Consider the following 144,179-nt stretch of genomic DNA (forward strand, 5'->3'; position numbering starts at 1 on the left):
TTGTTCCTAATGTGGTTAAGGAAGGGAGTCGCAGTCACCTACTAGTCAGGATTTACATGATGCACCACTTCATGCCATTGCCTGTTTAGTTTAGAATATTGCGTTTGTACATGCGTGGATTTTATGTAGGTTGTAGGTACCGGGTATTGACTTCCCTAAATTGCTAAGATGAACGTACCCTATCGCATTATCTCAATGGTAAGAGAGGGGATATAAATTCTCGAGTCCAAATCCTAAACCTTTAAGCCATTTGTCCTAATTGAAAATTAGGACAAGTATCTAAGTCGAGTACCCTCTGAATACGTCAGATGATGTTAATTCGTGATTATAACCCTTTAGTTTGATTTTGTATGTATTTTTCTTTGATGAGTCTTCGTATGTTGTTCTATGAGTCTTTGATGAATTTTCTATTAATTAAGCTTAATTAAAAGATTAATTTAATGATTTAATTTAATGAAAAATTATTATGAGATTTTAATATTTAATTATATTTAATTAATTGGGAAATTAATTAAATAAAAAGAATTAAATTTGGACATAAAAGTTATAAGAATAAATTTTAGAATGTGATAATATTTATTTAATTTAATAATAATATATTTAGAGTTTATTTTTAAATAAATGCTAAATATTATTATTATTTAAATTAATAAATATTTTATCAATTAAGTTTCAAAAATAAATTAAGAAGTGGAAAAAGAAATTATTTAAAAGATAAAACAAGTAAAGTTAATAAAGATGTTTTAATTGCATAAAGTGCGCATGAGTTTGAAAAGTAATAAATTAATTAAAAGAGAAGTCAAGTAAAAATAAAATAAAGTAATTTAATAATTCAATTAACGTGCATGGAAACGAAAAAGAAAGATTAAGAAAAGTTAATATGGAGTTCGAGTATGGTGAGCACAGAGTCCTCTCAGGTGATTGCACAATTAGTGCTCCGATTTAAGGAGAGAACTCTTTATCACAATTAGAGGGTTCATTTTTGGGAGAGAGGAATTTGGACGCAAATTTTGGAAGAAAATTTGAGAAGCGAATTTTGGAAGTGGAAATTATGGAAAAATTGTTAGAGAGAAGTTCTTGGATGGAAGCGAATTCTCTCACAAATCTTCTAGGCGTTGTTATTTTAGCATTAGAACCAAGTAGGTTATTGAGTTTTGTTCACCCAGTTAAAATTATGTTGTTTAGATGAACCTATCTTCTTTGAGATTGTTGGAATCGATTCTTTGAATTTCGTTGCATGAATCTTTTGCTCTCTTGTTCTGAATCTATGATATTTGTATTGTATCTCATCTATATAATATGATTGAATGAAAAATAATTCAATTTGGAACCTCATCCATAGGTAAAAGAAAATTAGAATTATATTCAAGAAGGGTTTGAATAATATCAGAATTTTATATTGAAAATGTGATTGGTTTGTTGTATTCGTCCTATCAGAGTACAGGTGGGATTTATGTCAAATGAAAATAAAATTATATATGATATATATTATTACAACTTTGGGGGGGAGGTCTTTTTTATACAAAAAATAATTTTTATATAAATATAAATAATATTAAAAAAAAATTGGGAGGGCAGGTTTTACTCCACCTCATCCCTACTTACCTGTAGTGTCGGTGGTAGCCATACCTACTCTTGCAGGTACTGCAACTCCCGTACCTTGGACATCTTATTCTCCTATTCATGTGTCTTCGAACACATCTCCTTAGTCAACGTCAAATGACTAGGTAAAGGTGTGCTGATCGCTTTAGTATTCTTCATAGAGAAACGTTGCAACACCTTCTCAACATAATTAGTCTGAGATAGCGTCAATTTTCTGTTCTTCCTATCTTTGCAAATCTTCATACCAAGGATTTGTTTTGCTGCCCCCAAATCCTTCATAGCAAATACATGTGCTAACTAGCATTTCAACCCTTTAATGTGATCCATGTTAGACCCAACTAAAAGCATATCATCAACATATAAACATAAAATAATGTAGTTGTCGTCATCCAACCTCTTAAAATAAACACAATGATCTAAATGACACCTGTTATATCCATGCTCATGCATAAACCTGTCAAATTTTAGATACCATTGCCGAGGTGCTTGTTTCAAGCCGTATAAACTCTTCTTCAATCTGCACACTAAGTTCTTCTTACCTTTGACCTCAAATCCCTGTGGCTAAGCCATATATATCTCTTTATCCAAATTACCATGAAGGAAGGTTGTTTTAACATCAAGATGATCCAAATGCAAATCTTTAGTAGCCACAATACTTAAAATAGTATGAATAGAAGTCATTTTAACAACATGAAAAAATATCTCATCAAAATCAATGCCTTTTTTTTCTGTGCAAATCCTTTTACAACTAACCTGGCTTTAAATCTTTTCTTACCTCCTTCGTCTTCTTTCAACCTGTAAATCCACTTATTCTGTAAAGCCTTTTTATCTGCAGGCAACTTGCATAAATGCCATGTCTTATTTTTCAGCAAAGAATTCATTTCTTCTTTCATTGCAAACTCCCACTAAATCTTTGCATCCACTCACACAACTTCATCATAACATTCAGGTTCACCAACATCTGTTAGTAAAATAGAAAATAAAGAGGGAGAAAATCTTTTTGGAGGTTTGCTTATCATTGTTGACCGTTTAACATTCATTGGTGTGTGTGGTATTTGTTGTTGTAGTTTTTGCACATAATGAGGAATTGCTAGAACATCATCTTTTGAAGTATCATCCAACACTACATAATCATCTTCTTTCTTCTCATGTTACTGCAATAGATCTTTGTACAACACTTTCTCATTGAATATGACATCCCTGCTTCTTACAATTTTACAATTTTCAAAATCTCAAAGCCTATAACCAAATTCATTAATGTCATATCCAAAAAATACACATTTCTTTGACTTAGCTTCCAACTTGGTTCTATTTTCAGAATCTATATGAGAAAATGCTTCACAACTGAAGGTTTTGAGAAAAGAATAACTCACTTTTTGACTAGTCCATGCTTCCTCTGGATTACCACAACCCAAAGGAGCAGAGGGACCTCTATTAATCAAATATACAATAGTATTGATAGTCTCTACCCACATGTGTAAGGGCAACCCAACATGCAACCTCATGATCCTTGCACGCTCCATTATAGTCTTGTTCATGTGTTTAGCCACTCCATTTTCCTATGGAGTCCTTGGAATAGTTTTCTATCTATGAATTCCATTAGTGGAGCAATAATCTTCAAATTCATGACTGCAATACTCACCACCATTATCAGATCTGAGACATTTTAATTTCTTACCAATCTCATTTTCAACCAAGCATTTCCATTTTAAAAAAAATTGAAATACATCAGATTTCTGTCTAAGGAAATAAACCCATACTTTTCGAGTTGCACCATCAATAAATGTAACATAATAATGAGAGCCACCAAGGGAAGATACCTGAGCCAGTCCCCATACATTGGTATGCACAAGCTCTAATTTTTTCTTTCTATTTTCCTTCCCAGTCTTCACAAAACTCACTCTCTTTTGTTTTTCATACACACAACTTTCACAAAAATCCATAATAACACATTTCAGACCTGGTAGAACTTTCTTTGAATGAAGTACTTTCATACCTTTCTCAATCATGTGCCCAAGTCAGTTGTGTCACAACACTGTATTAAAATTTACGACAACTATTTGTTTTTGATTAGGTAAAACAAATTTTACAGAGATCCTGAAACCCAAAGTTTTACAGCAAAAAGAGCGTACGACAACTATTTGTTCTCCATGCTCAATCGCAACAATTGTTCCTAAACGTTCATTTTTCTCTAAAACAATTAAAGTAGAAGGAACACTATGACCTGTACAAAGATATAAGGTGCCTACTTTCACACCTTTTGCTACTGCAAGGGAACTTTTTGAAACCTTCCAATTTTTATCATTAAAAGTAACTACACAACCCTCATCATCAAGTTGCCCTGCTGAAATTAAATTCCTACTCAAACTTTGAACATTTCTAACCTCATGTAGTAGCCAATGATTATCATTCTACAACTTAATATTAACTTTTCCCTTTCCAACAATCTGATAGAGTTCATTATCCCCCAAATAAACAAGTCCAAAATCTCCTTGGACATAATCAATGAAATAACCTCTATGAGGTGTAGTATGAAATGAAGCACCAAAATCTAAAACCCATGAATCATTAACACTTTCTAAAGATAGAAGCAGAGCATCCTCTTTGAATTTGTTACTTACCACATTTGCCTCCTTGTCTCCATTTGGTTTATCTCCTTCATTTTTATTTTGATTCTAACAATCTTTCTTTTTATGCTCTGTTTTACCACAGTACTAGCACTCCTTTGGTCCTCTTGATTGAGACCTCCTCCCCTTTGACTTTCCTCTTGATTTCTCATAGTTTCTGGAATTACTTCCTCTCTCAGTTGTTCTACCTTGACTTTGTGCATTCAAAACACTTCATGATATAGATTCACCTAAGGTTTTCCTACGAGTTTTCTCACTCAAAATAACACTAATCATATCATCATATTTTAGGGTATTAGATCCAGAAACAAAATTACTCACAGTCATTACCATGTCATTCCAACTTTCAGGCAAAGAACACAAAATCAATAGAGCCCTAATTTCTTCATCAAAATTAATATCCATAGAAGATAACTAGCTAGTAACAATATTAAACTCATTTAAATGATCCGTAACAAATCCACCCTTTGTCATTTTCATAGTAAATAAACGCTTTATGAGAAATGTATTGTTTGAAGCGGAGGGCTTTTCATACAATTTCTTTAGGGTTTCCATCAACTCTTCTGTCATCTTTCCTTTTGTAATATTAAATGCCATCAATGGTACCAGACATAATTGAATGCTTCCAAGTGCCTTTGCATCTAAATAATCTCATTCATCATTTGACATAGATTCTTGATTCTTGATTTTTCTTTCCGATGGCTTCCATAAATCCTTCTAATAAAGATAGTCATCCATTTGCATTTTCCATAACTGAAAGTTCTGCCCATTAAACTTGTCAACCCTCAGCTTACCCTCATTTACCATTGCTTCCACTCAGTCGTGAGACTTTTTTGCAAAGGATAACTGAAAAACAACCTCACTCTGATACCACTTGTTAGGATTAAACCTCAGACAGAAATAACAATTACATGCAAATATAAACAATATCAGAAAATAATAGATCACATAGAAAAGAACACAAGACACCAAGATTTAATGTGGTTCACTCAAACCCTGGGCTACGTCCACCAAACAAAAAGTTCAATATTATTATGATCTAGTGATTACAAATTGATTACAATCTGTAATTCCTTACAGCTCAATACCACCGCAAGAACCAATTTTCCCTTACAGCTTAATACCGTTGCAAGAACCAATTTTCACATCACCTTATGAAATAATCCCTAACCCTAAGCCCTTTTTATACAAGTATTTTTACTGCTTTAGGGTTATAATTAATAATTACATGTCGGCCCAAAATTCTGATAAAATAGGGCCCAAGAGCCCCAAAGAATTTATGATGTACAATACTTCCTTGATTAGTCACCACAAACTAACAAGTCAAATGATAACCTTTATAGGATGAATATCTTCATTTAAAAATATACCCCTAAAAGTCCATTTACTGATATTTTACAAATTTCCCCTCTATAGATAAATGATCATTTATCAAATCAATATTATATTTAAAAATAAATAATTAAAATATACCTTGTTGAATTAAAACTATAATCAATTCCCAAATATTCTAATTAACTAAACTAAGTATGTTTATTAAATATTATGAATATTAATAATAAATTATTAAATAATAATAATATAACAATAATGATTAATTTAATAATATAATAAAAATGATTAATAAATAATAGTATTTAATATTAATTAAATTAATTAATATATTTAAAAACATATTTAATAATTTGCATGCATATACATTTAAGGCTTATCGGTTGCAACAACAACAACCTCGACTGTTGTAGTAGTTACAATAGCCTTCGCAGTGAAGCTGCGATGCAACATGGGGAAAGGGGAGGTTATGACCCCCGTTTCCCCTTTTCAATTTTTTTTGCAAAATGAAAACAATGCCCCCCTTCGATTCGTACACGAATTTCAATTTTATGTAATTATGACTTTCTATTTTGTTATAAAAATGATCACAACAATTATTTACTGTATATATATATATATATATATATATATATATACAACTTTTTTAGTATAGATCTAATTGGAAAATAAATATGAATTATCAAATTCATAAATCTAAATTCTGGGTTTCTTTTTCAAACCCCATCCCATTTTCAATCAATCCAATTACAAATCGCAAATTTCTCAAACAAGGGTTTCAAATTTTAAATTCATTCATAGAAGTTTTCAAAGAACAATAAATTTTAACACAAGGGTTTCAACCCAAATAGATTATGAAAACAAATCCATACAAAAACAAAGAAGACATAGAAATTTTGAAGGGAAATTACTATGCAAAACTCAACAAGATCCTACCTTGATCTGATTCTAACCAGACGAATACTCGGAGCTCACAAGAAATTCTCGTTTCTCGAAAACCCTCTTTCTCAAAATTTGCTCCTCCAAACCTATGTGTGGAGAAATGAGCTCTAATTTCTTAATAAAGAGCTTTCTCCTTTAGGGTTTCAGTTTTGCAAACACGCAAACCCCTTATCTTTATTATTTTAATTTATTTTAATTTCATGCAACTTTTTGCACATTTAATTTACTCTCTCTCCCCTTCTCTCTTTTATTAAATCACAAGATGTCTTTAATGAAATATTTATTGATTTAACTAATAATAATATTTAGAGTTTATTATTAAATAAAACTTGTAAATAAATTATTATTAAATAAAATAAATATAATTACACCAAAATTAGAACTTTAATTAAATCTTTTAAATTGAAATCTTTTATTTAGTTACTTTCTCAATTAATTAAATATAATTAAAAACTGATTTTCCTTTGTAAAAATTTCATTAAATTAAATCATATAATAATAGTTTTTATTTGATTTAATTATAACTAAAAATCACAACACGCTCACAAATCCAAATAAGAAAACTCATCTGAAAGACAAAGTATTAAATCAAACTTAGGGGTCAAAATCTTGAATTCACATCACTTGACGAATTTAGAAGGGTAAATAACTCAGATACCTATCCTATTTTCTAGGACCATTGGCTTAGGGTTAGGATTTAGGCTCAAGAACTATCTCCCCTCGTTACCATTGAGATATTGCGATAAGGAATGCTCATTCTGGCAATTCAAGGAAGTCGATGCGCGATACCTACAATCTGGATAAAAGCCAAACATGCACACATGCATATAAATCTAAACTAAATAGAGAATGGTGGGGAGTTGTGAATCATGTAGATCCCGACTAGCAAGTGACTATGACTCTTTCCCTCAACTACATCAGAAATGCCAAACATAAAGTAAAACATACAAATACACTATACACATGCAAGCATGAGGCAAGTATCCATATAAATTGCATAAATCCATCCATCTAACTAACATAATGAAATAACTGAAATCACTATATAAACATACATGTATCATCATCGAAAGAATAATCATGAACACATGAAATAACCGAGTATCAAATAGCTCATAAAATGTATAAACTGAGTATGAAAAACATCCAATCAAATCAGGTAACCGAGTGCCACTAAATCATAAAATATAACCATAAACTTGGCCTAAAAGAATTCGGCAATAAGACATGAAAAGTAAACTAGGGATAGGCATTACATCACATCACTTGTTCAATATTTTGAGTCTACAAAAATTAAGCACAACATAGATTCAACATATACCTAATAACATATGGCGACTAGAGTTCTCTATCATTGGATTCCAAGCTTTGAAATCTTTCTCTCTTTTGTATAGGGGAACTTTGCTCATAGATCACCAATAATGATAAAGCAACTAAAAATAAATCATACAAAAACAAGTGGTGCATGCGCCAAAGTTCCTACCTTCATGATTTTATGGTTGATTGAAGTAGATTTTGGTTAAAATATAATGTATTTAATTTAATAAAATAACAAATAAATAGTAATGAAAAATATAACATTATAGCGCTAAACTAAATTAAATTACGAGTATAGTTAGTATATTATTAAATTCTATAACTGCAATGATATATATTAATTAAAATAGTAAAAGAATATTTAAATAAACATTATAGTATCATGCTAAATTAAAATTAGATGACATCCTAAAGAACATTTATCATACCAAAGATATTTATCAACTAATTATACATGAGATATAGATAAAATTGTATAATTTTTTAAAAAAAGAGTTAAATTGATTAATTTCAATTATTAAATTGTTTAATATATCTTGTTCAAGTGATAAATTCATCCAATTGCAGAAGCTGGACAATATTCTTAAGGTTAAATATAATGCATTAAAAAAAACATAAATTACTTTAAAAATAACATTTATGCTTTAAAAAAACCAAACACACTTATAATAAGTAAAGTTGATAATATACCAAGCTAAACAATTTGAACTTTATTAAAATTGATACAAAATTAATATTATGTATTTTAAAGTATAAATTAAAAATATCAATATAGTAAAAATTATATATGTTAAATAAATGTATAATCTAATAAAATTATATATATAAATAAAAAATAAAAGAAAATGAATTAAAAGCATTGGTTTAGATATGTAAAAATAAAAATAATTAAATTCTAATTTAAACTTATATACAAATTAAAATTAAAATAAATATGAAATTAAACTATATAAAAAATAATTTTTGAAAATTGACAATATAAAAGAGTTAAAATGTCTATATTTGATTAAAATATCTATATTTGAATAACATTTTACAAATTACAAAGATAAATATCAATTAAAACTAATTGTCTTTTTAAAAAAAAGTTTATCCACTTGTCACAAATGTGGAAAAGATAAAATTGAAATTAATGCATTCATTAATAGAGGTGTTAGAAAAATGATTATTTAAAAAAAAATATTTATCCATTTGTCACAAGAAAAAATAAAGTTGCAATTAATGCTTGCATTAGTAGAGATGTTAAAATTAGTTGTATTTTTAATGAAGAAAATTGAATATTTTCATTGCCTTTTTCATCATGAACCAATAAAGTTTTTAAAAAATTGTATTTTTCAATTTAAAAAAAAATGCAAATTAATAACTCTTTTGCAAACATAGGTATACCAATGAAATTTTTAGATTATAGAATTAATATGAAACTTGGTGATTCCATTAGTAAAGACTATATATATATAAAATTTGAACTTATGTATTATATGAAGTTTTAGTAACAAGTTATATCAAATAGTAAAAAATAAACATCAACGTAAAACTAATAATAAATATATTTAAAATATTAAATTAAAAATATTTAATAGATTGTGATAATTAATATTGATTAAACATATTGTGTGAGGTGGAAGATAAAATGATTGAAAAAACAAAATCTTATCAACTTGTCACAAATGTGGAAAAGATAAAGTTATAATTAATACATTCATTAATCCAAATGAAGTTGTTAGAAAATATTTGTATTTTTGGTTGAAGAAAATTAATTTTCTCCCCACCAAAAATAGTATGGACCAATAGAATGAATGAAAAATATGATTTATAAAATAATAAAAAATTAGAAAAAGATATAAACATTTGAAATCTCATATAATCTTTTAAATTCTTAGATTTGATTGGTTAGTGTTCATATTTGGATTGACATGAATGCATAATGGAAGCACTAATAATAAATAAATAAATGATTTCTTAGCACAAACAATGAAGAGGGAAATAAATTAATATGCAATAAATGATAGATTTATAGTTATCCTTCCTATTTTCTTCCTTTTTTTAAACTGCCAAAAAGATAAATAACCCTAACAAAATTGTGTTCAACCAATAAAAAAAAAGAAATTATATCCTTAAAATAGATTTTAAAAATACTTTTATTTAAACCTTAGAATTATACATTCTCTTCTCTCTTGCAAATTAATTCTCTACTCTACCAAAAACATAAATCCCCTCCCTTATAATTGATTTTCAATTTTAATATTAGTAAAATTAAAATTAAAAATCAATTGGAGCATAAACTTGTTCCTATTAAAAAATTATAACTTAAACCATTAAAAATTAAATGGTTTAGTGATTTAATGGAAAAGATGTTCCATAGACTATTTCAGTCTGGTCACATCAAAATTTATCTATATATATTTCAAAGGATGAAGTTCTTTTGGGTGGATTAGTGCCAGGTGGGAGTAAATGTCTTAAACAATCTTATCCGGGGCTTTTGAGCAAATTGGAGGGAGAACCGTCTCACGGAGTTGAGGGAGCAAAAATGTCTGTTATAGCGTCCATGACTGCTAAGCCGCTTCGCTGGCAGCACTCCATATCACCCACTGTCCAACCCTTTCAAAACCCTCTTCCTTGTGCTACCGCCACCCTCAAAGTTGTCCTTCCTCTGCAATGCAAATGTAAAGTATCACGCAATGATAGAAGAAACACAAACGCTGAACCGTCTTCTGCAAATCCAGGTTTTCGGCGTTTAAAATTATCCCCTTTTAAAGCAATTATTGCTTTTGTTTGTTCATACACATTTTAATTGTCCTTCAATTTTATACTTTTATAAATATTGGTTAAAATTCCCTTTTAAGTTCTCCTGTTTTTTTGGGTTGGTAAATAGTAGGCGTGGTTATGGGTGGTTTTAATTGTGGCGCAGTTGTGCGTAGATCGTCATCCTATTTTCATCACAATTCTTGGGTTTTTAGGTAGCTCCTGTGCGGGCAAGAAGATTTGAAATTCAATTAGTAAGCTTAAAAAAGTTACGTTTTCTTTTCGTAAGCTGCAGTGGTATTTGTAAATTGTACTTTCTTACGTAGAAAGTATCTTACAATGCATATGCTACCTATATTAAAAGATTGCCCGGCGATCCATATTTTAGTATAACGTCTATTCCTGAAGTCTGTATCGTCCCCTACTAAAATTGCAGCGAAACCCTTCGAATTTCCGAGAGCAGTTTTGTCTGTTTGTAGATAAATCATTTTTTGTGGTTTCTTTAAAATTATCTTGTTGGTTATCTGCATAAAATAATTATTTTTTTAATTTGCAAATTGGATTTACTGAGAGTAACCATTATCTACTAACAAACATCAGAAGCCCAACACCGTGTATAATTTCTCCCATTTTCTTCTAATTCAATAAACAATCTTCGAAAGATTGCATCAAATTTTTTCAAGTAAAAAAAATTTAACAATTGACTATAAATTCTTGAACGAATACTAAGAGAGTCCACAAACTAGTCCGGCTGGTCTATGAGCTTCCCAAACCAACATAACTGGGAGAAGTTCTAAAAGATTGTGCTTCTAGGTATCCCTTGTGAGACTATCGGGTTCTTACTGTTTTCTGGGGTGATTCCACATGCAAAATAGTGCAATCTCTGTGGATCACGGGGATCTCTTGTTAACAGGTACCAATGTATATCGCATATAAGAATTATTCTCTAGCAGCATAGCTCTTTACAGAGTCTAGTAACCGAAGTATACACTTTGACAGTTAAGATACACAGGCATATGAATGAACCCTGACCCTCATCAGCTGAAAAACTAAAATGTAATACTGAGCAAATTGAACAAAAATTCAAAGTAGTTAAGCAGCGCTCCTTATCAGACCTCATCAATATCACAGACAAAAAACTAAAACAAAAAAGACTAAAGGGCTGCCATAAAAGAATTTTACAACGTTGAGTTATCATGAATGCCAAAGCCTTTGGCAGCAAGAACTAGATGCTTACTGCATGTTCACCAATGAAAGCAATTTGAATCCAGCAGTAGAGGCTGATTACATCTCAGCAGCATTAAATTGCATGATAGATAGCTTTGTATCATCCTTGTTCCAATTTCTAAATCTACCCAACAGACAGCAAGCAGATTACATGCTAAGAGACAATGCTGCATGATAGGACTGCCAAATATTCTACCTTTGAAAATATCTACTGCAATATAAGAATCAGGATCCTTGCAAAAGCTATTGACGATAAAGTAGTTAAGTTGCAAAACTTGTAGGAAGAGACTGTCATATACTCCAATCTGTCTCTTTGAGGGCAGCTTATGTTAATTATGAAGCTACCCAAAACATCAATGAGGATGTTGGCATTATTGTTTTTGCCTTGCCCTCTTCAAATTTTTTCAGTGGTAGTTCTGATATTTGGTCACATTCACTTTTTCTTGAGCAGAGTCCATGAATACTCAATGGAATAAAGTTATAAACAATGCTACCAATGTAAAGCCGGGGTAGGCCATTAAAATCCATAAATATGAAAAGAGTTAATATACGCTCACTAGAATCCAGAATTCTGATCCACAATGAGAGTGCATTTGAATCATCTAGAAAAAAATACGTGAATGCCATCAAGGTAGAAAAAACCAATGCATTTGGCCCAAGATAATACAAAGTCAGTAATATCTTCCCATCAGAAATTGAAACAAGAGGCAAGGAATATATGTAGTACTACCACTCCAAGGGTGATGTCAAAATATAGCAGGGCCACTGTCATTCTCCTCCTAAAAATAGGACCCCTTACTAAAATTTAGGAAATTGTCTCAAACCATCTGGAATAACTCAGAATGCCTCCCAGACCAACTCCCAATCTCCAAAAAAAATAGGGATCCTCCTGAGAAATAGGAGACCACCTTGAACTGTTTGGGATGGCTTGTAAAGCTCCTTGTTTAGCTTCACAACACCTGGTTGGGTCCCCTAATCACTCTGCTGAGCAATGGGGATCCCTGATTTTAGGTCATCTTCTATTGTAGTCTGAACTGCAGGAAGGGACATTACACCAAAACATTCCTTGTCATTATGGAGCATCCATGTCAGATCATATAAGATGCCTTGAGCCTATCCAACTAGTTAAGAGGTCTGGACGTATGCTTGCCATACTACTTCCTGCTTTGCTCTTTGGAGTTCAAGGACACAAAAGCACAACTGACATATTGTCTCCTGCTTAACTCTTAGGAGTTCAGGGGCACAAAAACACAACTGCCATACCGCTTCCTGCTTAACTCTTCAGGTTTTAGGGGCAAAGAAGCATATCCAACATTTGACATCCCGCTTAACCCGGATGTATCTTCGACTACTTGCTCTCCTTGATGTACCATATCTCCCCTTCACAATGGAATGACCAGTTGGTTGCAGTTCAGATTATCAGATAAGTATATTGTTAAGATTCTCAGGATCGCTACAATTGTAATCGCACTACCATTATGTTTGGTATGTACTTTACAAATGGCAGCATCCTCTTGTATTTGTATGAGGAATAAACCAAGTGAAGAGACATGTCCTTCACGAGACATGTCTATTCATCAACGTAATTAATATAATGGCAAACTCAATTATAGTTTTATCTATATATATATATATATATATATTTGTAATTATATTAATTTCTCTTTGATCTCACAAGTTTATCGTACTAAAGCTACCAAAACATCAACACTCCCTCTTAGTTAGGGAGGATAAACACAAGATACGTATTACACCATTGGTAATATTAGGTATGGCAAATTTTAAAGATATCTTTGATCAAAAGATATCCACCATTTTGATATCACATATGATATGAAGAGTATTGGCCTTCAGAATATTAACATATGATATTCACCAAAACTCTGAATAATGGTCTCCAGAATATCAACACTTGATATTCACCATGTACTCAATAAGGCAATGGTCTCCAAAATATCAACATATGATATTCACCATTTTGATATCACATTTGAGTATTGGTCTCCAGAATAACAATATATGATATTCACCAAGTACTCTTTGAGTAATGGTCTTCAGAATTTTGAGATGCAAGATATTGATCTGTAAACTCCTTGTTATGAATCACTTAGAATTTCAAGATTCACTAGGATACAGATATAATAGAAAGATTGTAACCGACGTTGCTTGTGAACTAAGCAAATAATACTTAGAAATGCGGAAAATAACTAAGTAGACAAAATATGCATCAAAAAGAACAAGAGACAAAAGATTTGATTTTGGAGTTCACCAGATTCTGGCTACGTCTTCGGATTTGCAAACTTGCAAGATTAGTGCCATTATTATGATGCAAAACTCATACATCACCATGGTCTTCCATGGAGTTACAATCTGCTACTCGCTTCCACACTACAATGACAACAACTTGCTAGCAACATGTTCGTGCATAGCCCCTTCGCCACTTTTTACAATGCTAAGCAATAAAACTGCAACTCTCTCTCAATGGGCATTAAGCCTTTACAATCAACTTGAACGTCATGAAATTTCTCACAAAGAAGCAACTAAGTTTTTATCTCTCCATTTTTCTCATAAGAGACCACTTAGCCCATAAAACTCCCAATATTTCTCACTCCAAACCCTTTGCTAAGAGAAAAATTAAACTCTCCAAGAGTTTTTACAAAGAATGAGAATACACAAGAATTTTCTCCAAGTCTCCTTGTTCCCCCTAGGCTTGATTGTTCATTTACAGAGAAAATCTCCCCTTTTATACAAAAAAATAGCCATATTTGGTTTAAAACCAAATAACAAGTTTCTAACCAAACCTTTTAAAAATAAACTCCCCCATTTCAAATATATGGCTTGTATTAAACCATTAATATTTTTCAATTTAAAAAATATATTCTTCCCTTTATAAATTTGGCTCATATAAATCGAACCTCACAAATAAACCTTTGGAATATATTTTAAACTTCTTGATTGTCGGATCACCATGCAAAAATATAACAAATACTATATTTTGCACTATACAATCCCAAAAATTGTGGAGGCAATTAGAATCCCAAAATTTATGGTGGAAATTCGAATTGCAAAAATCAAGGCAAATTATGTAGCTTGATTCTTACCCATGGGTCCCTTGGCTTTGACTTTAACAACCAACATTGATTTGATAATTACCATAGTGTGCATTAGTCTGCCAAGGTTAGTGTGAGTGATCCAATGGCAAAAGAGGCTATTAGAGAAAGGGAGGTTAGAGGTTCAAATCCCCTTAATTACATTTTGCCGATTATTGAATGGATTCCATGTCAGCATGGTGACATCATGTCATGTCATCAAGATTACCTTTTTCACCTTAAACTTCAAACGATGATAACTCTCACCTACGAACTTGGATTTCATCCGTTCAAAATATGTCGAAAAGCTCTTGATGAGATCTTCAATTTAAGACCCATTGTTGACCACTTTTGAGATGGTCAAATTTCACCTTTTTAGTCAACCTATTTGACCAAACCTTTGACCAAGCATATCTTGAGCAAACAGATTCCTTTTGATGCGCTTCAAATTGTGTCAGGAATGTTTTGCCATGCTCTATGCACTGATGCCAATCTTAGGAGATAATGAGTGGGTTAAATTTTTGAGGTCTTCAAGATCCACCTGGATCATTCCTCCCCACTAAAGGAACTTTTGGACCTCCAAAAGGTTCTTAATCAGACACTAAGTGAGAGAAACACTTTCCCACTTGTCTAGTATCTGTCCACCTTATTTGTGCACCCGCTTCACCAAAAAATTGTATAGTAATTATGAAAATTGCAATCACATTGCTACCCATTTGTATTTTTCCACATCTTTCTGTATTCATTACTCCAACCACTATACATGTACAACACATTAGCAGCACTAACAAATACAAAGATGATAATGACAATGAGCTAACAATATTCTTGATCCTCTTAATAGGTTTCCACGACAAATCCTGATGTTGTAGCATTGATGTCATAATCCCATTCAGCCCAATGACATGGAAAATCAGCCCCATTTTGTAAAATGAAAATGGTCTCTTGAACGTGATGATTATATATATATATATATTTCCAAACCCCAACATAAAATATGGATTAAAAAAATCCCTAAAAATATGGGAATGGAATATATTCAAACCCTTTTTACCATACATTTCAAACAAATATTGTTATTTGTTTGATTAATTAAAGGGGTGTTTTCGTTTGTATGGCTTGTAATTATAAAGGCCAAAATAGGGGGTTATTTCCTTTTGTAAGGACAATTAGTCCTTGAGAAAAAAATAGTCTTGGAGAATTTTTGTAAAGGAAGGAATTGTTTTTCCTTGTGAGAGAATTTGTAAGCACGAAGGCGTTGTCTAGTGCCTTCAAGCGCATAGAAGAGACTGTGAATGTTTGAAGCTTGGATTCTGTAACAAAGTGTTTTGCTTGGTAGAATTAATAGAACGGTCCCCTAATTGAGAAGCGGACTCGGAGATGTAGTCCTACTCGGATGAACTCTATATCAAATTGTTTGTCTCTTTATTCTCTTTCTTATTCTCTCAATTTTTTAAGTTTTTATTGTTATTAAACACATAGTTGATTAATTGTGTTTAAAGCATAAATTTTCTTGTAATTTTAACAGTTTAAAATACATACCACGCAATTATTGCCTGGATCGGGAATTAAATCTAATTGTTGGAATTAAGTCATAAAATTTATAGATCCCAACACAGATCAGATATTCACCAAGTACTGTGAGCAATGGTTTCCTAAACATCAAGTTGCATGATATTCACCAAGTACTCTGTGTAATGGCCTCTAGAACATCAATTTGCATTTCATTCACCATGTACTAAAAATTGTTTATAAAGTATGTGCACACACATTCTCATAATGCATACCATATAAACATCCACCATGCAAAGTATAATCTATCATTATTTGCATAGACATCGTAAGATATCTATCATAATAGAAAATTAAGTTAGTGTAAGATTGTCACCTTTCAATAACTTCTGCAAATACAAGTGACATCATTTGGAAGTCGTCACTTCCTCATGATGTACACAAGGGGTAGGCCCATTAAAATCATATAGTCACGAGGTACATTCATGAATCATAGTCCTCTTGACTACTACAATTTATTGATCTCTGGAGAATCCATCTCAACATGGTGTACTCCCTCTACATCAGTATGACTGAGATCATCGAAGGTTGATTGGATCACATCCTCCATCTACTCCCTCTCTTTCAAGGTTGCCTCTAATGAAATTTCAGGCTCCCTTTGAATCTCAATCTTCCTCTTCCTGCAAAAACATACTCAGAGGAAAAGATCAAGGCAAATAGCTCTTATAATAAAAATTAACTTTAATAATTGTTCTCCAGAATATTATTATATTATAAGAACATTTAAATAATCATCTTTATATACATGATCTATTCGAAATTTTCTAATATTATACATGTGTACAAATTTATCCCTCTATATATAAGCAATATAACATTTCATCACAATAAAAAATATACCTAACCACATCACCTTAAAGAGGCCCACGTCTCACCAGATGCCTTTATCATATTGGGCTTCCTTGTTCCTAATTCCATGTTATAACTATGAAGTTTGTGGCTATTTAATTTTTTAATAACCTTTCCTTATGCAAGTCTGATCTTTTGATCTGTATGCAATTGTCAGCGGTACTGTGTTTTTTTGCCATCACATAGTACATGATTTGACTTGTGGAGCCCAATGTGTTCTCCATATCCTAAATTAAATCCATCATATTTAATTTGCTATTCCATACACGTCGGGCATTAGAAACTCCCGCGAGCACCAATTGTCCTGTTGCTAGCATCTGTGCTACATTTTTTGTAAGACAACCGATCTTCCCTTTGCCACAAAATGCATGCCATAGATTACTTAATCGGCTCGTAGACTATAATATGATATTTCTGGTCAAACATTTATATGCTGACTGTAATAGTTATCTAGACACTCCCCATAAGTACAATATAAGTGGTCTATCGTTGTTAGATCATATTTCTCCGGGACTATCCTTTAGATCAAGGTAGATATGATTCGTAAGCTTTGTTGAAGCGCTGTATACATAAGTCCATGTTATGGTGGGGCCCTCTATGTCCAACTGTACTTCTCACAGTGCAGAGCATGTAAATGAGTGGTCTTAAATTGCCCATTTAATTGTAATCCTTTCTTAATAAACACACTTTCTTATAATGGTGAACCACCACTCCTTAAATTTAATCATTCCTTGGAATATATTTTGTACCTCACTGTGGTGCTACGCAACACAGAGAACACAAACCTCCCCCTCAAAATGATATATGAACCTGTATAGTACATTTCACTTGGTTTTCATTTTGTCAGTGTGTTATTTATTTAGTTCAACCACTGACGGCATATACACAGAATGACCAAGCTTTTGAAACTACACCCGACTAATTGTTAGCTCAAAAATCTTTATTTGCTTCCTGTTAGTTGCCCACAATCTCTGAGCATCGAATTGATTCACTTCTTTAGAAAATAATGTTCGTTCGAAAAATATTTTACTTTCGAATAACAACAACACACGTTCCTTCAAAATTATTGTGACAAATGAATATAAGTTCCCCTTTTGACTTCACAATTTCAAATAAGGCTCCTAGGCTTCATGCTAATATTGAAATGTCAATATAGATTCCTTCTAATATTTAGCAAAATATAATGGAGCCTGCCACAAAGAATCGTGGCCAATCATCAACATAAGTATATCATCTTTCAGAAATATTTTTCCTGTCCTTTGCAAAAAATTGACTCTTTTACAGACAATTAATAATGTTCTCAACTTAATATTTTATTATATTCTCTGAATATGACAAGGTCTTTATCAAATCACTGTATGCCTTCAACTTGTAACTCTAATATTCCCTAAATCATCCAAATTGCACAATGACACTTCAAGGTGAGCAACGTGGACAAACAGTTCAATGACCATTCAGAACATTTTCCTTTTAGGAGGCAAGAATCTGCATTGCAATTTGGTTCACAGATTTACAAATGCTCTTTGCCCTTATCAAGGATAGCTGAAGAGGTGTTCTCAAAATTTCTCCTGTTGCATCGTCTAAATTTGGATTATTACCATTATCCGCCTCCATGGTATCTTCACACCATGAGCAGTTTGAAATTTCCTCTCAATTTGTTTCCATCATTTGTTGACTGCTGTGTCTTCTATGAGATGCCTTTAATATTTGCAGTTGGCTCTGATACCACGTTAAGGTTGTGAGGATCGCTGCAAATGTAATTGCACTGCCATTATGTTTGGGATGCACTTTACAAATGGCAGCGTCCTCATGTATTTGTATGAGGAATAGACCAAGAGAAGAGACAAGTCCTTCATGAGACGTGTCTATTCATACTTGTCTCTTCATCAATGTAATTAATATAATGGTAAACTTAATTATATGATAATGATATCATCTACACATACCATCTATACCATATTCTGTACTGTGCTCCCCCATTGACTATACTGTGGATATACATTTGCCCTTCCTTAGTAGATAACTGCTGCTCTATATAGTTACCTTGTATTTTGCTGCCTTTACTTCCAAAAACATTATGTTTCTTAGTTCTTCTCCTCCCCCTTTGACATCAATGAAAAAGGTGAGTCAGAACAATATATACATGTCAAAATTTTGGTTCAAAAACTTTGCTCTTCAAGGTAAAAATTTGGTGCAATCTGAGAAATTTCTTCATAAAGTCTCTAACTCCACATCCCAAGTCTTCTTCATAGATTCTGCAACATGTATGACAGCACATATTCCACATGCAGCTACTTTTGCTCCATTCAAATCCATTGGCATAAAATTTTCTTATGATCTTTTTGCATCAAATAAAGTGTTCAGTTGTTTTTGAAGCATATCAATCTTGGGTGTTAAGGTATTTCAGAATAAATTAAACCTTGCCAAGATTTTGTTTCTGTCTCTCTCCAATATATCCAAAGTATCAAAATTTTTGCTAACTCTCTTTTTCACCTCAATCATATTCAGATCATGTTGTTCCAATGCTAACTTTGTTTCATCCTCTTTGATACATTTTGTCACATCATCGACAAACTGGTGTGCTCTTGTGCATAGAACATACAATTTCTTTGCTACTGCTATGCATCCTCTTATATCCTTTATGCATGTATCAATGAACTGTATATCTTTTATGATGTTGTCACATATCTGATGGAACAATCTCGCCTCAAAATCTGTCTGTGCCTTCAACTTTGCTGCTTCCTTAAGAGTAGTGAACTGATCATCAAATTCTGTAATAACTCTTTCCAAGTTTTTTGCCATATCAGTTCCTTGTTGCTGAATAGGTGTAGGTAAAGCCCTTTGTAATCTACCCAAAGCTTTCTGAAGTAGCAGCTTGTGTTTTTCTGACTTCTGTCTTGATTTCTCATTGGCTTTTGCATGTGCAAATAATGATAGTTGTATAAAACTATCCTCATCCATGTCAACTTTAATCAATTTGGTAATGTTCTCTGCATACTTGAACTTGCAACAATGTTTTTACTGTGGGTGTAGATGTGGTGGCAATGTCTTTCCCTCTATCTACTATCCTCTGTTCAACTGTAAATGTCTGCTCACTTGTAGGAGTCTGAATTGTCTCTACCTTTGTCCTTTGGTCTGTCAATGTGTCCTTTTCTACTCTCATAGTAGTCAACTACTGTGGGAAATGAAGATCCCTCTTCATTTTCCACATGTGGCATTCTGTTCATAGCAATATCCATCTTTGATTATGTTGATCTAACTGCTCATTCTGATCTGGTTCTATTGTCTGATCATCTGGTTCAGTGTCCTATTGTTGCTCATCTTGGTGTGCTGCTTGGTCATCTTTAGCTTTGTCCTTTTGTTCTGTTTCAACTGCTTTGTCTTCATCTTGCTTTGCTTCCCTTTCTTATCACTGTCATCATCCTTTGTGTCTTCTGCCACGCTAACAACTTCTGACATAATATTGCCAATATCTCCTATATTTCCAACATCACTAACATTATCTATATTGTCTTGATCTTTGAATAGTTCTGCTTCTCCTGGTGTTGCATCAAGTGTGACTGGTCTGCACCAATACAGACATCTGGTTGTCGTACACTGCTTATAAACTGTCATGTTTCCTTGTCTTCACTTCTCAAAACTTTAGGTTCATTTATAGTTATCCCAACTGATTTCTTCTTTTTCTTCATCTCTCTTGGGTCTTTGAAAACTTAAAGTATTGCATTATCAGTTTCAACTAGGACATCTTCCTACTACTCTGCCATTAATTTTACTGTCCCCATAGCATTTCTCAACAAGGTTTTGAAATTCTCAAGTACATTGTTCGTATACTCATAACTAATTAATGTACAAAGTTTTCCAGCTGTTTCCTCTCTCTCATTTTCTTACCTTCTTCCATGGCTTTTAATCTCTTCTCTTCTAGCTTCACAAATAGATGATCTGGAATGCTCCCTTGAAGTTCAACTACATTCTTCTTAAATTTTAGCAAATACTTTACAATTGAATTTTCAATTTGTCTCTGTTGTCCATCATTGTATCTTCAGTAGAATTTCTGTACTTGGTCCAAGTTACCATCATGCTCAATCCTCTCTGTTATCTTCCTCAAGTCTGGCTTCCATTTCTTTCTCTCTGTTGCTAAGTCCAAACTTGGTTGCTCTTCAACTTGTTTTTGAATCCTTTGTTCTTCAACCTCTTCTACTTGTTCATCTTCCTCTTCTTTCTGAGTCTTCTTACCTTTTCTTTTCACTGTCAACTTGGGCTTCTTAAAGCTTGGGCCATGTGCCTTAGCTTTCTGCCTTGTTGTCCTTTTAGATTCTTCTTGTGCTTTAACTTATGTACTAACTGATTGCTTGGTTACCTTTGGTTCATCCTCCTCCTTAAATGCAGGAGAAGATCTTGTAGATCTTCTTGGAGTGTGTATCTCAGGTATAGCTTGGACCTTAGTAATCTCTATTAAATCATCTTCTTTATTTCCTCTGGTGCTACTGCTGCTTGAGTATTGGTTCCTTCTATGATAGGTTCATTTGCTTGTCCAATGCTAGAGGCTTCAAGTTTTGCTTTTGAGATTGCATCTCACTGACCTTCTTCCTAGCTTCTTCCGACTCTTCTTTGCTCATACTTTGTTCTTTTCCAATATCCTCTAACATCTTAGCAACTTTCCTTTTCCTTGTTCCACTATACAGTTGTTCTCTAACTGCACTTGACTTTTCCTCATATGTTCCCCATCTAGGACAAGTGGTGGCCCTCTCTTATTTTAAAATAGGCTTTGGATAGCCTTCAAGCATACCTTCAGTTACTAAATATCCCATAGGATGTAAGAATATCTTTCTAGGTTCAAGTGCCTCCTTACAGGTATAGTTTATTTCTACCATAAAGCAAATAGTGTCCCTGTATATTTGTACAACTAAGCTTGGAATTCTAACTCTCTGTTTCATCTCAATTTGAAATACCTTAATCATTCCAAAGATATCTGCATCAATCATAGCTTTGGTTTGCATGTTATAGTAATTAGTTATCAGTTCCATACTACATTTATCAGTGGTCCATGCAGAATGTGACATATTTGGAAATTTGTGCAATATGTGAAAGAATAATTACATAAACAAAGATCCAAATCTGAAAGACTGTTACTTATCATGCTTGATCCTCTTAATATTCTCAAGTAATTGTTGTCTTAAGATCTCACATACATTAATCTCTTCTCTGTCAACGACCATCTCAAAAGCTGCATTTATGAAACCCGCTGATACTGAATTAGGTCTTGAGCCATATTTCATTTTGTATCCCATGATTTTGCTAGCAAGCCTTACATCAACTTGTCTAATGTCTGATACCTCATACCTATCCTTTCCCATTTGGCTCTTGTGTTCTTTTCAACCTCTTTCTTTACTAGTTTTCCAGCTATAGGAACAATTCCATGGTTACTTAGTCTTGTTACCTTATGAATTAGTTCATTATGGATCATAACTGATTGGTCTCCCATCCAAAACATATTATCATGGATTCTCCTTAACGCAATCCTAATCCTCTCCTGCGCCTCAAATTCCTCATGAAACATGTACTGCAGAATGTTAAACTGCCCTAGGTGTTCAAATCCTTCCTCAAATGACTTATCCTCATGATATACCTTATTTAGGTCAGAAAAATGTCCCTATCCCCATTGACTCAGATTTACAGTGATTGTAAGCTCTTATGTCTTCTATGTGCAAGATGCCTTTAGGTGTTTGCGAGAAAGCACCTGTAGGATCATCTCCCATTGATATGAAGGGTGTTTCTTAAACTAATATCTAGGTCTTTCATTCATGCTACATGCTTGTGGGGGTGCCATGACAATTGAACTTCCGAACAACTCAATTTAAAGCTTGAAGTTACTTTGCAAGAGCGATAAATACCTTTAATCATTACGTGTCTAGGGCATCAACCAAATTGCCTCCAAATGCTTCAATTTTCCTCCAAATCTCTCTGCTAGCTCCTTGCACTCTCTTGGCTCGAATGGTGAGTAAAATGACTTTTTTTGTACTTAAATCCTTGCCAAGACAAATCTTCATTAAATGTAATCATTGAAGTAATAAAAAAGATACAATTTACAGAACTCATGAAATCTTTAGTTATCTTCCATATCTGCATAATAGCTTCTGCGAACTTAGATTTATATTCCTTGATACCTCGAAATGCTGTACCTGACTTCGTAAAACTTAATTCTATTTCTTAGGGGTTTGAATATTTATTGGTGATAGTTCCCCTGTTTAGGTCAAAAGATGATATTTCATGAAGATGTAGAAGGTTTAGTGCTGGGCATTACTTCCACTTTGTTCTCTGTGATATCCTTTGACTTTTCCTTCCACACTTCCGTGCTCACTAAAGTTCCTTCCTTCACAAATGTCTTATCAATGTTGTCTACCTGTGGTCTGTTCACATTCTCATCCCTTCTTTGATTGTTCATGTTCCTTCTTACATTAGGTGTCCTCGTGTTGTTTTTTGAATCCATTAAATCTGCAAAATCTTGCTGTATGACCTAGTTGTTGCAAATATGACATGGCATAACCCTATTTCCATACCTTGGTCCAAACTGATTGATCTCTAACCTGTAATCCCTTGCAGTATGTCCAAAGTTGTTGCATTTAAAACACAACTCCATTGTTGAAAATTTTGTTTTTTCGCAAGGATCTACTAGCTGTCATGTTAGTCCTTTCATTCATTCTCATATTTGATTTTTGATTAGGATTTTTACACTCATGTGATTTGTGTCCATAAAGAAAACAATTGTAACAATAATCAGTAAAGGATTTACTGTTCAAGTTACCTCTGCAATCTCTCTTCATATGTCCAAATTTGTCACATGCAAAACATCTGCCATTGAATTGTCTTCTTTGATCTCTAGGTTGCTCAAACTGATTAGGTGTTTGATTGATCTGATCTAATGGTTGATTAGGTTCTTGTTCCATTTCATGCTCAACTGTGATCTCTGATTCCTTTGATGATTCCCCTTCAATGTAACCAATTCCTGTCATATCTCCCTTGGGCTTTTGTGCCATGATCTGCTCATCAAGTTTCTTTGTGCTTGTATACAACTTCTCAAGATGTTGCTTGGTTTGTACAAGTTCTCCTTTTACTATGCAATTATATTTCTCAAGTTCAGAAAACTTCAATTTGGTACTTCCAAGTTTAGATTTTACCTTGGTAATCTCTGATCTCAGACCTGCATTTTCAGTCCTTAGATCTGTCTCTACTTTTTTCTCATCTGACATCAAACTTATCTTTAGTGTTGTGATCTCAACTTCATGCCTTAGAATCTCATTCTGTCTCAAGCTTGGTAGCTGATTCACAATCCTTGATCTGTTCAAGTAGTTCCTTTCTCTTTAATCTTGAATTCTCAATCTCAGCTTCTGATTGAAATCTTGGGCATCTCTAAGCTTGGTCTTCAATCTATTCCTTTCATCATTAGCCTGATCTAATGTACAGTTTCTGCAAATTGTGTACTAAAAAAACTCAGACTTGTATAATATACTTTTCTTGCTGAATATGATCTTCTTAATATTCTGAAGTAAGGAGGAGTTATCACCTTTAACTCTGATCTGAATGTTATTTTTTACCTGCAATATATTCGAACAGGTATTATTGTTTGAGGGAGCAGACTTCTTATTATTGTATGCCCTCAAACTACAATAATGCCCACCATATATATCAAGACGAAAGGGCATGGCCCTTAAAGGAACATGACCTTCCCTAGGTCGGCCCAAACACCACTTGAGATAATCGGCGCCTTAAGAAACAAATTAATTGCTTAACTAACATAACAAATTTGTTATGGTTAGTATAAAGTGTAGTTTCTTCCAAGGATCGCCGCCTATCTTATTGTCAAGTCTAGTGCATATAAAGGCTAACATATGATATAATGGAAGAAGACTGAAGTGCAGTCTGCACTTCTCAGACCAGTAGGATTATCATGGTTAATATTTAACATCTAAGTCCTCAAGAGCTGCTTCAAGGTTCTTCTGCAAGTGTACTGAATCCATAGTGATCTTCCACAGGCTGTTAGGCTCCTTCTAAGTAATTGTGCTCTAATACCAATTGTTAGAAATAGGGAATACGGGAAGGAGGGGGGGTGAATTAGTATTCCACAACTTTTTGCCCAACTATGGATATCATATATTAACCTTAAACTTGCATAAATGATTAAACTGAAAAGTAATAATAAGCATACCATAAAGAAACTCATAACACCATCTTTTGTTAACTAGGGAAACCTGCTAAGGGAAAACCCCAATGGGGGTGGTACCCACAAAATGATCCTTTAATCAAAAGTACCTTGTGAAAGGTGTTGACCCTGTTAGGAGTCTATTAAAACATATAGTGTATTTGTCCTTGTTAGAGGATTAGACTGTGTTAAAGGTATCAACCCTGTTAGGAGTTGTATTACAAAAAGGTGAGCTCACTGCTCTTACAACAATATACAACTTTACAAGTAGTGTAGAGAAGTACCGAAATTTGACTGTGCTGATATCCCAAATATTTGATCAGTCCTTTGTAGTTCCTTGCATTCTATCATACATACAACCTTCTGCTCTACTCTGACTATCAAATTTGCATCTAACCAACATCAATAAAGTGCACATATAACAATCATAGCATAACAATACATGTAGCAACTTTGCTAAACAAAAATCCCTTTCTTTATACTGTTTTTATTAACCTGCCAGCCTTGCATTTAACACATGTTACCCAAAAATAAATATTATATTCTGCTAGTTGAGGATTAACATCTAGGATGTCGTCCCTACCTTGTCAAGTTCTTGATTTGACAAATCAAATCAATTCCTTGACCAATTTGCCCATTCTCTGCCATATGCTCTGTTTCTGCGATATCAAAACTGTTCTTCGAATCATATCCCAAAGCTAGTGCCAAACATCAAGGTAAGCTCAGAAGCCTTAGACATAGCATCTACACAGTCAATACTATCATTCCTCCAATTTGTAGCCTTGTATATGTTCCCTGTGAAGCTCACCGAAACAAACTGTCTTCTTGTGCACTATTTTCTTGCTTGTTTCTTAGACTATTTTCTTCATCATTAAACATCAAACTTAATATTTGCTTTCAGCGACCTTGCCCATTCATAATGTTTCTGTTAATGACAACACTTATCCACTTACCTTAGTCAACTTGCCTACACTGCAATCTTGGTAACCATATCTCTATTTGCAAGGAGGCTGTTTTGATTTCTTTCATTGTGCTCTTCATTGTTTGCAAATCAGCAAAGAGAATATTAAACTCATTTTGACCTCTTGTTGCATCTTGAATTATGTTTCCACATGCCTATTTGTGCTATCCAAACTAGATAAAACTTGCTCTTCATTTTCAGTGGTTACCAGGAACTGATTTTTTCAATCATGGGTATGCAAGAAAGGTGAACTGCTGTTCTGATGCATGTATAAATCAGAATTTGTTCAATATACCTTTCAGTTGTGTTTCCATGGCCGTCCTAAGTCTCATGTTGTTCCTCATAACCGTCTTGAAAATACTCAACATCAGGTTGTAGATCTGAATCAACAAAGTTACTAAGACTTTGCTCATAATCAGCTTTATGCAATAAAAAAGTTAGATTTATGTTCAAGATTATCATTCTTTCCAAAACCAACTTCCTCGATGTCATCCTTAATGGATACTTATGCTCTAAGATAAGAACATCATCATGACCAAAAGGAAAATTCCATACAGGACTCTTATCATACTTAGGTGCCAACATATCTGGATCCCATGCGTTAAAGAGCTGATTTCTTGGTTCAGAAAATATGTGTTCACTGTGCACATCATGAGTGGTTGCCTCTGAAAATGTCACTTCCCAACTCACTAGTTCTGAAATTGTCACATGCATTCCTCAAAGCTACCTGTGTTATCGTCATTGGAATGAAATCAGGAATCATCATTAGCTGATTAAAGATATCATTGTATTTCATTTCAATATCCCATCATCTAAATGTATATTAATGATCTTAAGATTTAACTATCCTGTCATTTGTACTAGTGTCATCAACTTCATTGGATAGCTCTAAACGTGTATTCAAGAATGCTATATTGTCAATTTCATCATACACATCCTCAACATGTATAGATGCATACACTTCTAAGGGTTCATCTTAGGGTTTTATCAAACATTCATCATGACGTAAGGCATTCTCTTTTATAACAACTTCTGATTTGAATCTCTCTTCTTCCACCTGCTCTTCATTATATAAGGTTTCAGTTTTCCCTAACATTATCTCAATGCAGTATTGACCAACTCAAACAGTTTGAAGCAGTGACCTGTTCTTGCTTAAAAAGAACTAATAACATAGATAAAATGGGTTGGGAGATACCTTCACATTCATCAATTATTAGGACCATAAATGAGATACAGCTTCTCCATGATCCTTAGTGATAGAAGTTAGGAATATTGAAACATGTGAAAAATGAGATCAGCAAAGACCAAATCAATCATGAGCTGACCCTAGCCAACAATTGTAAAATCTTCATCCTCTTATCAAAGGAAAGGCTCCCTGTATCACCTAATCCATGAAAATTGTTGTTATTCAGCTATGGAATCTCTCTCAACATGTCATCATTGAAAGGTACTTGATATTAGAATATTTCTAATAATGCTCTATCTGTCGTCTGTAGATAGTTTCTAATTTCTGTATATCAATTTTGTAAATATGAGCTTGTAAGCTCATTGTAATATTCATTTCATTGTTTATTCAATACCATAGTTACACCACCCTGGGGGATGGGGGGACGGCGAAACAGGGGGACAAGTTTCCGGGACAGAGGGGCCTTAATTTGGGGACGGCAGGGGGACGGTGGGGGGACGGCGGCAGGGGACAAGAGGGGTGTATATATCTATGCATATGGTATTTAAAAATGTTAGTTATGAAAATATGTATTGCAATATAGGATGTAAAGATGTAAAAGAGTGAAGACTTGAAACATTGCATTGAATTGGAACATCGAACATTAAACATAAATAGTCGAATTTGCAAATAGTGAATAGCAGGATGTCCCCCATCCTCGGTGGAGGTGGTGGAATCTAGTGGCACCGCTGGGGACGGGGAGACGGAGTCCCCAAGTCTCCGGTGCGTTGAAGTCTCCGAGACGTCGGGCAAAAAGGGGGGGGACGCGTCCCCGTGTTACTATGTTCAATACACAAAATAATCTTTCGATTATTTTATGGTATCAAAGCTAAGGCTCGAATCGGTTTTTGAAATATTTTGCTCATGCTCGCATCTAGGGTTCTGATCATGATCGCGCCCGTACCTGGTATTCTATTCGTGCCCGTGCCTGTTATTATTGTGACTTGCTTTCATTTCTGCCTGTGCTTGGTATTCTGCATGTGATTGTGACTGGTCTTCATTTCCGCCTGCGCCTGGTCTTCATTTTGCTTGTCTGACACGCACTCATCCATGACCTGCAGCCAATGCCCTTTCATGCCCACGATCTGTGGTTTGCATTTCAACCTACACTTGTTTCGACGCGACCTGGTGTCTTCACACAGGATGACTGAAAGTAGCTCGACCTAAGGTTCCTCATTGAACCTTTGAAATTTATGTGTTATTTCCCGAGCTCTTGTTCATAGTGTTTTCTTCACCAAAGCCATTTTGGCTTCAAAATCCTAATTTTTAGGGTCCGATTTTTTTTTAAATTTCATATTTGTGGTGGGTTTTTTGAGACATCATCTGGGTCTTCGTCAAAATTTTCTGGGTACCTTGTTTTCTGTGCCTCAATTTTCGGGTCAGTGGATTAGCATTGACTGCAGATTCCTTCTAGGTTTTCCGTCTCCTCTTCTGGGTACTTGTCATTTTTTTCTCTCACGAGGCGATTAAGCCTAAACATTGTCTCAAACTTCGTGCAAATAGCATCCTTGACCAACCTGATGCTGGAAAACAATGAACGATTTAATGGCAGTAATTACAACAACTGGAAGCAGCGCATTTTAACCATCTTCGAGTATCGTCGTTTGGATGCACTTGTTCTAGGCACAGAAACTCGTCCTGCCCCCACTAGCACTCCTGGTGGGACCTCTGTTACAACATATCAGGATAAGTTTGATGGTCGGAATCGCGAAGGTGCTATGCTTCTCAAATTTTTCATAGATGTTCAGCTACCTCAAATTCCCTCTGGCAAGTCGGTTGTAGACATTTGGAAATATATAAAGGAGCTGCATGAAACATCCGACAAGAGTCGAGCATTCTTTCTGAAGAATCAGTTGTTTTTCATTATGATGGATGAACATATGTCCTTACGGGAACATCTCACGAAGATTAAGGACATTCGTGGTTAGCTTGAAGCCATCGGTCGGACAATGGAGGAAGAAGATATGGTAGTTATTACCTTGAAAAGCTTGCCAATATCTTATGAGCATTTCATAGAGACTCTCAACATTACCTCAACTAATTTTGATCTGAAATTCCCAAAGTTGTGCACCAGACTCCTATAGCAGGATTGCTGGAAGCAACAGTTTGGCAGCTGTGCTTCTTCACCCTTGTCAGAACAATCCTTTGCAGCTAAGTTTCAACCATTTCAATCATCTCCACAGGGTAGTTCCCATCAATCCTCAAACTGTTTTCAGCAAAGAGTGTTCAGTGTCATTACTGCCGTAGGTACGACCACATGAAGAAAGATTGTCGTGAGAGACTCGCTTCTGAATAGAAGAAGCTGGGAGGGTCCAATCAGCAGGCCAATGTTGCTGAATATTCTGAGACAAAGGAGTCTATGTTCTACGCTTTTATGGCTAAAAGCCCTTTTAATTCAGCCCGATCCTTTGCTTGGTATATTGACTCTGGTGCTTCACGTCATTTCTCTCATCAGCGTGACTGGTTTACGGATTTCTATCCATACATTGATTCAGTTGTATTTGACGGAGGAGAGGAGTTCAAAATTATTGGCAGAGGAAATGTTCAGATAGTTTGGTGGATGTCAACTCATCTTTCTCAATGTCTGCTACATTCCTGTTATGGCACTCAATCTTCTCTTTGTGAGTCAGATCATGAGAAATTCTCCTCAATTGGATGTGGTGTTCAGTGCCCACAAATGGTCCGTTATTAATTGAGAGACTCGTCTTACTGTTGCTACTAGTCTAGAGGATCATGGCTTATATCGGCTTATTGACACTGGTGATTCTTCTAAAATAGCTATAGCAGCTTGTGATTTATCTCTCAGCACTTTGTGGCATCAGAGATATGGACATCTCAACATCCAATATCTCTCTCAGCTATCCTGGGAGGAACTTGTTTTTTGACTACCTCCAATTCAGCCGCAACATCTTGGAGTATGTGATGCCTGTCAAGTTGGCAAACAACATCAGACTCCCTTCAAAGATGGAGATTCTTGGCATGCATCTCAGATACTTCAATTACTTCATGCTGATATTTGTGGTCCTATGAATACATCTTCAGTTACTGGTTGCAAATATTTTTTGCTTATTGTTGATGATTTTAGTAGAAAAATGTGGGTGTACTTTCTTAAACAAAAATCAGATGCACTTAGTACATTTCAGAATTTAAGTTGTTGGTTGAGAACGAGTTTGGCTGCAGTATCGTTTCTCTTAGAATATATAATGGGGGGAATTTTGTTCTCATGCATTCTCCGATTTTTGTGCTAAACATGGCATCAAGCGCCAATTCACCACACCTTACACTCCTCAGCAAAACGGTGTTGTTGAGCATTGCAATCGTATGATTGTTGAGATGGCTCGTTCTATGTTACAACAGAGGAGTGTTCCTAATAAGTATTGGGCAGAAGCAGTGTTTATTGCTGTTGACCTTTTGAATTGTTCCCCTACTTAGGCTGTCAAGAACAAAACTCTTGAAGAATTGTGGTTTGGTTGTAAGCCAAAGATCAACCACCTGAAGATTTTTGGCTCTCTTGCCTATGTCTAGATTCCCGATGCGAAACGTTCCAAATTAGATTCCAAGACTCAGAGACTCATGATGACAAGGTATAGTTGTTGATGCGAGTTTTGTATCACTACATAACATATTAGTAATTGAATATCCGATACGAAGTATCAAACATACAATTCCTCTCTTGAAAAGTTAATGCTCATGGGACATGAGAATAACTCCAATGTTCCTTACACTTGTGGATACTCGCTCAGTTTATTGATGTGATTCGTTGGTAATCACGTAGGCAGCCTTACGCAAATTGTTGAGGATGACTTGGACTTCGGTGGGATGATGGAGATTGTGGTTCGGTGTGAATGCTAGATGATGTTGATGGGAAAGTGATAGTGGTTGAGGGTGAATGGTTCTCATGACTGGTATCTTTCTAATTCTCTTCTCCTAAATTCGAAGTCCTAAACTACTTGCTATCCTACTCCTACTCCTATGGATGGAAGACTAGCAAATGGACTGGGATCGAACCTAATGAAAGTTAACCAGTGGCCTCACTTCCACAGATGCAATGATTCAAAGGAAAAATAATCTAGTTTTCCACACAAGGCTTCCCAATAAGCCGCTAGGATGCTAGTGGTCTAGTATTGATCCCTATCAAACACCTACTAATGCTACCATACAACTATCCATCTACTTTAATCTTACTTAGCAACTTGAAATGAAATTTGCTTCAACAACTTCAAAGGGAAATCTAATGCTAACAATTGGAAGTAGAAACCATGCAATAATACCAAAGGCTCTTAATCACCATGCAAGTCACAACAATGAGAAAGAAATAGCGAATTTTGGTATTATCTTATGCAACAATTTTCTCCGACCATTACAAATGAGAGCAAATGGCCTTATATAGAGGCCAAAATGTACAACTGACGGTAGAGATAAAGAGGCAAAATCGACGATCTAGATTGAATCTTAGAAACCCTAATTAGGGTTGCCACCCCATCGGCCAATGAGAAGACGCCACCTCGTCAATGGACCAATGAAAAAAGTGCAAAAGTGGTAACCAATGAGAAGGCACCAAAATGGTGGCCAATCACAATTAGACACTTGTCCTATCCGAGAAGAGAGAAATTGCCACTTGGGCTTACATCAAATAATCTTCTAATATAATTCTCCCTTTTTCTTTCATTCTTTTAGCTAAGGCAATGAACCTAGCTAGCCTTCCATTGATTTCTTCCATAGGAGGACAAGGTGTGTACTTTATCTTGAGCTCTGCCGATTTCATCACGCTGTTTGCTGCTTGTAGTATCTTCTCATGATCCTTCTCATACTCTTTTGCGAATCCAATGGAAGCATTTAGGGAGGAAAGGGTGTTCAAATGTTTCTTCTTGATAGCAACCCTTCCTAGCTCATCTAATTTCGATCCAAGTCTTGTCTCATTGATATCCTCTTCTCTGATGTCTTCAAAATCAAGTGCCATCCCAACGTTGCTCATCATGGTTGAAATGGAAGTATCGACGCTTGAGCTGTGCTGTGCAACTGCCTTTTGTATCTCTTCGAGTGTTCTCAATCTAGTAGTCAAGGCGACAAACCAAGACTCAACCGTACTCAATCCTCTTTCATCGACCAACTTGGCCCTTTCCAAATATGCCTTTGGTAGTCCAATGAACGCCTGTAGCCTGGGAATAGCTAAATCTTTGATGGAAAGGAAATCCTTCCACTCTTCTTCAAATAATCTGAACTTGTCTCTAACAGTCACTAATGACCAGAATGTGGAGATGAAGGAAGGCAAGAAATTTCGCCCATCTTGGATTGTGTCGTGGATCCAATCCTTGACTTCATGTAACTGAGCTGATATCTCTTCTAGGTTGCTACCGCTATCTTGAGGAAGGGCTGCTTGGTGCAATTGTTGGATAGGCTGGCAATCTCTCCAATATTTGTTCTTGGCCTCCAACTTTACGATCCTTTCATTTGCCTTCCTCAACCTTTCTCTGATTGAAGCTATACCCTTCTGGATCTCTTCACATTCCATATCATCGGTGTTTCTTCCCAAGTTGTGTTCCACTATCTCATATTCTTGGGCCACAATCTCATCCACTACCTTATTGATTGTTGGTATAGCAATCTGAACCTTTTGGTGACCTCATTGTCGCTCCTGATTACCTTTGCCATCGTCTTTGCCATTTGCTTTTGGTTCTCGCTATCACCCTTTTCTATTAATCCTTGGGTGTCTTCCACTGTTCAGGCAGTTATCACCTCACCTCTTGGCATGAGCATTTTCCTTAACCATAGTGGTGTGGTACATCTCCCCAAATCTGGATTTGGTTCGACTAACAAAGCATCACCAATGGCCTCAAGTGCTCGACTTATTGCCTCAATGTCAATTGGCCCATCTTCTTCTCCTCTAGTTACTGCCATATCATCTCCTTGTTGGTTTTCTGAGAGGGGAGTACTCGGTGCTCTCATTGTAACCACTTGATTCTAAATTAGAGCTCACCTCTACTGTGACCCCTTTATCACTTGAACTGACCTCTTGGCTTCTAGCCTCAATTATGCTTTCTCTTGATGGAGCTGCATGCTGTCTCTTGGTTGGAGGTTTTGGATGTCCTTTGCTCTTCTCAACCTCCAAAACCCTTTTCTCGCTTCTAACTATTTCCTGTTGCTGGCTACTTCTTTCACCCTTCTGTTCGATTGATTTTGTTGGACCTTCCTTTGGCTTCATCTTCTCATAGGTAAGGGGAATCCTTCGACTTTGTAGCTTCCTTAATCTTTCATTATACCATGACTTGGTATGAAAATCAACTGCTCTTGTAATTGCCTCCAAGGAAGGATCTTGATGGTCATCCCAGTCTACTGGATTGAATTCTATTCCTTCTACCGTATCATAATCTTCTCTCAACACATTTCTGTCATCTTCCTGTTGATCGGGAATATCAAGGCCTCTCCATTTGATATCTCTCATCATGTTCACCGACAATCTTGAGAAGGCTAGCTTTCTCACATGAAAGTCATCCTTGGCATTGGCCCAAAAGTCCTCTATAGTTGGAACATGCTTAAATGCATTTCCATGAGATACCTTGATAAGACCATTAGGATCGTATCCTTGCCTTGCTCTTTACCATCCTAGATGATACCATTCCAATTCTTTTTTCGCAGCTGCAAAGGCGGCCCGACTGGGGCAACTATCATTGCCAATTCCGATTGAGAAGGTAATCCCTGCCTTACCTTCGCTTCTCATTTATTCTATCATAGTGCTCAAGTTGCATAGCCAATTCCATCAAAACTACCTTGTTGGGTGGGTATCTTGGAAGCCTCTTGGGACAAACTGCGCTCCCTGCTATTCTAATGTAGGCGAATTGCGGAAATTGGATGAACCAACTCCCAAACTTCTTTATCTTTGCTTCTGCTTCCGGTGAAAGTCTCTCAGCAGGTGTCCCTTGTAATACCCTTATTGTCTTCATGGCAAAGGCGTCACAAAACATCTTGTAATCTTTATTGTTGTGCAAATGAAGCTGTGGATAGCATTCATGCACTAAATATTGCCTCGACCCATTGCCAACTTCTCCTAAGGCCTTAAGTCCCGGACTCTTATACAATCTAGCAATTAGGTAAAATAGATAGGATCCCATGTAGAATTGCTTTTGATTTTGTATGGTTCTAACTTGCAACTCTAGGTTCTCGCTTATGATCTTAGCCCAATTAAATCTTCTTTTTTCGTTTTCAATTTCATCAATGAAGAAGTACATCCAGTTTTCAAATTGCATACCTTGAGCTAGGCCCATGATTTGGCTGAGAAGCACAATGAGATCTCCATATTCTGATAACCTCACAATAATAGTGATAACCATAAGGCCTACAGATTGATAGATATCGACACTGATCATCTTATCTTTAGTCATGAGGACCGTTTCTGTCCTCTTCTTAGCAATGTTCTGAGGAACAACCTCATAGTGTTCCCCTTCCTTTAGCACCATTTGATGGGAAGAATGATACAGATAATGCCTGCCCTAGGACACCTAATGTTGATCCTGTTGAGGCTCCTGAGAATGATCCTCCTCCCGTTGTTGCTTCTGAACCTCATCCAACCCCTCCAGCTCCTCTAGAGGTCAGCTCTTCTACTCTCCGACCCAAATGGTGGGTTAAAAACTATTAGTGATCTAAGGAATGATGAGCTCATTGAAGGTAGAGTTTCTCGAAATAAGCGCAAACAAATAGTTAGTTTTTCTCTTATGGCTAACATTCATAGTGTTTATGAGCCCCGAACTTATTTCGAGGCTAAAGGTATTCCTGAATGGGAACAGGCTATGGAAGATGAACTTTAGAGCATTCAGAAAAATCAAACTTGGGTTCTTTCTGATCTTCCTAGAGGGAAGAAGCCCATTAGCTGCAAATGGGTATACAAGGTCAAATATAAAGCTGATGGCACCTTAGACAAGTATAAGGCTCGTCTTGTTGGTCGAGGGTTCTCACAAAGGGAAGGTATTGACTATTAGGAGACTTTTGCTCCTACAGCTAAAATGAGTATCATACGGCTTGTTCTTGCTCTAGTAGCTCAGTTTGGTTGGAAAGTTCATCAGATGGATGTCAAGAGTACTTTTTTGAATGGTGACTTACAGGAAGAGGTCTACATGACGCAACCTTCTAGATTTAATGTTGTTGGTCAGGAACACAAAGACTATAAACTTGTCAAAGCTCTTTATGATTTGAAACAAGCTCCTCGGGCTTGGTACATGAAAATTGATAAATATTTAACTGACCATGGTTTTTAGAGGAGTCCATTGGATTCAAACCTATATATCAAACATGTAGGTGATGATGCCTTGTATATCGTTGTTTATGTGGATGATTTGATCATCATTGGAAGTTTAGCACATTTGATCACGGAAATCAAACAGGATTTGTGCAACACTTTTGATATGACGGATTTGGGACTCTTGCACTATTGCCTCGGAATTGAGGTTTGGCAGACTGAACACCATGTTTCTTTCTCAGTCCAAGTATGCTAGAAGTCTTTTGGACATGTTCAGAATGCAGGATTGCAAACCTGCTCTCACTCCTATGGAACCCGAGCTCAAATTATCCGCTTAGTCTGATTCACCTGTTGTAGATGAATCCTTGTTTAGACAACTAGTGGGTAGTCTCATTTTTCTTATTGCCACCAGACCTGCCATTAGTTTTGCTGTAAGCTATGTCTCCTACTTTACGACAGCACCCAAGACTGATCATTGGATAGCTGCAAAGCGTGTCCTGTGCTATGTGAGTGGTACTCTTGATTATGGTCTTCTATACACTTAAAAGTCTGATTCTACACTATGTGGCTACACAGATTCAGATTGGGCCTGCTCTGTTGATGATCGTAAGTCTTCCGTTGGATATGTGTTTAATTTAGGATCTGCTGCTGTGACATGGACTAGTAAGAAGCAACAGGCGGTGGCCCTGTCTTCGACTGAAGTAGAGTATTGGGGAGCAGTTAAGGCAGCTTGTGAGGCAGTTTGGCTTCGACGGATGCTTGCAAATATGCATGTTCCTCAATCAGGACCGACTCCTATATTCTGTGATAATCAGGGAGTACTCAAATTGGCAAAGAATTCGGTCTTCCATGAACGAACCAAGCATGTCGAAACACATTGTCATTACATTTGTCAGCTGGTTGAAGACAAATCTATTTAGTTGCTGCATGTTCCCACCTTAGAGCAGTCTACTGATATCTTCACCAAGTCTCTCGGTTCTGATAAATTTGTAAAATTCAAGGAGGCTATTGGTGTTATTGATAGATTAAGCATTATGGGAGGGTATTAGAATATTTCTAATAATGCTCTATCTATCATATGTAGATAGTTTCTAATTCTGTATATCAGTTTTGTATATATGAGCTTGTAAGCTCGTTGTAATATTCATTTCATTGTTTATTCAATACACAAAATAATCTTTTGATTATTTTACTCGAGGAGCACAGATACTCATAATTTCACAAAGGCAAGTGGTGACTACAAGCCTTACATCATCTGAATGTCTCAAAGTGCTAGACTAGGCTAATGTGACCAATGGAGCTTTTGTTGCAGATTTCAACCCCTCAAGAAGTGATTGGTCCAATTTCAATAGATGCATTTCTATTTCTTCCAGCTTGCTAAGAAGAATATTTTTTGATGGAAACTGGATCTTAACTCTTAAGCTGTTTTCCCAAACCATAGAGCATGCAACTCTCCTTTATGACTTTCATTGAAGGTCAGACTTAAAAGATTTGAACGTTTTTTTGAGTTGTTTGATTAAGGGACTCTTTCCCCTATCAGCCATCTCCAATCACTGAACACAACATGCAGGCTGGCAGGTTCACAAACTCTGATGCCATTTTAATAGGCTACCCCTTTTCTTACACCAAAAATATTTTGCACTTAATTCACCTACTCAGCTACAAAGGTATTTTGTCAAACAGTTGGCTTATTCTAATTTTGGAAGTTTTTCAGTTTGGCAATGACATCTGCTATTTGCTATTGCACATTTTTGTTTTTCTTTATAAATTAAGATAGGCATGAACAGGGAGGATTGCATACACTGAGAGAACAAAATCTCTTCTATTAATCCAAAGCTGACGTAATATACAAGCAAAGTTACAAAAATTCTGATCTTTCTTGAATAAATCAAATTGCAATGATATAGTAATTCTTGGCATAGAAAAACAATAGTTTAAATTCTATCATCTAGACTGAAAATGATCTAATTTGCAGTCATAAACAAATCAGAAACAATTGGATCATATTTTGGTTGGGGATCTTTTTGTGGTATCAGAGCAGCACAGTGGATTATTGGAACAACGTTCTTGAGATTGATATGGGATTCTGGCATCTGATTTCAGTGTGCAGATGCAAAATGCTTGAGGCCAAGCAATGTCTGGGAAGGAAGGATTGTAATGCCCCTTCCTTAGGCGGGCAATGGAATTGTTACAAGTCTAGTTACTTCTATGCAAACTTGATAGCTTAATAGAATGGAGGACTTAAGGTGTGTGCCATTACTGAATAAACCTACACAACATTTTTAGTCATAAGAGAAAGTTTTTGTTTACCAATGTGTATGCCATTAGCGAATAAATATATGCAATGATAATAGTTGTGAGAAAAAGTCCTTGTTTATTTTGATGACATCATTATGTGATGGTCTAAGCCAGAAATCTTAATCTAAATGGTTTATTTTCCAGTTTGGAAAAGTTAAATTATAGATTTTATCTTAGTGATTCCTGATTCATTCTTTTCTCAGGACTTTTTTTTTTTAGTTTGCAAACATTTTTCAATTGTCAGGTTTTTTATCTCAGAATCTATGAGTTCATTTTTTAGTTCAGTTGTTAAACATCCAGCATTCACAACAGTAATTCCTGAATTTTACTAAACTTGCATATACATAGGCAGGGTAGGGGCTTAGATGTTTTCTTTCTCAGTCAGGTTTGTCACTTTCTATATTTATAATTCCCCCTCGACCTGCACCAAGGGGATGCTTCTTTTGAGCTATCCGGGGTCATCCTCAAGGGTGAGGGGCAGATAAAGAGCAAAGAGGATCAACCTTGAAGAACTGCTATGCCCCCTGCCACAAAGAATGGGTAAGCTCCCCCCATCTTCACCTTGAAATACCCCCGATACTAAGTGACGGTAGGGTTATAAAAAACATTAAAACTTTGCAAGAATTTTTTCTTTAAAATACATGTACGTGTACATGGATATATACATATGCATGTTGACATATGTATATGTATTTAAATTACAGAAGAAAAGCATACATAACAAACTAAATCTAAATATTGCAAACTGAGATATAAAAATTCCAAAAAAATAATATAAATGAATAATTTTAAGTTACAAACACTTTGATATATCTATATTGTTCTATCTATCTGTATTAGGGTATCTGATACCATACCCATTTCCATGAATCTCTGTTGAATAGCATTGCCTTGCTAAAGGTTATTGATTAACTCTGATTTCCCTGATAAAGGGAATTGCTGGACTACGTTTTTTTATAATGTCTTATCCTGCCTTTTTTGTTTGTAAGGCTAGTTTGACACTTTTTTTATTTGGTTTTGTAGAATGGATGAAAAGATGCCTCACAGCAGCTGTGGCAGCGGCAGTAATCAGCACAGGGATGAATGCAGAGGCAGACCTCAATAAATATGAAGCTGAAACGCGTGGTGAGTTTGGCATTGGGTCTGCAGCACAATTTGGTTCTGCTGATTTAAGGTCAGATGAAGGTGGAGCCTGCATATGTCTGTGAAATTTTTGATAGGTTCTTTTGTTTTGTTTCACATACATGTTATCAATTGTAACATGTGTAGGCAGAAGCTCTGTTACTTTTGAATTCTTGATTTTTTGATACAGCCTAGTGGTATCATGTGGAATACATATTCTAATTTACATGATAGATAGTTGAAGTTGAACTGGTTTTATGCATCACGATTTTCTTTCTTGAGTGTCCTATATGGAGGAAACATATATCAAGGGAAGCATTTTTATGTTGTTTCAAGATTTTTTGGAAAAGTCAGTTTGTGCACAACTGTGAAATTATATATAATTGAATACTATTGCTAGCTCTTTTAAATCTGTGTTATTATATTTGCATGCCAGTTTTAAGCAACTCCAGGTCGGGATATAAACTAATGGAAATTTCATTCAAATTTTTGTTGTCTCAGGAAATCGGTTCATTCAAATGAGAATTTCAGGTGAGATAGTTTCCATTTATTCACTCATCTTTTTGATTTATCGGAGAAATTGCAAGCTTCATCATCTATCTTTTAAAGTTCTAGCATTGTATTAGAGACTAGAAAACAAGACTCGTTTCACTTATTTGAACTCCATATTTCTTGTAATTGCATAAGCAATGGTATGAAAAATAGTGCCACTTGGTTAGAAATAGCCCCCTCAAGGTCTACACATGGCTTGTGTCGCTTGCCATTTCACAACTTAATGATTATTGATTAATCTGTTGCTCTCTCATCCTGATGATGGATCATGTAGTATGATCCGAAACGTTGATGCTAAAAAAACTCACACAATCTAATCCAGAAACATTGCTCACATTATTAATGGATTGTGGAAATCTGATTATGTTAATCTGTTGCTGCTTGTCACCTTTGCTTATGCACTGCCTTATGCTTGCATATTCTTTGTTTTTTCACACTTCCCTTTCTCAGTCAACTTTCTCTTCTCTTTCATTGTTAGCACCATCACTTGTGTGGTGTCCCTCAATGCTACTAGAGGTCCTTCCATGTGCCTACTTTATGCAGGTGAGTAACTTGTAGCCATTGAGGAACCTTGCACTTTAAACTTTGCAATGTAATACCTGGAATCTGCGGCAAAGGGCGAGTAAATAGACTTAAACCTTTAACATACTATGTCTAAATATGGCATCTTAGCATCGAAACTAGACTATATGAACAGGAGCTATCTTGCATCACTTTTACACAATGTTTCTCTGAGTTTCTGGGGGATGGAGGGATGAGTTTCTAGAGATTGCATGCTTTTTCCAAATTTCAGATTCTGGGGGGACAGCTATGCGTCAATGTGTGAGTGCTTGTATGGAGAGGTAATGGAATTTAGAAACTATAGAATGAAGAATCCATGATAAATTGATATTTGATAATTCAAATCGACAAGTGATCAATACCAGACCCAATGGTCAAATCATTGTTCAGAATGGTAGAATATGATAATATGAAAATTGAAACCAAAAATTATTCATCATAATTGCTGAAATTGAAATCTATTGCACTTTCAAATATTCACATGATCAATGAGCTGAAAGTGCAAACTATTCAAACACAATATAATATAAATCTACAACTAATGAAATCTTTAATGATAAATAAATTTCCAAAATAATTAGCAAAGAATAAATTGCAAATAAGAGTGAAAGACAGCTTGATAATAACATAAAAAGAAATGAGCAACTCAAATGGCATTTCGTACAGAGCAGAGATTGCTTGCACATAATAAGAGGTAGTCTCTTTTTCCACCTCTGACAGAATTTTTTACATAACAACCTCGTGATTGGGTGTGTGCCCTAACCCTGCAATAATATGTCCTATTTCTTGGATCACTATACAGACCAACCTGAGGAAAAGATGATGGCCTATAAAGGCCATACTCAGTCCAATATCTGGTGGTGTCAAAATGTAGAATATCATCGGACAGAGAAAAGGAGTGCATAGGGGATATTGAGGATGGCCTAGCGTCCGTGGCATCTCAAACCCTGGGATGTTCCCAGGGGACATTCCCAAAATGTTTTGAAAAACAATTTTTGCGGGTGGGACATATTGTCATCAGTTCTCCACCCTGTGGCATCCATTTTTTAGAAAGGACATAATACTAGGGGAGACATGTACCTAGGGAAATCACTTAAACAGTGTGTGAAATACTGAATTTATACAATTACACTCTTCAAGTTCTCAACAATTTTACAAAAGTCTTACTTTTGCCAAGCACTGGGTTGGACAAACAAGTCATGTAAATTTTCTCATGAACCAGCATAGCATCATATGTATAGTAAATTCACAAAATTTCCATGTATAAAATGAATGCAACATAATTCTTTATTTGATGGTATTACTTGAATCACTTACAACCAGTAATAGTCATTATAGCAGCTACAAAGTCCAAAACGACATTGATAAGCAAAATGATGCCAACTAAAAGGTCCTGCTCACATTGCTGTAGGGAAAAATTGAATCAAAGAAGAATTTGCTGCTTATCTACAGGTTTTCCTCTGTAGAAGACACTCATATGCTCAAATGACATGGGTTCCCTAGGAATTTCTATAAGTTTTCTTATATTCCATTTATCCTTTCTGTTCACATCTTAACATTCCTGTTGGTAATATTTAACGCATATTATCAGTCAGTAATGTACACAATCTATAGTGAGAAGTGTTCTAGTGACATTCCAAAAATTGTTCATCAGTCTTGCCCATCCATGTTTCATTTTTCATTTAGATCAAGTATAATAACTCAGTGTGACTGATCATCTTTGAAAGCTCCTTTTTAAATTGCTTAGTTCTGCATCTTGCAATCATATTTGTCATGTGTGCCAACCACAAACCATCTCAATTTGCCTAGTGTAGAATAAGATAAAGCTAGGATGTTTTTTTCCACATGCCCACTTATAAATACATGCATCAAAGCCTACCTGAGGTATCCTACATCACGAGGTTAGGAACTAAGAATACATATATTGAAAAATCCAAGGATCACACCCTGTGTTTAAGGAATTCACAATGAGGTGTTATCAATTCTAACTTCTAGATATAGGGCGATAATTTTTTTTTTGGATTTTATATATTTCTTATCTATTAAATAATAGATTATTACAAGCAACATTGGACAAAATTCATGCACTAGATTTTTTGACAAATGTTATGTTTACTCTACTGACATATTATTTGGTCTGACAGGAGGGCAAACTTTACTTCAGCTGACATGAGGGAGTGTGATTTCAGTGGCTCCACCTTCAATGGTGCTTATCTTGAGAAGGCTGTCGCATATAAGACCAATTTCACTGGTAGACATCCTTTTTTGAGATTTCAAGCTATAATTCATTTTAACGTAAAGTAACAAGAATTTAGTTTAACAGTGATTGTGTATTCTTCAAACACGGGGTACATGCCTTTGTATCTGGTTTATTGGTTTGTTCATCAGGGAAGGATGGCGTCCTCGTTAGAGTAAATTTCAAATTCCTTATTCTTCCTTTTCTATGGTTCCTGTAACAAGTCATTCTTTTCTTCAGTTACTAACATTAAGTTCTCTTCTTTATTTTTTGCAGTTTAAATTTTTTCTGATCTGTATGCTAAAGATATTATTTTGCTTCTCTCTCTAGTTAAGTTACACATGCAAATTTACATCTTTGATCATTTCAAAGTATTTTACTATCATAGTTTCTGCTTTCATGCATGTTTTCCATCTCAGACTTCTGCATCTGCGCATTTCAAAAGACTCAGTGTAAATCAGATGAATGACATGGAAAATAACATTGAAATATATATGGGGACTCCAGATGTTTTGCTTAAATAATCTGGTTTTGTAAATTGGGGATCAAATTTTCTCTATAGAGTGCTTATTTTTGCTTTTAAAATGGAAACACAGTAATATCTAGTAGCAATTGAAAAGACATAAGTCAATTTGACACTATATGCAGCTATGATCTTTCTAAGCTTTATAATCAAGTTCTCTTCTATATAAAATATATAGGGAAATTTGCATATATACGTTACATTCATATGAAGACATTGATAAACCATGCCATTTAAACATCATAGAACCTTAACATACAACTTTTTAATAATCAGACTCAATGCTCAATATGCTATAATGCATTCATAATTTGGAATTATTGTAAATGTGTATGCCATATTAAAATAATAAGTTATAACATAAAAATTGAAATATACCCAAGAACATAATTTAGAATTCATTTTCAATAGCAACAAGAACAATAACCCAACTTCCAAATTGAAACACACTACTATCATTTAATTCTGATACAACACTTACAGTTCATTGTAAGTGGACTGATATTAATATAAAAAAGTCCTCTATACAGTTCTGATCATGATATAGGTTTGTTACAGTAAGACGGTATCTTGATGCAACTTCCAATATTCACCATATCTTCCACAAAGGACCCAAATCAACCCAAGACCAACCAAGCATTGATGTATTGCCATAAAATGACGTAAGGATGCATGTTCTAGGTCTGTAATGCACTTTTCAGACTTTCCTAGCACCTTGCAAACAGTCTGGTATATAATTTTGAGTGTGTAGCCTGACTGTAACAGCAATATTGATTCCATGATTCTTAACGTAATGTTGTCAAATACTAATTAGAGGGCCACCAAATAGTAGGAATTAACTACCAAACACTAATAAGCATGTTCGGGTGAACTCGGAAGGAGGGGCCTACTTAAATTTTTTTTTTTCTTTTAAAAGAAAATTATTTTTATAAGTGCTGATTTTGTCTAAAAATTGGGGATGCCCATCTGTTCCGGGGACTTCCAAGGCGTCCCCAACCATCCCCGGGACAAACGGACGTCCGCAAAAAAATTTCCCGAATTCCCCAAGTTTCTGGGACGTTTCCTGGGAATTTTGAGCGAATGGGGACGGGGTGGGTATGTCCCCTACCTGTACCCCTGTCCCAAGGACATCCTTGTTTCCGAAACTTGGCCTTTTTGGGCGGGGACGTGTCCCTGGGGAATGGAGGCTCTCTTGTCTTATCAAATTGATCTTTCATCCCAACTCTTTGTTCTTTTAATTAGCTGGTAAAAAATGGAAGCTTCAGCTGTTCACAAGTTGAACCACTTACAGTAAAAAAATTCTTTTTGAAGAGACTAAGATGGTTCTTTTTTAACAATATCACTTTATTTCTAGGTGTATACTGTTCGATATTAGATTGAAACATTGTAATGTCTTTATTACCTTCCTTGAAATCTGTCTAGGGGGGTTATATTGAAACCATTTCTCGGATGTTGGAACCTTTATAAGCTATTTTGAATCATGTCACCCATTTCTACATTTATCATGTTGGAAATATATCCCTTGTATACATATCTTGAGGGACTTGAAGGATATTGCTTTAGTATTTTATGGTTTTTGGTGTAGTTGAGACAATCTACAGTGCTGCCAACCCTTGCTAAAGGTCTAAGTTCCAATTACATGTTGATATAGAATTACGTAAACAAAAAGATTCTTTAAGAGTACAATGCAGACAAAATAGCAGCAATATAGATATCAACCATTAGAATAAACTCAACACCAAAACGGAGAGCTATAACAACTTCCTCAATAGCCATAGTTTGGATAGAACCCTATCTGTCCTTGCACATCAGCGGAATGTTCCTAGAATTTGTCACTTGGGCAGCCTGTTGATGGGTCTTTGGTGACACTCGCCAGTGCAGAATAAAGTATCAAGTATTCTATTGTCTCTTGAACATGAAATCTCAAACGTTAAACAATGTGACATTGTCTGATCAAATAAGGCAAACCCAAGGTTTGCACTGCGAACTTGCGGCTTTGAGTTGGATATAGACTTAATGAAATGATGCGATCTTGTTGGTAACTTACAAAAGGACTTACATGATTTTTCTTGGATTTAATCAGTTCTTTTCCTCCAAGCATTTGGAACTTGAATTAAATTGATTTAGACTTCAAAAAAGAGATAAACAAGGATGACGGTTTAGAGGAATCTAATCTACATCTAACTCTAAAGACGATGATAACAATTGATGATGCTTGGATAGACAAATTCTTTATGGAACTACTTTCTATTTGACCAGAGACACAATGCCATAGAAAGATTTTCATTTTGTAAACAATCCATCTAAATGTCCAATACTAGCACAATCCAAGTGAATATTCACAATTGAACTATGCTCAAAATGAGGTTTAGACTAACCATTGTTGTAATTTTGTGTTTTATATATATTTTGTTTCCATCCTTTGATGAGATCACTTATCTCATTATAATATATGCAAGAGGTGGCCTTTCACCAAGAGATGCTTATTGATATAATTATATTAATATAATATAATATCAACACTATCAATAATTATATTTTTCAATATGATAATATTAGCACAATTGCTACATTATTAACTAAATATAATAATTATTATACAATCATATAACATAATAATTATACAATGCAAGTATACAATATAATTATATCATCTCATAATATAAATAATCACAACCTTTGTGGATTCCAACGATAGCTAGAATAAAATCAACACTCCCTCTTAGCTAGGGAAGATTCCATTTAGGTAGTGTCACAATGACTATCCTTCAATAGGCAGATTAAATAGATCCAATAATGGAGAGATATTGGATAAGTCATGACTAACTTAATTAATTAATTTTATACTAATGTATTACTCTCTTGAAGAAAACTTCAACACTCCCTCTTTACCTAGGGAGGCTTTCATATTAGGTTGAGACATGTTATTAAATATCAACTTATCAATATCCACCATAGTAGATTAATATGTTTTTTTTTTGACCTTTATGGCATGTCGTTGGATATCACCATATGTGCTATCCACCATAAGGGATTTAAAATAACTACCATTATGGCATATTGTCGGGTACCACCACATGCGTTACCCATCGTAATGGATTTAGGATCTCTACCATTATGGCATGTCATCATATACTACCACAAGTGTTACCTACCATAATGGGTTTAGAGAGTCATCTTTATGGCATGTTTTTAGATACAACCACATACATTATCCACCATAAAGGATTTAAGATACCTACCATTCTAGCATTTTGCCTAGTACCACCACAAGCATTACCCACTGTGATGGATTTAGGATTTCTACCATTTGGCATGTTGTCAAGAACTACCACAAGTGTTACCCGCCGTAATGCGTTTAGAGAATCTCCTTTATGGCATTTTGTTAGATACCACTACGTGTTATCCACCATAAAGGATTTAAGATACTTTCCATTATGGCACGCCGTTGGCTACCACCACATGCATTACTCACCACGGTAGATTTTGGATTTCTACCATTATGATATGTCATTTGGTAATACCATAAGTGTTACCCACTATAATGGGTTTAGAGAATAACCTTTATGGCATGTCCTTAGATACCACCACATGCATTGTCCACCATAAAGGATTTAAGGTACCTACCATTATGGCATGTCTTCAGGTACCACCACATGCATTACCCACCATAATGGATTTAGGATTTCTACTATTATGGCATGTTGTCAAGTGCTACAACAAGTGTTACCTACCATAATGGATTAAAAAATATCTATATGTTTAATGAATATCCATTACTTTATGAGATATCAACCATCATTGTGAATCGTCACCTCTCAATAAAGGTAATCATATACATGTGTCTTATTGTTGTGTGATTGTCACCTCACAAAGATATTCATATCATAGGGACAAGGAAAATCTCCATGGATTATCTCATGTGGTCTTGTCATGGTGTCATGCACATGAGATGCACCATGAACCGCATTAGAGGGTGGATTAAGGGCTTATACCTCAAGCCTCTTTTAAAGAAAAATGCATTAACAAGGAATTGTACCTCGAACTTCTCCCTCATGGAGAAGAACTCATTATAGTACATCTCGAGGAATCATTGATACTAACACTGCCTCTCAGCCAGAGCTTCGTTCTCCACAATGTCAAGTTTGTCTTGAAAATGCACAAACTTCACTCTAGCAATTATCTTGGTGAGTATCAATTGTTTGGTTCTCAATGCTTATCTACTTCAAATGGATAACATTCCTTGCACCATATCTCTATTATAGTGATACGTGCTTTGTTTTGTCATAAATGTAGGGCCGGAGTCTACATCACTTTTGGTGAATCCCAAACTCATCAAGTATCCATCTAAGAATATCATGAACTAGGTGTCCGCATAAAGGTCTTCCAGCCAAGAGAAGCCATCTTGGTATGGTTCACTCCCTCTGAATCAATATGAACAAATTCCTTGGATGTCAATTGAGGCAGATCCTTTAGTTGCTCCTCTTGCTTTTGAAGCACAAGTTCTTGCATTGGTCTCTTGAGCTCCTTGTCTAAGGTTGCCTCTAATAGATGTTAGTGTCCCTTTGAATCTAATATCAACTTTCTAACCTCCTTGGATGTCAACTGAAATAGATCCTCTAGCTGCTCCATTTGACATGGAAGTATATCTTTCTCATATGGGAGAATCTTGCTTTAGGAGACTCTCATGATCTGACATGATCCATGTACGATTGAAAGTGCTAGATCTAAGACCACCTTGGACCTATTGTCATAATATTGAATTCTAGACTAGACAGCGTATGACCATCCTTGAAAGCAAATAAAAATTCGCTTGCAGCCTGCTCCCTCTCACTGGGAGAGCTCTCTTCTCTTGATAGTCATGGATGCTACCATCACTTAGCATAAATGCCTCAACTGCATTCCTAAAGAATCATTCTTCTTTTCTTGCAAAAAACATCCCTGAGGATCAAGAAAAAAAAGAGCATAATAAAGAAAATATCTCTTTTAGTACATGCAAGGATGTAGTTAGAGACTGACTACAATAGGCAAATAAAATTAGTATTTGAGAGATAATAACCAAAAATACTTATCTCAAAATGCTCATTAACATCCTTCCTGATGCAATCTGCTTTTTTCTGCCTTCCTGTTTGTAATGTACTCTTCCACGTAAGAGAAGGCTTACAAGTACATAAGACTTAGTATTTGTTTTGGATTACAGGTAGAATTCGGAGGTTAACTTCATATATACTAACCATTGCTACAGTATGCAGAACCAACAACCATTAGAATATATTAACACTTAATATATCCCAGCAACCATGTACCCAAATGTTTGCTTGGATTATGAACATGAATCTTTAGTTCTCCAATGAACAACAAGAATTCCGTTCTAATGGATGCCCCTACAAGATCATTCACTGCTTTGAACTTTCAGCACACACTTGATAACCTATAACCTTATTAAAAAATGGCACCTCTGCAATCATTTCATTAGCTCTTTTCCACAAAATACTGATGCTAACGCTAATGCATATATTCCAAACTCAAAAATGCATATTTGACTCCATAATGTCCAAAACATCCAAGTTACAAGGATAGTCCAGTCCTCATATATTTCAGTAATATGAATTATACTGCCAAGCTTGCCATACCAAGGAATAAACCTCAACCAATATTTGAAGCCCCCAACTGCAAATAACATGTCAATTGATCAAAATGGTCTCCCTCAAGCCGTGGAAAGGTATTCATATATCGAACCAATGACTAATAAGAGTCGGGTTTGACTATGTCTGAACGTATTTATATGCTCCCAGATCTTGTAGTAATGAAATGACACATATGATATTATTATGTGCCAACCATTGGAGTCTCAATGATATTATACACCTTATATTAGTGACAATCTTAGCGGAAATCTCTCTTATGACAATATCACACAAAACACTAGAATATTATTGGGCCCACAAATAATCAATTATTTTCCATAGAACTTTAAGAGATATTGTCAATAAATTAAACTAAAAAAATGTGCCTCATGATTTGCTATAAATGCTATGAACCAAAGAATTTGTCACATATCCCCACATTTCTCCATTGAAATCAATGAACTTCAACTAAAACTTGAGAAGTAGAAGCCGTGCAAAAATGTAGAAACTTGCACACAAAGATTTGCTATATCTTCAATGAAAATCATTAATTTATTCCAACATAGTCTTGGCAGCAATCTCTAATCTCCTTATACTATAGCTACTTCTCTACTTTTTACTCTACCATCTACTTCTCTAGTATTAATGACTTTATAAATGAGAAGGCTAAGCCTTTTATAGACCTCCCAATTACAAATGAGGGCCCAAATTGATTCCAAATCAATGACCAAGATAATTTAATGAAAACCCTAATTACGAGGAATTTCAAGTATCCTTGAAGAAGAAGATAAACATATGGATGAGTTAAACAAGGAATTGCAAGATATCATAAATGAATTCAAGGGACAATTTGGTGAAGCACTCAAAGACATCATCTTTGCTATGTCCTTTGGTGAGGGGGTCCAGTAAGATCCCAAGGAAGAAATACAAATGGAGTCATTGCTGAGGGCATCTGAAGACATACTAGTTGTTGTAAGTGACATGATTCACCATCAACTTAGACCTCCATTTATGAAAATGTATAATGATCCTCCTATCAATTTTGAAGAAACATTGCTTGGTGATATTTAATGTGAAGGATTGCAATATGTTCCTAAAGATTTGAACGACCACCTCATGGAAGCTGAAGCTGAAGATGAAGAACAATTTGGATTGGTGCTAAAATCTGATATTACATTTGAGCAACTTGAGGATATATTTGAGAGAGAAATCATCAAGGAATCCTTAATTTTTGAGGATGCACTTGAGGCAACTCACAAGGATGCATGGTTCATGTTACACAAGGACAAACCTCGGCCATATTCCATGGGCTTGATCTCAAGACTGATCCTTCCTTGATCACTCATGAGTTTGATGCTGATGCTAGTGGGATGATCCATCACCAACTTCAACATCCTAAAGTTGTGGATGATCAACAAGGATTTAGTCACAAAATGCCATTTGAAGCATGTCAGGTTATATCTTTCCTTGCTTTTATTCTTAAAAGTTTTCAAAGTTATCATTTTGATTGTTCTGATCTAGGAAAGGCAACTTGCATTTGGATTGATCATGTGCCTCATGATTTGCCCCAGTTGTTGATTTTACATGATAAATTTCTTGAGTTTGAAAATGGGGTGGTAAAAATATTCTTTTTTGAGTACAAGGATAAGTTTTCCATATTGAAAACTATCACCCAGGGCTTGTTGCTCTTGAACATTTTGAGAAGCTATGATAGGTCAAGCTTGTATATAACTCTTTCCACTGTTGTCTCTTTAGAGTCTTGTATAGAGTTAGAATAGGTTTCTCTTGAGCCATTGGATTCAAGAAGGGGTAGGATAGGTTTCTTTTTTACCAGTTAGGAGCCAGAAGAGTAATTTTCCTTGAGATTTGTTTGAGTGGCTGTAACATACTAAATTTCTGGAAACTATTTAACCATTAAATAAATGAAATAACATCAAAATCTTAACCGAATGAGAAGAGTTACAGTAATATCATTTATTCTATTCTTTCATATGAAAAAGAAAATAATAGTTAACTGTAACTTATATTCCAATAACCAGAATCTAACAATCATTTTAACTACTAGGTTCACATGATATTCAGTTATAAATTACCATCGCATTTCATTTCAACTTTCTAATTTCTTGATATCTAGAATAAGAAAACTACATAATTTAAATTACATGATGATAATATTTACATCAAATGAAATACAAAGCATGAAATAGATACTAGAGAAAAAGCAATTGATGTCCTTGTGTTGAGCAAGCCTTGGCATCTGGAAGAGAGGAGAAGCATTATCATGGGCTTAACCTCCCAACCGTAGACCTTTAAGTATCCCCACACAATCTCCACTGAGAAAGGCCCTCCCTACCCTAGGAATTGGCTTGGGACACCACTGTCCTACCACTGAGCATCCTGCTGTTAGAGTGTCGGCTAGTCAACTGATGAGATTGTGGATACTTTCCGATCAACTTATCTTCTAACTTCAAGCACTTTGACCTCTGGTGATCACAGTGGCAATCATGCCATTAACCTACTTTGGCCAAGGATTTCGGATGGGCAACATAGATGTCTGATCACGCACCGCGCGATTTGACAATAAGAAATTATACAAAGGATTTCCATGAGTTAACTTAGTTACTAAAATTTGAATGTTGTTTCTTATTATGTTCACTTTTCATTGCATTATGGATATTCCCATTCACTCCCTTCATCTTGACCATACTGACCTTCATGGATGAATTTTGGGGTGGTTTCATATGTGATATCTGGTTTATAGAGTATACACATTGCCATCTTTCATGCCAAATCTAGGCTATGGCATCATAATTGAGTTATGCTTGCATTTTGATAAATTCTTTATCTTAAGATGCAACTCCCATCTCAGAGATATATTGACCATATCTCTATATGGGATATCATTCTTTGACAAAAAAAATAAATATTTGCATACTTATTCAAAATATTAACACAAGCATAAACTTTTGATTGTGAGTGAGAACTCTTTTCTCATATCAACTTAACAAAATGAGAGATACAAATACTGACATCATTTTGATGGTGATTTCGAGAAAGGAAACATTAAAGCCTTTCCTAAGAGGCAAGTCAGCAATTTCAAATGCAAAAGTTTTGTAAACAAAAGACAATAACCATATTTAAATGCATGACATGAGATTGGTATTGCTCGATTTGGAGATTGAAAATAATTTGGCGTGGTGTATACCACCCTCTTGTGCAATCAAACTTATCTTCACGTTCTATATAAAGGAACGCTGGAAAATCTTATACAAGCTTAGCTTCTCAATAACAATTGCTCTATATGATCACACTTGGATCGAAAGAGCAGAAACAAAACGACTAAATGAATATGGAGGAAACAATAATGTTGTAAGAACCACCTGAGAAGGTGAGAGGCAATATATATAATGCATCCTTATTGAGGTGAGCAAAGATAAGCAAAGTGATGTAGGAGTATCTTGGGTTTCCTTGTAATCCTGCACTTTTGTTCTTTTTGCCTGTTGGTGCCAAGTTCTTAGTGGATGCCGAGCGCTGAGTCATTTCTTTGATTGCCGAGTTCCTGTGGTTGCCGAGTGAACTCTTTGGATGTCGAGTCATTCTTAGTTGCTACCGAGTTCCTTTGGATGCCGAGTGAATCCTTTGGTTGCCGAGTGCCTGTGGTTATCGAGTGATTTTCTTTGGTTGCCGAGCATTGGAGGATGCCAAGTTCGTAGTTGCTGCTGAGTGATTCCTTTGGATGCCTAGCTCGTGTGCGTGTCGAGTGCCAGTTTTCTGGGAGTTCATTTGCCGAGCTATCTTTGTTTGGTTCCAGTTTGGGCCGACTTTGCTTGTATTTAATTTTGGCATAGGTAGTTAATATCTGTTATGGGCCGACTTGTGGCTTTCTATGTTCTAGAATCTTCTGTAAGCCATTTTGGCAAGTATTTAAGGAAGTCTAAGGTTAAGTTTTAGAAGTAGTTAGAGATAGAAGATAGAAGTGGGAGATAAGACTGCGAAAAGAAGATATGTGTTTGAAAGTGTGAATTTGAAGATTGTCATTTGTATTGGCTGTAACCCAGAAGGCCTTACAGCTGGGCATGTATGCTGAATATTTGATGAATCAATAAAGATATCCTCTACTTCCTCCTTTGGGTGCTGTTCTTTGTGTTTGCTTCTGTTGTGTTAACTCTTGCAGGGTGGTTTGGATAGCTGGTTGAGCCTTTGGCCCTAGTTATCCCCCCCCCCCCCCTTCCTTGTGTCAGGTGGTATCAGAGCTTGAGGTTTGTCCTTGTGAAGATTGGATCGTGTAGAACCTTGATTTGGATTTGGTTGTAGGGTGGCAGATTTGTAGATTTGACCTATAACTTGTAGAGGGTTACGATCTTGCAGAAACGTGATTTGTAAAGATGGTTCGTGGTAGAAGAAATATTGATGATGCTATATTGGAGACATTGAGACAAATTGCAGCCTGATTAGATGCTGTGGAGACAACCTAGATGAGAGGAACACAACTTGATGATGTAAGTGATGATGAAGCAGCAACACCAAACCCTAATCAAGAACTTGAAGAAGATCAAGATGAAGCTAGATTGTTGAGAGTATTGTCTAGAGCAAATTCAAAGCTTGCTGTGGAAGTTGTTCCTTATGATGGAAAATTGGACACCAATGCTGTGTTGGATTGGATCTCATATATGGAGAAGTTCTTTGAGTATGAAAACACTCCTAATAATAGAAAAGTGAAGATTGCAGTCACTAGGTTGAAAGGTCATGCATCACTATGGTGGGAGCACTTGCAAACTAATAGACAAAGGAGAGGAAAGGAGAAGATCAGAACTTGGCCAAAGATGGTGAACAAGGTAAAGAACAAATTCCTTCCTGCTGATTACCAAGTTAGCTTGCTGAGAAAGATGCAAAATTTGAGACAAATAGACATGAGTGTGAAAGAATATATTGAGGAATTCTATAGATTGGACATTAGATCTGAACATGTGGATGATGATGTTGAGAAAATTGCAAGATACATTAATGGATTGAGATCTGGAATACAAAATGAAATAAGTTTTGTGAAGTCGGAAAGTGTAGAAGAAGCATATCAATATGCCTTGAAAGCTGAGGAAATCTTGACAAAGAAGCATGAACAAAGACAAAGAGGTAGAGGTGGCAGATTCCAGAGAGGCAGAGGTAGATCTTATGGTGAAGGTGGCAGATCTGAAAGTTTTGTGCAGGATAAAGGCAAATATGAATGGAAGAATGATGACAAAGGCAAGATCGAATGGAAAAATGGGAATTCATATTGAGGAGGCACTAATTCTTACCGGGGAAGAGGTAATTCTTATTCTAGAGGTGGATTTCCTGGTAATTGTTTCAGATGTGGTAAAGAGGGACATAGATCTTCAGAAAGTGGACAGAATAATGGAAATGCTGTGATTCAAGAAGAAGATGAGGGTTCATCAAGTGGCCTTGAGGCTGGAGAAAATCTGATGGTGAGAAGAACCCTATGTAATAAAGGAAGTGATGAGGAACTTGTTTTAAGGAGAAGTCTTTTCAAGAGAAGATGTAAGATGGCTGAAAAATGCTGCAAAGTGATCATTGACAACGGAAGTTCTACAAATCTGGCATCAGAAGAGCTGGTTACCAAGTTGCAGTTGTAGAGGCTGAAGCATCCTAAACTCTATCATGTTTCATGGATCAAAGATGAGCATAAGATATTGGTAAGTGAGCAATGCCTTGTGAAGTTCAAAATTGGACATTACTTTGATGAAGTTTTGTGTGATATTATGCGCATGGATTGTTGTCATATTTTGTTGGGTAGACCTTGGCAATATGATAGATATGCTATACACGATGGAAGATTGAATCAATATACTCTTTGGATAAATGGGAAGAAACAAATATTGCTGCCTTTGATTGAAAGTCCAGACGAGGTCAGTTGTACTGCTATAAAAATTTGCATGGTTAATGGAAAGCAATTTGAAAAGGAAATGAAAAAGAATCAAGTTTGTTTTGCTATTATTCCTAGGGGACTGAGTGTTGGTAGTAATGATCGAGTAGCAGAAGCTAGTAATGACCGAGTGATAATAGATAGTGATAGCTGAGTACCAGAAGAAATTGCTGAATTGCTGAATAAGTATAAAGAGATTGTTGTTGAAGATATTCTTGATGGTTTAGGTCCAATGAGAAGTATAAGTCATTGTATGGATCTGATTCCTGGAGCTAGTTTACCAAACAAAGCACCATATAGATTGACACCTACAGAGAATGAAAAACTTAACAGACAAATGCATGAGTTGTTGCAAAAAGGTTAGATCAGGGAAAGCTTGAGTCCATGTGCTATACCTGCTGTATTAGCAACTAAAAAGAATGGAGAATGGAGAATGTGTACCGATTCTAGAGCTATTAACAAGATAACAGTGAAATATAGGTTTCCTATGCCGAGGATGGATGACATAATGGATTGTTTGAGTGGAGCAAAGTATTTTACCAAGATTGATTTGAAGAGTGGCTATCATCAGATTAGAATCAGAGAAGGTGATGAATGGAAGACTGCTTTCAAGACAAAGGATGGTTTGTATGAATGGTTGGTTATGCCTTTTGGTATGACTAATGCACCTAGTACTTTCATGAGGTTGATAAATGAAGTTCTGAAGAGATTTTTGGGTAAGTTTGTGATTGTTTATTTGGATGACATTCTGATATTCAGTAAGACTAAGGAAGAACATCTTGATCATATTAGACAAGTATTGCAGAGGTTGAAAGAGAAAAAGTTGCTGATTAATCTGAAAAAGAGTTCTTTTATGCAAGAGGAGATTGCGTATTTGGGATTTGTGATTTCAGCTGATGGTTTGAAGATGGATCCTGAGAAGGTTAAAGCAATTTTGGAATGGCCTACACCTGAGAATGTGGGTGAGGTAAGATCATTTTATGGTTTGGCTAGTTTTTACAAGAAGTTTATAAGGAATTTCAGTGCTGTTTGTAATGCTATGACTGAAACAATGAGAGGAGATAAAAATGAATTCAAGTGGACACATGGAGCTGATAATAGTTTTGAGACTTTGAAACAAAAGGTTACTGAATTACCTGTATTGGCTTTGCCTGATTTCAACAAAGTATTTCAAGTTGAATGTGATACTAGTGGTAGTGCAATAGGCGCTGTATTAAGTCAAGAAGGTAAGCCTGTTGCTTTCTTTAGTGAAAAGGTGAATGATGCTAAAAGGAAGTATTTTGTGTATGATCAAGAATTTTATGCCATTGTTCAAGCATTAAAGAAGTGGAGACATTATTTGATTTCTAAGGGGTTTGTGTTGTATACTAATCATAAAGCTTTACAATACTTGGGAAGTCAACATAAATTGAGTTAGAGACATATGAAGTGGGTTGAGTACTTGTAGAGTTTCATGTTTGTGATTAAGCATAAGAGCATAAGAGTGGAGTTACTAACAGAGTTGCTGATGCTTTGAGTAGAAGACGTTCTTTGTTGATTGAAATGAAGGTTGAAGTTCTTGGTTTTGATGAATGAAAGAGTTGTATGATGCTGATCTTGATTTTTCTGAGGCGTGGAGAGAGTGTAGAGCACCAAATCTGACAGATCACATAAGTATGATGAGTATTTCATTCAAGAAGGTATGTTGTTCAAAGGTATTCAGTTGTGTATTCCTAGAAGTTCTACGAGGTTGAATTTGATTAAGGAAAAGCATAGTGGTGGATTGGTTGGACATTTTGGAATTTATAAGACATTGAGTTTGCTGAAAGAGAAGTATTATTGGCCACAAATGTATAAGGATGTTCAGAAATTTGTAAAGAGTTGTGGAGTTTGTCAAGTTGCAAAAGGAGTGAGTGAAAACATTGGTTTGTATACACCTATTACTGTTCCCGAGAAACCTTAGACTGACATTAGTATGGATTTTGTTCTTAGATTGCCTAAGATAGTGAAAGGGTATGATTCTATATTTGTTGTAGTGGACGGATTTTCTAAGATGGCTCATTTTATATCATGTAAGAAGACATTAGATACTGAGCATGTTGCTGAACTTTTCTTTAAAGAGATTGTGAAATTGCATGAATTACCAAGAAGCATTATTTCTGACAGTGATAGTAAGTTTGTTGGTTACTTTTAGAAGACTTTGTGGAAGAAGATGGGTACTGAATTGAAGTTTAGTTCTACATTCCATCCACAAACAGATGGTCAGACAGAGGTTGTGAATAGAAGCTTGGGTAATTTGTTGAGATGTTTAGTTGGGAATAAGCCTAGTAATTGGGAGATGGTATTGGCACAAGCTGAATTTGTATATAACAATTGTGTGAATAGGAGTACAGGGAAAACACCTTTTGAGATTGTTATTGTAATGCATCATAGAGGAGTATCAGATTTGAGAGATGTTGTTGGTGAAGAGAAGAGAAGTGCTGCAGGAGAAGAGTTTGTTGATTTTATGGAGTCTTTGCATAAGGAAGTGAACTTGAGGTCAGAACAAAGTAATCAGAAGTATAAGGAGAATGCTGATCAGTCTAGAAGACATCATGTTTTTGAAGTTGGTGATGAGGTGATGGTTCATTTGGAGAAAGGAAGATTTTCTATCGGTACATACAGTAACTTGAAGATGAAGAAATTTGGACCTTGTAAGATCTTGAAGAAGTTTGACAGTGGTAATGCATATGAAGTTGAGTTACTTGATGACATGGATATATCTCCTATATTCAATGTTGCTGATTTATACAAGTATCATGAGTCAGACGATGAAATGGTTGTACCTGATGATTATCCTAAGAAGCAAGTTGAAGAAGTTGAACAGATTTTGGATCAGAGAGTTGGCAAGAGTACGAGAGGAAAAGATTACTATGAGTATTTGGTGAAGTGGAAGAATAGACCTATTGAAGATGCTATATGGATTTCTCAATCTGAGTTGGATTCAGCTCAGGTTGTGACACTTACATGATTCAGGAGAATCATTTCTCCAACCCTAGTTGTCTGATGCAGGAGCATCCTGGGTTTCCTTGTAATCCTGCACTTTTGTTCTTTCTACCTGTCGGTGCCGAGTTCTTAGTGGATGCCGAGTGTTGAGTCATTTCTTTGATTGCTGAGTTCCTATGGTTGCCGAGTGAACTCTTTGGATGCCGAGTCATTCTTAGTTGCTGCCGAGTTCCTTTGGATGCCGAGTGAATCCTTTGGTTGTCGAGTGCCTATGGTTACTGAGTGATTTTCTTTGGTTGTTGAGCATTGGAGGATGCCAAGTTCGTAGTTGCTTCCAAGTGATTCCTTTGGATGCCGAGCTCGTGTGGGTGCCGAGTGCCTATTTTCTAGGAGTCTTCAATTGCCAAGTTATCCGTGTCTGGTTCCAGTTTGGGCCAACTTTGCTTGTATTTAATTTTGGCATAGGTAGTTAATATCTGTTATGGGCCAACTTGTTTCTTTCTATGTTCTAGAATCGTCTGTAAGCCATTTTGGCAAGTATTTAAGGAAGTCTAAGGTTAAGTTTTAGAAGTAGTTAGAGATAGGAGATAGAAGTGGGAGATAAGACTGTGAAAAGAAGATACGTGTCTGAAAGTGTGAATTTGAAGATTGTCATTTGTATTGGCCATAACCAAGAAGGCCTTATAACTGGGCATGTATGCTGAATATTTGATGAATCAATAAAGATATGCTCTGCTTCCTCCTTTGGGTGTTGCTTTTTGTGTTTGCTTCCGTTGTGTTAACTCTTGCAGGGTGGTTTGGATAGCTGGGTGAGCCTTTGGCCCTAGTTATCCCCCCCTTCCCTGCGTCACAAAGAGGCACTCGTGTGCATGCTTAGTTATGCAAGAATGATTGAGGTGGCAAGGCATTCACACGGGTCTTCTAAATGAAATGAAGCATATAGCCCAATGCCATAAATGAGATATGAACAAGGTGACCATTCAAGGCAAAAAAAGAAATAAATAAACCATTGCCAAGGTCTGAAATAAAAGAATAAGGGTGGCAACAAATGGATTTATTCATGCCTTGATGTATTAGTGTTGCCCCTTATATTCATGCTTGTTTAATTATCCTTAACATGTAGGTATATAAATATATACACACACACAGACACATATACGCTAAATTATAGGTTCACATACATATATGTGTGTGTGTATACATACACACATATTTTACACCCACCCAAGTATGAGTATAGACACGATGTTATTATACTAAGACTTGAAAGAATTTGCAAAACATACTGAGATCATCCATACATGAAGCTAATCTTTCTTATTTGAGTTTTTGTTTTTATGTTATAGTTCAATTGGCTAGCTCATGGTTATTCTTTTGTACATTCTTGCTTGTTTAGTCGTTTCATCCTTGATCCAGGTGGTTAGATTTCATGCTTGATGGTTTGACAATGGATTTAGGTGTTCCATTTCCAACTCCCATTTTGGCAACACTCCCCCCCTTCATTGTGCTCCTGCAAAAAGGAAAAAGGTTTTGGAGTAATAAAATATTTCCGTAGTTTTGAAATATAAATAAAATATCATAATCATTTCCAATTTCCAAAATATTCATTTTTCAATTTCCATCATAACGACTGACTAACAAGTCATATGAAATAATAACTAATAACCGAAATTCCATATCACATGAATCAAATATCGCAACAAATTTACCGAACAATTAACTTCACTTGAATTCTGAACGACTAGAAGATTATTTTAAATTTAGCAAAATTTTGGGATGTAATAGTGGCTTGGTCAGTTCTCTTTTAGTTTGTTTTGGTCGGTCAGTTTAGTGGTTTTGTTGTTGTAGTTTAGGTTTCCTTTCTTTAGTTGATTAGGTTGGAGAGGGATCCCCTTTGTGACAAGGGTGATGTATTTTGAACACACACTTTGGTGTTCTACTAATAGTTGTGTTCGGAATATTTCCTAGGCATCTATCTACGAGGATTGCTTGAATTTGAAATTGTTCGTAATAACTTGTATTTTCAAAAAGATTTGTACTAAATTTGGAGCGGAGTCATTTGTTGTGTCTAGAATATCCAAGTCTTTTAGTTGCAACATTTTACTCACACTTAATTGCTTTGAGTTCTTAGAAAGTTCTCAAAGTGAAGTTGGAATTTGTGGAAATTATACGCCTTCTTCAACACCATTGTGGTTTATCTAAACCCTTTATAAGTTTCATTGCTTATAGGCGAAAATGGAGTTTGAAAAGGAAAGAAACAAATCAAATATCAAAAGAAGATAAAAGAAAGAAAAAGTGAAAAATTTAAAAATAAATAAAACAAAGTATTTTGGCTTTGGGTGTGCGAATATCTCTATCAATGCTATTAAAAAAAATCAATAAAGGTAGAGCAATGTTCATGGTCAAATTATAGTGATAAACTCGTTGGGGCTATGGACGCTTGACTGGCAGCGAGGCTCTATTCGGGATGCTTTTGGAGTATGGTTGTAAAAATAGCTAAGCTCAATGGATTTGAAGAGGTTTATGATGTTCTTTTTGAGTGAGGAATGGATGCACTTGCGGTTCTTAGCTCGATTCATGGTCTTTCTTCCATTTTGAATGCGTTTCCTAGAGGCTTGATGGGTGAAAAAGGAATTAATTGAATATTCTTGCATACAAGTTATATTCTTGAAATTTTCAGGAACATTTCTTTGGGTAGCTTCTAGATGTTGTGAGGTTTTCACATTGTCGCCCCATTGTAGACAGGGATCCCTCTTTTTGCTCATAGTTAGGTTAGTTAGATTTTGGCATTAAATTTGCCATTTTAGAGATTTAAAAGATGAAGGGGTAACACAAAAATCAAGTGGCCAAGTTGTGATTTTAAAGTGGGAATGTTAAAATTGACATTTGTCAGGATCATTCTTATAATGGGTTGAATGTAAAATCATAATTGTATTTAAATTTTCGCTAGTTAGTTTGTCTAAAATCCCATATAAAGGCACATTCCATGCATAAAGGCCTTGAAATCCTTATAGAAATTAATTTTTTACATTCAAAATGGCCAAAATCCTAAGGAAAATCAAAATTTCTTTATATAAGTACAAAAAATCCGTACTATACATGAATTTGCCTTCATATTTGGATCAAAACCTGGACTATACATGAATTCTCCTTCATTCATGAATTCTTCTTCATTCTTTGATCAAAATCTGAACTCACTATGAATTTCCCTTCATTAATTGGCTTTTTTTTGAAAATTTTGAAGTGTTGGGGACAAAAATCTAAGCACACCATGAATTTCCCCCACTTTGGTTGATTTTTTCTCAAAATTTCTGTGTTAGAAAAATTAAAAAATCTAGAGAAGAGGCAATTTTTCCCCAAGGGTGAGCTTGAAATTATCCTGTCCGGGAATTTTCCTAGACTAGGGGTCATTTTTCCCTTGCAGGAAGTTGGGAACTTGGAAATTTTTGTAAGTCTAGGACTTGTCTGGACATGGGTCGTTTTTCTCGAAGACTGAGTTCAAGACATGCAATTTTTTCTAAGTTTGGAAATTATCCAAACTAGGGTCGTTTTCCCTAGGTAACAAGTATGGATTCCAAAAGAAATTTCCAAGTGTCAAATTTGTTCTAACATGAGTGGATTTTCACCTGAAGCCAAGTATGGAATGTAGAGTGTTTTCTGAGTGTTGGAAATGTCCGGACTATGGTTTTTTTCCTCAAGAGGAGTTTGGAATGTGATTTTTTTCTCAAGTTTGGGAACCATCTAGACTAGGTTCAAATTTCCCTTTGAGAGCCAAATCATGAAATTCTTGTAAGTATGAAAATTACCCATACTATGGTCGATTTTCCTCCTTGTGATGGCAAAGCAAGTTCAATTTTTTTTTCAAGTATGAGAAGGGGCTTATACCTGGATGATTTTCCTAATTTGCATGGATGGATTTAAAATTTGAATGCTTGTTTGGATGAATGAAGATTATGGACTTTGCCAAATTTGGAGAGTACCAGCATGGATTGATTTTCCTCTATGGGGCATTATTTGTTAATCAATTGAAATGTGTGAGGAAATAATAAAATAAAGTTAGAAGCTTCTAGAAGGGGTACTTTCTTTTATCCTGCATGGCTTGTGGGTGGTGAACAACAAGCCTATACTCCTTTATAAAGATGGCAGCCCCATGATAAAACCGCAGACATTTAATGAAGAGCATAACAGAGGTGATGAAGATCTAAAGCAAAGGGCCAAAAGTGAGAGTGATCCAAAGAGTCTTAGCAAAGAGGTGACATCTGCCATTGGAGGGAGGCTGAAATCAACTTGGGAAGCCATTAGATGACCAAGGTGAAGGTAAGTTGCAGACCAATTGCAGAATACATGGAGATAATGTTGTCTCAGAATGATACCTACCCCTTTTGGCAATGTTTTGCAGGCATTAGAGGGCAGATATTGAAGTAATATGCTGGCCACCATCGGAAAGTTATCAGACTGGAATGATTTATTTTGAAAATTTGTAGGAACTCATTGTCATGAAAGCTGTCCAGACCTAATTGCCGAGCCTTCTCCTGGCGTTTTGTCACCATTTGCAACCGTTTTTGGGCACAAAGGAGCTGTTGTAAGGCTGCCATGAGCAAAAATCTGAAGATCATGCCCAAAAATTGAAATTTTATCATTTAAACTTGGGCTCTTTTGAGAATTGCAGTCCGATTGGGGGATGATTGCGGGGCTTTCGAAGGTGCTTTAAGGCCCATTCTAAGGCCATTCGATGTCCAAAACTTAGGTTTCAGACCTATAGTCTGAAGCATCCAAGAAACAGGGGTGATTTTTAGAAAATTCTTTGAGAGCTCAAAGCCCCCAGCACTCATTTGCAGATTGATCCACACACCAAAGCCTATCAATTCCACTCAATTTCAGTCATGGGCATTGAGGTGAGATTGCTATGAGCAAAAGTCTGAAGACCATGTCTGTAAGCCATGTTTTTTTATGCATTTTTAGTTGGGTTATCTTTGTTTGCAATCTGATTTTAGATCTTGATGCAGACCTTTCCCATCATTCCTTGCTTCATTTAGGTCCATTCACAGGTCCAAAGACACTAGTTACAGACCTTAGTTGCAGGCTTTAGTATGAAGACTACCATATACGGGCAAATTTTTGCAAAAAAAATCTTATAATTTGTTGATTCACCCAATCACCATTGGGGGTGTTGCTGGGTATTAAAGGATCATTTGACATCAAATATTTAATCTTCAAATCCATACACAAAGGCACAGTCCAGATATGTTTTTAGACATTTTAAGGTTGGCTTTAAAGGCGAACATGGTTTTGATGCATGATTAATGGGTTCATCATTCACAATGAATCCATGGACAGGAAGTATGATTAGTTTTAAGTGCTGGGATCATCTGAAGAATAATTAAAATGAAATTGCAGACTTGACTTTAGAAGTTTGGGTTTTCTAAGTAACTAGTTTGCTGCCATTATGGGACTGCTGTATGTTTCCAAGGTCATGAGGGAGTCTAAAGTCATGATTAGGAATTTAATTTGACAAGTTAATATTACTGATTTGAAGATGTTAGCATGACTGGTCTAAAAAGTGGAATTTGTAAATTTGACTAATTATTGAAGATCTTCGATGTCTTAATGTTCTTGCTTGCACTTTGATTTTTTCTTTCCTTGGATTAGTTCTTTAAAGATAAATATGAAATAAATCATTAATCCATGGAAAATTTCATGACCTAAACTATATATTTTCTTAAGTCTTTAATCCTTACCAACTTTGAGATTCGAACAGGATGGCAGAGCCTAAAAAATTGGCAGCAAGGACAGTGCTAGTCAAAAAGTTTTCCAAGGGATTCTATTTAGAGTCCTCAATGGCATCCAAGTAGGGGAAGGTCACATATACAAAGCTAAAACACCTTGATCTGAAGAAGTTAAATAAGAGAATGAATGGAATAGAGATTATTTGCCTTCACATCTGGTAGTAAACATAGTGAAAAGTGGACTTTACCAGGCAGCTGGTTTTCCTCCAGCCATACAATGCAGTGAGCTCATGGTTGAATGGACAAAGAACTATGATCCAAACACTAGGACGTTCTGAACTGGAAGAAGGGTGCTTGATTCTTGAATGAAGAGGCAATAAGAGAGACGTTTGGAATCCCCTACAACTCCGGAATGCAGATTGAGACTAAGAATTTATTTGAAGAAAGGCTTGATGCTTGCAAGAATATCATAAATAAGAAATGGGTCAGTGAACCTAAGAAACATCATTCTAAACTACTGAAGAAGTTGGTGAGTGAGAACTTCAAACAAGAATACAGTGACATGGTTTCCACGCTGAGCAGAATCACGAGATCACTGACTTCATGGAGCTTTCTTTGATACTTGGATTTTATACTCCATAGAGGAGATTGCCACAAGTGAACTAATGATAAATTGTTCAAGGATAATAAGTGATAACATAGACGCACAGTTGAAGGATTTAAAGAAAATAAAGCAACTCTACATGAGCTCTTATACAGTCTACCTATGGGCAAGTAACACAAAGTATTAGGCCTTATATGGTAGGTTGAGGGTGGCAATGGAAAAGGTCAATTCAAGATCTATGGCTGTCATCCTGAGTTATAGTCGCATAGAGGAGAAAGTTACAGGAGGATAAATGACATCTTTAGCATGAACATCACTCGCACACTTCCAGGAGAAACATATAGGAGATTATCTAAATAGGCAAATGAATTGATTCAGCAATATGGAAATTGGTATATCCAATTCCTTACTTTCACTTAGATCAAGTACCGGGGATTTTCCTCCAAACTACACAGGCTTCCTAAGTACCCTGCAAACAAATTAGTTTTGTTGGAGGTGGTAGTCAAGTTTTACAATTCAATCTTATGCAGATGGAGAGGCACAAACAAGGGGTGCTTTACTCCATCACTTTGGAAACAATGCTCAAATCGTGTCCTTCATTACAGGCAGTAGGTATAGCGAGTGCAGAGCTACAATTTTATCAATTGGGAGCATAACATGCTAGGAAGGATTTTGATCCATTCCAAAAGACTCAAACCCACGAAGGCTTGCCGTACAAGCACAAGGTAGACATAGAGGATTATTGGATGAATCTTACAGATGAAGTGGTTGTGAGGAGGGAGAGGTGGTCTAGAGAGTTGGTTGATTTCAGGAGGAAATGTGGGTACTTTCCTATTCCTGACCAAGTTAAAGATGATGGGAACATACTTCATCCTAGCTATGAATATGAGAAGAGCAAAGCAATTGATATTCGAGGATTTTGATGAGAGAATTAGTGAATAAATCAAGGGCATGGGTAGAGAAGCAAGTAAACGGATTGATGAGACAAGATATCACCTTCACCTATGCAAAGATGAAGAATGAAGACTCTTCTCCCAAAGGTGATGAGGAACTATTAGCACTTCAAGATTATGCATTTAGGATGCAAGGCAAGTTTTAAAGGGAAAGGGTAAGGTGGTAGAGGCATCGCAAGCATCGAGTGACAAGACCATCAATAGGGAATTTAGGAACCAAAGGCACAAGCCCCCCATACCTACTCCTATTCCTAGTTCTTCAACAACTAGGGAGATAGAGACACATATTTTGGATGATGATTCAATGCAAAGCGGAGATACAAAGATAATACCTCAAGGCAAGGCGAAGATACAAAAATATTCCTTGTTAATGCATAAATATTTACTTTTCTAAATTATTTGACCCATGCGTGCAGAAGCTCACTTTGGATTTAGATTCTCTTTTTTTGGTTGTCTGATTGCTCTCCCAAATTAGTGGTAGGTACAAGTATTTACTACTTTTTTCTAGATGCTCAAAGACTTTTGGTTAAATCATTCAAAAAGAATCCTAATCCCTTGATTTTTTTATGAATAGTTCTTGATTATTTGTACTAATTCCTTAACAATCCTACAATCTATCACTCTTGATTCATTGCCAATTTGAGGGAAAGATCAAATTTCTAACTTATCATGTCATGTTTGAACAAGGCACTTTTAAACCTCAAACAGTTACCTTGAGCATTTAATCAAGTAGCTTATAAGTTTTCCCTTTGGTGTTTCATGTGCAAAATGCATTCACTTATTTGTCTTGAAAACTATTCTCTTCCATTAAGTAGCTTATAAGTTTTTTCCTTTATTATGTTTTATTACCTGTCCATGATGTTAGTTTAGTTGGCTTTTGAGACATAAGTTTTGATTGAAGAGACTTGAAATTCAAGTTTTTCTCTGAACCTTTCCTGACACTAATTGATATAACTTGTCATCACATTCTATTATAAATGGTGATTGTTGGGCACTAGGAATGATTATTCTATTGTGTTATTTCTTGTAGGTGCAGACTTGAGCGATACATTAATGGATCGCATGGTAAGGTTATTTTGGCAACATAAATCTTTGCAGTCATTCAAGGTTCTCAAAGTCTTTCTCTTACATAGTTTAGGAACATGTACATAGGCTGGTATAATTTGTCATTTTTTTTTATAACATTCAATGAGTTGTGGAGTAATCAAATACATAAGTCTAGGTCAACTTTTTGTTAGCGGTTGCCATCTGGATTTCCATATCTTTTAAGCCTAATCTATCAGTAACACCAAAAATATCAGTTTGGTTGCTTTCTTCTCCTAATTAAGGATGAAATGGAAGTGACAGTCTCCTCAGAACTATGCATTTGTTTATGCTTTTTATGAATGCAAGGGCTTTTTCTATATATTAATGGATAGGCATTTTTTCCATCTTTTTCTTTTAATTTATAATGTAATTGCATTGCATTGTTTACAGTTCAGAAACTCTGGCAATATATGAGAATGATCAATTAATATGGCAGTGGCCTTTGCATTGCAAATGAAGTGAGATCCACATCATTTGTAATTTCAAAGATCAAATGCTGGTCAGGATGCAATTATTTTGCTTAGAAATTTAAGATTTCTTAAACCATGAAAAATAGATTCAAACTTGAAGAAACATTTAAATGCAAAGTGATTGTTTGGCTATTGTTTCTTTCTAGCATGATCAGGAGAGGTTAAAGAGGTTCTAATTGCTTTGTAGCCTGCAGGTACTTAATGAGGCTAATCTGACCAATGCAATCCTTGCTAGAACAGTTCTTACACGTAGTGACCTTAAGGGTGCTATTATTGAGGGTGCTGACTTCAGTGACGCAGTCCTTGATCTTCCCCAGAAGCAGGTAGTTGAATCAGAAATGGAATAATGAATTGACAAGATATAACCATGTTCATGCCATTATTTATAACTCTCTTAAAATTCAGGTATACACAATTTTTTACCAGAAACTTCACAATCCGCTAATCACTCTTTCAGAATTCAGGTATAGAGTTGTGTGAAAGAGATGATTTGGTGTTCAAGCGAAATGTATTCTTCATTTCAGCTATATGAAAAACTAGGTTATATACCATACAAGAAAATAAAGTTAGCAGCTAGACACAGAACCTCAGTTGCCTTTCCTTCCAATCCCAGGCAAACAAAAAATGCATCTCTACTTGAACTCATAAATCAGTAGATGTAAAGCCTTTCAAGAAGATAGAGCTTAGCAAATACTTGAGCTTCTGACTCACCCCGAAATGATGAAAAAATGACTTGAGCGTTTCATAATGTAAAGGCCCTTGCTAGATCTTTGCCAACTTTTTACCTTGCAGACCAAATAAGAGTTTTCTGCTTTAAGAATGGTATTCGTCTCATTGAATTTTAAGAGTAGCTAGGAATATTACAGAAATACTTGGTTCTTTTTTAACTGAAAAATCTAGAATCTGATATCGCAGCTTTGGAAACTCAAAAGTTTGTTTACTCGACTTTTGAATCACTACGGCAAATCCTTAACATGGCTGCTACTAAACTTTGAACTGGTGCAGAAGATAGATTGTAGTCACGAACATTACTTTACTCTCTTTCAGCTCTTCTCATGAACATTACATTACCCTATAAGAGTTTTCTGGTTTTAATCTTATTGAATTTTAAGAGTAGCTTGAATATTACAGAAATACTTGTTTCTTTTTTTTACTGAAAAAGACAATCCAGAAGCTGATATCGCAGCTTTGGAAACTCAAAAGTTTTGAATTGCTATGACAAATCCTTAAGGCTCTGCTGCTAATAAACTTTGAACTGGTGCAGAAGATAGATTGTAGTCATGAACATTACTTTACCCTCTTCCAGCTCTTCTCATGAACATTACATTACCATATAAGAGTTTTCTGGTTTTAAAATGGTATTTGTCTTATTGAATTTTAAGAGTAGCTTGGAATATTACAGAAATACTTGTTTCTTTTTTAACTGAAAAAAACAATCCGGAATCTGATATCACAGCTTTGGAAACTCAAAAGTTTTGTATTGCTATGACAAATCCTTAAGACTCTGCGGCTACTAAACTTTGAACTGGTGCAGAAGACAGATTGTAGTCATGAACATTATCTTTACTCTCTTCCAGCTCTTCTCATAACTCACACCTACCCAAATAAGGGAGGATGTCTAGTGATAAGGTGAAGAGTCAAACCGCCTCACCCCAGATCTATCAGAAACAGTCACGTTAGCAACAATGAGAATCGATTAGGCAATGAAACTTCCTACACCTGACTTCACTAAATTTTGGAGTCCAACCTTTTCAACTTTAATTGTCCAGCAAGTTCATGAAATTGAAGCCAGCAAGGAAGTCTGCCCACCCAGCAGCTTATGATGTTGGCAGTTAGGAGTTAGCAAACAATTTCCCCAAAACCACAATGAATTGATCTTCCAAACATCTTAAGACTATCCACACACAGCTATAGAATGTGCACACAACAGTGAGGCTGGATAAATTGTCCAGAAGAAGCTAGAAGTCCATGCCAAAGCAGTCACTCAACTGAAGAATGAAATATGACAGCCCAAAAATAAACTTTCAGTGATCCAATCTCCTTTAGCTGACTACTTTTTGTATGCAAGAACCTTTGATCCTGCTTTTCTCATTTAAATGCTAGTCTTCAATAATTTTGGTGGCCAGAAAAGTTATACTAGGGCACAATAATGTTGTACGAATTTACATTCCTCATAAAGACTTACCTGTATGTTGGAAAGCTTTCAATTTGGCTTAATTGCTTATGCCTGGCAGAACAATCAGAGGTGGTCAGAAATATCCATAATGATGCCCAAATCAATTACTGAGCAACAAAATATTTAAATGCCCCAGAAACAGATGATTTAATTCACACAAATTTTGAGAAGTTACTCAAATAATAACCTGTCTTTCAGCAACCCTCTGCATAAACTTTCATTGTGTCTTTCCTGGCAAGACTTTTCAAATTGATCCTCAAATGTTCCCGCAATTCCTTAATGTGCAACTGAAACCCTGAATGGATTTCATCTATTGGCTAGGGAGGAATCTCTCCCCATTGAATGTGATCTTTACCGTAGCGTTTTTGTCCTAGGGCTGTAATTGAACAGACCTGTCCAATCTCCACATCCATGGTTTTCACTGAGAAAACAAATATCCAGAAGGAGTGAAATGAGACCCTTAAACCCTTTTTATAATCTTCCCAAGAACTTTCTGGAAATTAATATTTTAAAACACCTTTTCAAAATAATAAACCTTATTACTTCAAAAAGTGACTTTATTTAACTATTCACTCTTTTCCGTACTGTAGTCACTTTTAATAAATTCACTTTTTAAATGTTTGATTTATGTCATCTTTAAATTATGCTTTTTTGACAACTTATGATTATTTAATTATTAATTAATTTCCTGCAGAACCAGCTGAAAGTACAGAAATGCTTTAGCTTAAAAGTGAAAACTGAAGGTGCCAATATACTCAGGAGCTCCCTGAAGATCCATTTTTTGAAAAAGTAGACACTTACTGAAAATGAATTTCCCTTTAATATGTCTGGAGCATACTGAAAATGGCTAAACTGCTCTTGGGAAGTGTGAATGAACTCAATAATATCCTCAAAACTCAATGTCACTACCCAAACTCCAAACCAATAAGGATCTCTCCCTCCAAGAAAGCTGAAGCAAGCACAGATGCAGGAATGACCAGGATGATACAGATACTAACTTGCTTGTGGTTTTGCTTATGCACTAAAGTGTTCTCACAAGACTTAATTAGCAGATGCAATAGCATTTAATGATTTTTAAAAATTATCATTTTGGTCCTTACAGTGTTTCCCTTTCTAGTGTTGTTCTACAATTTGTTTAGGATTCAGTCAAGGTCCTTGATATTTCCTCATCCATTCTCCCTGCTTGATAACTCATCCTTAGCTGGGCTTGTGGCTGATAATTTGGAATGCAATCTATTGATGATAAAGTTTGATTGCTAGCATGTACTTAAATACTAAAGGGTATTGATTTGTATTTTTCTTAGCACATTTCTTTTGTCATCGACTTCAGGATTCTCTCTATGTATAGAAATCACGAGTGGATATGTATAATTTAATTTGTCTTGTGATGCTGTCTTTCTTATAGGGGTGCTTCTATTTGGGGAACACTTTTGTTTGTAGTAAAAAATTAAACTATTTCACTATATCTAATCTTGCTAATAATTAGAAGCATAGACTATCTCGAAGAGGGCTTTTATACATTAGGGTTAAATAGCTAGCAAGCCTGTTTCATTCTGTACCATGCAGAGCATTTTATTGGTACCAGTGGCTGCTACAAGATTCTTTTAGAACAGGTTGAGCTCAAGGGCTTCATTTTGTCATCTAGATGGTGTTTTTTCAAGATTTACTATTTTATCCAATGTGTGCAAAAGAAGTTTAAGGAGATTTATGGAGTTACAGAGAAAAGGTGCAAACACAACTGACAGAATCCTTTAATCGATGTGGTACAGATATTAGATGAGTTGCAGTACTTATGTATGTTGCAGATAAATGGTAACAAGGTAGGGCCAAGATCACTGTGTTTGCAGGTCATATCGGGCAGTATACGAACAAGAACAAATTGAAAGGAATACTAGTTTTTAAGTCTTTTTAGACAAGGAGACCCCTACTAGAGTTTAAATTTAATTGGTTTTTGAAGCATACCAAAAGTGCACTGGTGGCACAAAATTTGTAAGAGTGTTATTACTTGCAAATTGATTGTGTAGTGTGTTCAAAATCTATAAGTCATCATTTTGTCAGCATTGGAATATTCGCATTTCCCTATCTACCCAAATAATGGAGTTCAACCCAGAGTTTCTCTTGTTTCTTCTCCTAGAAACCAACATCTTTGATGAGTTGGTGTGCTACATGTTGATGTTATTGTAGCTATGGTTGGATTCCTTTAGGCCGACAAAGATAATATAAAGGTCGTGATATTATGATTATTAGATTAACAATAATTCTATTATATTATATAAGATTGAAAAATATAATCATTATATTATACAATAACATAATAATAATTATATTGTATTAAACTGATAATAATTTTATTATTATATTAATAATAACATTATATATTATTATATTATATAATTAATATATTATGTTATATAATTATACCTGATGAAAGGTGGTGTCCCTTAGTTAAGGTATACCACTATCATATATATAGGTATAAGGAAGATTGAGTCTTCCTCCAAGGAAAAATAAAAATAATGACACTATTATATTTTCATCTTGGTATCAGAGTGGGTTCACTTCCTAGACCTGCGAGATTTCTGAAATATTCTAACAATGTTTAGGACTCCATTTAATGTAGATAATATGGGTGACTTCATGCAAAGCTCATGAAGAAAGTGGGACATCCAATATCATCTGAAATTATTGTTAACAAGTAGTGATCACACTTTTAGGTTGACATTTGTATCACCTCAATGCATTGATTGGTACCTTAGAGATCTTGCAATTCGATATCAACACTAGTGATGTCTAGGGAGACCTGGGCATGCTAAAAGGCAGGTTGGAGCTAGACCATAGTCTGTGGCTCTCGCAACATCAATATTGCTCGAGTCAATGTCTTCACTAATATCTGGTGATGCAGCTTGGAGATCAGAGGCACCGGATGCCTGATTGTCGAGTTAAAGGATCCAATGTTAGCGCTCAATGCTTGGTGGAATGTGATGGGGTGCTTGCTTATATAATGTCTAGTTCTCAATCTATGTCTCGTGGCTGTCTGATGTCAAATGCAGAGGGTGACTCAATCCAATGTAGATATGAATACGTTGGGATCATTGCTGCAGATCAGCTATTGCCTTTAATCCATCATTTCCATTAAGTACAAGGTGATTTGCATTAGAAGAAATCTCAAATCTTGCAATTCTTTTTGCCCTCGAATTGCCCAATAAACAATATTGAGGTAATTTAAACAACGATTGATAGCCAAGCCACAAGCACTAACCATGTTTGACTAAGAATGATCATTGTATTTGAAGTTCCCATAAAGAAAGGACGACTTGTATAATATGGATGGTCAAGGGGAGAGCATTTCATACAAGTGTTTGATCAATGGGTTATACAAGGATGATCAAAATCATTAGGAAGAATATTTCATTGTTTGACTACCTAAGGAGCTGCCTGATGAATCCAAGATTTTTAGCAATCATTTTTTAAGTTATTGCAGGGGGAATAAGGTTTTGAATAAACATTTGCTGATTCTTGTCAAAAGTAGAGCCTATCATTGGCCGAATATATACAAAGCTTATGCTGGATCTTAAGGGAAATCATCAAACAACCATTCCTGAAGATCACTGTCAAAAACATATATCGCGGACAAAGGAGATTTGCTATATATAGTTGATGGTCATTGATTAGTGGAGATTGTGCTCTGTAGGAAATATTATCAAGATATATTTTGTATAGCCAATGAACGGATTGTGTCAATGTTATCGACACGAGATTCCATGTTTTCTCCTTGCTATACATACCCCAATCTGAAATTTGGTATCCATCGGAAATGGTTATGTTGGTTCTTGCATTTGGTTACTTTTCTTGGATCTACGTATCTTGGTAGGAGTTGTGCAAAATTGAATCTATGAATGACCAACTAGATAGAAACTACAATTACTGTTGTGGATGAGTTTGTTGATTGGAATGTCACTTGCCCATTCTAAATTACTATTTCTGACTTATGCCCACTCGCAGGTATGGTTATAATTAAGGACACAACTTATAAAATGATACAATTACGAAGGATGGCAAATATGAAAGGGCATGGTTCATGTCCTTAAGAGATTGAGAGGAATCTTGACGGGAGTTGGCCAATGATTGACAGTTACCATTGAAGGATGTTTTTCTTTAATGCTGATTGAGTAAAACTAATGTTTGAACAAAAAAATGATAATTCAGTTGAGTACAATGGTAATGATGAAGGAAGATATTGCTTTTGTAGAAGGAGAAGATTCCATTGTGATCCTTCATTGGATCAAAGGATTAAACTAGAGCATTGAAGGAGACCAATACTTGGAAGGAAGAAAGAAAGAAACTATAAAAAGAAGGATGTTGATGAGCATTTGCTCCATAATAATAAGATAAGTATTCTTTCTTGAGTACAATTTTTTAATTTTATAGCCAGTATCTTATTTGTATCCCTATAAGTACTATAAGAATAATTTTTGTTATGCTCTTGTTCTTTTCTCGATCTCCAAAAATATTCTTTCTAGAAAATAAGAATGGTGCATTAAGAATGTTGCTGAGGCATTTGTGTGGGTGATTGTAGCATATGGGATTATGGAACAAAGTTGAGACAAGGGACACCTTCCAATAAGACGTAGTGGATTGCAAGGGGATTTGTTCAAATCTCAAGATGGTTGTATAACTATCAAGTCCAGGGATTGATCTTATGACAATAGCTCCAAGGTGGTCTTGTATCTAGCACATTCAACTACATGTGAGTCATGTTAGATAATAAGAGACTCTTGGAGCAAGATATCTTTGATGATTGGGATTGTGACTAGAGTATCCTCTCGTGACAGAGGGAGCAATTAGAGGATTTGTTTCAATTGACTATCAAGGATCTTGAATCATATTCGTTCAGGGGGAGTGGATCGTATCAGTATGGTTTCGCTAGACCTTGTAACTATAGCAGTTAGAGGACTATTATTCATATGATGAAATTCCATGTATGTAGGCTAGAAGGCCTTTATACAGATATCTAGGTCATAATATTCCTAGGTCAATGGATACTTGCTAGGTCAAGGGGCATACAAGAAAAGAGCTTGATGCAGGATAAATATTACAGATACAACTTACTGAGGTCAGAAGGTTGATACTAGATTTAGAGGGAGTCTGATAGTTTTTTTGAAGCAAACTTGATTGAGGAGGTTAAAAGCTTGATATTTGCTTAATGAGCTCTTCTTTTTGAGCTAGAGGTTTGAGGTGAAAGTCCTTATTCCATCCTTTGATATGATAACACTACGTAAGACAATCTGTGGTGATTTTTCTTGTACTTGTGATATGGATATCCTTACAAAGTGACGATCTCATAGTGATAAGACACTTGTACACTTTTACCTTCTTTGAGAGGTGACGATCTCACAATGATGGTTGAGAAATCCATTATGGTGGGTAGCGCATGTGGTGGTACCTAACGACATGCCATAATGGTAGATAAATTAAATCCATTATGGAGAATAGTACATATGGTGGTAGGCATCTTAAAATCCTTTATGGTGGATAGCACATGTGGTGGTATCCAACGACATGTCATAAAGGTAGTTCTCTAAAATTCATTATGAGGGGAAAGTGCATACAGTGTCGCCCAAGGAAATACCATAATGATAGATAATGTAAATTCATTATGAGGGGAAAGTGCATATGGCACTACCCAAGGAAATAACATAATGGTAGAGATTGTAAATCCATTATGGGCAGAAAGCACATACGGTGTTACCCAAGGAAATACCATAATGGTAGATGTCTTAAAATCCTTCATGGTGGATATCACATACGATGATATCTGTGGACGTGCCATGAAGGTGGGAAAGCGCATGTGGTGCTACCCAAGGATATAACATAATAATAGATATAATAAATCCATTCTAGAGGATAGCTCATATGTCATCTTAAAACCTTTTGTGGTGGATGTCACATGAAGTGATATCCAAGGATATGTCATAAAGAGATATCCTAAATTCATTGTGATATTTATGGTAAACCTTAAAATGATAAGTTCATATATGGATGCCTTTCTAGCTAAGAGGGAGAAAAGTTGGGAGGCTTACATATCTGATTCACAATAATGTCTCAAGTAATAGAAATTATAAATTGAAGACATTAAATTACTTAATTTTATCATGACTTGTTTATATAGATAGCATTAGGAAAATGAACTAGAAGTTATCAAGAAGGATTCCTCCCTAGCTAAAAGGAAGTGTTGATGTTATTGTAGCTATGGTCCGAGTCCTTCAAGCCAACATAGATAATATAAAGGTCGTGGTAATATAATTATTAGATTAACAATAATTATATTATATATATTATGTAAGGTTGAAAAATTAAATTATTATATTAGTAAAAATTATATTATATAATGATCAATGTTTCGGGACTCTATGAGTCCGAGGCAGAGGTGGCCTTTCTGAGGCAAATGGCCTCTGGACTCGGACTTGGCCGAGTCTTGGCAGAGTCCACATGGACTTGCCGAGTCCTGAACCCAGGACTCTCCTGAATTTTTTTTTTAAAGTTTAAAATAAAAAAATAAAAAAATTTAAGATGGAGATTTTTGGAAGGTGTTTTTTTTAGTGTATATTAATTCTGAAAATGATGTTGTGGTATGTCAGAAATTTATTAAGGATTGAATCGTAAATCTTAAATCTTCAAATTTATGTCTAAAAATCTTGAATATTATAGGAAATTTAATGTTTAAATCTTCAAATGTCGTTAACCAAGTTATAGCAAATTACATAGCTGAATAGCCCTGCATCTCAAAATGAAGGATAGTTACCCAAATTGAAGGCTCACTGCCAATATTGGTTACTATCTAGGTTTCATTATGAAGAAGTCTCTTTCAGTTTCAGCATTGTAGAGTTCAGTAATGCTGTACAGATATTTTCAGATTTACATATATTTGTGTTAGAATTCTATTATGATGTATATGAGTTTTTAATTTTTTTAGACTTGTGTGTTCATGAATGTTAGAACTCTCTAGTGTTGTACATAAAGTTATAAACTTTCAGACTTACGTGTATATGTGTTGCTAGCTATGTCCTTGATCATTTTCTTGGCAAAAATTTGTAAGCCAACTATGATTGTTATTAAAAGACTTTTACCGTTAAAGGTTGTGTCTCACCAAGAAAATTGATAGACATACTTGAGAGCCCTATTGTTGTCTACAATGTGCACATAAGCTGTAACAAACATATTTCTCAATATCTGAGTCTTCCATGACTTATCTTAAGCGTATTCGTAGGAGGGCATAGGCTACTATGAACCTTAGTCTTCTACACTCTAGCTGATATTTTGATATATGTTTTCGACTTTTGATTCCATGGATTTCATATATTGTAGACATTTGACAGTGACACTATGTTTAACTTTATATTATGTTATTCAGGTTTTTTTCCTTCAAAAATTCATTGTTATACTTATGTGATCTATGCAAAATTGTGTATAAGTGTTAAGTAGCTTCTATTTATCTCAATTATTGTGTATTTGATGTTAATTGACTAAATGATGCATGAACAAATCTTTAAATCTTTAAAAATCTTTGAATTCCATGGGTTTTTTGATTTTCCAAGTCCTGGCCGAGTTTGAGTCCAAGTCGGATTTTGACTCTCCGAGTCAGAGGCGAGTTCGAGTCCTGTAACTATGATAATAATATAATAATTTTTTTTTCAAAGAAACTTTAAGTTTATATTTATATCAATAATAAAAACTCGTTCAAGAAGGGCTCTTTGAGAAAAGAACTAGGAAAGAAAAACTTGTCATTGCTTGATACAAAAAAAGATGGAGGTAAATAAAGACTGCATCTAGAGAGAGTATCGATCAACACCAACAGTTCTTGACATTGTTAGCCCCAAATCTAGATCTTGAAAAATTAACCCATTACATCAATGCTCCAAGAGAAGGGAGCTATTCAAAACTGAAACCCCAAACCACTTCCTAATACCTGACCCACAAAGCAAGTACACATTTAAAATAATATACATGTTGATTACATTGTGATTACAAAAGAGCCCAAAACTCATATGAAGGCAATTGTTAATCCAATCATTATCTGGTGCCGAAGAAAACACCACAGAGCCAAGCCAAAAACTATTATAAAAGTTGTCACATTGATCTTCATCCATAATTCAAACTAAAACCATGACATTAGCAAAAAGCCATCTGATGCAAGTGAAAGCCAGGTCCCTGAATTGTATACAATATCTCAAAAGAACAAGTGAGATCCATATGGTAATACTTGTGAAATCGTAGAGAAGCTAGGATTACTGTTACTAAGTTTGAGAAGGGCTCAACACGATTCTAAGCATATTCTTTTTTCAGAATATTAACCAAGTTGAGAAATCAAGGGGAATAAGAAGGGAAAGTAAAGAGTTAATAGTAACCTCATCAATACCGAAATTAGCCAGACAATCAGCTAATAGGTTGCCTTCACTATAAGTATGTAGAGTGTAACATTCAGATATTGAATTAAGAAGAGACCAGACTTGATGCAATATAACTGAATGGACCAAGTATACACATGACGTTTAATACATGCATTAATAATAATGGTTGAATCCCCTTCAACATGCAACTTAGATATAGGCAATGATTTTGCAAGTTCCAAACCAAAAAGAAAGGCTAGGGTCTCAGCTTTGTTATTAGTACTTAGAGGGAGAGGAGATGATTTTACTACAATCCCATGACCTTTAAAGTCTCTAATGAGTATGCCATATCCAGAGTTACCTGGATTTCCCCTAGAGGCCCCATCAAAATTGAGTTTGTAATAGCCCTCACTTGGGGGGATCCACTTGGTTTGTGCTCGGATAAGAGGAACCTTGGATGAACATAATGGAGTTGGAAGATGAGGAAATAGCAAACCCTTTCATTGTTCAATCACATAGCTATTCCAAGGAGAAAAAACATGTTTACCCTTATATTTACTTATTGTAGCATTAACAAGTTCAACAATTGATCTCTCTAATCCTTCCAAAACTTGAGAGATTGGAGATGAAGTTTGTCTAAAAATTCTCTTGTTTCTCTCCCACAAAATGGCCCATACTACAGAGGCAGGGACACACTTCCAAAGACATGAAAACATTGATTCATTGTGTAAGATTGGCCATGCCTGGAATAAATTGCTTAAAGAGTTAGGTAATGGCACAGGGAAATTAAGCTTACTAAGAACAAAATGCCAACAATCTTGGGCAAAAGGGTAGTTTAAGAGGAGGTGACTTGTTGCTTCCACAACTTGCTGAGAGAGCACACAATTAAAGGGATTAGAAATGTTCAATCTATGAAGCCGTTCATTGGTTAAAATCTGATGCTTAAATGCAAGCCATGTAAAGCATCCTGCTTTTGATAGGACTGAACTGTTCCAACATAACTTAATAGCACAATATGTGGTTTGATTATGCTAATTGTGTTGGAGAGCTAAGTATCCTTGTTTAACAGAGTACTTGCCATCTTTAGTCGGAGCCCTAAAGAGGTAATCTAGTTGATTAGACATAAAGACATTCCTTTCAGCTAATATTTGTTTGAAAGAAGTAGCCTAATTGTGGGAGATGGGAAGAATTGAGGGGTTTTTCCAAATACCTAGCTCTGTGAATCTATGTATAGCTTAGACATAATTAGAAAAAGATGTTCCCCAAGCTTGAATCACTATGTTTGAGAAATCCTTTAAGGAATTAGTAGTTGCAAGGGGGGGAACCCATTCCATGAATCACACCAAGAATTGACACTCTCCCCATTGTTCACTTCCCAAGATATGAATGAAGTAATAATCTCCCTAGAAGCCATCATGTAATCCTAGATGACAAAACCCCTAAGCGGGTCCAGAATAGTAAATATCCTGGAAGGTTTCATGTCTAAATATTTCTCTTGTAATAGGCATCACCATTTGGAAGAGGGTTTGTCATACATTTGCCAAACTAGCTTAGCACCAAAAGCCCTATTCCTATTAATAATGTTGTGAAGTTCAACACCTTCGGTTTTCAAAGAGGTTGATATGGCAGGAATAGAAATTAGAGGTATTTTCTTCTGTCCATTCATTTATGCTGACCAAAGAAAAGAACGGATTAAAGTTTCAATCTAAGAGATGATACCTTTAAGGGCTTGCAAAATGGAGAAATAATAATTTGGAATGGCAGAGAGAACAATTTTAATAAGTAAAATTCTACTTGAGAGTTATAACCAACGAACCTTCCAAGCACTAATTCTACTTTTGATACAATCAACAACAGACTTCCAATAATAAGGTTTGTCTAAACCCATAAAAAAGGGAACACCAAGATAAGCCGACAACAAATGATCAAGGGGAAAACCAAGCAATTGGATAATTCTTTGAGAAACCAATTGGGAAGTGTTTAAAACATAAATTTTAGATTTGGTTGCATTGATACATTGTCCTAAAACTTGCGTATATAGATCAATAGTTTTCTTCATATTTTGCGCTTGATATGTAGATGATCCAAAAAGTAAGGAATCATCAACAAAAAGAGAATGAGTGATGGATAGGGATGTACTGACAATATTGATGCCTTTCCACAAACCCCTTTGATTAAAAGAATTGATAAGTCTGCTAAAGGCTTATGCCATAATGATAAACAAGAAAAAAGAAAGTGGATCACCTTGACGAACTCCTTGGGATGAGGCAAAAAAAGCAGCTGGTGCTCCATTAATGAGATTAGAAAAATGTGCACCTGAAATACAAGCTTTAATCCACTTTCACCACCTAGAGGAGAAACCAAACTGACAAAGGACTAGGAGGAGAATTGTGTTTATCACAAGCTTTCATCCTAACTAGTTTGGCAACAAAAGCCACAATATTGTGTTGCTTGATGGTATGAAGGGTTTCATGAGCTATTATGGTTCCCTCAGTAATTTCTTGACCAGGAACAAAACCCCCTTTGTTTTGTTGATGTACTTTTTTGAATAATACGCTTAAGTCGCAAATAAATAGCCTTTGTGATAATCTTATAGATAGATAATAATATAATAATAATTATATCATATTAAATTGATAATATAATTATAATATTAATAATAATATTATATAATAAGCGTGATATTTGAAGTCTAGAATTTTTGTAAAATAAGCTGATGTTTTGGAAATTTCTTATGACAACTTGCATCCACTCTGCAAGGGAGGAGACAAGAGCAAAGCAAAAATTTCAAATTGTAAATGGTTACCTCCTACGAAGGGCTGGGATAAATGAAATTTTGATGGGGCCTCTAGAGGGAATCCAGGGACTTCTGGGATTGGAGGTGTTATTCATGACTGGGAAGGTATTATAATAGCTGGATTGGCAAAATCCTTAAATAAATCAAGTAATAATAAAGCAGAATTCATAGCTCTAACAGAAGGATTGAAAGTTTGCAAAGACCTAAGTATCAAATCTTTAGAAATAGGAGATTCTCAGATTGTCATCAATGCATTAAGAACTGGCAAAACCCCTAGCTGGAAACTTCATTACATTCTAAAATGAAGCTTAGATCTCTTACTTTCTTTCTAGAATCTAAACACACATATAAAGGGAAGGAAATGAAAGAACAGATGAACTAGTCAACAAGGGAGCAAACGTTCTAAACTTTACAGAAATACTAACCTCGGTTCATGATCTTTGATTAAAGAAACAAAACAGATACCTAAAAATTGGAATTCAAACTTTATATAAAAATAATGATAAATAGTTTATAAGTATAAACATTCGGTCAAGTATAGCAAGTTCATAAACAAATTTTCTTTATCGATCACCCATTATATCGATGCTTAATTCTATTTAGCTATTATGTTGCAACCTGCATAATCTTGTGCAAACTGGATGATAAGAATATCAGACTATAAGATCAATTATAAAAAATTATCTCTCATGTATCTGTCAGCTATGAAGTTTTCAAGGTATTTCAATTTTCAGTTTCAAAATCAGTATAGAATAGTAACTGGTTTTGATTCAGCAGCTATCTATTCTACTATTATTTCCCCTTAATCATCCCATGATGAAACAATGTTAAACAAACAACTTGATCTTAGCTGGATAAGGATGTTTAGTCGGCAGGTACATTCCAAGAGTGGGTAACAAGAAATCTAATTCCCAAACATTGACACTAGTTTTGTCACAGTAACCAAACCTAATTAAAGAGTTGGAAGAGGAGCTGCATTACTTCTTAACATAGTAACAAGAATCATGTCGATTCAATTCAAGCCAAACAAATCAGCAATAAAGGGTTTATGAAATAAGTTACTAAATTTCAAGGGTTTTTAAAATTTGCCGATTCATGGCCGATTCGATTCCGATTCATGACCGATTCACGATTCGATTTGGCCTTGCCGATTCCGATCTGATTCTGATTCTCATTACTTTGCTTCTTAATATGTAATCATTGTTTAATACTCACATATGTAAATCTATCTTGTAAATCTGGTATCCACTGTAAATAACCTTAAAAGCCATTAAATCTTCCACTAAACCAGGATGGGCATCTATTGTAATATTGAATGCAAGACTAAAAAGCCTTGGGCTATATTGGGGGTTTTCTTCTTTCCCCTCGGTGCCTATAGCTGAATAGGGTGTAAAATGTAAAATGTCTTTTATAACAAAATAAAGTTATAAATCCTAGGCCATTTACTGATAAAAATAAATAAATAATTACTATATAATATTATTATTAATATAATAATTATATTATCAGTTTAATATGATATAATATTTTTTTTTTGGCGAAAGTGGCTAGCCTCTAATATTTTATTAATATATATAACTGGTTCATGGAGGAAAGAACCAAAAAGAAAACCTCCAATTATTACCATAATAACAAAAAAGAATCAAAACTTAATGCTATGAGAAACTTAATGGTATGTGAATCCGAAGGATACCCTTATAAGTCGGGTTACAATTGTGAGGAGTTTCTTCAACCAAAAAGTGCTAAGTGATCCAAATTGAGGCAAAAATTACCCATGTACATTAGGCCACAAATGGGCACACTTTCCCAATACAAACCAGATCTATAAAATCACTAACAAAAATATACATTGACTATACATCGTGCTAGACATGACATATATTCAAAACCTTGATTATTTTAATACAACTATACATTCTCAGTGCACATTTTTGCATAGACATGATAGAGAATGGTCGAAAGAATTAAATCCCGATCAATATGCAATCTCAAGCCAAATACTGATGAAAGATGAACAACACCATTCCTCATGCATAGAGGCCAAAATGAAACTGGAGACCACAACCCGTTTTGTTGAGATACCGCCACGATACTAGAGAAAACTTCTTTTGAGATCTCGCTAGCAATTCTGAACATTCTGCACAATTTGCTGACACTCCATAAACCACACGCAACATGTTTTGGCCAAAAAATCCCCATGCTTAGAGACATCACCGTCAACAACTTCATAGGCAGAGGAAATAGGGGAGAATAAAACATAATCAACCCGTCAAACATATTCACCCATCAAAAAGTGCTTCCACAATATGAGTCTTGGCAACACCCAAAATTTCTTGAAGTTTTATTACCCAAAATGCTTATTCCTCCATTGGTGAATAGTTGTCCTATTCGCCCTTCCAGCCAATGTGTATGTTTTCAAGCTCTAGAGCAAGCATGACTACATCATCCTTCATCCACATGTTAAGTAACCTCTCTTTTATGATATCTTAATAATATTAATGCCAGATGAGCCTTCAATATATCAAATCTTTGAAAGGAACTCACACATTCATTATTAGTACATTTATTCACACATGCCTTGATTAAATTCCTCTCTCACTTGGTTAATATTCCAAGTCATAGCTTACTAACATGCACAACACAACATCAATCACAAACCACTTGGAGAATATTCCACCAATTCCTATCATGTGTGGACATGCCCCTTAGCGAGATCTATAGCTAAGGGTAGATGTGGAAACCTATCCAAGTCAGCAATTGCCCTTGAAGAATCCAGATTGCATGATGAATCAAGAATGATATTATCACAGCCAATGTTAGCAAGAATGTTTGCAACAAAGTTACCTTCATGAAGAGTATGGGAGAGGGAGAATTCTGAGAATTATCCATTAACCTCCAAGCACGATGAAGAATGTATGCATTTTTCCAACTACTCGAAGACCTGTTAATACATGCATGTATAATCACCATTGAATCACCCTCGACATGCACCCTATTAACCTTCATCTTTTCTGCTAGTGATAATCCCTGCAATAGAGCTTGAGCCTCTGCGACATTAATTGTACCCAAAGGAATCGGCTATGCCATATATGCAATCATGTTTCCATAATGATCCTGAAGACCAGTCCCAATACCTGATATACTTGGATTTCCATGAGAGTAGTCGTCAAAGTTCAATTATATAAAATGCGAAGAAGGTGGGATCCACTTAACATCTGATCTATTATTGACAACTTTAGTCATGTTACTAGCTACACATTTGTTGGAGAAAGGAGGGACATCCATTTATTTGCAACCAAAATGTCCCACAAAGTAATCACATTGCATTCCAATGTATTCCTAACATGTGCTATGGCAACTTCAACAATGGAGGACTCAATAGAAGCCAACAACACTGTGTCTAATGAAGAAGAGGTATTCCTGAAGATACGCTTATTTCTTTTCCACCATATTGCCCACACCACTAAGGTGGGTGAGCACTTCCACAAGCGTGATTAATATGAATGAGGAACTAAGACTAGTTACCCCTGAAATAGATCCCATAGTGATGTTGGTATTGGCATTAGCACATTAAGTTTATGTAGGATGTGGAACCGACATTCCTGTGCAAATTCACATCTAAGCAAAAAATGATCCACTGTCTTTAACTCCGATTGACAAAATACACGGAAAAGCTGGCACTATGTTCAACTTTTGTAACTTGTCACTTGTTAATATCCTTTGTTTTAATGCCAACCAAGCAAAGCAACTTGTCCTAGGCAAGTCAGATGCATTCTAGCAGAATATATAAGCTCTACATTTGGGTCTCTCTTCTATCATGTTTCTTATCGCCTTATATCCCATCTTAATTGTTTATATACGATCTTTTGTTGTAGCCCAAATGATAGAATCCTGCTGGTTCGAAATGAAAACTTCTCTATCATTCAATAACCTTTGAAATGATGCCTTTTTGTCATAAGGTATTGGAAGATCAGTGGGATCTTTCCACTTTGCTTGTCCTGTGAAGATATCAACCACTCTAATGTAGTCTATTACTACCTTCCCCCATTGTTCTTGGAAAATATGAATACAATTTTCCCAAGGGAAGGCCACGAAAAGCGGGAACCCATCCCACGAGTCTTCCCAAAATAGAGCTCTTTCCTTGTTATTCACTCTCCATGTAATGAATTTGTTATCGCCTCTTCAGAGGAGAGCATGAAGCTCCATATAGCCGATATCTTTGGAGGATCCAAAGACGTGAGGATCTTAGTGGGGTCCTAAGAATCAAGATACATTTGCCAAATTAATTTTACCTCCTAAAGCCCTTTTTTTCTTCGTTAAATCTTGAAGGCCGATTCTCCCTTCCACTTTGAGATAAGACATCTTTTAAAGATATCAATGGGATCTTGGCATCACTTGTCATGTTACTAGACCACAAAAAATCCCTGATAATTTTTTTTCTATTTGCTTGATGATTCTATTCGGAGCTTTGAGTACAAAAAAGTAGTAGTTCGGAATTGTTGATAGGACAAACTTTATAAGAAGAATCCTACCTGATAATGACAGCCACCTAACTTTCCAAGCAGTTATCCGTTGCTTAACTTTGTCAATAATTGATTTCCAATAAGATGCCTTGTTTGATCCTATGAAAAAGGGAATGTCGAGATATTTGGAAGGGAGGATGTCTCGTGAGAATTTCAAAACTGTGCAAATTATATTGGAGATGATAGCATTCGAATTGAAGATGAAGATTTTCGATTTTGAGGCATTAATCTTCTGACCTGAAAATCTTGTGTATAAATCCAAAATAGATTTGATTTGTTTAGCCTCTTTCACATTAGAAGATCCAAACAAGAGGGTATCATGCCTATCCAAAGACCTTGATTATGCGAGTTGTAATGATCCTGTTGAGGGATTCCACCATTAGTATAAAAAGAGAGGGTGATAAAGGGCCCCCTTGTTTGACCCCTTGTGAGGATTTGAAATATCTAGCTAGAGCACCATTAATTATGATGAAAAAAATAAGCACTTAATATACAATTCTTAATCCATCTACACCATTTCTCCAAAAAACCAAATATCCTTAATACTTTCTAAAGGAAAGACCAATTAAGTTGGTCATAAGCCTTCATCATATCCAACCTAACTACAAATACAAGAAGTTGGCTTTCATTAATAGACGGTAGGGCTTCATGAGCTTCTAATGCACCCTCCATGGTTTCCTTTCCAGGAACAAATCCACCTTGCTTAAGGCGATATTATTCTCATTAGAATAGGTTGGAGTCTCAAATAGATAACTTTTGTGATATCTTGTAGATGGTGTTACATAATGAGATGGGTCTAAAGTGTTAAGTAACATGGATCGTTTTTGCAAATGTAATTATATTGCCATTGTTATAGATATTTTCCAAATGCAAATTTGAGGACTCATAAATATGAGAGGAGACATGTCTCTATAGTTAATCATCATTAGTTAGTATATTAATAATACAAATAACCATATATATATATATAATGATGATTTACCATCAATAATGAATCTCATGATCATATCAATTTGATTGTAACTACAAATTTAACACTCCCTCTTAGTTAGGAAGGATTGATATAGAACATATTATGTTCTTGAGTATATGAAGAGATATCATCTCAGTATGATATTCCTAGAATGACATATTTAAGGATATGAACATAAATCCATCAACACACACACATATATTAACATATATTACATTTGGAATTGGCTTCGATTCACAATGAGGCTAAATTTCTCAACACTTCTTTAGCATAGAGGGAATTTAAGAAAATTCTGTAACTTTAATATAAGTTTAAATACCACCTTAAGTGTGGTCTATAATAAATTTTTGTTATGGTGTCCGACAAGATCTGGCCCGAAGAACCATAACAATTTTATTTTACAGTGTCTGGCAAAATCCAGCGCGAAGAACCATGATGAGTTGGTTATCAAGGTGTTTGGCAAAATCCGGCCTAAAGAACCATGATAACACTTGCTCCAACATATTTTGGTGTTAGGAGATAGGTCTACTATTGATGAGATCATCACCTTTCAATAGTTAGCTTCTGTTCGTTATCATAACTTTTGGCACTCTTGGACAACAACTTAATGTAGTTTGTTATGATAACAGGTCCAACTATTGATAAGATCGTCACCTTTCAATAGCTCCCCTATAAATATATACATCAATGAAAGATTGTCACCTTTCATGACATAATCACAACATTATGTAGTCACACCAAGTCAGAGGGTGGACCCACCATAGTTGCTACTAGAGGGTGGAACAAGGGTTTTCGCCTCAAACTTCTCTCTCATAAAGGAGAGCACATTACAAAGAATTTCTCTTAGAACTTCTCCTCATAGAGAAGATATCATCTACAAAGGATTGCATCTCAAAATTTCTGCCCCTAAACATCGATCTTGGGAAGTCAGGTCCTCTAGTTACTTCCTCAAAAAGTCTCTTCATCCAATGATGCTTCTCGAACTCACTCTAAATCTGATATCAATCATTTGATTTTCTAGTGATAAGTCAATACTTCCTCATAATATACATGGGAGTAGGCCCATCAAAATCATACAGTCACACACATGTATTTCTAGACTCCCTCTGAGTATCAATCTACTAAGCTCCTGCGTTGCTTTAGAAGAAGTGTCATACTCCCTCTTAATGTAGAAGAATCTCATAATCTCAATCATCGAAGATGTTTGCTTTAAGAACCTCGTTTTATCCATCTTGATCATCAGGGTCTTTGGAGCTACTATCATTAGATTCAGTTTGCAGGATATTAGGTAACATATGTAAGTACCAAACTTCTTATCTTGTGAGAATATCCTCGAACATAAAGAAAAAATCAAGGCAAATAACACTTATAGTATGTTTAGGATTACAAATAAATGTAAAAAATGAAAATACTTATTTGCACATGAAGATTCATAAATTGTCTTTTAGAATATTTGAGAATGGAATATCTCCCCTCTAATTAAGGTTCAAGTGGGAATGAAACATTGACTATTATTCCCCCCACAATGTAAAATTTCTACTCATTCTTATATTGTTGAACAATTTTGTATCAAATATGACAACTCCTCTCTAAGTTCCAACTTGCTCTTTTTATCCATTGAAGGTCCAAACATTCATTTAGCTTTACAAGAGAAGCGAACATGTCCTTCTATTTTCTCAAACTCGTCCACAATACGCCAATATCTTGATTGATTATGATTGTGCCACATGAAGGATTCTACAACTCATACGTTGAGTTTCATTTATCAAAGAGAGACTCGTAGATGGTTCAAATGAATTCTTAAAACTTCATTAACATCTCACAACAACTCAATATTCCTTTGTTCATGCAAAGGTATTTGTTAGATCTTTTGCTTAAGCCTATATTATGCATCACATAAGATCGTCATCATATATCAAGGGGCATGCCCATTAAAATCACATAGTCCCGAGGTATATTCATGAATCACAATCATTTTGACTACTACAATTTATTGATCATTGAAGAATCCATCTCAACATGGTTCACTCCTCAATCAATATGATCGAGATCACTGAAGGTTGACTGAATCATATCCTCTATTTTATCGCTCTCTTTCAAGGTTGCCTCTAATGAAATGTCAGGCTCCCTCTGAATCTCAATCTCCCTATTCCTACAGTAACATTCTCGAAGGAAAGGATCAAAGCACATAGCTCTTATAATATAAATATAAATAAGAATGTTAACATTAATTAAAATGTTAGTAATTTAACTCACGCTTATTGCTAACAATAACACAAATAATTTTAACATAGCTCTTTTGTTTATATTTCCAATAAAAGAAATAAGAAAACATAATACTCAATCTTTACCTTTCATACTCCCATAATGAATCTCTTTATGTTTAAAAAAATTATAAATTGTCATCATTTCCTTACACTATCAAATATCTACCATAATATGTTAATAATGCAAGGAATTAAAAATAATTACCTTGGACTATTTAACATATCATAATTATGTTCAAGTTAAATAAGAAAAAATATTTATGAACATACCTCTTGAATTTAAATTAAAGATGCATTGAATATGTTGTTACCCACATCGATGCTCATATGCTTCGTTCGACACCTTTACTTTTCAATGGTTCGGCCCATCCTTACATATCGCGTTTACCTTTATTTATTTCACATAATAGCTTAGTTCATAGTGGGTCACCTTTCCATGTGTCATGCTAGGTAAGAATTTGTATGGTGACTTATTTGTCACCTTGACATACCCTTTGATTATCCGGTCACCAATTTGCACCATTACATATACAATTGCTTTTAATGTATATATCTTCCACCCTCTTACAAGATATCATATTGATGTCCTCAATCCTTTATATCGAACTTGATTGGATTGGTATGCGAATGCTTATCTCTATATCACCGTAAACCCTTGTTTTAATATGTTTGAAGGTTTCATGATTGATGGTGATCTTGTGATGGGGAGTTTTCCTCACATAGAGCCGTCTTGCTCTATCCAAGGCTTTCTCTTAGCCTTCCTAGGGTTCTTTCTTGATACACTACTTCAAAGGATCTTTTCCTAGTCCTCTTCAACGTAGAAACTCACCTATCAATTCAAGTTACTCTCCTAATCCTTCAAATCCCAAATATGCAACTATGTGCTTAACAAGCAGACAAACTCACCAAGGGTTCCTAGCAAGGCAAATGAGTGTTTTGACCACCATCACAATGTTCATCATTATTTTCCAACCATTTTGCACCATCTTTCAAAGTCTTAGCCTTCAAAAACACAATCTTGCACTATTTGGTCTTGTAGCCCTATGAGTCTTGATTAGGCTTCCTACAAACAAGGAAATTGAAATAACTCCAAAAACCCCTTAACAAGCCCCTTTGATGCCTTCTAGACTTTGTCTCATAACAACCTAGCCTTATAGATTTTCTAGGTTTTAGCCTCCCATAGTGTCCGTACAGTACCTTTCTAGAAAACCCTATTTTTGAGGGTTTCTAAGGCTTTGTCAGCATCTTCTTCCTAACATGCTGAGAACTCCTCCTTAGACCTTCTCCTCTGGTATCTGGACACTTGACTCCTTCCACTTCATTGCCCCTAACAAGATTGACTCCTACCAATTAGGCAAGCTCATTAAAACTCTCCTGCAAGCATCTCAATCCCTAGCCAAACAACACTAGGCTTGCCTAGGGCTCGCTTGCAAAAATAGAAAACTTGTTCACACAACCATCAAAATGCATATTTACATAATATACAAAGGCTACCCCTTGAATCCCAAAGGCCATTAGGTTTTAACCATGGGTATTCAAGTTATAGCCATTCTTGTTCAGGCTGCTATATACAGACCAGGAGGAAAAGAAAAACTAATCAAATATCTAAATCCTATCAAAATATATTCAAACTCCTCAAGCAAGGGTACACAAATCAGTCACGTGCTATTAGGAAACTAATCATGCAAAACAAATAGGGGATCAATCCAAAGCAACAGGTCTCACACCAAAATTACGTTTCCTGTGTATATTTGTCTTCCTTGCTCATGAACAGTCTGTACAAGACAATTACCAACCCTTCAAAATAGAGTGGTCTCTTCTTATATAACTTATTTCTAACTGTTCAGACCCTTAGGTCGAATCCCAAACCTCTTTAGTGCTTTCTCCTAAAATTGTGGCATAGTTGTCATGACAACTTTGCAAAATTTCAAAGTTGTCATGAGCAACTTTTGCAATTTTTGCAATTTTTGCAAAGGTGACCTTTTTAACCCCTCAAACCTATCTAGTTTGACTCAAATCCATCCAATTTGTTCCAAAAACACCTATGGACCACATTTTAACAACTATTCCTCAATTTTGAGGTATTTTGCAACTTTGACAATAGTTGACCCTATAAGGACTTTATAGCACTAACTAGGACTTAACCACTAGATCATGACCAACACTTGCACTCCACCTTTTACACACTCTCTAAACACACCTTGGGACTTTATAAGTAGTCCTTATTTGGTCAATGGTTGACTAGGCCATTTTACAGCCAAAATTCTTACTAGGGTTTGCCTTTCCCTAAGGTTCTCCTGCACCATCTTGCCTAAACTCACTTTACACAGTTTATATGTTGAGCCCTCACTTATTCATTGGTATGGTCCGCTGCATGTTGTTTTGAAATGCTAAATAAATTATACTTGCCCATATTTAGATTGAATGCAAATGTCACGTAATCTCTTCTTCATATGATTTTTTCCCGTGATTTATCTTTCTATCCTTATGGGTTTGTTGCATACGGTTAAGGGTCTTTGTTCTTCCTTTTCGGTCGATTAATGATAGTATATATTATTCCCTATATTATGCACGTCCATTTGCAATATCCTTTGTGATGTTGAGCTACTATGTCCTTTCACAATTTATCATGGTGCTGCATATGCTTCATACGCTTGTGTAGCTTTAATCTTGTTACAGTAATTGCTGAAGGTATTACGAATAATGTAACTGCTATGTTTGGTGACTGGATGTCATTTCTTCAATTTGATCGCTAATTGGTCCATGTCCAACCCCTCGTCTCCATGGCATGGAATATTTTATATGTAACTAGAATTAATAGTAGATCGCAGTTTGTGGTCACAACACGACACATCATTTGGATCTCAATTTGCAGCAATAATTTGATAATTCCTACCAATTCAGTAGCTTGATTCTTTCTAAATGATTTCTTCCCATCTTCGATGCTATCCTTTGACTTTGGCAATGATTGGGATAATTTTTGTCTTTTCTTGAGGATGCAAGATAGATTCTATAACATTCGCATATCCATAGATTCCATCATTGACAAAATCCAAACTATATTAAGTTTATTTGACACTTCTGAAATAATATTGTATGAATCTGTTTTAGTCTTGTGTAATATCGATGAAGTCAGAGTATACATTCAGTAGACAATATGTTTAAAAATAGAGACTTCGAATACAAACAGGCTGAAGAAAAATTTATGTTTCAACAAGCTCTTTGAGTCTTCTTAATGTTATTCATACCAGACTAACACGATACTCAGAAACCCAATAAATATTTTGCAAACACTGATAGCATACATAAGTGCCTCTACTGTCATAATACAATGTTTGAGATTTGTTACGATATCGACACGCTCCTTTCTTTATGGTATCGTGTGATTTGATCTGAAATATTTAGAATTGTAAATGTTAAACACTCACAATGATATGTATGTAATCAAATGCCATTATAAGTTCAACTTGTCGCTCGCCAATCATTCCATATTAAAACAACACATCCGACTATTACTGCATAAATTCCTAATATAATTGTTGCTTCTCTTTATGAAATGTATTTACTTTCTTCTCCATCACTTGCTTTATTTTTGCAGCCTTGCTCTGACACCATGTTAACTAACATGGATTGTTTCTGCAAATGTAATTATATTGCCATTGTTATAGATATTTTCCAAATGCAGATTTGAGGACTCATAAACATGAGAAGAGACATGTCTCTATAGTTAATCATCATTAGTTAGAATATTAATAATATATATATATATATATATATATATATATATATATTTATCTAATGAGGATTTATCATCAATAATGAATCTCATGATCATATCAATCTGACGTTAACTACAAACTTAACATAAAGTCTGCAAATGTTTGAGGGTCACTGACCTAGGCTTAATTGCAATATTTGTAGAGTCAAAGTTTTTGAGCATAGCTGCATAATATAATTATTATTAATATACTAATTACATTTTTCAATCTTAAATAATATATAATATAGTTTTGTTAATCTAATAATTATATTATCATGACCTTTATATTATCTATGGCAACCTGAAGGGATCCGACCATAGCTACAATAACATCAACACTCTCTTTTTGCTAGGGAGGAATCTTTGTTTTCCCGATGCTATCTATATAAACAAGTCATAATAAAAATTGTTAACCCAATGTCTTCACTTAATAATTTGTATTACTTGAGACATTATTGTGAATTAGATATGTAAGCCTCCCAACATTTCTCCCTCTTAGCTAGAAATGCATCCATATATGAACTTATCATTAAGGTTTACCATAAATATCACAATGAATTTAGGATATCTCTTTATGACATTTCCTTGGATATCACTTCATGCGACATCCACCACAAAAGGTTTTAAGATACCGTATGCGCTATCCTCTAGAATGGATTTATGATATCTATTATTATGGTATATCCGTGGGTAGCACCGTATGTGCTTTCCCACCTTAATGGCATGTCCATGGATATCATCATATGTGTTATCCACCGTGAAGGATTTTAAGACATCTACCATTATGGTATTTCATTATCCATTGTGAAGGATTTTAAGACATCCACCATTATGGTATTTCCTTGGGTAGTACTGTATGTGCTTTCTACCCATAATCGATTTACAATATATACCATTAAGGTATTTCCTTAGGTAGTCACCGTATGCACTTTCCCCCCATAATGAATTTGCAATGTCTATCATTATGTCAAAAACATTTGGATCTCCTCACCCTCATATTTTTTTCACACATTCTATTTTGGTGCCTATCGCTTGCATCACCAAATTGAGGGACTGGACGGTGCACAGTGTGCAAAAGATGCGATCATATCGAGCCTCTACCAAAGCACTTGTAATTGTGCAAACTTACGTGTTGTCCGTAATTACTTGGACAACATTGTCATGATCCATCGACTCTATGGAATAAATGAGAATCCCAACAATGAACTCTGCATCTTTTACTCCCCCTTGATAGTTAACTACCCTCAAAAGCATCGGCTTCTTGCAGATACAACAATCACATTGATTAATGGACGGTTTTTACAATCTTTACATCCATAAGAAATAATAGGCACATGTGTTTACACGCAAGAGCCTCTTATTGGTTTTACTTGGGCCTCTACATTTTTACTCTCATTATGCAATAAGGTGGTACACACCTTTTCATATCGAGGGCTTTGGTAACTAGAAGGTGCATTATTTTTTCCTTGCACCATCTCCCTCAATAAGGTGATCTTACTAAGTTGAATGGAGGACCATTCACATAGATGTAATGTCCAATTTTTTCATCCTCCCTAGATAGCATAGGCAAGAAGGGATGTCTAGAGGTTGGTTGAGTGGGTGGTGTTATTGTTTTTTTGTTTCCCGGTATAACTACCTTATTTCCCTTTTACAACTAATTTTGTTAGCATCTTCTTGTTCTTTTGTGAGTGCTGCTATTTGCCTAGTTGACAACCCCTTCTTATCTGGCTCTAGGTCCTCACACATTAATCCCTTTACCCCCAAAGCGTAGAAAATGAAGTTCGACTCGGTAGGAAGAGCTATATTGTGAAATGCAAACATTACATTTCCAAATAAATCCCCCACCTCCAAGACATTGAGAAATTCTTGTAGTGTGTCTCCATAAAGGAGACCCTTAATTAGTTTTAAATTTTTGAGACCCCTCCCCATCCACTGAGTTTTGATTATTCATTGTTGCAATCTTTAACAAAAACGAGAAAAACATTCTTAAAAACTTCTACAAAGATTTGAAAAAAAACCAAAATTTTTCAAAAACTTGAAACTATTAAAAAACTAAAGAATATGGTTGCGATGCATACCTTAAACACTCAAATCTGCTTTTTGGAAGGTCTTTGCCACACCACAATTGATCTCCTTCGAATACAATCGCCTTACTTCAAACTTGCAAGATGGAGAGAACAAATGTGAAATAAAATATGTTTGGAGGCTCCATATTAGGGTCGTTTTAGGGTTGGGAGAAAAAATAATAAAAATATGCCTTTCAAGTGAGTTTGGGCCCACTTTTCACATTTGGACGTCATGGGTTCGTGGGCGGTCCGCGTGGGTCCACAAGCAGTCCTCCGGGTCCTTGATGGGTTCCCATGGGTTTGTGCTCGGTTTGAATAGGGTCCGCATTTGGATCTGTGGGTCCATTCGGGTTCACAACTTAAGTTACAACCCCTAAGGCATATTCCCCATTCAATACTTAATACAAGCATATACACATTAAAGCGCCCTATCCAATTCTCAAATTTGTGTATTCATTCTTCCAAAAAAGATATTAGTTTGGTCCATGAGGCTTTTAAAGGTCAATGGGTATCAAGTGCATTTAGTTCGCATCCCAGGTTTTTGGTTGTTTTTAATATCAATAGTATCCATCAATCAACTAGCCATGACACGTTATTGCCTATTCATGAACATGCCATTCTATGGTCTCCAAAAACTTGGCTACACCAATGTGGATGAGGAGAATGCATATAAGGGCTTTTTTGATAATTTTGTTGATTATAACATTGCATTCCATTACCAGTTTATTAAAAAGTAATTTATGAAGAATTGAAATTGGCATTAGAGCTCTTTTCAATTTGGTCATTGACTTTTCTTCTTTTTCTTTGGTAATTGATTTTGGTGCTTAAGGACAAGGTGTATTGGAACACATATTAAAACAAAAATGAAGTCCAATTTCATAGTAAAAGAAAGAAAACTTATCAATAGTAAAATACTAAAAACACTCCACATATTACATGCCCCAACCAAGCGACATGATTTTCAAAGTGAATATATTATATTTTTGAATTGGGACAAATTTTTCTTCTACAATAAAAAGAGTGTCAATAGAAGCACTGTAGAAGTTGGTATCTAAAGAGTGAATACAATAAAAATGATGATAAATCTATGTAGGAGAAGCAAACTCAAAATACATAAGAAATATTTCCTTGGCAAACCCTTGAGGAAAAATCCCATCAAAACGACATTCATTTGTTGTATTAACTCAATTGGACACAATAGACCTGGTATTTTACATCAGTTGTAGTAAGCCCTAATCCATATGTGCAGATTTCTAGACACAATTATACAGGAAACCCTTAATTAGGCTTACAAAACAATGGGTGTCCGTGTGAGCAAGTGGTGTATACCCTTGTCTTTTGTGTTTCCAAACTAATGTATTAGGACTTCAACTTGTAGTTGTATGGTACTTTGGTGTGATGCCATCATACTACTTGGCCCAGATGATTCGACTTCTTGTGGGATGTTGACATTGATGGAGTTTACTATTTCTGTGCCATCTCTAGAGCCAAGAGCTGACTGAAAAATGAGACTGAACTTTTTTTTTCCTTTGATGTGGTGTGTTATACCCTAAGTTGCTGGTTCGGGTTCAAATTCGGGTACGAGTTCATGGATTTGGGCAATTTTTTTATTTCCATTTGGGTTCATGGCAGGGTTATTTTTTGTGTGCATCAAAATATATATATATATATATATATATATATATATATATATATATATATATATATATATATATATATATGCATTATACACAAAAAAAAAGGAGGAACGTATATAATTGCAAAACTAAATCATTTCATAGTATGAATATATGTTGCTTGATCATTGATCAATGCCAAATGTCAAAGATAAACATTTAAATACTTGCTTATTGATCTATGTTCATGATTCTAAAGAAAATTATACGTTGAATTACTGAATTGCAAAATGAAATTTCAAAACATAGATTAGTTCTTCAAATAATAAAGTTTGAAACATAATGATAATATTATAACAGTGACAAGTGTTTAATAGTTTATCATTGTATCAAGGCCCTTCAAGGGTCAAATATGATTCTTGGAAGGATTCGTGACTCCACATTCAACCTCTAGCACCTTCTCTTCAAGCTTGCAAAATGGACACACCAAAATGAGAGAGCAAATGAGAAATAAAATGTGTTTGATGTATTCTAATAGGATCCTCTTAGGGTTAGAAGAAAAAATAATAATAATAAAAATGACATTGTGTTTTTAACATACTTTTTGGCCAATGGGCTGTGGGTCCTTGATGGCCATGCAGGGTCCTTAATGGTCCTTTTGTGTCCGTGCCACAGACTGTGGGTCCTTGTGGGTCCACAGACTCACAAGGATACACAGACCATGGTGCGGACCTTGCCTGGACCCAACACGAATCCGGACCTGAGAAGGACCTGGACCTAGACCTGGCTGGCAGGGTCTGAACCCAGTATCATAGGTCATACCTTATAACAAGAGATTAAAGAGAAGTTAAACTTAGAATGAATTCCTTTCCAATGAAAGTGCATTTGGATGCATTGTAGTTCTGCTGATGCTATTTGAGAATGAGGAAGTAGAGTCACAAGCTAAATATGATGGATTATGGATGTTTGTACGCACCTTTCCATGGGAGCTATCTGTAAGTGTAATGGTGTAGTTTACTGCAACCTCTATTGTCCATGGGTATTTACTTTTGCCCTCTGCTCCTCCTACCCTCCCATCTGCGGGACACAATAGTGATGTGCCAAAAAGAGTTCAAATGGGCAATTCAAACCATAGATATGTGCTCAAAGTTGAAATTCCCCCTCTAGCCCAAAATGCACAAGACCTCCATTTATGCTTTCAATGCATTAATGTGGGAAAATAATTTTTTAAAGTTCACCATATATCTGAATGCTTTTTGAGATGTAGCGAGAGGGTGATTTTTGAGAGCATTGAAAGCATGTGGAACTGGTTAGCTGGTTTGGCTTGAACAATATTTCTATTTTAAGTCCTCACATGAAAGTATGAATACTTAAGTAGAGCAGAATGGACCCCCTGATGAAACTTATGAAGACCTTAATTGAGCTCCAGTTTGCCATTCACTGCCATTGAGAAGTGCAGTGATGTAAAGCAGGCAGAAATTATCATTCCAGCATCAAATCCAAATACTTGAGTAACTAAATTGGAGCCCCTAGTTGTATCTGTCAGAAGTTCTGAACATACAATTCGATGAGAGCCTGTTGTTGATTTTGATGATAAAAAGAATAAGTAATTTTCTACTTCCACGATGCTGTCAGTTCTTTCATATCTCTGAAGAAAAGCTTATTGAACTGATGATAAATGATATTCTCATTGGGAAACAGGTGTGACAGATGGGTCGTGACATATGATATGATTTTGTAAGTAATTTTACACAGAGAAATGGATCATAAATTCTCCAGCTTGCACACTTCATTATAATAGGAAGAAAAAGTTAAAAACAACTTGGTTCACTTTATTTGGCATACAATCTTATACTGCTTGGACTATTTTACCACCGCTTGGTGGATCCTGTTTAATGTTTTCTCAGAAGACCTGGAAAAATTGCATTAGAAACAGTCTTGGAATTTCTTTTTCCATGACCGAATGGACTGTGAAAAAATATGTGGTCCTGGACTGAGCTTCTTATAATGTCTGTTTTAGAGTGGATTATTCTGAAGTTCAAGAAATCTGTAGCCTCGTGAGGTGTTTTATTTGAGCCCTTTACGACCTGTTTGCTTAACAATTTTAGTTGAGAGATTGAGTCGATAAGGCATTTATTAAAAAATGGTTATGAATCCATTTTGTGTTTGGATCTCCTTGTTTAATCCATGCTATTCTGGATTTTTGCTTCCATTGGGATTCCTCTTCCTGCCACAGTAACAAAGGAGTAATAATGGGCTGTTGTTCCAACTTCCTTTCACTCTGTCTGAATTAGAACAGTTTTCTCTAACGTGTTGCTGCAGAGTATCAAATTCATAGAACAGCTGCCCAAATTTGAGCATATTGCCAAAACCATTTTCTCACTTCTCATCAATGAATTGGAAAGCAGCAAATATTTGCATTAGAGTATCAGATTCTATAATTTTAGATCATTGTCTAGCTTTTCTCTTCAAGGTAAGATGCTCTAATTAATAAAAAATAACAATAATTTTTAAATTCAAAAATATATGGTTAAAGCATCCTTCTTTGAAACATAATTCATCATTGTTGAGAGAAAAATTCCTATCCAGTGATTTCATGATTTGCAGCTTATTCTATTAAAAGTACACTCCATCAGGATGAGCTGAGCGTAGGTGGCATCCCCTTATACTCTTCCTCAAATCAAATTTTGTCTAAATGTTTTTTAGTGGCCATGTGTTTTTAGTATTTACTTCCGAAGTTCATCATATACAGGTGCCTTGCTCATGTGCCCACATTAATACATGGGGTGTTAATAAAGGCCTCTTCTTAATGCAGCATAGGCTCCCATGGTTTCTTGCAAAATTTATTTCCTGTACCTAATTATCCATGGGCATTTCAGCAAGGTTTCTCTTTTTGGGGGATGCAACACATATATTGTATAAGATTTGTGCTCTGGAATAATGCTGCAGGATACATTGGAAACTTATATAAATATTAAGTAATTATATTTGTATTATTACCATTTATAATTCTATATTACTATTATAATATAAATATATGAATATAATAGATATATCATATTAATATTTCTACATAATATTATATTTTTATATTAAAACATAATACTATAATATTGTAGTCATATTTATATTAGCTTGTTGATTAAATAAGAGTGAAAACAATGGTACCAAAGGCCCAAAAGTCAGACCATAAACTGGTCACGGACACAACACAAAAGCTTAATAAACTACCAGCTAACAGAAGTAACAGACTCACAGCAAAGAGAGTACTGAACACAGTACTGAAAGAACCAACAACTGACTGACAGGAAAACTTGCCAAGTCACAAAGGCTGGACACGGCCTCCAGTTTTTCTAATATCACGTGCAGTGTTGCATTCAGAGAATTTGACTCTACTGGAATCTTCCATGACAGCTTTCCCTTTTTTAGAGCTGGCTATGTCATCCTTCTACAGAAGCTTGAAGCTTGTGGCAGAGAAATTGAGGCTTTCTTTGCTCAGATTAACTATATTGTTGATATTATCATATTACACATTAATTTTATTAATATTTTGCAAGGTTTATGAATATATTTATATCCAAACAAAGACTTGACACTATAGCTTTTAAATGATATTGTTTGTGTAGTGTCTAATTTAAAGCTTCCCAAGTTCCCCAGGATCTTCGACTTCAGCTAATGCATTTTCTAGACATTTATCAGTTTGTGTAGTTTGTAAATTTTCTAATGTTTATAAATAGTGTTTTAAAAATATTAAGAATCATCTATGTTGTTCCCTGTATGTGTGTGTATTAAACCCAACTAGATTCATGAACTGAGGATCCAAACCAAAACCGACAGCATAGCTTTTAAATGATATTGTTTATGTAGTTTGTAGTTCTTTATTTTTATCTTCCGTACTTCATAGACATTTGTCAGTGCAATTTTTGTCACCTTAGTTATGCCTTTTGCGGATTACAAGGTCATTCCAATTTCCATTATTCTGTGTCCAGGCCTTGAAAAAATTGGGAAGTCTACAAGAAGATGGTTTTTCTGATAGTTGGATGTACTTTCTGCTTTGGAACTGTTATTTTCGCTTGTTCTTCTTCATAGCATTGTGTAGAAAATTTCTTCTAGCAGGATTCATTATAGCAATATACAATCTGCCTCAAATTTTTCTGAAAGCTGAACTCTATCTGGCCTGATTATTACTCTATTTGTATGACATGGCATGTTTGTTTTGTTGGTCATAGCATGTGCAATGTGATTCCTACGTGTATGAGATGGGCAAGAGAGATTTTATACCATACCTCAAATATATTGTTCAAATTTTGTTTCCCTTCTCAGCCTTGCGAGAGCCTAGGAATAAACCTGGCCTTGCCTAATCATCCAATGAGTATATTAATGATTCCAAAAGTCATCATTTGTAGCAAGTTATTTAGTCTTCATTCCATGCCATCCTTATATTTTCTACGTAACTTTGAACCACTTGCTTTTTCATTCTAAGTAGATTTGATCCTTGTAACATCAACAAATAGACCTCTTGGGATATTAAAAATGGACCATATGATGTTTAAGTCAAGCTAGAAGACAATTGAGTGGCATTTTTATTTTGGTTTCGTTCGTTCTTTATGACTAAGGTAGAAGCCTGATTAAAAAATGTATTCTATTGCAGTCTTTGTGCAAGTATGCAAGTGGAACTAATCCCATAACAGGTATCAGCACAAGGAAGAGTTTGGGCTGTGGAAATACTCGCCGTAATGCATATGGATCACCATCTGCCCCTTTGTTGAGTGCTCCACCAGAAAAATTACTTGATCGAGATGGGTTTTGTGATCCAGCTACAGGTTTGTGTGATGCCTCGTCCAGTAAATGAAGAACCTTGAAAAACGCCATTGTAGCTTTCTTTGCATGTACATTATAATGACGTTAAAAGACACAGTACTGCATTGCAAGATCCTGTTCGAGAAACCTCATAAACACACCTCTTAAGACTACATCCTGTACTATTTTGTTTAGTGAGCAATCGTATCACATATCATTAGCACCGCTGACGAATTAAATTGCTTTTTTTTCACAAACAGTTGGTACAACTGTATGAAAGATGAAAATAAGTTATATCGATGTCCATGTATTGAGGCCTTAGTCGATTACACCTATTTTGATTTGTGTAGGATTCCATAATGTATAATGAAAAATAGTTCACTGCTTTACAACATTTATGATGTGCATGTGTTGCAACTTGGTTTTAAGAACACAGATATGAGAGAATTAACGGTAGCATTTCAATTACTTTTGGTAAACAATATAAAAGGCATAACATCACAAAGTGAAGCCAACTATGATTAATTGAAAAAATTATTGGGAAGCTAACACTCAAAAGGGTATAATTTGACTTATCTTTATGTTCTTTTCTTTAATTACTCCCCATCAGTAACAAGACAAAGTAATTTGTCCATTCTAATTAACCTATCTATGTTTCTGAAAATTTCTCTTGATAATTGTTTTCTGCAATGCGTCAAGAAAATACCAAATTGGTTACAGATGTAGCCCAAACCCTTCAAAATAATAACTCAGAAAATATTAACACAACATAGATTTCCAGAATACCAGATTCTTCATTAAACTTCTTCAACTCTACTCTGCCTCTACAATGAAAGTAAACTACTTATTACAATTCGAAAATTACCATATTTGACAGATTTTCAATAAAACAAATTTTTACCATTTTTGGTAATTTTTAAAACCCATCCTAAGAATTTTGATTTTTCTCAAGAAAAGCCCCCAACTAAGGCAAGATGAATTGCCAACTAATCTACGAAATCAAGAATATGATTTCAGAGTTATTATAAAAGCAACTTTCTAAAAACAAGAAAAAAACATAAAAATCCAATTTCAGAGGCCAAGATGATATTTCGAGCTCTCAGAAAAATGTCAAAATGACCACCTATAGAGCTGAGCTCTATCGGCAATCCAAATAACTCCTCACACAAAGTTGACTGCAAAATTTCAGCCAAAACTTACATCCAAGTCAAAAGTTATGACTTTTGGAAGTTGATGCATCATTCTCCCCTTCTTGAAAGAAACACAGCTCTTGCAAGTGGCTGTCTGTGAATTGCTGTAATTTTATTGGATCTAACTGCATTACTGCCTACTTAGATAACCATGTACTCCCTATTTTAGGTAACCCATCCCACTGTATCAGATATCTGTTATGTTGACCATGCCCTTGTGGAGGTAGTCTGCTTGTCAAGAATTTTGGGAATCTTTTCCTTATTCTTATTGGGAAGTTGGTGTTGCCAATCTACTCCCTGGACATCATCTACACTTGGAACATCTCCATGGAATTTGTATAAATCAAAAACATTAAAAACATTACAAATGTCAAGATTTGCTGGTAAGTTAACCTCATAAGCATTATTATTAATCTTTTTGATGATTTTGCACGACCCGATCTTTTTATACTTCAATTTATGATATGTGCATATAGGAAATCATTCATGCCTCAAGTAAACCATCACCAAGTCACCAGCAACAAATATTTGTTGTCTCTGAGTAACATCTGCAACAATATTGTAACTCGCATTACTATCCTATAACTTTTGTTTGACATCTTGTTGGAGCTAGTGAAGGTGTTCGACAAAGGCAACTCCATCATCACTAATTCTGTCTCCCAAGGGAAGTGACACAAGATCTAGAACACCTTGAGGGTTTCGACCATAGACAATTTGAAATGGAGATTTTTCGGTGGATATGTTAACATAAGTATTATAGGAAAATTGTATCTGGGGCAATGCCAAGTCCCACTATTTAAGCTTCTCCCCACAATGCAGCGTAACAGATTTCCCAAGCTCCAATTGACTACCTCTGTTTGTCCATCAGTTTGAGGATGATAGGCACTACTAAAGTGTAACTTTGTTCCTATGACAATGTGAAAACACTTGACATTGATTTTGAACTATGACAACAACTTATCAAAACTTCAAGTGACTTTGATATTGCAAATTATTCAATTCAATCAAACTTCTGCTGCCAATGAATAAGGCATAATTGGGAAACAATGAAACTTCAACAGAGAAATGGAAAGCATCTCATAACCCTACTGTTATAGAAAATTCTTCTCGCAAAGATTCTTGTTCTTTCTTTATCTCCCCAGCAGAGTCCTCCAGAGAGTCCTCCAAAAATGACTCAAGAACTTAGTGTCTCTATTACAGGTAATGGTCTTTGGAAGGTCATATGGATGAACAACTTCTGAGAAGAATAGTTCTGCTACTCTAGTTGCATCGTTGGTCTTTTTAAAAGCAATAAAGGACCATTTTTGAAAATCGATCAACAACCACAAAAATAGAATCATTACCTTGCTGTGTGTATGGGAGACCCAATACAAAATCCATACTCAAGTCGGTCCATGGTTCGGTGGGTATTGGTAAAGGCATGTATAGTCCTGTGTGTCCTTTAGCCACTTGACAGATTCTGCACCTTGCCACATATTTAGTGATGTCCCTCTTTATCTTAGGCCAATAATACTTATCTTCAACCAAGTTTATTGTTTTGTCCTTTCCAAAGTGTCTAGCTAGTCCACCACTGTGAAATTCCCTAATAATGTTTTCCAACATGGATCCACCTAGTATACATAGTTGTTTACGCTTAAAGAGGTAACCATCCTGCATAAAATAGCCACCTTTCACATGATCCAACTTACTAGAAGATGAAGCCTTTAGCTATTCTACAATTTCCCAGAAATCATCATCAGTTTCATACAAGGCCTTAATAGTATCAAAACCAATGACCTCAGTTTCCATTGTGGTTCATATATGCGCTTGCACAAGGCATCAATAACTTGATTTTTTTTCCACAACTTATGTTTCAGGACAAAGGTATATTCCTGTAAGAAAGATACACACTTGGCATGTCGACTATTCAACTTCTTTTGAGTGTTGAGATATTTTAGAGCAATATGATCAGTAAATAATACAAACTCGCGTGGGACCAAATAGTGCCTCCAATGTCTTAATGCTTGAACAATTGCATAAAACTCTAGATCATAGGTAGAATAATTCTTTCTTAATTCATTTAATTTCTTGATAAAGAAGGCCACATGCTTACCTGCTTGGCTAAGAACAAGGCCTATCCCAACATGCGAAGCATCACACTTCAAAAGCTTTGTCAAAATTTGGAAGTGTCAATATAGGAGCTTTAGTTACCTTTTTCTTCAAGAATTTAAAACTCTCTTCAACATCTGTTGTCCATGTGAACTCCCTTCCTTTGGTACAGTTTGTTATGGGTGCTACTATACTGCCAAAATTTTGGATAAACTTTCACTAGAATGTTGCCAACCCATGAAAACTTCGTACACTTGTTATACTAGAAGGAGTGGGCCATTCTAGGATTGCTCTTACCTTTTTCTGGGTCCATTTGAACACCAGCTTGATAAATGACAAAGCCTAGAAAGGTCAAACTAATTTGCATGAACCTACACTTCTTCAAGTTTGCAAAGAGCTTCTCCTTTCGTAAGACACTTGAGATGATCCTTAGGTGTTGTAAGTGTTCTTCCTTGCCTTCTACTATAGATTAAGATATCATTAAAGTAAACTACAACAAACTTACCAATGTAAGGTCGCAACATTGTATTCATCAATTGCACAAATGTGCTAGGTGCATTCGAAAGCCCAAAAGCCATAACCATTCATTCGTACAAATCATCTCTTGTCTTAAATGTTGTCTTCCATTTATCTTCCTCTTGAATGTGGATCTGGTGGTAGCCACTTCCGAGATCAATCTTGTTGAAGTACTTAGCCCCCACTAATTCATCCATCATGTCCTCTATCCGAGGAATAGGAAACCGATACTTGATGGTAATCTTATTGATTGCTCTGCTATCAGTGCACATCCTCCATATGTTATCCTTCTTTGGAGTCAACAATGCGGGTACTACACATGGACTCATGCTTTCCCTGACCAGACCCTTTTGCATCAGTTCTTTCACTTGTCTATAGAAACCACAGATCTCTCTATAGAAATTGTTGAGCACATTTAAGTGGTCAAAAAATGGTCATTTCAAAGTGTCATTGATACTCACCATGTTCTTGCACCAACAATTGTTCATTAAGAAATGTCATTACTTGGGGATAGATGTCCTAGTAGTTGTTATGAAAAATCCAAATAGTGGTGCACAAATGGGCCAATTACCAACCCAAAAAGCTGAATCAAAATGATTGGCTATTAGTACATGTGTGATCGACCATTGATACACATGTTATCATTTTTGGGGCTCCTCTGATATTAGTAATTGAGGGGTCAATATGACAAAAAGGTCACGATTATTGAACCCCTAATGGTGGTTCTTTATGCTATAACTAGTGGTTCTTATTTAATTATTCAATTATTTGGATTTGACATCACTACACTTTTAATGACAAACTAGAACTTAATTAAGGTCTTCATAAGGTTTATTAGTGAAATCCATTTTCCTTAAGCATTGATATTTTCTTGTGTGGGCTTAAAATAGTAAATATTGTCCAAGTCAAACTAGATAACTAGTTTCACACGCTTTCAATGTTTTGACGAATTAAAAAAAAGCATTATGTAAAATAATATGATAAAAATGAATTAAAACAACTTTTAAGCCAATAGGCTATTTGTGGGAGCTTTGCTCTTGAGAAATATCATGTCAAAAACTTGTTAGCCTATCTGTCTGACTTTTTTTTTGCTGATTATACAATAATGTGAAATGAAAAACAAAGAATAAAATTAGCAATTTAGAATTAGCAGTCTAGAAGTACATTTGCTAAAAAATAGAAACAACCAAACAAAAAACTACACAAATCTACAATCCATCGGAAATAGAAATGCGATACTCAGAGTTTCTAACATATATTATTTATAAGATATTATGTTTTTCTTAACATAATAAGTTTGCCTAAAAATCTATGATAAAAGTCATGAAACATGAGATAAGGTCTTTAATGACTTTAATGCATATGTTGTTGCATGCAAAGAAGACATTATGGGTTATCTTCTTACCTTCAGTTGTTCTTTTTGGTGCAATGAGTTTTTCGAGGGGATTCCTTCATCATAAATTAGCAATGGTCTCTGCAACTCAAGAAACTTCATATGAACCAATGTTTAAATTTTGCATGATAATTCCTAGTTGCATGTATTATATGACACTTGAATGGTAAAAGGTGTAATTCATTATTAATCTAGCTCTATGGTTATTGGCAGTTAACAATAAAGATTAAGCTTCTAATAGTTTATTTAGAGAAATGATTACATACAATAAACTATTTGCATTTAAAATTAAAGAATATAGTAGTTTGGTAAGATTTGAAATCTAGAATAGAATTTGGCACTCAACGATTATTTCATTATGAGAATATGTAGTTTGTATTATTGTACAGATGAAGGATGAAGATCCTCATATTTATTTTGAATTGAGAAGAGGACTAATAATTTTAATCTGTTTTTAAAATTTTAAATATTTTTGGATGAAGATCTTGATATTTGTTATATTTTTTTTATCAATAAATGACAAAGCCTTTATTATTATTATTTTTTTTTTTCAAATTACATTTTTTTGTCTCCATTCAAAGTGCATGCATTGGGGCAAAAAGAATGGGGAAGAAAACCCTCAGGTACACCTTCTATACTAAGAGATTACATCTGTCTCCATATTAGAAGTGCTAGAAGGGCATCAAGCTCTTTACACAAAATAATCTTGAGAAGGGTGTTCCCTTCTCTACCTAACGTGCTGCTTGTAATAACTATAGGAAAAGAATAGGTACACCAACCTCCCAATTTGGAGGACTTAGAAAGGCATTCCCTTCTTTACATTAATCAAAATCATAATGAAGCTTTAAATACTGAAATTTGATATCCTAAGATCCATTGATAGCCCAACTGTTGTAAAGGCTCTGTTTTGAACAGAAGTCGACTTTCCTGCAATAAATTTTTATTTACCTTCTAGTATGAAATTATTAATCTTGCATCAAGCATTTGCTATCCAGAGTATATTAGAGCTCATATGATTCATATTGTGATATCTATATACAAAACATTATATGATAGCAATTCAAAGAATTAAAGAAAGGAAATACTATCCTTGTTCTTTGCATGCCTCTTCCCTGTATTATTTGAAAAAACAATTAAAAATACTCAAACACTACTAATTCACCCTACATACATAAAACTTGTGATACCAAAGAAAAAGCCTAAATTGCACATTTTAGAGTCCTAAAGCTAATGATCAATATGGTTTGAAAGCAATGACTGGGACAATCAATCATATGATGCTATGAACATGAAATGCAAAAATGAGATAACATTGTAAGACACTCCCCAAAATCCAATAAGGAACACCACTTATATTGTCATCCCTGTAATATCTCTCAAAAAGGACCATGGCAGGCCAATATTAGAGAAACATAAATACAAACTTGATTATAGTTTAACATAGATGACCTTCTACATTTTGAATATCCAATCTAAACCATTGTAACACATATTAGAGTGAAGGTTGGATTTGGTTGATTCATTGCTTTGGGTTTGCGAAAATCTTGGAAGATGCCTCTAAGAAGATTGGACCCCAGGGCGATTGAAAATCTTTGTGATGCTGTGGAAGTAAGGATGTCAAAGAAGGTTAGATCAGATTTCAAATCTGAGATGGACTTGACGAAATATTAGATCATGAGGGCTATAATTGGTGTACCTCAAAATTTGGGTACTGAAGATGGTTATGCAGAAGTTCCTAAAGACTTTAAAGTTGCTGGATCTAGTGGTGAAGACAAAACTGATCTCATAGAGAGACCTATGGAAGATAGGGCCGGTCAGTTGGGTAGATCTGAAACTCAATTGAGGCTGAAGTATAAGATAGATGTTTCTAATTTCTTAGGTACTTTGAATCCTGAAGACCTAATTGATTGGATTGGCGAATTGGAAGACTACTTTGAGATAGATGATATTGGAGATCGACCACTTAGAGTGACGTTGGCACAAACTAAGTTGAAAGGACATGCTGCTTTATGGTGGAAAGAATTGCAAAGAGATAAAGAAGAGGAGAGTGAAATGAAGATCACTAGATGGAGATTGATGGTTACAAAGTTGAAGGCTAAGTTCATTCCTGTTCTTTATGAACTTGAATTGTTTAAGCGATTGCAAAATTTGAAACAAAAGGATTTGTCTATGAAAGATTATACTAAGGAGTTCTATAAGCCGACTTTTAGGTCTGGGCATAGAGAGTTGTCTAAAGAAAACGTAGCTATATATATTAATGGTTTGAGATTCAACATTTAGGATGAGATTGGTATGTTGAATATTGCTTTAGTGTGCTCTGAGGGTAGTGGAGAAGTTGAAGAGAAGACATCAAGCTAATTCCAGAGGAAAGGAGAAGAAGGAATATTCTAATAAGAATAAACAAATTGCTGAACCAAAACCTGTTGAATAGAGGAAAAGAACAGACAGAGGTGCATTTAAAGGTACTTGCTACAGATGTGGTGAAGAAGGTCACAGATCTTTTGAATGTCCTAAGGCTGGTGACAGAAGAACTGTTGTGGTACAAGAGGTCGAAGACTTGGTGAATGAACCCAAGCAAGATGGGGAGAATTCGCCAATTCAAAGGGTGTTGCTTGGAAAAAAGATGTTGGGGCAAAGAAGGAATCTTTTTAGGACTCGTTGTAAGTCATGAGGTAAAATCTACAATGTGATTGTGGATGGTGGTAATACTGATAACCTAGTTGCTGAGGAGATGGTTCAGGAACTTGGTTTGAAGAGGATGAGACATCCTTGTCCTTATAGGACCAGTTGGTTACAAGATGAGCATGCTTTGGAGGTGAGGGAACAATGTTTTGTGGATTTCTAGATTGGGCAATATAAGGATAAAGTGTTGTGTGATATTGTGGACATGAGTTCTTGTCACATATTACTTGGTAGACCTTGGTAGTATGATTGTAGAGCTATGCATGATTGTGTCAAGAATGTGTTTACTATTGATAAGGGTGGTAGGAACCATTCCCTGATTCCTTTGCAGGATGCAAAACTTGGTAGAAGGAACTTGATTTTTGGTTGTTGAGTTGAATTGAGCGATTCTGAAGGGGTTAGAGATCAGCATGGAAAGAATACATGTTGTACATTGAAGAATCTTGTAGGAAAGGATTTGCAGAAGCAAAACAAAGGCAACAATGTACAAGTTGGTGTGGTGGAGGACATGTATGTGAAGAGCTAGTTTGAGGTTTTTGTGTTGAACCCTGAAAGATGTCCTTCCAAGTGTTAAGAACCTCTTTTCTTCACACTTGGGTTGTCTCATGTAGGAGCATCCTAGGGAAGTCAACGATCCTAGATGCAGGGGCTTTGTGCTTAGATTTGTGTAGTTATGGTTTGTGCAATTGGGGATGTGTTTGGGATATATTGGGCAACCTTATCCTAAGTGCCCATAGAGTTTGGAGTAATCGTCTTGGAGTTAGAGCTATTTTGGTGACTGTTGGTCACAGGTTCTTGATTTATTGGTGGACTTTGGAGATTGTATTCACAAGCTTCAATTCGAGGGAGTTGGCATGTGTGCTCTTGGATTTGCATTGTTGGATGACACGTGGAACTATGTCAAGGTGCGTGTATTCTTATGTGGTCTCTTGAGTTAGTTATGCATTGTAAACTTGGGGCATGTCCTAAGTATTTAATTTATGTTATGTATTTAATGTCTGTAGCCAAGCCAACTTGTGGCTTGAGGGTATAAATTAATATGAGTGTTTATTTAATGTAAGGTTTGCTAGGCCAACTTGTGGCTTGGTATAGTATAAGTAAAGGGTCTTGTGGAGTCTAGAGTCATTATCATCATCCAAATAGAGGAAGCAAGGAGTAGCTGAGAGAGCGAAGTTTGAGAAGAGCTAGTAGTTGCAGCTTGGGAAACAAGGAGGTTGTTTGGTGGCTTGCCAGCACAAGTTTGGATTCTTCTTGGAGTTCTCTACCAGAATGTGGATATGGACTAGCTAGGAGTTGGATCTTGTGAGGTCTTGCAGAGTTACTATTGTAATTGCTTATGTATTTGGCCGTAACTCAAGAGGCCTTACTACCGAGTATGTTGCATGAAAATATGATGATTCTATTATGAGAAGTGGTGTTATTCTGGATTTCAATCTCTATGTTATTCTGTATATTCTGATGTGTGGTTATTTGTTGGGGGTTAAGACATCTCCTTTGGGGGTTCTCCTGCATTGCACTACGTCAATATCAAAGCCAAAAAAATATCACATGCTTTCTAAGGTTCTATAGTATACACATAATCAAGACCACCAAAGAAGCAAAGTAATGCCAAATAGTTTTGTACATAACATCTTTTATTAGCGAAATTGATAAAAATGGCTTACTAAAAAGGAATATGAAAATACCATGACACGTTTACTAGCATCATCTTATACATTAAATGGAAAGCATCGAAGAAGCATAAATACTCCAAACATCCATTAACAACCAAAATCGTAGTAATGCTTGACCCCCCTTATCCCCAAAACAACCATCCAAGAGGGCCAAGCAAGGGGGATTTGCCATCTAAATCCCAAATGAGTATGTCATAATGCAACCAAAAAGAAAAGCAATAGGAAATCCATATTTAATTCCAACAAAAGACCATAGTCCCTATTAGAGAAGGTGATTAGACCATAGGGGCACCTTGTGTCGAGTGAAAAATCATCATCAAAATTCTAGAAACCTAGATCTACCATGGTACCCAAGCATGAAACAACCCATAAAGTTAGCATGGAGGAGAGAACCAAACAATCTATCTAGCAGAAAAATCATCAAAGAGAAAAATAAATAAGCAAATTAACTAAAGATTCATTTCAAAAACTAGATGGGTACACATATAAGATCATGCGTGTGTGTGTATTTGTACACATGTATGTATATACATATATATACACACACCCACACACACACATGTTGAGATAATGTGTGTTGCAAACATTGCATATATTGTTATGTTGTATTATTTTATTTTACTATGTAATCTTGCACCTAGATGGATGTGTAACATGTAAAGATTCCTATGGGATATACTTGATGAGTTCTATTGTAACATTGTGATAATATTTGATGTAATTATTTAATATTGGGAAAAATAAATTAAATGTCCGATATTAAATGTGAGGTCAATGGGTTAAGTAGCACATGATTTATGTAATACCACTTAGTGGTTTTGTGGGACTTGCTACTATATAAGCATCCACAAGGGTAGTTGTAGAGACAAGACAAAGAAGACAAAAAATAGCCAAAAAAAAAAGTTGAGCAAGACAAGTCTTGAAAGGTTAGCCAAGGAGCATTTGTGAAGGTTGGAAGCATAGCATGAGATGTGTCGATTCATGCTTGTTCACATGGATTGTTTGGTTGTGGCTATGACTTTGAAGGCTCCCATGGTTATATTGCAATGATATTTTTGTTAAATAATACATGGTGATGGATGCTTTTGGAGGTTGGGTTTTTACTTCAATGAGGGTTTCCCAGGGCATATCTTGTGTCACATTTTTGTTGGTATGTTGTCTATTCTCTCGCATGTGAATTTCAATTACATATTTATTTTAGATCTATTATGGGTTATGTGGAAACAATAATATTTTTGGTTGCAAGTATACACACACATATACATATCTATATATATGTGTGTATGTGTGTATGTATATGTATATGTATATGTATATATATTATGTATGTATGCAAATAAATAAATAAATAAATAAATAAATAAATAAATAAATATATATATATATATATATATATATATATATATATAATGTATATATATATTATGTATAGAAAACGATATGAAATAACTAGAGCTAAAAAGTGATTTAAACTCCAAATAATAGTAACCCATGAAGTATATGAAAGACGTAGTCAAATCTAGGACATCATAGCTAATAGAGACTGTATCTAGATAAGTTTAGAAAGTTAAATATTGTATAAAAGGTCACAAGCCCTATTCTATACCCAGTTTAAACTTATAATCATCAAAAAATAGCCAAGGATAGTGGGAGTTGATCACGATGACAACGGATAATGAGGTAATTTTCTGCCTCATTTGTCTCATCCTAGTCTAACATGACTATTGACACAAAAGCTTGCACCCTTGCCTAAGGGGACCTTGAGTAACATGGAAACAACCTCCAAACTATGGGACTTGAATTGTGAGGTTGAGTCTCTGGAAAAGACCAGTTTCCTTTGCTATCAAGATGCACTTAACTACTCTTGGAGAGGAAAAGGGAGAAGGAATGCATAAAAGAAAATCTACCTAATCTAAACTAAGGGGTGATGCACAAAAATAGACTGTTCAAACCAATCTCTGCCCATACATGCATATTTGAATTGTTATGACACCAAAGATATACATATCCAAACTTGTTTAAATCCAACAATCACATCCAGATCAAACGATCAAATTGAATAAAACAAGGAAGAAGAGAGTTCACTTATATATCATTCATAGGTCAAAGGAGATACGATCATGCAAATTGCAGATAGCCACAAAACATTGAAGAGAGGCAAATAGATCTTGCACAGTACATCAATGGATGAAAGAGATAAGACAAAATGCCATTAGGTCCAAAGGCAAAGGGAATTTATAGTGAACTTGCAGAGCAATATCAGAGAAAGGTCGACCCTAACAAAGATTACAAAAATTGCTTTTATAGTGCAAACATAACTGAGATAGCTTCAGCTGAAAGTTACTCTACAACCACTGCCATTAAGATCAATAGAGAAAAATCACTGCAAATCTGGGAAAGATCTAATCTTTGGTACAAATCTAAATGCAGGAAATGAACAAAATAGAACCTTGAGAAGATAGAAACGATGGTCATCAATGCATAACCAGGAAAAAGGAGCAACCAAATGACCATAAGCCGACATTAACAATAACTGTGCATGGGGGAACTGCAGAGTGGTTGCCATTGATTGACCAGATTAGATTTTCCATTAGTTCTACCTTTTCAAGCTATTCAACGTGCCAAAACCCCAAAAAGTTAGCAAATCGACAAAGAAACCACCACGTAGCCCAATAATACTATGAGGCTTTGCTACTATGTACCTGTTAAGACTGTTTGACCGCTGACCAGCTCGTCTACCACCTTTTTTCTTCATAATCCTTTATATTTGTCATGGCTAGGGAATACACTAACCACCCTCGGCGGTGACCTATCTAACCGTTTGCAACTGAGCTTATAAAACGTGGGCCCTTGGACACGTGTTGTTTTGTTGCTTCCTCGCATTGCTTAAAATCTTCACAACTTCATATTGCGGGGAAGCAATGATTGTCGATCCCTACAAGATTGACGATCACGAAAGATCTTCGTTATTACTGCACCTGCCCTTAAAACCTTCTGGTCCACTCAACATTCAACCTCCACCTTTGCAGATAGGTCATCCCTTAGCGAATCAACATAAAGCAACTAGCACAAAGTCCATCTCAGCAAACTGTCTGGCACCCTTGAAAAATTGACCCCACATGGCCACGTGTCAAGATGTCACTTCCTTGCATTCCTTAAAGTTCTCGCAGTTCCATAAAGCAAGAAAGTGATGGATGTTGATCCTCGAAGATTGGACGGTGAAATCGTAAACTGGCCCACCTCTTGCATAGTCTGCATCTTTACTTGGTCTAGTCATCAACTTCGTCCAATGAAACAAGACTAAATTTCCACTATGTTCTGACATGTCATAGGCTGCTTTGACAAGCCTACCCTTTGCGTCTCTAATAGGAATGACGTCACAAAATCCATCTGGCGGTTCGTCGCTTCCCCGCATTCTCTAAAGACCTTGCATCTTTAGAAAGTGGGGATGCGACAACCATAGATCATCTTGCATTTGACCGCAAGGGCAAAAACTAGGAACATGCGGCCCACCCTACTGACCATGTCAAAGACAGCTAATGAAATGCTTGATGTACGCCAACTCACTGACACCTTTCTACCTGCAGTTCATAATGAGAATAGGCCCCACTAAAATCCATGTGGCAAACCCCCGCTTTCTTGCATTGTTAAACTATCGTGCATCTTTTGAAAGCGGGAAAGCGACACCCGTTGATCTTGGAAGATTGGACGATCAACAAGATGCGGGCCCGCTAGACCTTTAAAATGCAAAAATACCTTGGGGACTTCAAGTATAATGCACATAACCAAGGTTTTGAATAAAATATTATTATGCGTTCCCTAATATTTGAATATTTCAAATATATGAACGTTATACAGTTTAAATTCAAATATCTCCATTTTGGCGCGAAGGCAAAAATAGCCAACAATGACCAGCTACAATTTTGGCTTGCTACATTTGAGAATATAAGGAAAAATGACATGATATCATTCCAAATCCATATTCTTGACCTCCTTAGGGGCATCATATCATTCAACTTTAAGATAGTGAAACAACTACATTGAACCTTGAGTCGGGATTATCTTCCTCCAATGAATAAGGAAATTGATAGTGCGCTTCATCTCCCACCTAGACCACGTTGAAAATTGCCTTGTCCTAGAAACTAATAATGAGTTTTCTAGTGGTCACTCCTTTGAGCTCCTCCATCAGACCCACGTCCTCATTCATATATAATTCTGGGTATGTGTTTTATTTACAACTAATAATATTGAAGATAACATTCTCTAAACCTCCTAACATTTGTTCCTTAAACAATTGCAACATAGGCTAACAACCCACTCCTTTCTAAAGTCTTTGTAGATCATGCAAGGAACAAGGAACCCAATAACATCTCCATTCCGCTGGTAGGGAAATTTATAATCAAAGTAGGGTTCTCCACTCACTAATTCCACTACCTACCTAGTTAAACCAAATATAGGTTTCTGTAATTTGTTCCAGTGCTCAGGTAAAATTTCCCCCTCGAAAATCCATTTCCCTAGGATTCTCCAGATTGAACACCTTGATTCTCGTTTCCATGGTTGTGAATGCAAAAAAACCACAAACGACCAGAATATATTGTAGAAGAGTGATAAGGAATCTACTCGAAGGTAATAATCATAAATTAAGGTTGTATAATAATTATAAAGCATGGAACTAAAAATGAAGATATTATGTATGATACACCAGAATTAATACATACGTTTGAAAGGATGGAGCATGCCCCTTAATAATGCTCCTTCGTATTTTGGAGATATTTTATCTTTTTTAGTTTTTAAAGATGTAGTGAATATTGTTAAACAAAAGCCTATAGATATAAGAATTTTACTTCATGATACTTCTGAAATTGAATTCCCATTAGCACCTTTATTAGCTAGAGAGTTCGCTAGACTATTGCTTTCGTGGAAAATATGAGAAGACATTTGTTATAAATTAAAAAGGAATTATAATTATAATTTCTGATTTTGTTTATAGAAAATTTTAATTTTATATTAATTAAACTAATTTGTACAAATATTCTTATATTATTTCTATTTTAGATTTTAAGATTTTTTTAAAATGTATTTATTTATCAATTGTAGTAAATAATAGTACATAGAATTTGAAAAATAATTATTTATAAAAGAAACTAATTATGAAATTTAATGAAAAACAAAGTTAGCTTCTGTTGCACTAGTCATTCCAAATATTTAAATTCATTATATCCTTCTTTTGGACATAAAAGTTTCAAAGATATAGAGTTATGATGCAATATGTAGAGTTATTTTGCAAACCATCTCTCTTTCTGAAAAAATATAATACTTATGGATTCACTTTTAAGTTTTAATTTTTTTAGTTATTTAAAAATATTTTTAGACAATAATTGTAATTAATTAGTAATCTATGATTTAGGAAAATATTTTATTAAATTATTTCCTAGAATTTGATTTTAAATAAGATTTTTATTTTAGATGATTAGCTAGAAGGTCTAGTTCTAGTTTCTATTAATTCCTTCTTTTGTGGTGTAAGTTTGGCCCTCTTTTGTGGGTTTTCCCTTTGTGTTCTCACCACCTTCCCTTGAGGTCTGAGTTTTGAACTGCTCTATTTGGCCTCTGGTCTCTTTGCCTTGCTCTTTGTAACACTTTGCTCGGGAACTTAAGAGAAATTAGCCTACCATGTTATGATGTTTTAGTGAATTTTTTTAAAAAAAAGTTTACACAAGATAAGATAATAATGTAGAAGCAATATACACCTACACATCATACAAAAGGAATTACAAATACAATTGCTCTTTCTCAAGGGTTCCTTCACATTGAGTCACATTTAAGGAAGTTTTGTTAATTAGTGTTAATCTTAAATATAACGTCCATAAGCATGTATCAATAATAGAGAAATAATCTCATGAGTAGATACATAAGTACAATTGATACAATGAAGAACATTCAAATAATCACATCCTCTGCACATGTTGTAGGGTATGTAATAACAAATACAAGTACATCAATGAATAATACACTGTCTCGTAGGATCTCATGATATAAGGTAAATAATATGTAGATACATCAAACAAATATAATCTCTAGCATGAGAGTCTGAATCATAATGGTACAACTACATAAAAAAGCATCCAATGCTGCCAAATTGTGGGGGATCCAAATGGCACAAAGTCACTACCTCTTGACCATGTGGTCACCTAGTCAGGCTCCCACTCCCACTGTGCGGGGGAGATAATGTATGATCCTCACATGGGTATATCAAATAACAAAATCCTAGGCAAAGATCCTAAAAGCTCTCTACAAAAGGTGGTACTACTCATACAAGAAGGTGATCCTAGAGGCAACCCAAAACAAAAAGCATAAATATAAATATAAATAGGAAACCTAAGATACATATGGGGAAGTGTCATGACATGAGTCAACTCTAAGGTTACCTTGGTAGTCCGTCTAGACCCAATCCCCTAGTGATTCTATGTGGTATCAATAATCCTTTAGTACAGACAAGGAAACTAACTATGCAAGATCATAGTCAAGCATCTTCTCCCACTCCCATCCTAGCCTGTAGTAGCACTCAAGGCATGGGCTAGGATTACTTAATATTTTTAATTCATTTAAAACCCCATTTTAATTTTAAATCCCATTTTAATTCACTTAATTAAGTTACCTAACAACCACTTAGGGCCCCAACCCCCATTACAAGCCACTTCCCCTCTATACACCTAGATAACCTACCCTAATGCTCCATTAAAAATAATCCAAACAATACCAAAAAAGCATTCTCATAAATCATAATCACAAAAGTCACCAAAGTAAATTGATGGAGCATAGGAAAAGATATCACATCCATGCAAGGATTCATTGTCCATCTCAATATAACATCTCAAAGAATCATCCATCCAATACCGAATATCCCATAATCATAGTAACAATCTATAAAGTCTCACAATCACAAGAATAATGATAAACCAATATCAATAATATCCACCTCTATCATAGAGTATGTCACACATAAAGATAATCATTCACATTATAGAATAAATCATAAGATATCATATTCCACAACACAATCATCTAGAACATACATCAACATAAATGATAACGTAAGGTGACTAGGTAAATCAGACTTAACACAATCATTCACTATTTCGCACTAACTCGTCCCATTTTCTCATTTAACGAATCCCAATCTTTTGGCCAACCTAATTATCATTCAACCATATTTCAACAATACAATTCATCATTCATATCCCCTTTCAAATCAATTGCAGATCACTCTGAAACCGATTTTCATTTCATCCAAACTTTCTGGAATCAACCCGAAATCAACTCGAAATCATCCTTAATCAACCCAAAATCGTTCCAAATCAACCATAATCAATATGAAACATGTCAAATATCCCAAATCAATCATCATCTATCCAACCCTAAGTATTGTTGTGGCTCTCAGTGCCTCAGAGACTCATCAAATCTTATCAAACCTGTCAAATCTGACTTTAGTATTGTCATGGCTCTTAGTGCTAGGTCAAATTGTCATTTTTATCATCTGATCATTAACATTGTTGTCCTTCAATGTTAGATTGTGACATTATCGAACCATTTTAATAACATTGACAATTTCTGTCGATGTTATTATGATCAACCTTATCAATCAATTTCAATCTTGTAGCATTTACAATGGTTGTTAAATGTTACATATTCTTAATCCATGTCATGTGTCCTTGGCATGTTATCAATCCAAATCAGTCATTCAATTTGACCATGGCTTTGATCTACCTATCATTGCCCTAGTCAATCTGCATGCATCATCATCGCATGTCATCAAAGGATATTGTCACACTTTATCAAATCAAATTGGCCAATCATTTACTAATTTATCCTATAGGGTTAGACAACCCATAGTCTAATCCTATGTCATTTCAATCATTTTCATCTTGCATTACTAATCATTCTTCCTAACTAACATTCTCAATTAATTGATATTCATTAATTAATTGATTCATCTTTGCAAACTATGGGAATTCACAATTTTCCTAAATTCCATTTTCTACCTCTAATTTCCATTTTACTAATTTCCATTTGTGCGGATATATGGATTTTTAATTCAAATATTCCACATAATTTTGCCACATGGACATCTTACGTCATGGATTTTACTCTTAGACTTGGCTAAGATATGTCATAATCCATATATTCTTATTCCTTATGCATATCTATATTTAGCCAGCATCGTCATATATTCTTGGCTATACGTGGCTTTGAGGTGTCACATGACGCGTTGTAGATCCTCCACCATTTTTAGCCATGTTGACCTCCACACGTCATAGAATCCTATAAGTGGCTTGGAGATGTCATATGCACGTCATAGATTCTCCTCCATTTATAGGCGTGTTGACTTTCGGGCATCATAGAATCTTACATTTGGAATCTTGTGTCATATGCATCATGGAAATCCTAAGGAATATTGTGCCAAGTTACACATTTCCATTGACAAGTGTCCATCCTCTCATTCAATCCTCTCCTCTTGGACATTGGTTATAAATTGTGCCTTCTTGCTCCTATTTCCGGTCCTTAAGTCTTGAATCTCTAAGTCCTTAGTCCTTAACCTTTTAGAGCTCTTGGTCCCTTAGGCTTCAAATCACTCTTCTAGTACTCTCAATAGCATCATCACATCATAGGCTTTTGCTTTCAATTGTGTGGAGTATAGGCGATTGGAGCTACATCATATGGAGAAGAAAAAAGGGCATGGGAGCTACAACTAAAGAAGGAGTTTTTACTTTGTTTTTCTTTCTTTGTTTTAGTTGGATTTCATGGTAGACTAGATGGTTTTAGTGTATGTTGATTGAGTTTGGTGATTGCTCATAGTATGCTAGATGTTAACCCATTTTTTGGTCCTAAAATCTTCTGCCTCAATTTTCTCATCCGAGTCCAACATTACCACCTACGATTTTGGCTTGCTACATTTGAGAATATAAGGAAAAATGACACGATATCATTCCATATCCATATTCTTGACCTCCTCAAGGACAACATATCATTCAACTTTAAGATGGTGAAATGACCACATTGAACCTTGAGTTGGGATTATCTTCCTCCAACGAATAGGGAAATTGATAGTGTGCTTCATCTCCACCTAGACCACGTTGAAAATTGCCTTGTCCTAGAAACTAATAATGAGTTTTCTAGTGGTAATTCCTTTGAGCTCCTCCATCATACGCACACCCCCATTCATATATAATTCTAGGTATGCTATCTATTTACAACTATTAATACTAAAGATAACATTCTCTAAACCTCCTAACATATATTCCTTAAACAAAATGCAATAGAGGCTAACAACACACTCCTTCTTTAAGTCTTTGTAGATCATGCAAGGAACAAGTAACCCAATAAAATCCCCATTCCACCGGTAGGAAAATTCGTAATCAAAGGAGGATTCTCCAATAAGTAATTCCACCGACTACCTAGCTAGAGAGTCCCATAGACTATTGTCTTCGAGGAAAATATGAGAAAATATTTGTTATAAATTTAAAAGAGGTCTTATAATTTTAATTTCTAATTTTTTTTATAGAAAATTTTAGTTTTATATTAATTTAAAAAATTGTACATATATTCTTATTTTATTTTTACTTTAGATTTTAAGTTTTTTTTATCAATTATAGTAAACAATAATACACAGAATTTGAAAAATAATTATTTATAAAAGAAACTAATTATGAAATTTAATGAAAAAAAAATTTAGCTTCTATTGCACTAGTCATTCCAAATATTTAAATTCATTATATCCTTTTTTGGACATAAAAGTTTCAAAGATATAGAGTTATTATGCATTTAATTTTGTAAAAAAATATATTAATTTATCAATTGTAGTAAACAATAATACACATAATTTGAAAAATAATTATTTTATAAAAAAGAAACTAATTATTAAATTTAATGAAAAACAAAGTTAGCTTCTATTGCACTAGTCATTCCAAATATTTAAATTCATTATATCCTTCTTTTGGACATAAAAGTTTCAAAGATATAGAGTTATTATACATTTTAAGTTTTTTTTAAAACATATTTATTTATCAATTGTAGTAAACAATATAAATATAGTAAACAATAATACATAGAATTTGAAAAATAACTATTTATAAAAGGAACTAATTATGAAATTTAATGAAAAACAAAGTTAGCTTCTATTGAACTAGTCATTCCAAATATTTAAATTCATTATATCCTCCTTCTAGACATAAAAGTTTCAAAGATATAGAGTTATTATGCAATATGTAGAATTATTTTGCAAACCATCTCTCTTTTTGAAAAAATATAAATCCTATGGACTCACTCTTAAGTTTTTATTTTTTTAGTTATTTTAAAATATTTTTAGACAATAATTATAAATAATTAGTAATTTATGATTTTAAGAAATATTTTCTTAAATTATTGCTTAGAATTTGATTTTAAATAAGATTTTTATTTTAGATGATTAGCTAGAAGGCCTAGTTCTAGTTTCTATTAATTACTGAAAAATATTATAATAACAATATCATATTAGTTAATTAATTCCTTCTTTTGTGGTGTGAGTTTGGCCCTCTTTTGTGGGCTTTCCCTTTGTGTTCTCACCCACCTTCCCTTGCAGTTTGAGTTTTGGAACACTCTATTAGGGCTTTGGCTTCTTTGCCTTTCTCTTTGTAACACCTCGCTCGAGAACCTACCATGTTTTGATTAAGTAAAAATAGGATTTAAAAGGTCCCAAAACCTTGTACAAAGGGACAAGAAAGATATAGCAATGAGAACCAAATACAACTGTGGAAAACCACCTGACAAATTAGAGGGACACACCCAAGTTCCCTACAAGAGGACAAACAACCCAAGAAACCAAAGTCCATCAAGATTTACATTTAGGTCCCGACTCATGAGAACGTAAAGCCATATCAAAAGAGTGAATGGTGGACTTGCCTTTTTTTCCTTTAATTGATGTCCAACCATCCTCTACCGTCCTAGCAGCCTTTTGCCAATCCCCACTAACTCCCAAAACCCTTACTACAGGAAAAGCACCAGCAACAAAGTTTTGGCCAGAGTCAGTGGTAGAAAAAGGGCCAACATCAACCTTCTAACAAAAAACTGCCAGAGGAATATCAAATGAATCAACAGAGTCGGCACTAGGAGAAAAGCCCTCAGCAAGAGAAGTGTCAGCAGTCGAAGGGATAGCATTCAAATCACCAGAGATAGCAACTGGAACCTCATCTAAATCAGCAGGAGAAGAGCGGTCCAACTCATCAGCCTCCATAGACACAATAGCAAGCAACGAGTTAGCAACAACATTTTGATTCAAAACCATTGTAGAGACAACCTTTGAATCACTAGAAACAGAATCCTTAGGCTAACAGAGATCAATATGCAAAGAGCTATCCGAGCCATCCACCTCCATAGAAACCTTATGAACCATGTAGTGATCATTTGAAACCCTCGACCACCAAGAAGGTGAATTCTTCGAGCAAGCCTTGTCAAAGGAGCAACTCGCAGCAAGATGGCTAGTCTTATGACATTTCCTGCATCTTAAAGGAATACCCTCATAATCAAGCAGTTGAATCTTAGAACCAGTTGGAGAAGCCAACTTCAACATTTTTGGAAGCCCCTTGGAGGTATCCATCTCCACCAGGATGCGAGCGTATTTTGTCCTATAGACATTGGAAGAAACTGAATCAACCAATAAGAAATCCCCAAGAGCATCCCCTATAGCCTCTAGGATTGAATCTTGCCAAAAATGAAGGGGACGATTTGGTTACCTCACCCAAAGAGGAATCTTATTAAAGGTTTCAATAGCTGGATTAAATGCCAGAAACCAAGGTTTGGCCATTAGGGGGAACCTTTCCTCCCAAGAGAAACCATGACCTAGGATGGCAATTCTGTCATCAGCATTAACAAATTTCACAATAAAAAAACCTCGTGCCACAGGGTAAATTTGCATTTCATCTGAAATGATTGGTTCCCAAATTTGATAATCCAAGCATGCAAATCTGAAAGAGAAGGCCAAAAACCCTGAAAATGAAAAATAGCAGCCGTATGAGTACATACATAAGTATAATTGATACAATGAAGCACATCTAAGTAACCACATCCTCTGCACATGTTGTAGGGTATGTAATAACAAATACAAGTACATTAATAAACAATACATCATCTTGTAGGATCTCATGATATAAGGTAAATGATATGTAGATACATCAAACAAATAGAATCTCTAGCATGAGAGTAAGAATCATAATGGTACAACTGCATAAGAAAACATCCAATACTGCCAAACTGTGGGGGATCCAAATTGTAAGAAGTCACTACCTCTCGACCATGTGGTTGCCTAGTTAGGCTTCCACTCCCACCATATAGGGGAGATAATGTATTATCCTCACATGGGTAATCAAACCACACAATAAAAAACACAAATTCTAGGAAAAGATCCTAAAAGCTCTCTACAAAAAGTGGTACTACTCATACAAAAAGGCGATCTCAGAGGTAACTCAAAACAAAAAGCATAAATATAAATATAAATATAAATAGCAGACCTAAGATGCATATGGGGAAGTGTCATCACATGAGTCAACTCTAAGGTTACCCTGGTAGTCCCTCTAGACCTGCCCCCCTAGTGACTCGATGTAGTATCAGTGATCCTTTTGTACATACAAGGAAACTAACTATGCAAGATTGCAATCAAGCATCTTCTCTCACTCCCATCCTAGCTTGTAGTAGTGCTCAAGGCATGGATGAGGAATACTTAATCTTTTTAATTCATTTAAAACCCTCATTTAATGCATAGTGTTATCACTTAATTAAGTTACTTACAATGAGTTACTTGACATCCACTTAGGGCCCCAACCCTCATTACAAGACACTTCCCCTCTATACACCTAGATAACCTACCCTGATGTTCCATTAAAAAAATTATAAATAATACCAAAAAAACATTCTCATAAATCATAATCATGAAAGTCACCAAAGTAAATTGATGGAGCATAGGAAAGAATATCACATCCAGGCAAGGATTCATTGTCCATCTCAATATAACATCTCAAAGAATCATTGTCATGAGCCCAAATTTAAGGAGATATGAATATTCAAATAACATATTATACAATGATAATAATTAAGAATAATAATATTATAATTCATCATAATAGTGATATATTTAGCAATATAAAACAATATATAAGATTATAGCATAATTGTAATGTAAAATATTATATTAAATAGAAAATAAATAATTTGATTATAAATAATATCAAAAACTAATTTTATAATATACCTACATGGGATAATATTATAATATAATTGAGAATTACATATTGTTGTAAATAAAATACAAAGAAATATACTATGTAATAGTAGTATGAATAATGATATTATTAATATAGTATATAATATGTTATATGTTATAATTACATTATAAATCTATAGCGGATAATATATCTAACTATTATCACATTGATGACTAAAGGTATTGAATTGACTAATTAATTTAATATAGCAACGTACTATATTATGATCTAATAATATAGTTAGTCAATATATAGATCAATATCACCATATCATGTAATTAATGATAATACAATATGATATTATATGTTATAATAACATATAATACTATATAACATATTTAAATATATATAATTAAGTACAATAAACAATATATTAAACAAATCGATAACATTACCCGTAGCACTAAGGATGCACCTGCTTACATCTTCTCACCACCAAGTTAGTGGTATTTATGAAGCTGAAAAGGATCGATTAGGGGCATAGCATCATTCTAAAAGAAACACGTGGAGCAAGGAAAGCATCGAGATCAGTATTAAAGTGAGGGTCCGCAGCCATACATGGTGATAGGTGAAGGTTCTATAGCCGCTCGGGGTAACAAGCGAAGGTCTTGATGTTGACATCAACTTATATACAGTGTATGATGTGAGTTGTATTTTCGTATATAATAAGTAATCACCATTATTAATAATCACTTATTCATATACAAGTTGACTCACCAATGTATAAAGAGGCATGAAGCTATAAGTAAAGGAGAAGAAGAACTTGATATGTTACTAGGATAGATTCCTAATTTCAAATATATTTTTACCAAAATCATTATCATATATATATTACAAAAAATCATATATATACATATATAATTCAAGAAATTGGAATTATTTGAAAATAAATACATTTTCAAGTATAGAGTGAAAACTTAGAATCATTCATACGACCTTTAATTAGAAACTAAGAGTGATTTGAGGAACTTATAAAAAGGGTTCATTACAATCATCCATCTAATAATGAATATCCCATAATCATAGTAACAATCTATAAAGTCTCACAATCACAAGAATAATGATAAACCAATATCAATAACATCCACCTCTATCATAGGGTACATCACACATAAAGATAATCATTCACATTATAGAATAAATCAAAAGATAACATAATCCACAACACAATCATCTAGACCATACATCAACATAAATGATAACGTAAGATGACTAGGTAAATAAGACCTAACAAAATAATTGTTGTCACCCCTTTTGGTTAAAGACACAATGATCAAATCAAGAGGAATATTCACACTTACACTCTAAACCATACATGGACTAATCAAGACATAAAAATGATTATATCATTTCACATATAAAATAGAATCCCATAGCCTCTAGTGTGCAATACTAATCAATCAACTCAGAACCCCAAATTCATCATAAAAAAATACAACAAAGCCATTTACTAAGAAATCAAAATAATAATACAAGTTTAATTTTGCAATGAAATTAATTTATATTCTAAATTTCAACTTGGCTTAAGAGTTTATATTCAAAACACGCATGAATACCTATGGTATATGTGTAAATAAATACTTCATATGTATCAAATCACCATGATTGAACAATATTATAACGGAATTATTTCCTATAATTTATTGAATAATTTAGTATTCAATTAAAAAATTAACTCTTAATTAAATATTTACTACATTAATACTTTATCAATTCTGACTATAATATTTTATCATGTTATTGATTTAAACGATCTTTTTTTTTCTATTAGATATAAGAGTTTCAAAACAAAAAGAGCAACCAAAGTACCACCACAAAAATTAACAAGGAGGCCAAGCCTCACTAAGGAAGAAGAAATTCAGCTGTACAACACAACAAAAAGAGGAGAAAGGCTAGCTAACTAAGAACATCATAGTAATTGACCACCCAGGCAGTCCAACCTAAGGGACCCTCCATCCAAACGATGCTTTTACGTTCTTGAATCTGCATCAGCCTGAATAAATCATCTTTTCTAGCATTCACTTTCTTACGAATTTCTCTATTTAGCCCAATGCAAGCTTGCTCAAAAGCTTGCAGATCATCCAAGGTTCTACGCCATTGGTATCCATGCTTAAAAGAAGCATGCCCATCATGAAGGAACCGTCTCATCTTGTCTTGCTCGATCAACATAGTAGCTTGCACCTGCAAAGAAATTTTAAAATAAGTGAGCTTTCGAAAAAATTCAGTAAGGTCCCTTGGCTTACCTTGGTATCTTTCCTCATTCTTGCATTTCCAGATCTGCCAGAGAACATTAGATGACAATATATTCCAAAATAAATTGGTATCTTTAGGAAGACCATTAATATGACCAGTGATAATATCAAGAATATTAACATCAATAGGATAAACAATGCCAAACATTCTCCATATTTCTTTAGCAAAAGTACAATCTAAAAGAATATGTCTACTAGTTTCAGGAACTCTGCATATATTACAAAAATCAGAATTAGATAAATCTCTCTTAATAGGTAGCCTATCCAACATGACTAACCATCTGAAGCATCTAATTTTAGGCTCAACAGAATTCTTCCACAAGATATCAAAATATTTTTTCCAAACATCAGCATCATAAGAAGAGTACCAAACAACATTGACATGATCAATAATATTAGTATTACAATCAAGGATTATGTATATATTCTTGGCCTTAAGCAGATTCGTGACAACTCCACCAGGCCATTTACACTTTAGGTGCCTTTGAGAATCAACATGGCATATAATGGGAAGACCATTAACAGCTTGCACAATCATGTTATAAGTTCTTTTATGGGAATTAGGGATATCATATTTATTTTTAAGCTCATCCCAAGGAGTGATTTGGTTCTGCTCAAAGAGATCTATGAACTGTTTAATACCTTTCTTAGCCCACAATCTGACAGAACACCCTTGGGTAAGGGCCAAAGGTTTACCATTTAGGTGAAGATTCCACCAAATTGATCTTTCACCATGGAGTTGATCATTACAATGAAAATCCTTGTTAGTGATGAATTTCCTAACATGGTCCCAAGCCTTCCAAATAGATCTAAAAACTATGGAACCTTGGACCATGACAGGAAAGTTACCAATAATGAGGTCGCAAAAGGGGAGATTAGTCCAAGATTTGGCTTTCTTAGGCACACCCCTTTTAATGTTATTTCTGACTAACACTTTCCAAGGACAGTCACCCTCCATGGATTGAAAAATCCATTTGGCAGATAGGGCAATACCTTGAATTCTTAAGTCCTTCAGCCCAAGTCCCCCAAGGGCCTTGTCAGTGTGGCACCAAGCCCACCTAACAAAATGAATTTTATTATTACCTTTTCCATCAGACCAAAGAAATTGTCTGATGGACTTCTGAATTTCAGCAATCTGATAATTGTTAAAAAACCATGCAGAGGAATAGTAAATGGTGTAGGAGGACAACATCTTCTGGCAAACTTGAATTCTGCCTGCCAGAGATAATGCCCTATTATGCCATTTGTAAGTTTCTTATCAATCTTCTCTTTAACCCATGACCACATGTCCTTGAGGGCAGGATCCACTGAAAAAGGGATACCAAGATATCTAGTGATCTTATTGGGGCCTCCCCAAAGAAAATTGTATTGAGGAAACCAATCCAGGGGCTGCACATCCCACCCCAAACAAACTAATTTGGCTTGAGATATTTTAGCCCCAGAAATAGAACAAAAGAAAATAAGTTTATATTGCAAAGCCTTAAAATTGCTTTCTGAAAGCTCAAGGAACAACGCGGTATCATTTGCAAACTGGCAATTGATGTGATCTTCATCATTAGGCAAATAGATACCTCTGACATCAGGAGATAAAGAATTATCTCTGAGAATATAGAAGAGAGCCTCTGAATCAATCACAAAAAGAGATGGTGCCAGAGGGCACCCTTGTCTAATGGATCTTCCTAGAGAAAAAGGAGCAGAAAGAACACCGTTAACTTCAACTTGAGCACAAGCATCACTAAGAAGCACCTGCACAGTATTACAAAAGGAGGGAGGGAAATCGAAGGCCTCAAGCATCATAAGAATAAACCTCCATTCAAACCTATCATAAGCCTTTTCAAAATCCAAAAGAAGCATGGCCGAGTTTTGGTGTGAGCATTTAGACCACTCCATGGCTTCCCAACTAGTTATGAGATTCTCGAGAATATATCTACCCTTGATGAAACCAATTTGGGTAGAGTTAACAAATTTAGGAAGAATATTGACTAACCTAAGAGCCATAATTTTAGCTAAAATCTTATATGACACATTAAGAAGGGTAATCGGCCTCCAATTCCTAATGAGGGTCTTATCTCCATCCTTGGGGAGGAGCTTAATGATCCCTCTATTAACATCCTGTCCCAAGGAGCCAATAGATAAAGCTTCAGAGTATAAGTCATGGAGATCCTTACAGATCCAACTGATATTAGATTTATAGAACTCAACAGGAAAACCATCAGGGCCCGGGGCCTTATCATCACTGAGAGCCTTAATAGCTCCCTCAATCTCCTCAATAGAGATATCCTTAGCAAGCACAACAATATTCTCAGAGTCCAACTTTTTGGGAATAAGAATTTTGCATTTATTTCTTGAAGACTCAGCCTCAAAGGAGTCCTCTGAAGTAAAAAGAGTCTTGTAATAATCAACAAAAGCTTGAATAATAATCTTAGGGTCTGAAATGTCTTGATTATCAATCGAGAGTCTATCAATGGACTCTTTAATATGTTTATGTTTAAGAAGATTGAAGAAAAATTTTGAACCCTTGTCCCCATGTTGGAGCCAGTGGGCTCTAGATCTGATCCTAGCTCCACGAATCCTAACTTGTTGATGCTTCCTAAGAGCATCTTTGGCAGCCATAACACGAGAGAGAAGATAAAAATTGGAGGAATCCCTTTGGATGTTGTTCTTAGCTATTTGCAACTCAGAAGATAATTATTTTTCAACAAACCTGTAATCCTTAGCCTTTTTTTGACCAATGGTTTGAAGAAAAATTCTCCATGAAGAAAGGTTAGTTTTCCATCTATCAAGATGGGAAAGGTGCTGAAGGTTAATTTTATTGATACCTCTAATAATCTGCACAGAAGCAAGAACATCCTCATCCATGAGGAGACTAGTGTTTAAGATGAATTTACTACTTCTAGCCTTGTGTTGAAGCGGACTACTATTAAAATTAACCTTAGACAAAATAGGGTGATGATCAGACAAAGTGGTGGCAATAACCCAAACAATATTTCCAGAGATGTCTAGAGGAAAAGAGAAAAAATACTTATTGGCATAAAACCTGTCAAGCCTGGAATAAATCCTAGCATTTCCCTGTTGAAAGTTGCACCAAGTGTGCCATAATCCAGGGTTGGTTTTCAAGTTACCAGCAATAGGATCAAAAAGAAAGTTAGCATTTAAAAATTTATTCCAATAGAATTTTTCATTATCCTTCCAATGAAAGGGAATGCCCCCCGACTTGTCATCCTGAGATTCAATCATGTTGAAATCTCCACCAAAAAGCCAAGGCATATCTGGGAGGTCTATAAGCCATTTCCAGAGCTCAATTCTTTCCTTAGGGTCATTTGAAGCATAAATAGCACAAACCCCAAAGGTTTTGTCATCATATTGCAAAGTAACCCACACTGCTCTCTGACAAGGAGAACATCCATTATTAGTAATATGTTTTTCCCATTTATTACTAATAAGCAGGGCAATTCCCCCTCTACCTCTCTCATGGTTAGTGCAAAACTTAATAGCATCTTTCCAAATAAAATTGAGATTGGAATCCAAAGTGAATCCCACATATTTAACTTCCTGCATCATAAAGAAGTTTATAGAATGCAGAGAGTTCAACAATTGCTTGATAACAAACTTTAAACAATCTTAGATTATAAATGACTAGTTAATAACATAGAGCATTAGATGAAATATTAATATCAATATAGTTCTTAAAGTATTACTTTAACTTTCATACGAGTCTGATATTAATATTTAATTTCCACTGGAATAGTTCTATTATAAATAACTCAACTTGAATTATAATTATAATTATAATTACAATTAATTAAATATAATCCCACCCATTATATCTACTCACCATAAGCAAATGATTATTTAGTTAACTTCACCATAAATATAATTAAATATTTACTAACATATAACTACACATGCATTTATAAACATCTAATAAGATTATATTCCATTAAGAGTTAACTGAACTTAGTTGTATAAATAAAAGCATTATTATTATTAATTTATTTTACAACTCATATATACAAATAATAAATTATTATTTCATTAATTTTTTAAAATAAATAAATAATATTTATTTTATTTAAAATTTAAAATTTGAGATTAGTAATTAAATATTTTTATTTTTTTAATTTATAATTTATAATTTCAAAAAGTAATATACATAAAATAAAAATAAGCTTGCATGCATTCTTTTCACATGCATAAATATATCTGTTTAAATTTATTCCTTTACATGCATAACTACATTGATTTACATGTATATCTTTATACATATATATTTTCTTTAAACATAATTCTTTTCAAAATGAATATATTTTATTTTATTTATAAAACATGTAAACATGTGTTCACATATAATTTCCTCAATTTTTTTCTTTGAGATATTAGATTTAACTTCTAATTTGCATAATAATGTTTAATTTATCTTTGACTTTCAATTTGTTTTAATTTTATAAATTATTTACAAAGGCATTTAATCAAACTCTAAATTAGATGAATATTCATTTTTCTTATTTATTTTGTATGTAAGTTTTCTCAAGAATAACCTAGGGTTTTGGTCGGTTTCATGCGACATGGTTTTGCTAATATTAAAACAAGGGTTTCTAGATTTATATTTTATCAGAATTTTCTACAAAAGATTAGTAAATTTATTTCCTCCTAATTTCTCATAAATATATAACCCATAAGTATGTAATAATTCATTTTTAGTTAAGTGATAAATCTTGCAAAGAAGGGATTGAAATAGAGTAGTGAAAATGGAGCAGTAAGCGAATTTTGTGAAAGGCAGGTATGCCGATGAAAGATCTAGTATAGAAATCCCTCGATTCGAAAGGCAGGGCATTCACAACAAATTGATAAAACTAGTCAATGATCATGCCAAAATGAAATATTTTACTTAGAATGGAAAGAAATTCACGACAAAAATCTAGCATCGTGAACCTTTGATTACAAAGAACAACTTTGAGGCATTAATTTAGCAGCATGAAGAACGGAACAAAAATATTATGAAGAAAAACCTTGCCACTCCTAATCAAAATTCTCAAATACTAGGCCCTAAGCCCCATAATCCAATAGATACCCAAAATCAAGAACCACAACCGGATAAAGGATGGAACAAAGTTTATAATTGAAAGGATAGCCGATAGCAGAAAGTACAAAAATGCAAGGGATATTTAGATCTCCATAGCAAAGAAGAAAAATCCAAGGAAGAAGAAGGAATAGAAAGAAGGGTGAAGCAAGTAGCATTCTTTGGAAAAACAAAATATGCAATCCAAAAGGCAACAGAGCCATCCCTTTCATGCCAAAGCCCTAAAAATTTGATTATCCTTAACCTTGCAGATCGTTCCGGCAATCCTCCCAATTCGAAAGCTCCAAAATCTCAAAAGCAAACAATATCCCTATCAAGCCTTGACCTGATAAACCCTTTCTATCAAATCATCAATAGATTTATCCCCCATTGACACCCCTATTTCGATTTGGGAACTTTGCTAACCAAGAACCAAACAAAGCAATCCCAAATCCATCCCAACAAGAAAAAAAGGAGGCAAATGAAGCATCCATTATCATCATTAGCAACAAGATAAGTGAGGATTGTTGGTTTAATTCCAAAATTATGGAGTTTATGCTATATGGAATGGACCAAATCTCGGATAGATCTGGCAAATTGGTTCAAATCGATAAACAACGAACAAGTAGGTATCACTTTTCTCTCTGATTATTTGACTTTCTTACATTGTAAAAAATCTAGACATAAGAAATCTTTATTAAAAAAACCTGCTTAGTTTTGTTTAACTACACAACTTAAATTTCTCAAAATGGTATCCCAATTGTAATGAAAAATCTTTCACATCTTTAAATATACTAGTATGGGTAATAGTGAACAATTTTCTTGTGAAATTATGTGACTTTAAGCTATTCATCCAAATTGGAGAATCCTTAGGAGGTCTAAAGGATCTTGAACCTCATCATAATGGACCCAACTCTATAAAACTATTGGTGAAACCTAAATCAAGCCTTTATCATTAGAACAATGTCAAAATTATTACAAATGGATTGATATACAACATCAATTACTCAATTTATAAAAGGAAGATCAAACACATCTTACTCCTTAAGAAGAAGATAGCAACAAACTCCTCATACTTTGAAGAAATAAAGTTGGAGACTAATATAGAGGAACAACATCTAGAATTAGCAATTAAACAAAAAAACCAGTCCCTAAAAAATGGACTATGGCTAGTCAATTACACAACAGGTTAAGAGTTCTAAGCTCAATTATTGTGACAAACAAGGATGAATCGGAAGAAGGGGAAATAATAGAGCTAGAGATCATACAGAGTGTTCTAATGAGTATGAAAAAGAGGTCTAAAATCATAGTAGGGGAAGAACTAAACCAAATCACTCAACTGAGATTTAAAGAATGTATTGACTTACTCAATATCTTGGACAAACAAGCCTTATCTTTAAGGAAAGAAAATGAAGAAATACTAGAAATTAATGATAACATCTCCAACATAAGAGCACTCAATGAGGAAATCACACTTAAAATCAATGATACCATTGATCAAATAGTATTAAATCAGTGGAAACCTCAAGAAGAGAAAAGGAGGAGAAGATCTAAGGAAGATGATAAAAAAGAAAACAGAAACCATTAGAAGAAAGCACATAAGAAGAATAAGAAGGGTAAGAAAAAGCAGCAGTCAGAAAGAACCCAACAAGAACATGGTCACAATCAAAACCAGTAGGCAAAGCCAAAAGAAGAAATTAGTAACAAATTGCAAATTCCTCCAAATATAGAGGATACAAAGAATGATTAATTATTCTCAGTAATAGAACCATTGAACAAAGGAGAAGAAGACTATAACATGTGCCTGAGTAAGGAAATTGACAAATCAGAAACAACTGTTATGGAAACAAGAGATAAACGATTGGATCCATCAGACTAAACTAGAAAGCTAACAAAATTTTGGCAAACACTAGAAAAAAGAAATTCATAAGCAAGAGGACAAAGTCGAGTAGGAAAAGCTCAACAAGAATTTGAACAATCAGAGAATATGCCAAGGAAATTTCTATAGGAAGAAGAGTTATTAGAAGAAGCAAAGGATAAAATAGATTACTTAGAACAATTAACAAAATCAATCATTGAGATATTCAATGAATAAGCAGTCGAGGAAGATTTGGATGAAAAGAAAGATGAACTAGTTGAAAAAATATTGGAACTTGGAGGAAATGATTACACCTTTGAAGACCTAAGAAGAGATCTTGAAGCTTTTGATGAGGAAACAAAAATAGGAGGTATGGAACAATCAGAGAAAGCCTTAATTACAAATCATAAGAATAGAGATAGATAATCTCATAAAGAATTAAGAAGAAGAATTGCCATAGCTGAAGGACAAACAAAGATCATAGATATCTATGATGAAAGGAAGGGTAAGTACCTTCCCAAAAAGGTATGTTCAAATGCTATCATGGAATGTTAGGGGCCTCAATGCCCCTAGCAAGCAAAAGCTCTTAAAATTTTGCATTAATAAATATAAACCAGATATTATACTAATTCAAGAAACAAAGTTAAGTTACTTAGAAATAAAAAAGTTTAAGGAAAAATTGGGGTTAAGGAATATTATGGGAGCACCTTCAGAAGGAGTTTCAGGGGGTTTAGCAATTATCTAGAATCTGAAGACTTACCAAGTTGAACTCTTATGAATAGAAAAAAATTGGTTTAGTGTGAAAGTACATGATTGGAGTTATTCTTTAACCTTTAATATGATTAATGTTTATGGACCAACATCCAACTCAAACGAAAAAGTAGTATGGAAAGATATCAATCTTCATACTTAGCAAGAAAATATCTTCTCTTACACTGGGGGGGACTTCAATGCCATTGCAACTTTAAAAGGGAATCTAGGAGGAACATCCAAATTACCACAAGCAACAGTTGACTTTAATAACTGGATCCAAACAACTAAATTAAATGAGATTCCCTCTAAAGATAATATCTTCACTTGGAATAACAGGAGACAGGGAATACCCTAGGTCACAGAAAAACTAGATAGATTTTTCACTTTTGGATCCTTACCAACTGTAGTATCCAAAATTACTTCTAAAACTATCCTGTAATTTGGCTCTAACCACTTCCCTATTTATCTTACAGTAGAAATGGAAACCACCCCGAAGAGGAATCTTTTCAGAGTGGAGAAAATGTGGTTCAAAGATGAAAACCTTTTGTACCTATTGAAATAATGGTGGACCATAATTAAAGTGGAAGGCTCTAAGATGTATATCATAGCACATAAACTTAAACTGATTAAAATTAACTTAATACAATGGAACAAACACCATTTTGGTAACATCTTTGACCTGAAAAGAGAATATGAAGAAGCCTTAATAAATATCAATCAAACAGTAATAAGCAAGAGTATGGATGAGAATCTGTATACTCAGGAAAAAAAATCTAAGATTGAAGCTAGAAGATATTTTGGCAAAAGAAGAAATCTACTAGAGATAGAAATACAAAGAAGAAAGGCTAAAAGAAGGGGACAACAATACCAAATTCTTTCATAATTGTACCAAGGCCAAAAGATCGATCAATTGCATAACAAAAATTCACTCACAAGAGGGACAAATTCTAGAAGCAAAAGAGGAAATATCCAAGGAAGCCCTTGAATCTTTTGAAACAATCCTAAATGAAGACTCATCCTGTCTAGATCAATCAAAGTTTCTAAAAGTATCCCTATGATTATTAATGACAAGGAAAACAAGATCCTACTTAATAAACTTGTATTGTCCCCATCTTTTTAGCATCTCACTAGAGTTCTTAGCCTTTACATTCTCTGAATGTTAAGTGGAGAAATAAGGAGAACTTGATTAAATCAATTTCTTATAAAGTCATTAAATAAATTAAAATTAAAAGGTGACTTTATATTTAATTAATTTAATTTTCTAGAAGCACAACTAATTATTGTATTGGAAAGGGGAACCTTCTAGAGAGTGCATTTTCTAGAAGTACAACTAATTATTGCCTTGGAAAGGGGGAAGTTTCTAGAGAATGTAATTAATATTTTATTTCCTTCTAGAAGGGTGAGGGAAAACAATAAATATAGGCAAAAGCTTTGTTGTTAGGCATCTGATTATTGACAATTGTATTTGATATAAACTTGAGAGAACAAACTAAGGGTTTTTGATTTCAATTAGCCATTGGAGAGTGTCAATTCTTCAATGTTGCAACCATTTGAGGTGGTGAAATATCCACTAAATTTGGCATTCAGGAGAGCTTCATTCTAGAGTTCTATTTGTGCTTAAATTGGAGAATACATTCATTGTTGGTTGCTACAATTTCATGAACAGTTCCCTGAATAGTACCTACGCTATAGTACTTGGCTTGTTTATGATTTCATCCGTGGCCATCACTATTATCAGGGTACTCTTGCAACTATTAATATTTAGCATTGTAATCTTAGGCATATAATTTTGTTGTTGTAAGAAATAATTCAAAATTAGATTTGACATTGTTGTAGTCGTTAGTGTAAGCCCATTTGTCTTGGAAAATTCATAGCAACATTGTACATGGGAATGAATTCAAATAAGGAGATATATGTTGCATACCATTTGTTTGATGAAATGTCCATCTAATAACATATATGATCAACATAATAGTTGTATTCCAATTGTTTGTCAAAAATGTTAGTTGGCTATAGGTATGCATTCCATATCTAGTTTCCATGTATATGCATTGAAAATACCAAAAAAAATTGCAATTGCATATTAGTTCATTGTAAGAGGTATTGTACTATCATTTGTGAATGTTCTAAATTTCTTAGCATCATTCAAACTATATCAAACAATATGAAACACACAAAAATTAGAAAAGAGAAAAGCAACACACAAGTGTTTGACAATATTCCTTGAGCTAAAATTAGTTAGTTTGGGCAAGGGATATTACAGTGGTATCAGAATAGTTTCCTACAATCATATGGGGTAGGAAATTTATATTATTGTCAAATTTGTTGTTGCATTTGGAGTGACCAACACTCTAGCATTTTCTAGCCATGGACAAACATAGGAGGACTGGCAGTTCTAGAAGTCAGTGGAGTAATGACGAAGTTAGCACGAAGATGAATGATTTGTAGGAGAGTATAGAGAGACTTAAGCTTCATCAATAGAGATTGATGGAGAACTTGTCGAATCCAAAGGAAATTAAAAGGGCAGCAAGTATATGGTTTCTGCATTTAGAAGGACGACATCGAAGTTGCAGGGAAGGAAGCTTGAGTTTTCCCTAACAGGAGTCCTTGATGCAAATGTACCTATATTTAGTATGACACCTACTAGTCCTATCTACAGTGTTGATGATGGACTTAATGAAACTAAGCTTCAATAGGTTAAGGTTCCTAGAGCTATTGTTACAGTTAGTGCAGAGACAGTTGATGCACTTTTTGCCAGTGATACTTTCGACTCTCTCGAGGATAGGATTATTATTGGAGATTTGTATGTGAGATCTCATGGTGTTCCTACAGTGCAGGAGACAATTGCTTCTTCAAGTGAGACAGAGGCACATATAGAGTCACTCAGTTGTGATGTTGGTGATGTGGGTGTTTTAGTGGAGTTAGTAGATGTGCATTTATGCTCTACTATTATTGATTCACAACCTAACACTGAGTCATGTGTGCATATTCAACAGTCCATAGTTGAGGCTTTTTTAGGAGATGTCGATGCAGATAGTATGGACACATCTAATGATCCATTTGATGATGCTATGACATGTATTGGGTATGACATACCTTGTCAGATATTGGGTGATGACTCCGAGGAGGTTTTAGATTGCTCCCAAGATCGATGCTTACATAATCTTACTATTGAGGTGGAAGTTGAAACATGCGAGGAGATTGATACAACAAGGGCTTCCATTTCTTTGGATAAGGAGTTGGTTGATGTACATGGTAGTTATATGTCGGATGCAGATTTGTGTGAGGAAGATAGAACCCATATGAGCAATCTTGTGGTGAAGAGTTCTGATTCAATTTCTTATCTCAGTGTAGTTAGTGAGATAAAGAGCTTGCATAGGAGTTAGGGATTACAGAGGCATCATGTGACTTGTCAGCTGAAGGTGAGTGATAGTAACATTTCTTTAGCTCTTAAGCATTATGATGTTGTCTGTTAGATGTTAACTACATCTGTTTGGGGTGCTCCTATGTTTGATGACCATGGTTATAGTACTATTTCTCTAGCACAGGTTCATGCACATCGAGAGGTTGTTAGGATCTTGAAGCATAGTCACTCTCACTTAGTTGCTAATAGGGATTACCTTTTGGAGTGAGGTAGCACCTGCTATGAGATATTGTTAGGGAAAGAGGAGGAGGTGGCTAAGCTCACCTGGGAGCTTAAGGTGATTGTGGACTCCCTTTAATATACTTAGTTGGCTCTTCAGGAGTTACAGTCATAGTTGGATAAGGTTACCATGGAGTTAGAATGGGTACAGTCGACACCAGCCCTAGACCCTATTTAGTTACATATTGTGGTTGGTGGTGAGTTTTCTTCTACAATTGAGGATGAGAGACGTGATGATGTAGTGAACACATTTGTCTAGGATATGAGTGTAGTATTATGAAGGAGGTGAGAGCATTAGCAGAGATGGGCTCTCATGGTGATTTGCTTCCTTCTACTAGAAGTGAATCTATTTCTTCTTTTCATATGGTTGGTAGCATTGGATAGTTGGCATTGTCACATTTTCAGAGGGATCAAATGTGGTTTGTAGCGAAGAAGATTGATGCTTCCACATATAATTTCTACTGTTCTAAGTCATTCATGGAGTATTTACTTGAGAGATTAGATTTGTGGGATGTTTCATATAGTATATCTAAGGGTACTCTCATTCAAGGCTCTCGTGCTATATGACGATTGGTGAGGAAGATTATAGAGACCTTGGCTACAATGCTTCCCAATAGGGATTTTGTGGTTGGGTTTGCTGAGAGGGTTTCCTAGGATCCTACTCAGCCAATTGTTTGGAGTCAGAGATTTGAGCCATATTCTGATTCCAGTTTGATGACGATGAGCCCTTGACAGAGATTGGGAGTTTTTATTAGCATTACACTGTGAGGAGTGCTCATCACTTTTCTTTCAACTCACAAGTAGAGGGCTTGGTTTTCAACATTATGGATGGTAATAGAAGGCTTGAAATTCATTATACCCATAGAAAGTGTACTTCTCCAACAAGGGATGGAGGTTCTGAGATACAAGGTATTGGGAAACAATTGGATGTGCTAGTGAATAAGATGAATCAAAATCACAAATGGATGACTCAATTGATTTCAAATATGATATTTGAGTAGAGCATGATATCATTTTTTCGAAGAGTGAAATGTGATGATAATTCATGTCAAGTCAAATGATGTAGTTGTTGGCATGAGTTCCCTAGATCATGTATTTGATGGTGATGTAGTGATAGTGGAAGTAGAAGCATGTGAGGATACTATCATATCAACCACTTTTGTGTTAGTTGAGCCATCTAATGATGAGTTTAGCAGTATGCATGTGGTTGTAGATGTGTGCTCTAATGATAGTACACTTTTTATTGTTGATGAGGTGAGTGATATAATGTCAGAGTCATGTTATACTATTGATGAACAAAGTTTTGATGTTCACTTCATGGACAGTCCTATGTTCGACATGGATGCAACATTGTCTTATGACAATCTGACATTTGAGGTTGATGTTGATCACTCACCTTAGTGGAGTTGGGCTTAGTTTTCACCATCTATAAAGATTTAGTTTTGTGTTGTGGTAGTTGGTAATGTTCCTCTATCCATAGAGTTGATGTGGCTACACCTATTGTTGATACAGTTGGCATGAGTGCATATGGTTCTCCTATAGCTACATCTCTTCAAGGGATTGTTGCTCAGGATTCTAATCCATTATATATAATATGGGTTGGGACCAGGATGAAGATATTTCTTGTGGGGTTTTCTTTTTGTGATATTCTAACTCTTACATCATTAGCACGAGTTTTGAGTGCTATACTGCAGGTTATGTTGTTGGTCCTGATGATGTTAGTGGTATGAAGTTGGTTCAATGTTAACATGGGTGTCACAAACTACTTCATTTGGGATCCAGGTGGAGGTCGGAGTTCATTGTGTTTTTAGATTGCTTAAGGGCAAGCAATTTTAGGGAGGGTGGACTGTAATGTGCCCCATCTTTTAGATCCTCAATGGAGCTCTTAGCTTTTCATTCTCTAAAGGCTAAGTGGAGAAATAAGGAGAAATAAATTAAATTAAAGTCAATAAATAAATAAATCTAAAGGTGACTTTATATTTAATTAATTTAATTTTCTAGAAGCACAACTAATTATTATAATTGGAAAGGGGGAAGCTTCTAGAGAGTGCATTTTCTAGAAGGACAACTAATTATTGTATTGGAAAGGGGGAAGCTTCTAGAGAGTGTAATTAAATAATATTTTATTTCCTTCTAGAAGGGTGAAGGAAGGAATAAATAGAGGCAAGACCTTCATTGTTAGATATCCATTATTTTATTATTTTATTTCTTTGAACTCTGAGCAAGGGTTTCAACATTTTCCATTGGAGAATGGAGTTCTTTTGTGTGCCTCCATTTGAGCTGGTGAAATACTGGGTGAATTTGGTATTGGGAGGACATCATACAAGTATTCTATTTGATCATATTGGTGAAATATCTTCCAAAGGGTTGCATCTATTGGAGAAGAAAAATCAATCTTTTCATTGTGCCAAATTTGTGGCCTAGGGCTAGATTGTGGAGTACACTTAGAGGAATAAGTTGGATATTGTTACAGTATTGTTGCTACTGCAATCCAAATTTCTTGAGCGGTTTCCAAGTTCCTATCTATTTCATTTGTATTGCATGGAGGACAGGTTTGAATTATTTAAGGCATGTGAAGAATTTCTAAATCATTTGTAATTTGATTTATATCAGAGTTTTACATCAATTTTGTGTTGGGCCCATTTGTCGTTGCACCAAAAGCCATGATTGTTAGTGAACATGGAACACCACATAATTAACCACCTGTTGGCAGGGGAGCATGTCACATCACCCAATAATCTCCCCCTTGACGTGCATACCAGGTGCTTACGCAGGTCGAGAAGGCACCGAGGAGATTTGAACCCATGACCTGGCCAAAACCAGGCTCTGATACCAATTGTTGGGCCCATTTGTCGTTGCACCAAAAGCCATGACTGTTAGTGAACATGGAACACCACATAATTAACCACCTGTGGGTAGGGGAGCACGTCGCATCACCCAAAATTTTGTTGCCCTAATGTCTTATTGATGTAGATATATATTTCCTCATTTATAGTCAATGATCTATGTTTCAAAAAATACAAAAACATTTGTTGTTGGTTGTTTGGAATTTTGCAAGCATATCAATTAAAGTTTGGCATTTAGAAAGAAATAAGAATTTAGATCTATAATATATATATCCTTTGTGTACAAAGTGTTTGACAAAATTCTCAGATTAGCAATCACAAAATAAAAATCAGAATTGCACAGGTTATTACAGTGGTATCAGAGCTTTCTTGCAATGTGTTTGACAAAATGTCAAACAACTGAACTGGAGAAGAATTTGATGTTTGAAAAAGTTATAATCAGTTGAGGTTATTATAAAGTTTGGGAAAGGGATATTACAAAACTCTCAAAGGAAGAAGTAACAAAGGTTCTTTTTAAAATGAATCCAGAGAAAGCCCCAGGGCCAGATGGCTTCCTAACTTTCTTTTTTCAAAAATGTTGGCATTTCATGGGTGAAGAAATTACAGAAGCCCTTGAGAGTATGAGAAACTCTAGAGGTATCCTCAAAGAAATTAACCACACTTTCTTAGTGCTCATCCCTAAAACGGACCAATGTATAGGTTTTAAAGATTTTAGACCTATTGCCCTTTGCAATACTTTCTACAAACTCTTAACCAAGACTTTGGCATCAAGGCTCTAACAATTTCTTCCACTTTTAATTAGTGAAGAATAGTTTGGGTTTGTCCAAGGAAGATCAATCTATGATGGTATGATTATTTCTTAGGAAATAATACATTCGCTGAATTTAATTAATAATCCAAGAATGCTAATTAAACTAGATATTAGTAAGGCTTGGAACAAATTAAACTGGAGATTCTTGTGTAAATGCTTGCAGGCTTTTGGCTTTGCAAAAGCTTGGATTAATTTAATTTTTAAATGTATATCTACACCAAAATTCTTAGTACTTCAGAATGATTATTTTCCCCCTCTAGAGGGATTAGGCAAGGAGACCCTATCTCCCACTTCCTCTTTATTTTTCTCTCAAAAGCTTTGGGCAAATACCTCAAACAAAAAAAGGTAGAATCATCCCTTAAAGGTCTTAAGATTTCCAATAATACTAAACTTGAAACCCACCAAAAATTTGTAGATGATACCTTACTTTATGGAGAAACTAGTGTAAAGGAAGCTAATATGCTAAATACCACACTAATAGACTATATGAAGGTATCTAGTCAAGAAATTAATAGAGGAAAATTAGAAAGTTTCTTCTTCAATACAAAGTAAGAAACTCAAAAGAAGATAAGCTTGACCCTTGACATTATCATAGGATCCCTACCTTGTAGGTATTTAGGATTCCAATTAAATGACTTCTCTAAACCAGCTAAACTCTGGGAACTCCTATTGGAAAAAAAAATAAAAATAAAAATCCAGTCATGGAAAGGGAAATGACTCTCTTTAGTAGGGAGAATAACTATGCTTAAATCAGTCTTAACTAGTATGCAAATCTACCAACAATCTTTGCAACACCCCCCCCCCCCCCCCCCTTATTGAATAAAATCCTTAAAGATTTTTTTTGGAAAGAAGCATATAACAAAAATAAATTCAACTTAATGGTGTGGAACAATATCTGTCAAACTAAGGAGGAAGGTGGTTTTGGTGTTAGAAATATAAAGCTCCAAGCATAGGCCCTAGGAGCAAAACTAATATGGAGAATGATTCATAATCTAGAACTATCTTGGGTCAAGACTCTTTCAGATAAATATCTGACCTCCAAAGATCCCCTTAGCATCCTCAGAACCAATCCCCCCTCAAGGATTAGGGATCTAGAATTTTGTGTTTAAATGCCGACATATTATATTCAACAAAGTAACATGAAAAGTAGAAAATGACAGGGATGTTGGATAAAATTGATTAATTGTGTGTTGTCTTTGATGTTACACAAATGTCATATCATTATCAGTTAGTATATGTCAAGCTCACTCAGGTAGTGAAGATAGTTCTTAGCGTCTACTGAGCATTCTTGTGTTTGCCTAGTTCAGAAGGCAATATCTATCGAGTTCACTCGGGCATCAAAGGAAAAGTTGCAGAAAGCGAGTGTTAACCGAGCTCACTTGGGTAAGAAAGGAAAGTTGGATGGAACTAGCATTAACTGAGCTCACTCGGTTGCCAAAGGATTTTCATAAGATTGTAGTATTAATCAAGCTTCTGTTGGTTAACAAAGGAAATCGTTTCTGAGTTAGTTTCTACCAAGCTGGGTCGACTAATGAAGGATTTTCCCATTTTGTTGTATTAAGCTCAATTGATTTATCTATTGATCCTAGCCAACTAAGGTGATGAATACTGATTATTCTAAGTTTTATTTGAGCCAACTTGATAGAGTGAAAGATAAAGTATTAGGTCAAGTTGTGATTTCAAAGTAAAAAGTGATGAAGATTTTATTGAAGATTTAATGATGAGAAGAGGAAGAAAATTTGAAGGATGAGTAGAATATCCTTATGCAGTAGCAAAGATATATTCGATCAAGGATCAAGTACAAGCCAGAATAGAGATCTATAATCAGCAAATCAGTTGCATTCTAATTAGGTCATCTCATTGTTACTCTCTAACCATTGTAGCAATGATCTAAATCTCCTAATAGATTTGGCTCAACAACTATTTGCAAATCCTCTAACAAGGTGGCAATTCCATTGAATTGTTCTCAAGACCTCTAGCAAGGCCACTCCTAACAAGGTGATTAAATCCTTTCATAGGGCTCACACCTAACAGTGTGTTTTGTAACCTTTAACAGGGTTGGCTTCTAACAGGGCTCACTTCAAAATAGTGAAAAATAGTAAGTAGTTACAATTGGTGGTTTTTCCCAAATTGGGTTTCCACTATTAGGGTCACACCTAATAGTTTGTTTTGTAACCTTTAACAGGGTTGGCTCCTAACAAGGCTCACTTCAAAATAGTGAAAAATAGTAACTAGTTGCAATTGGTAGTTTTCCCCAAATTGGGTTTCCAAGTTAAATCCTGGTGTCAAATGTGTTTGTGCTATTTTCTGTTATGTGTTTACAACTTAGTTAAAGTATTTTTAATCATAGACAACATCTAAATGTTTATATGTTAAGCATTTACTGAGCTAATTCAATCCTTACCGAGTTACAACATTTTGTATGTGTTTACTAAGCTTCAACAGTATTCGGTTATCTATTTGCATTTAATACTGACATCTAACAGATCTAGGATTTATTTTTGTAGTAACTGATTCACCCCTCCCCTCTCAGTTACTCCTCTTATATTTCCAACAAGGGAAGTTAGATTTTGGATAGATTCTTGGGAAGGATTCTCACCTGTATGTAAAATCTAGAGGTTATCCAAGGCTACAACTATTTTAATTCAGGCATTAGGAACCCTCTTAGTAGATTACTAGGAAGAGGATGCATCTAAAACTAAACGATGGAGATGGAAAAGCCTTAGAAAATTTGACATTCCCACAAAAGAACTATCTATCTTAGAATCAACCCTAGCCTCTAGATCCTTCACCCTTTCTTTGTCTAGGGACAAACTTGTATGGACTAGATCTTAGACTGGAGAATATAATTCTAAAGATGGTTACAATTACGTATCCAATCCTAAGTCATGTACTTTGAAACTACTACCAACAAATCTTTGTTGGAACTCGTTATGCCTACCAAAAGAAGGAACCTTCTCTTGGTTAGCCTTATAGAAAAGAATTCTAACTATAGATAAATTCAAAAGAATGGGATCTAAAGGCCCATCAAGATGCCCCTTATGCAAGGAGGTAGAATAAGACCCAAACCATATCCTTTTACACTGCAATTTCTCCCACACAATTTGGGCTTGATTTTATAAAAGGATGGGCATTTCCATTGTTTCACATGAATCAATTTTAAAACACCTCTTAGCTTGGCCAAGGTTCCACTTCAATAATATTTTTAAAAAACTATGGATTATCTCACCATCAATCGTCATATGGGAAATATGGAAGGAGATAAATAGATGTATCTTTAAAAGTCAAGAAATGTCTATTGATCAAGTTATACTTATAGTAGAAGCATTGATAATTGAAACCTTGAATACTAAATCAAATTAGACTAATGATAAAATGACTTCATGGGATAGTTCTATGAGAAATAGATGGATTAGACTTAGAAATCCTCCCTTCATTGGTAAAGGAGAAAGCTCAAGTTAATCCTTAAGGAAAAATTGTGTCTGGACCCCTTCAGAAGCTAGATGGGTCAAACTCAATTTTCATGGGGCTTCTAGAGGCAACCCAAGCCCGGTAGAGATGAGATGTTGCATTAAGGAAAATTTAGGAAAATCATTAGTAGAAAGATCATTGCATATAGAGCCAACCACAAACAATGTTGCAGAATCCAAAGCCTTGGTGGAAGGTCTTTGGCTATGCACCCAATTCAATTTCAAAAAAGTGGTCATAGAAGGAGATTCTTCAATCATCATCAATGGCTTGCAAAATAAAACTACTCCTAATTGGAAACTGACTAGTTTCCTTAATCATGCCCTCAACGTTATTAGGAAACTTGGAAATGTAACTGTCAACCACATTTATAGGGAAGGCAATACCCTAGCTGATGAGCTAGCCAACAAAGGTGTCGATGGTCTTGAAATACTGCAAAGATATTGCTAGACTCATAGGAATCTCACTTGATTTGACTCGACAAATTTTTCACATCCTATCACTGTCACTACCTTCCGCTCTATCCCAATTTGAATCTTTTTAGATCTGTTAGATTATTCCTCTTGCAGCCTCCTATGTGAAGTGATTATCACATGAACTTACAATCTTATCGAGTAACTTTGTTGACTAACAACACCCAAGAGTGATAAACCCATAGACCAGGGTCATTTCCTACAAAAATGTCTCCAAGATTAGTAAGTGATGGATACACCCATTAAACTATGCCACAAATCGAGGC

At 35.0% G+C, this 144,179-nt stretch overlaps 1 protein-coding gene across 1 annotated transcript; it reads left to right on the forward strand.

The window, feature by feature from the left end:
* The first annotated feature begins 10,246 nt into the window (after window positions 1-10,246).
* LOC149534570 (Pentapeptide repeat-containing protein) lies at window positions 10,247-100,313 on the forward strand. The gene is made up of 7 exons (XM_089803885.1): window positions 10,247-10,543; window positions 39,234-39,384; window positions 39,834-39,863; window positions 42,590-42,696; window positions 66,029-66,063; window positions 66,749-66,877; window positions 99,771-100,313. The coding sequence occupies exons 1-7, from the start codon at window positions 10,348-10,350 to the stop codon at window positions 99,969-99,971; spliced, it is 849 nt and encodes a 282-aa protein (XP_089660011.1). The 5' UTR covers window positions 10,247-10,347; the 3' UTR covers window positions 99,972-100,313.
* The last annotated feature ends 43,866 nt before the right edge of the window (window positions 100,314-144,179 follow it).

Source organism: Cupressus sempervirens, chromosome 10 (assembly GCF_028749045.1).
Source record: "Cupressus sempervirens isolate cs-2001-9-10 chromosome 10, ASM2874904v1, whole genome shotgun sequence".
NCBI lineage: Eukaryota > Viridiplantae > Streptophyta > Pinopsida > Cupressales > Cupressaceae > Cupressus > Cupressus sempervirens.

Coding starts and splice junctions, on each gene's coding strand:
- LOC149534570 (XM_089803885.1), top strand. CDS start 10,348: ATGTCTGTTATAGCGTCCATGACTGCTAAGCCGCTTCGCTGGCAGCAC. Junction 10,544..39,233: donor ACCGTCTTCTGCAAATCCAG/GTTTTCGGCGTT, acceptor TTGGTTTTGTAG/AATGGATGAAAAGATGCCTC. Junction 39,385..39,833: donor TTTGGTTCTGCTGATTTAAG/GTCAGATGAAGG, acceptor TTGTTGTCTCAG/GAAATCGGTTCATTCAAATG.